Consider the following 144,179-nt stretch of genomic DNA (forward strand, 5'->3'; position numbering starts at 1 on the left):
GCAATCTCCTCGTCAAGTACAGCTCTATATGCCTCTGCTGCACGGCCAGAGAGCTTACCAGCGAGGATCCGTACCCAGTCTGCTGGGGGTACCTGGTGTAGCCTGCACTGCCGTTCAAAGTCTTGCAGTAAGCTGTTGATCTCATCCTCGGCTTCCACAAATTTTTTAAACGCATCATGCGGTACCTTGACTTTGGGTTCTGAAACCAGAGTACTAGTTAGCGGTCTTTCCAATGCCCGCTGCTCTGCTATCCGGAGTCGGTTCTCTCTCTCTTCCCTTGCAGTGATCAAGCTATCCACCTGGTTCATGGTTGCCTGTACCAGCTCTATGGAGGGATTCTCTCCATAAAATGCTAGCCTGCGTTGCACCTCTCTGTCGAACTCTGACTCTCTGGTTTCTGTAGCCATACTGCGTGCCCGGTCTCCCTCGATCAGTTCAGCAATTAGCATGGCCTTCATTTTATTGCTGGCTATCTGCCCTCTCGCTATCACGACCAGCGTGCCGATCACATACGTGACGCTGAGGGAGGGAAAAGGGAAGGCCCTGTCCAAGGGAGAGGGAAAGATGGTGACCCCAAACTCACCTTGAGGCTGGCACCTGACTGCCCTGATGTCCCTAGATGGGTTTTTCACCCGTACACCAATCACGTGCCTAAACCCTGGCTTTCCTTAAGATGAGCCCTAAGTAGCGAATAGGGCGGTGGGAACACTAGTCCGCACCACTAACACTAAAGGAAAACACCAGGGAGAGGACAGACATCATTGACGAAACATATAATCCCAGGTGGGCGACAACAGCGGACAACAAAAGACCAACAGGGATCCGGAGGGTAATGCTCTGGTACGACAACCAGGAATAACAGCTACACAGCTCCAGTGGGTCAGTATAGAAGTCCAGGCAGGAAGCTCTATATCTGGCAACCAGAGAAGTGGGAGAGGGGAATATAAGGAGGTTGGGAGTGCCAGACAAGAAACAGCTGAAGAGAAGAAGCTACGGGTCCCTGAGTGAGACAAAAAGGATTGCAAGGCAAACACAGAAAGCTACCATTAAGTAACAGCGTGATCTTTAGACATAGAGCGCGCAGCCACCCTCTGCGACTTCCTGACCCCGGGTATATCGGAGTCAGACGTGGCTCTTGACACCCTCGTGACACTCGCTTCCTGCAATTCTTTTAATGTTGTCCGTTTTAATCCAGCATAGTTCGTCTCCATTCACAGTTCCATTCGTATAACCAAACTGAAATGACCTGTTATCTGCACGAACCGCTGCTGCTTTCTTCTGCTGCAAGGCTTGTATCCTGCTGCTTGCCACCAATTGTTGCGGAGCTCCAAGACATACCATCAATATCTCCACTTAAATCCCCTTGTAGCCGAAGAAGCAGGTCAATGTCCAAGAGACAATTTCCCCAGTAACTGTTTAAATTCTTTCTTTATTCAGGTTTTTCAAGTTCAAAAAGCAACATTCTTTTTTACAATTAAATAATAATGCAGATCAACATCACATGCAAAAAATAAAATGTATATACATAGCATTAAATGTCATGTCATGTATTACAATAAGATTATACAATAATCAAGTGTTAATGTAGAAAAAAAAATCTAACTCTCAAAAGTTGTTGAACCTATAACAATTGTCACTGGGACGACAGGTAATCAAATTGCAAATTAGGACTGAAGTCTTAATTGATAACACAATAAAATGCTTGCTATTTGTTATGCACCTATTCCACTCAGTTTCCTAATATTTCGGAGTTTAGTCAACTTCAAAATTACTAAGTGTAACAATCTAGTCGGGTCATCCCAGCCGCACTTCAAAAAGAACAATAACTGGGGAGAGAACAAATTAACAGGGGATACATGAGGGGGGGAATCAGGCTTAATCTAACTGTACAGGGTCAGAAGTGTTGAAGCTGAATAGTTAAAGAAATTCAGTTATGGCATCGTTTTCTAAGAGTTTGGTCCAAGGATCCCATGTTTGATGGTATCTGGGTTTATTATCGTCTCTAATTAGCCTTAATCTCTCATAATTGTGTAAAATATGCATCTCTTTTAACCATTCTGAGATGGAAGGAGGTTCTTTTTCTTTCCATAGTTTAGGGATCAGTAACTTGGCTACGTTTAACATGTGTAAGGTTAAAGGATGACTGATAGTAGAAGTATGTATATCAAATATACTGAATAGAATCAGGTTTGGGGGAATTTTAGCTGTCGTTTTAAAAGTTTTACTGATTATCATGGTGATGGACTTCCAAAAGGTTTCTAGCTGTTTGCAATGAATCCAGATGTGGGATATAGTACCCCTTTCAGTTTCACATCTCCGACACAACGGGGATATGTCTGGGAACATGCGATTGAGTATAATAGGGGTTCTGTACCAACGCAAGACTATTTTGAAATGAGTTTCTTGTATTTTGGACTAATCGATCTAGATCTTGCATTTGAAATGATATCTTTTATCTCAGAGTTATTGAACTCCCTACCTAGTTCTGTTGTCCATTTTTCAAGGTACGAAGGGGGGGGGAGATGGGGTTATTGATTATATTATAAATAGAGGAGATAGCTTTTTTGACCGGGGTATTTGTTTTAATGCATTTTTGTATAGACGTTAACGGGTTGGCAGGAGTTTGGGAAATTTCTGACTTCATTATATGGTCTTTAAACTGCGTGTATTCCATGAAGGAAAGATCTAGTTCTGGAAAGTATCTGTTAAGATCTATATATGAGATAAAAACATTATCATGTATTAAATTCTTTATTGGTGCGAGAAATAATTCTTCCACCTTCATTATCTTATTTTTTAGATCTTTGAGATTGGGGGGGATCAATGCTCCCACAGGGGTCACTGCGATATTAGAAGTCAAAAATTGCATACTTTTATTAGTTTTATGCCAGATTTTTAAGGAGAAGCTAGTCAAAGGGTCTCCTGTTTTTTTAGTTTTAGGAGGGTAAGGGTTTTCTACTGTTTTCCACAGCAGCAAGCGGTGTTCAGGGGGCAGCGACTCTCCTTCTACATCTATCCATCTCTTCCTGGAAGGCTTAATAAACCACTCCATTAGTTTAGCGATATGTGTTGACTGGTGGTATTTTAGAAAATCAGGTACCCCCAGACCACCGCTCGCCTTAGGCATAGAGACGGTGCTATATTGTATCCTATTACTGTTTGATCTCCATATAAATTTTAAAATCATCTTCCTGAGAGTGTTGTGGAAATATTTAGGGATGTGAATAGGCAAAGCCTTTTAAAATATATAGAACTTTGGGAAGTATCATCATTTTAATGGCGTTTATGCGCCCGAACCAGGATATGTAAAGTGTCTCCCAATCCTTGAAAGATGATTCCACTTTAGTTAGAAGAGGAAGGAAGTTCAAGGTATAAAGTTCCCGGAAGTTTCTGCTTATATTGATGCCTAAATATTTGAAGGAAGTGTTGGATGGTTTTAAGGGGGTAGTAGAGATGATCTCCTGCCATACTGATTGGGGCGTGGTAACATTATATACCTCAGACTTATGTAAATTAATCTTGAAATAAGAGATAGAGCTAAAATCTTCTAATTCTTTCAAAAGCGTGGGAATCCCATGTAGGGGGTTAGTTATCATGAATAAGGTGTCGTCGGCGTATTCCGCTACTTTGTGTTGTTCCTTAGAAGTTGTGATACCTTGGATACGGGGATTGGATCTTATCTTGATGAGTAATGGTTCTAAAGAGAGGATAAAGAGAATAGGTGACAGAGGGCACCCCTGACGTGTACCATTTGAGATTTGGAAGGAAGTTGATAATGAGTCATTAACCCTAACAGCAGCTGATGGAAAGGTATACATAGCTAAAAATTTTGACACAAATGTTTTGGGAAATTCAAAAGCGTTTAAGATCTCTTCTAGATGAGACCAATTTAGTCTATCGAACGCTTTCTCGGCGTCTGTTGCTACAAGCGTGAGGGGTATGTTCTTCGTCTGAGCTAGTTGTATAGCATGAAGTATTCTGTATATTTCCCCAGTAACTGGACGACACACAGTTTTGGGAGTCAACTGACTTTACTAGGCATGGCACACATGGTTTGAAACCCCCAACAGCCTCATTTACATACAATAGAGTACATAGATTACTATAATACAAGGAAAGGTGGGGTCAGACAATAGCAAGGGATGATGGGAGGTTGAGGGGTAAACCGTTTTGGCAGTGTCCCTGGGACACCGCCCTGCTCTTGGGAAACAATGGGACAGGAAAATGGGGAAGGGGGGTATACGGACAGCCGAACATAAAATAATATAAAAGGGTCCATCTGTTACATGGAGAACATTCCGTTTTTTTTGCGGAACCATTGAAATGAAAGGAAAGCAAAAAAACGCCCGTAAACGAAAAAAAAAAAAAGTCATGTGAAAGAGGCCTAAGGGTCCATTTACACATCTGTAGTGAATTGCGGATCCGCAATACACCCGGCCGGCACCCCATTGAAATGCCTATTCTTGTCCGCAAATGCGGACATTGTGTGCTCTCCGCATCCATTCCATCCCCATAGAGAATGAATGGGTCCGCACCCGTTCCGCAATTTGCGGAACGGATGCAGACCCATAATTACGGACGTGTGAATGGAGCTTAAGCGCTTGTTTACACGACGTATGGTTTTGCGGTCCGTTTTTCATGGATCCGTTGTTCCGTTTTTTTTGGATCCGTTCTGTTTTTCCGCAAAAACAGGAACTTTGTAATCATTGCAAACACTAAACACATGTGCAAAATGGGCTGGGCATAGCATTTCTACAGCATGGATCAGCAAAAAATGGATGACATACGGACATGTGTTCCGTATGCATTCCGTTTTTTATACGGACCCATTGACTTGAATGGAGCCACTGAACGTGATTTGCGGACAATAATAGGACCTGACTCAAAATGTTGCGGAACAGAAAAACGGAAATACAGAAACGGAATGCATACGGAGTACATTCATTTTTTTTTGCGGACCTATTGAAATGAATGGTACCGTATACGGAAAGCAAAAAACGTTTGTGTGAACGAGCCCTAAATGTGGGAAATAAACCTGATGTGAACACATTTTAAGACCAGTGGACCAAAGTCATGTAGATTGTAAGCTCTCGCAGGCAGGGCCCTCTCCCCGCTGTAGCAGTCTGTTAATAGTTTCATCATGCCTCCCAACCATGCTTGATCCGTCAGAACAGTCCCAGATTTCAGTGGATGTCCCGCAGTCCCAGAATAGCTGTGGTATGTCCCACTCTCAGCTGATAGTAATGGTGAAGCAGGGAGCCGTCTGCTCCCTGCTTCATCATTCACCTCAGTTACCGGCACATATTTTGGCATAACTATTGTGAGGGGGCACATATCTGGGCATAACAATTGTGAGGGGGCACATATCTGGGCATAACTACTGTGAGGGGGCACATCCTAGCATAAATATTGTGAAGGGGAACATATCTGGGCATAACTACTGACAAGGGGCACATATATTGGCATAACTATTGTGAAGTGGCAAATATATGGGCATAACTATTGTGAGGGGGCACATATCTGGGCATAACTACTGGCAGGGGGCACATATCTGGGCATAACTACTGTGAAGGGGGCACATATCTGAGCATAACTATTGTGAGGGGGCAAAATAATAACAAGTTTGTGAGCAGCACAGCAAATACAGTAGGTTGGGTGCCAGCGGTTGTAGGAGCAATCCAATCTCTAAGTAACATAAAAAGGAATAGTCCACGGCCCTTCCACGAGTAAAATAAAGATGTGACTTTATTCACCAATGCAACGTTTAGTTCCGCACACTGCTTGAGAAAGGTTCTATTGTGAGGGGGCAGATATCTGGGCATAACTACTGTGAGGGGGCAGATATCTGGGCATAACTACTGTGATGGAGCACATGTAGGCATTGCTCTTGTGTGGTGGTACAAATTACTATGTGGGGGCATTAAGGGGACTGGGTGTGTATAGTTATGCTTTGGGTGGAGTTGGGGGAGTGGCCTAGTATAAAAAAAAATGCACATATTGTCCCTCTTTGTTGGGAGGTATGGTTTCATGTTTATGGTATTTTTCATGTTATGTATGTGTAACCCACTGCCCACTTTAATGCCAATTCCTGATTCCAGAATCTGTTGGGACCAGGCTCAGCTCAACTGAATATGATGTAGGGAGTCACCCTCTGTATGTTGGCAGTGTGAGATTGGATATTTAACCCTTTAAATCACACCCTTTTATGCCCACTTTGATGCCCATTTGTGTGCCAGTCGTTTCTGCTGTGAACTGATGTCACCACAGGACCGCTCACTGCAATTTATTTTATTTTTGGGAAAAGCCGTCCTCATGATTCAGAACCAAAATACAAAACATGCAAGTCACGTGAATTAGAAACTGAAGAATAAGAATCCAGCTCCAGCTTTGTACAAGTTCACGCTATGTATGTGTTGGTCACGTGACGTGTGTTTACCGTCCCGGCAGGGAGGCGGTGCGGGTCACGTGACCGCTGTTCCTATTATACTGACAGGACCTCTGTCCTTCCTCCTGTCATATGACGGGCGATACTGTTCCCACCATGATGTCCTTGCTGCTCCTTCACACATATCAATAAAGATGAGTGAAAAAAAAGAAAGAAAACAACCCCCCCCCCCAGGTGATGGGCGTGTCCTGAGTAGTGACGCGTCAGTCAGCTGACAGAAGCTCGGAGCAGAGGCTGGGAGGTTGTAGAGCTGCTGCCAGTCTGTACCCGGCAGCTGCAGCTAGAGACGGGCACGTCACACCTTGGCACCAGGTAGAAGAGGATGGCGGCGGAGATCCACCCCACACCCCTTACCCGAAAACCCATACTAATGAACAAGGTGGAAGGATCCCAGGACGTGGTGAATATGGCTGTGATTGTGCCCAAGGAGGACGGGATGATCAGTGTGTCGGAGGACAGGTACCTGCAGCGCGTGGCATGATGCCCCCGGAGCTCCGCTTCATTATTTACTGCCTGCAGCTTAGTTACTGAGCAGGGTGCTGGGTTACATGGGCTGCTTAATAATTCACTGCCAGCTGCAGAAGTGAGAGGCACAGGGGGTGTATTGGCATTTGTGGGCACAGGGGGTGTATTGGCATTTGTGGGCACAGGTGAGGTGTATTGGCATTTGTGGGCACAGGTGAGGTGTATTGGCATTTGTGGGCACAGGTGAGGTGTATTGGCATTTGTAGGCACAGGTGAGGTGTATTGTCATTTGTGGGCACAGGTGAGGTGTATTGGCATTTGTGGGCACAGGGGAGAATGTTGGCATTTGTGGGCACAGGGGGGTGTATTGGCACAGGGAGGTTGGGCAGCAGTGAAGTCAGTTACTCTTCTGCAGGTCATTCATAAGACTAATAATCTGCTCTTACAAGGGGGCTGTGTCCTTATCACTTGGGACTGGCACATATTTAGGGCATCTGGTAGTTATTGCCGCTTCTCAGTTGTGCCCGTCTGGCAGTAAACCTGATATTACTGCAGAGTTGTGCTGCCCGATGGATCAGGTTCCATTGTTTTCTTCTCGCTCCTTCGTGCTAATTATCCCTCATGTAGCCAAAACATAGGTGTGACATTTACCAGCGTACCTCTGAAAGACAGGGCACAGGGCACAGGTTACCATGCGGAAAAGCGCCATTGTAGTACAGAACCAATTAAATACAAAAATAGGTTACAAGGGAATTGCGTAAAGCAACAGTATAGCAGAAGAAACAACTAGAAAACCTATAAACGGACACTGAGAGCTATTAAGCTATAAAAATATTGTTTTATTAAATGCATGACTTAAAAGATATACAAAAGCGATGACAGAAAAATGCAACAAAGTGCGGTACAATCCTGGGAGAATTTATAAAGTACAAATCAGTATAATGAAGCAGGAGACGTAAACACAAGAGCCTATAAAAGAGAAAGCTGCCATATAAGATCTATGTTTAGAAAGACATCCACTATCCATGAGAGTGCAAACTGCAGTGTAAGCAGAAAAACGGAGCACCTCCCAGGTGTATATTAGACATATACCTATTCAATGAAATGCAGCACCATGGTGAAGGGCATGTGCAAAACCACATACAATTGACAAAACAATATATTAGACATTTGTTCAAGAGGCTCAAACCGCAGTAAAATACATCAAATAAGCGGACAGAATAAGGGTCACATACCGTATCTAGAAAGTAACAAATCCACAGGAAGACCGCATACCCCGACGCGCGTTTCGATTGAAACCTTCCTCTGGGGGTACAGAACCAGCAAAATGGATGGGATCAGACAGATCTGATCGACGCTTTGCTTTTTTCCTTCAGTGCGGAAATTCATCTGCTGTGTGGATTTTGAAATCTGCAACTTCTCAATTGTTTGTGCGGATTTCACCCTTTTAAATTTTAAGGGTGAGCTATACGGCAAATCCGCCTTAAATCGGCACCAGAAACCGCGAGTAACACGTGGTATTTAGTGCAGAAACGTACAGCAGCCAACATGGAAATTCTTGTAGTATTTTCTGCAAGACGGCCCGCTCCTATGTGCTGGTAGCTTCAAGGGTTAGGTTCATCTCATACATTTGGGGCGAGCGATGAGCGAAGCGAGCTTTGGATGCTACATCCTAGGTCGCTTTGTTCTTCGCTCATCACGATTTGGGGCATATTGCTAGGACCTATCTCTAGAATTGAGCCCTCAAAGTGAAGGAGAGCAGACCGCGCATGTGCGGACGCCCTACATTCATTCCTATAGGACTGCCGAAAATAGCCGAGCGGCATCCCATGGAAATAAATGGCAAGCGTGGCCACCGCGCCTTTCACTTCTATGGGGCTGACAGAGATCCTGCTCGGCTATTTTCAGCATTACGGTAGAAACAAATGGAGGACGGCCACGCGTGTATGATCCTTGCTCCTTAATAGAGAGAGGTGTGCGACCCGCACCTATCAGACGTTGGGGGCATATGCTACTGATATGAGAGGGGCCAACCACACGAGACTGAAATTACAGAGGAAAAAAACACACAAAAAAAGCTGTCTGTATCACATGTGCCAACTGCAGCCAATTACTGACCTTGGTGGTGACTCTGGCGGGTACAGCACAAGCACAGCACCTACACTCCAGCCCTCACGTGAACGCTGATGCGGCCATCAATGGCAAACAGTAGTGTTCTGTGATGAAAGCAGGTTCTGCCTTGGTACTAATGATGGCAGCATCGGAGTTCGGAGCAGGGCTGGAGAGCGCCTGCTGCCATCATGCATAGTGCGGACACACAGGACCAGCACTATTGACATTAGCTGCCATGACTGTAGTTGGGGCAGTGCTGCAGTGACGAGTGCTGTGCTGTGTGGCTCTGGCGCTGACTTCCCATTGATGGCGCTACATCGAACAGCTGATCAGTGGATATAGAGGGCGCTAGACTCTATAGGTGGGGTGCAGGGAAACATTGAAAAGGATGCAGCGCTGGCAGGAGCACCATAAGCCTGGTGCTGGGAGTCAGATCCCCACCAATCTTAGGCCTCTTTCACACGACCGTTTTTTTTTTTCCGTTTTGCGGGCCGTTTTTGGCGTTCCGTATACGGAACCATTCATTTCAATGGTTCCGTAAAAAAAACGGAATGTACTCCGTATGCATTCCGTTTCCGTATTTCCGTTTTTCCGTTCCGTTTAAAGATAGAACATGTCCTATATTTCGCCACAAATCACGTTCCGTGGCTCCATTAAAGTCTATGGGTCCGCAAAAAAACGGAATGCATACGGAAATGCATCCGTATGTCTTCCGTATCCGTTCCGTTTTTTGCGGAACCATCTATTGAAAATGTTATGCCCAGCCCAATTTTATCTATGTAATTACTGTATACTGTATATGTCATACGGAAAAACGGAACGGAAAAACGGAAACACAACAGAAACAAAAAACGGAACAACGAATCCGTGAAAAACGGACCGCAAAACACTGAAAAAGCCATACGGTCGTGTGCAATAGGCCTTATATTGATGACCTATCCTGAGGCATTTGGGCATAAAAATGGTTGCAAGAACCATTTTATAAGTTTTTTTTATTTTTTATGTCCATGCGACAATATTTTGTCGCACAGACGTTTCGACACTTCGGAGTGTCGAGGGTGTGCCGGGCCCGGAACATTGGCCCCTGCAAATTTACTAACAAGTGTAAATGTTCTCAAAAACCTACTCCAAGTAGGAAGTATCCTGTGTATAGGAGGATGACTAACTGACCGAAGGGGGGGGGGGGGGGGCATCTGCTTGGACCCCCACCGATCCCTAGATCGGAGGTCCTATTCATGCGGGAAGAGCATGTGCCATGCTTCTCCTTTCATCCTCTCTGGATGGAGCTGCCGGATATTGCAGAGCTTAGTACTCGACTACCTCCGGCAGTGCCCTAGAAAATGAATGGAGTTGTAGGGTGCATGCTCGACCTGCCGCTCCATCAGATCAGGAGAATGGGACCCCTGTTCTCGGGTCAGATCCCCAACAATCCCTTAATTATAAACTTGGCACAATGCCTTTAATGAAACCATATCACACAATGGAGAACGGTTAAAGGGAACCCCTTAGGCTTAGGGGATAGCGAAGAGCGGTCTGGATACTTTTTTGATGGTTGACTGACACATGATTGGATGGATATGTGCAGTTAGCATTTTTTGTTATTCCGCCAATGCTCCTGTGCAGACCTATGCGTCAGTGCTGTAAACCGTGTGCGGCCTGATCCTGCAGTCCTGTTACCGTCTTCCATCCAACCCCTTCTGATCCAACAAAATAGTTCATCTAAAAATACAAATTATTCATCTCTTTGCAAACAGGTCTTTTTTTCAGGTCATCATTACTTTGATGACATTTATTAGCTTTTTTTCATGTTGGGCATTCCTCTGTGTGCTGCACAGGATACGTCTGTGCTGACGCTGTCCGATGTGGAGGATGAGCAGAGTGAGGCTCCTACATGCTGAATGTGCAGCCCGAGTAACCTTTCTAGGGAAGGAAATGACTGGGGACATGTTCCTGTTAACGGGGTATTCAGACAACAGACTTTTTCAGCTTATTCATAGGCTAAGAACCTCTGGGAACCCAACCTTTTTGGAGAATGAGGAGGATCCTTCTAAACCTTATTGTAAGATAGAAGTGTCCGAAGTGCATTACAAGTTATGAAGACTGGATTCTGTCCTGTTGGTGTCGCCTCATCCCTTTTCTTCCCTCCATTGAGAGAAAGCGGGCGGCCGTAAGATGTCCTTTATTAGAATTGTATCAGTCTATAGCGAGCAGAATTAGTACCCCACGGTTCTCTGCTCTGGCTCGTAAATCGGGACCCCCCACTCTGATGTCCATATGCTCTAGCAGGGGTTTCTACATAGTGGCCGCGCCAAAACCCCAGGGTTTACCGGACTTTGTTTCTGTTTCTCGGCCAGTGCATGTGAAGCATATAATGTGCTTCAGGCCTTATTCACACATCTGTGTCCATGAAGACATGGCAAAATGGTCAGTGGTTCATCCATGAAGATGTCTGTGAAGGATCCGTGATTGGTCAGTGTTTTTTTGCCTTTCGTGTGGCATCGACATGCACTACTAGGCGGAAAAAACACTTTGTTTTGTCAGTGGTTTTTGCCGACCCATAGACTTCAGTGGCCATGTTTGATCCACATCACAGATCAAAGTAGAGAGTGTCTCCGTGATTTTCTTTTGCAACTTCATGGCGGATTTTTCTGCAGCAATTTACACCCCATAGGAATGTTCTCTAAGGCCTCTTTCACACCTCACTGAATCACGTACGCGTGCTTTCCATGGTCTCCACCGATCGTTCATGTAACCATTGACTTTAATGTGTGTATTCACACCAGGGCTATGGGTCTGTGGTGAGACCATGGAAGCATACCCTATTTTGTCCATGATTACGGATCCCTCACGCACCTTATAGTCTATGGGTCTAAAAACCACTCCATGTTTGGTCTGTGGTTTTCATGGACCATTGGTAGGAGATGGTCTAGCAGTGTCTGTGGAAAACAGATGACACAAGGAGGGGAAAAAAATGGACACACATACCAAACGCAGATTCTTCATGGACAGCTTTACGGAGGAACCACTGACCATCTTATCACAGGATGTCATCATGGACGTGGGAACGAGGCCTAAAGTGCTTGTTTATCCACAGAAAGCCCCTTTCATCTTGCAGCCACCCATCTCACCAAGGGTAGCTACAGCCAGCCAGAGAAATGTAGTACCTATAAGACGCACTGGTCCATAAGACGCAGGTTTTAGAGGAGAACAATAAGAAAAAAATATTTTTCATTAGACATCAGATCAGCAATCAGACCCCCAATATTGATCAGACCTCAGCTCACGGCCCCAATCAGACCCCCAATGTTAATAAGACCCTCAATCAGACTTCAGATCAGACTCCAATGTTAATAAGACCCCAATCAGACCTCAGATCACCGCCCAATATAAAGAAGACCCCCCCATTCAGACTTCAGATGAGACTCCATGCCTCATATCAGCCCCCTGCTATATCTCATAACCCCCAGCCATATTTATTTGCCCCTAGCCATGTTTGATCAGCCCCCAACTAGGGCTGCAACGAGTACTCGACTAAATCGAGTAATTCGACACAAAAAAATCCTCGATGCAAATTTTTTGCATCAAGGATTCGTTTGTGTCACGTGACCATGGAGCGGGAGTCTCCCGCCGCGCTCGGAATACTCTCCTTTCCAGCAGGGGGCCTCCGGACACTCCACAGCACATTCATGGTCCCCTGCTGACCTCCTGACGTACGCACGCCGTGACCTGACGCGCTGTGTGACGTCAGGCGCAGAGCAGCGTGGAACGATGGAGTGTCGGCGGCACCCCTGCTGGAAAGGTAAGGTGATGCGACTAAGGCCGGGTGCACGTAGTGCACAGCGTCATAGCAACCAATGACGCTGTGCACTCCGGGTGTCAGGAGGAGCAGGGGGGAGTGCTGCTGGCACAAGGGGGGTGGGAGCGCTGCTGGCACAAGGGGGGGAGAGCTGAAGGCACTGGGGGGGAGAGCACTGCTGGCACAAGGGGGGGAGAGCTGAAGGCACTGGGGTGGGGGAGAGCTGATGGTACTGGGGGAACGGAGCTGATGGCACGGGGGGGGAAGCTGATGGCACTGGGGGAACAGAGCTGATGGCACAGGGCGGGGGGCTGATGGCACTGGGGGATAGTGGAGCTGATGGCATCGGGGGGAACTGATGCACTTGGGCTGATCGCACAGAGGGGAATGAAGGGTGTTGGGGACTGATGGTAGGGGGTCTGATGAGTTTTTATAAAAGAAAATAGTCTATTAATTCATTTTTTCTTATTAGATTACTCGATTAATCGATAGAATACTCAATTTCTAAAATAATCGTTTACTGCAGCCCTACACCAGCCATGTTTGATCAGCCCCCAGTCTCAGATCACAAAATAAATAAACCACTTACCTCTCCTGTTCCTGGAGGCAGCCACTCCTCACTGCCTGCGCTCTGTCTTCCTCCTCCGTCGGCTGTGCTGTAAATCGGCGTGCACAGAGCGCCCCCACGCTGTGCGCAGCCACTGCACAGCCGACAGCCGAGGACCAGGAAGCGGTGAGTACAGAGCCTTCACTGCTTCCTGGTCCTCCAGTACTAATGAGCGCATTAGTATTCACCCCATTAGATGCAGGGGCATTTTTCACCAACTTTGGGGGGGGGGGAGTGCGTCTTATGGGGCGAAAAATAAGGTATATTCTGATGGTCATGACTGAGAGCATATTGTGAATAAATTGTAATAGTAGATTTCTTTTTCAGGATATTGTATTGATGGTTGTCTGCTAGAACTCTCTGCTGTTGTCCAACATGTACATGTGCATTTTTTTAATAGTATTTGTACGTTTTATTTACATCCTTTATTTTCCATTTATGAGACGGTTAACTGCACAAACCACTTTGAAATTGGGTCACACTTGCCTGCAAGACATAACCTGCTATAATGTGGGGGATCTCGTGTCTGCTCATCAGTGCTACAGGAAAAAGTAAAAAAATAATAAAATGAGGAGCATTGTCACTCTTTAATATTTAACCACTTCCAGACCGGGCCATTTACCTCCTTCCTGACCAGGCCTAATTTAGCAAATCTGACATGTGTCAATTTATGTGGTAATAACTTTGGAACGCTTTTACTTAGGCCTCATGCACACGACCATTGTTTTGGTCCGCATCCGAGCCGCAGTTTTTGCAGCTTGGATGCGGACCCATTCACTTCAATGGGGTAACAAAAGATGCGGACAGCACTCCGTGTGCTGTCCGCATCCGTTGCTCTGTTCCGTGGTCCGCAAAAAAAAAATAACCTGTCCTATTGTTGCCCGTTTTGCGGAGAAGAATAGGCAGTTATATCAATGGCTGTCCATGCCGTTCTCAAATTGCAGAACGGACGCCATCCATGTTTTGCGGACCGCAAAACGCACAACGGTCGTATGCATGAGGCCTTATCCAAGCTATTCAGAGATCGTTTTCCTGTGACACATTGTACTTCATGTTTATGGTAAATTTTAGTCAATATGTTTAACCTTTTATTTAAAAAAAAATCCAAGTTACTAAAAATTTTAAAAAATTAACGGTTTTCTAAATTTTAATCTCTGCTTTTAAGACAGATAGTGATGCCTCATTAAACATTTATTAATGAACATTCCCTATATGTCTACTTTATGTGGGCATCATTTTATTGGCACCATTTTGCAGTACATTTGGTTTTCTGGTTGCTTTTTATCTCATTTTTGGGAGGTGAAGTCACAAAAAAGCTGTTTAGTGTAATACTTCAAATTTTTTTTTTTTTTACATCGTTCACTTTATGGGGTAGATCATGTGATATTTTTATAGATCTAGTTATTACGGACGCAACAATACCATTTTTTTTTTTACGTTTTACACAATAAAAACATTTTTAGAAAAAAAATTTTTTGTGTTGCCATATTTTTTTCATTTTTCTGGCTATAGTCTTGTGTGAGGGCTTGTTTTTTGCGGGACGAGGTGACGTTTTTATTGCTATCATTTTGGGGTAGATACGACTTTTTGATTGATATTATGTTTTTTGTTATTTTTTTTTTCCATTTTTAACACCTTATTTCACCTTAAGGACCAGGCCATTTTTTGCAAATCTGACCAGTGTCACTTTAAGTGGTGATAACTTTGTTTCAATTTCTCTACTTCTATAATACATAGTAATACCTACAAAGATAGTTATTACTTAACATTCCCCATATGTCTACTTCATGTTTGGATTAATTTGGGAATGATATTTTATTTTTGGGGGACGTTACAAGGCTTAGAAGTTTAGAAGCAAATCTTGAAATTTTTCAGAAATTTTCAAAAACCACTTTTTAAGGACCAGTTCAGGTCTGAAGTCACTTTGTGAGGCTTACATAATAGAAACCACCCAAAACTACACCCCTCAAGGTATTCAAAACTGATTTTACAAACGTCGTTAACCCTTTAGGTGTTCCACAAGAGTTAATGGCAAATGGTGATAAAATTTCAGAATTAAAAATTTTTGGCAAATTTTCCATTTTTTCCAGTAACAAAGCAAGGGTTAACAGCCAAACAAAATGCTATATTTATTGCCCCGATTCTGTAGTTTGCAGAAACACCCCATATGTGGCCGTAAACTACTGTACGGGCACACAGTAGGGCGTAGAGGGAAAGGTGCGCCGTATGGTTTTTGGAAGGCAGATTTTGCTTGACTGGTTTATTTACACCATGTCCTATTTGAAGCCCCCCTGATGCACCCCAAGAGTAGAAACTCCATAAAAGTGACCCCATCTAAGAAACTACACCCCTCAAGGTATTCAAAACTGATTTTACAAACTTTGTTAACCCTTTGGCCCCTTTCACACGGGCGAGTATTCTGCGCAGATGCGATGCGCGAGTTGAACCCATTGCACCCGCACTGAATCCCGACCCATTCATTTCTATGGGGCTGTTCACATGAGCGGTGATTTTCACGCATCACTTGTGCGTTGCGTGGAAATCGCAGCATGCTCTATTTTGTGCGTTTTTCACGTAGCACAGGCCCCATAGAAATGAATGGGGTTGCGTGAAAATTGCAAGCATCCGCAAGCAAGTGCGGATGCGGTGCGATTTTCACGCACGGTTGCTAGGAGACTATCGGGATGGAGACCCAATCATTATTATTTTCCCTTATAACATGGTTATAAGGGAAAAAAAATAGCATTCTGAATACAGAATGCATAGTAAAATAGCGCTGGAGGGGTTAAAAAAATAATAATAATAATAATAATTTAACTCGCCTTAATCCACTTGATCGCGCAGCCGGCATTTCTTCTGTCTGCTTTCTTTGCTGTGTGCAGGAACAGGACCTGTGGTGACGTCACTCCGGTCATCACATGATCCATCACATGATCCATCACATGATCTTTTACCATGGTGATGGATCATGTGATGATCGGAGTGACGTCACCACAGGTCCTTTTCCTGCACACAGCAAAGAAAGAAGACAGAAGCGATGCCGGCTGCGCGATCAAGTGGATTAAGGCGAGTTTTATTATTATTATTTTTTTAACCCCTCCAGCGCTATTTTACTATACATTCTGTATTCAGAATGCTATTATTTTCCCTTTATAACCATGTTTATAAGGGAAAATAATACAATCTACAGAACACCGATCCCAAGCCCGAACTTCTGTGAAGAAGTTCAGGTTTGGGTACCAAACATGCGCGATTTTTCTCACGCGCGTGCAAAACGCATTACAATGTTTTGCACTCGCGCGGAAAAATCGCGCATGTTCCCGCCACGTACCCGCACCTTTTCCCGCAACGCCCGTCTGAAAGAGGCCTTTAGGTGTTCCACAAGAATTAATGGAAAATAGAGATACAATTTCAAAATTTCACTTTTTTGGCAGATTTTCCATAAAAAAAAAAATAATAATTCCAGTTACAAAGCAAGGGTTAACAGCCAAACAAAATGCTATATTTATGGCTCTGATTCTATAGTTTACAGAAACACCCCATATGTGGTCGTAAACCGCTGTACGGGCACACGGCAGGGCGCAGAAGGAAAGGAATGCCATACAGTTTTTGGAAGGCAGATTTTGCTGGACCGGTTTTTTGACACCATGTCATATTTGAAGCCCCCCTGATGCACCCCTAGAGTAGAAACTCCAAAAAAGTGACCCCATTTTAGAAACTACGGGATAGGGTGGCAGTATTGTTGGTACTAGTTTAGGGTACATATGATTTTTGGTTGCTCTATTTTACACTTTTTGTGAGGCAAGGTAACAAGAAATAGGTGTTTTGGCACCGTTTTATTTTTTGTTATTTACAACATTCATCTGATAGGTTAGATCATGTGGTATTTTTATAGATCAGGTTGTCACGGACGCGGCGATACCTAATATGTATACAATTTTTTTATTTATGTAAGTTTTACACAATGATTTCATTTTTGAAACAAAAAAATCATGTTTTAGTGTCTCCATATTCTGAGAGCCATAGTTTTTTCAGTTTTTGGGCGATTATCTTAGGTAGGGTCTAATTTTTTGCGGTATGAGGTGACTGTTTGATTGGTACTATTTTGGCGTACATACGACTTTTTTGATCACTTTTATTACCTTTTTTGGGAAGTAAGGTGAGCAAAATTTCAATTTCATCATAGTTTTGTTTTATTTTTTATGGCGTTCACCGTGCGGGTAAAGTAACATGACCGTTTTATAGATCAGGTCGTTACGGATGCGGTGATATCAAACATGTGTAGGGAATTTTAATTTTTTTCATTTTTAATCAGTGATAAATGTGTTTTTTGATTTTATCTTTTTTAAACTTTTTTTAAAACATTTTTTTGACCCAGACCCACTTGGTTCTTGAAGATCCAGTGGGTCTGATGTCTGTATAATACAGTACAGTACACTATATAGTGTACTGTACTGTATTTTCACTTTACAATGTCTGATTAGACTTCTGCCTTTAGCAGAAGTCTAATCAGCACCATGGACAGCCTCTGATCAGTACCATGGACAGCCGGACGCCTGTGAAGGCGTCCGGTTGCCATGGTAACCATCACTCGCTGCCACAGCAGAGCAGTGGGTGATGGGGAGCGAGGGGGGCCCCCTCCCTCTCCCATCGGGGGCTGCTTTTTTTTTAAAAAAATTTTATTTTACACTTTGTGTCCCCCATAAGGTCACACAAGACCTTTGAGGGACATTTAACTTCATTTTTTTTTAACTATTGATTTCTCCTGTAACTGGGCTGACATAGTAGCCCCAGTTACAGGGGAAATACACCCCCAGAGTAGCTGTACAGCAAAATACACCGCTGTACAGCCTCAGTGCAGGGCTGATCGAGGTCTCTGAAAGACCTCACACAGCTCCTATACTCTCCCAGACCCGGAGGTCACATGACGGCCGGGCCGGGACAGGAAGCTTTTAGCGCTTCCTGATCTGGATACACAGCGCTCCTTGGGCGCTGTGTATACAGCGCTCTAGAAGGCAGGGACACCGAGGAAGGGTCCCTGCCTTCTCTCTGGGGTGCTCTGCTGTCACTCACAGTGGGCCCTCCCGCTCGGCAGCTGCACGATTAGCGTGCAGCTGCCATCTCTGAATGGACATTCCAGAACGTCTATTCAGAGATAAACGACCAACCCAAGGACGTTTATAGTCAATGGGGGCGGTTGTGAAGTAGTTAAAGATGACCTTTCACAGCTCCTGACATGCCTATTTTATTAGCTTCATGCATTCCCCACGTAATATCAATTCTGGAGCATCTGGTTCTTATGGCTCTATGTTGTGCCATTCCTCTATTATTTCTGCTGGAAGTTATGAAAGAATTGCTAGCAGTCTGCAGTAAGGGTACAGAGGGGAGGTAACAATTTGGCGGGGGGTGTACCTGCACAGACTCACTCAATCCAATCAGTGCTGCCATTTTCAGACTGTGCAGGGACACACCCCAACTGGTTACCTCCCCTCTGTACCCTTACTGCAGACTGCTAGCAATTCATTCATAACTAACAGCAGAAATAATAGAGGAATGGCACAACATAGAGCAATAAGAAGAGATGCTCCAGAATTATTATTACATGGGGAATGCATGAAGCTATTAAAACAGGCATGTCAGGAGCGATGACAGGTCCTCTTTAAAGGGTCTGATAGAACAATAGCTGTTTAGTTGCATATGGACATCATAGATGGGGTTCTCCTATTTTGACCCCCCCCCCCCCTTCTATTAACCAGAACAGAGAGAATCTGCAAAGTGGATGGAAGATGTTTTATATGGACAGCTCTGTAATAAGAGTCTCAATGTTTTTGCTGCCAATTGTGATAAGTTCACGAAGCCGTTCCTAACACCTGATGAAAACATACGTCACAGGTGGTTGTCAGTTGCCATACCATGTAAAAAATAAAAATTGAGATTCCTCAGGGGTGGATACCTTTTTAATGGCTAACTGAAAGCATGATCACACAATTGTAAGCTTTCTAGGCTATTTGGGCCTTTTCATAAGGCATCTTTTACGACAGTATCTGAAGATTCACATATTTATACACCAAAGCACATAGGAAGTATGAGGTGGATGAGACACGTGATGTTAACTAGGTCAACATGAGTGGAAGAGGAAACCGTTGTAGCAGAAAATTGTTGGATCACTTATACATAAGTTTATAGAAAGTTGTATTGTTTTATTTATTTTATTGGGAAGAGGCCCAAGTAGCCTCCAAAACTTGCAAATATGTTATCATCTTTTCAGTTAGCCATTAGAAGGTATCAACCAATGAGAAATCTCAATCTTTTTTATCTGTTTGCTGGCTGACTTGGCACTAATATATATATTACTTTTAATATCAATTTTTTTCATGTCTATGATATTGTGGTCATGGCTGCACAAGTGTTTCGGTACAGGCAGATGATTCCTTTCTTCTTTTATTGTTTGGTGATGAGAGTTCATTCTTGTTCTGAGCTTTTGACCAGTTTTACCCACACAGAGACCCCCCAGTAGGACATTTGGTGCATACAATCAAATAGACCACATTTGGTGGGGCTCAGGTGAATGTACCTGGGATCCTGTAGTTCTGATGTGTATTGGGGATCTGTACCTGGTCAGTGGCCATTATGTATGGACAGGTCTTACATTTGGTCTGGTTGCACAGGAATGTTCTTGTTGTTGGTGAGGACCGTGAACTTCTAACAGTGATGTTTTTAAGATTAGGGGGCTGTCTGTAGTACAGGAGGTGGGGGTTCTGGAAATATGTATAATTGGTTATTGCCAGCAGAGCCATGAGCTTAGTGGTTAGAGCATGGCTGTAATACATAGTCCTGCTCTGGAGCAACTGCCGGAAGTATTTTGTATCAGTAGATGTAAGCCAAACGCAGGATTGTAACCTACGTCTTCAGAACCCGCTCCTGGCTCTGGCTTACAAATACTGACCAGAATACTTAGGCGAGAATGAGGCCTATTGCCAAGTCACTGCATAAAGACCTAACCTGTTGCTTCTCCCGATCTGTCTGCTTTAGTAAATGCATTCCCCATGAAATATCATTTCTGGAGCATGTTTTCATGTCCATGCACAATGCAGCAGCGCTCTACAAACATTGCATTGTGTTTTGATTTTGTATTTTCAGCCATGGTGACACGCACCTGCGCATTAGGATGTGCTGACTAACTAACTTTGGTTTTCATCTTTACATGTTGTGCCGTTCTTCTCTTACTCCTACTAGAAATTTCAGAATAAATTGAGAGCTATGTGCTACCAGTTGGAGGTATGTTCCTGGACACTCTTGCTTTGTCCAGTCAGTGCTGACATTGTCACACTGCATTGCCACTCATCCTTATGACAAAGGGAATGGGGATGTCAAAATATTGTAAAATTTCCAAGGGAGGAAACAGAGGTACGGCAAAACACAGGGTTATGAGAAAGGCTACTTCAGAATAATTTAATAGGGAATGCAAGTATTTATAAGGGTACGTTCACAGTTGCGTTTCTAAATCCAGCATGTTCTTCTGGTAGCCTGTTCCGGACAAAAACCGCTGCAAGCAACAGTACAGTCAGGTCCATGAATATTGGGACATCGACACAATTCTAACATTTTTGGCTCTATACACCACCACAATGGATTTGAAATGAAACAAACAAGATGTGCTTTAACTGCAGACTGTCAGCTTTAATTTGAGGGCATTTACATCCAAATCAGGTGACCGGTGTAGGAATTACAACAGTTTGCATATGTGCCTCCCACTTGTTAAGGAACCAAAAGAAATGGGACAATTGGCTTCTCGGCTGTTCCATGGCCGGGTGTGTGTTATTCCCTCATTATCCCAATTACAATAAGCAGATAAAAGGTCCACAGTTCATTTCCAGTGTGCTATTTGCATTTGGAATCTGTTGCTGTCAACTCTCAAGATGAGATCCAAAGAGCTGTCACTATCAGTGAAGCAAGCCATCATTAGGCTGAAAAAACACAACAAACCCATCAGAAAGATAGCAAAAACATTAGGCGTGGCCAAAACAACTGTTTGGAACATTCTTAAAAAGAAGGAACGCACCGGTGAGCTCAGCAACACCAAAAGACCCGGAAGACCACGGAAAACAACTGTGGTGGATGACCGAAGAATTGTGTATGTGTGTCAAAGTAAATAATCAAGAGAAGACTTCCCCAGAGTGAATACAGAGGGTTCACCACAAGATGTAAACCATTGGTGAGCCCCAAAAACAGGAAGGCCAGATTAGAGTTTGCCAAACGACATCTAAAAAAGCCTTCACAGTTCTGGAACAACATCCTATGGACAGATGAGACCACGATCAACTTGTACCAGAGTGATGGGAAGAGAAGAGTATGGAGAATGAAAGGAACTGCTCATGATCCTAAGCATACCACCTCATCAGTGAAGCATGGTGGTGGTAGTGTCATGGCGTGGGCACGTATGGCTGCCAATGGAACTGGTTCTCTTGTATTTATTGAGCGATGTGACTGCTGACAAAAGCAGCAGGATGAATTCTGAAGTGTTTCGGGCAATATTATCTGCTCATATTCAGCCAAATGCTTCAGAACTCATTGGATGGCGCTTCACAGTGCAGATGGACAATGACCCAAAGCATACTGCAAAAGCAACCAAAGAGTTTAAGGGAAAGAAGTGGAATGTTATGCAATGGCCAAGTCAATCACCTGACCTGAATCCGATTGAGCATGCATTTCACTTGCTGAAGACAAAACTGAAGGGAAAATGCCCCAAGAACAAGCAGGAACTGAAGACAGTTGCAGTAGAGGCCTGGCAGCGCATCACCAGGGATGAAACCCAGCGTCTGGTGATGTCTATGCGTTCCAGACTTCAGGCTGTAATTGACTGCAAAGGATTTGCAACCAAGTATTAAAAAGGGAAAGTTTGATTTATGATTATTATTATGTCCCACTGCTTTTGGTTCCTTAACAAGTGGGAGGCACATATACAAACTGTTGTAATTCCTGCACCGTTCACCTGATTTGGATGTAAATACCCTCAAATTAAAGCTGACAGTCTGCAGTTAAAGCACATCTTGTCCGTTTAATTTCAAATCCATTGTTGTTGTGTATAGAGCCAAAAATGTTAGAATTGTGTCGACGTTCCAATATTTATGGACCTGACTGTCCTAATCCTGGCATTTATGCCGGAAAGTGGCCATATAACCACCAGATCCCTTTGACTATAATGGGATCCAGTAGAATCCAGCAGTGCCGAATCCAGTAAACTCCTGCAGGTTGTTCCCTAACAGAACATCCTGCTGGATAAGGGGATGTAAACGAGCCCTTAAACTTTGATATGCTAGGAGACGTGACAGGCTCATGCACACAACCGTATGTATTTTGCACTCCGCAAAACACAGATCCTCAACAAATATGGATGACGTCCGTGTGCATTCCATATTTTGCGGAGTGGAACAGCCGGCCTCTAATAGAACAGTCCTCTCCTTATCCGTAATGTGGACAATAAAAGGACATGTTCTATTTTTTTGGGCGGAACAGACTGAAATGGAATGCACAGGGAGTCGTTTTTTGCGGCCCCACTAAATTGAATGGTTCCGCATATGGTCCACAAAATAACCCAAAAACTGAATGGACATGGAAAGAAAGTACGTTCGTGTGCATGAGCCCTTAAAGCAGTTATTCTGGAAATAATATTGATGCCCTATCCTCTGGATCGGTGGGGGTCCAGGAATCAGCTGTTAGAAAAGGTTGGGCACTCTGTGAGTGCTGCGGCCTCTTCCTAGGCCATGTGATCTCCTCGTACATTGGTCCCCTGGTCTAGTTGCTGCTCAGTCACATTCAAGTTAACGGAGCTTACCCGCGCCCAGGCCAGTTGATACTAGTCGTGACGTCACTGGGTCAGCAGTAAACTGTCAGAAGCCCGCGGTGCTGCTGGAGCGCCGCTGCCTTCTCAAACAGCTGATTGGTGGGGGTCCCGGGTGTCGGACACCCGCCGGTCGGATGCTGATGATCTACCCAGAGGATAGATCATCAGTTTAAACAAACTGCAGAACCCCTTTAAATAAAGATATAAAGTATATTTATATTTAGTTTCTGTTAGCAAACCAAAAAAATAAGCCTTCATTCAGCTGCTGCAATGAAAAAAATGTCAATGACCTGGAATCCGCTGGTGACTCTGAACCAAACAAAAGCTTCTCCAACAAGCATGCGGTCCCGCAGTGTATGTAGCTTTGCTCCTCAGCTCTCATCAGCGTTCCTGAAAGCAATCCTTATTCCTCTGGACAGGATCAGGGTCTTGGACAGGATCAGGTTTACTTAGCTGCCGCTCTGGTCATGTGGGATGCTCTCACACCTGGATGCTGTCGGATCCTCTGACACAGTTCCTCAGTCTCAGCTCCCTCTAAGATGTCTGCTCCCTTTCTCTTCCTCACCAGGCTCTGTGTAACCCCACCTCTCATGAATATGGAAATATATGCAGTTCGTAGCTGTGTTTAGGAAACAGCGACATCTTGTGGCCAAACAGCAGAATGTCAGTCCAGATCATTTAATTTAATCTACACAGTGTTCAGACAAGGAGAGCTGTTTCCCCATCTTACAAATGCACACGGAGTCATTTCCTTTTTTTTGTGGCCCCATTGATGTGAATGGTTTCTGCATGCGGGCCACAAAAAAGACTGGAACGGACACGGAAACAAAATATGTTAGGTGTGCATGAGCCCTTACACTGACAGCATTATATCAGTGTAAGGCCTCATGCACACGACCGTTGTGTGCATCCGTGGCCGTTGTGCCGTTTTCCGTTTTTTTTTTCGCGGACCCATTGACTTTCAATGGGTCCATGGAAAAATCGGAAAATGCACCGTTTTGCAGCCGAGACCGTGATCCGTGTATCCTGTCCGTCAAAAAAATATGACCTGTCCTATTTTTTTGACGGACAACGGTTCACGGACCCATTCAAGTCAATGGGTCCGTGAAAGAACACGGATGCACACAAGATTGGCATCCGTGTCCGTGATCCGTGGCCGTAGGTTAGTTTTTATACAGACGGATCCGAAGATCCGTCTGCATAAAAGCTTTTTCATAGCTGAGTTTTCACTTCGTGAAAACTCAGAACCGACAGTATATTCTAACACAGAGGCGTTCCCATGGTGATGGGGACGCTTCAGGTTAGAATATACTAAAAGAACTGTGTACATGACTGCCCCCTGCTGCCTGGCAGCACCCGATCTCTTACAGGGGGCTATGATCCGCACATCGCCTGGCAGCCCCCCTGTAGTTAACACATTGGTGGCCAGTGCGGCCGGCCCCCCCCTCCCTCCCCTGTAGTTAACTCATTGGTGGCCAGTGGGCCCCCCTCCCTCCCCTGTAGTTAACTCATTGGTGGCCAGTGGGCCCCCCTCCCTCCCCTGTAGTTAACTCATTGGTGGCCAGTGCGGCCGGCCCCCCCCATCTTTCCCCTGTAGTTAACTCATTGGTGGCCAGTGGGCCCCCCTCCCTCCCCTGTAGTTAACTCATTGGTGGCCAGTGGGCCCCCGTTGGTGGCCAGTGGGCCTTCTCCCCTCCCTCCCCCTCCTAATTTAAAATCTCCCTCCTATCATTGGTGGCAGCGGAGTGTACCAATCGGAGTCCCAGTTTAATCGCTGGGGTTCCGATCGGTAACCATGGCAACCAGGACGCTACTGCAGTCCCGGTTGCCATGGTTACTTAGCAATTTGTAGAACCATTATACTTACCTGCGAGCTGCGATGTCTGCATCCGGCCGGGAGCTCCTCCTACTGGTAAGTGACATGACCTGTCACTTACCAGTAGGAGGAGCTCCTGGCCGGACGCAGACATCGCAGCTCGCAGGTAAGTATAATGGTTCGTGTGCATGAGGCCTAAATCAGTAGATTTTCAGGACTGTAAGGCCCCTTTCACACGAGCGTGACGGATTAGGTCTGGATGCGTTAAGGGTGCGTTCAGTGAAACTCGCACCAAGCAAATTCAGTCAGTTTTGTCTGCGATTGCGTTCAGTTTTTTTTCCGTGCGAGTGCAATGCGTTTTGATGCATTTTTCACGCGCGTAATAAAAAAACTGAAGGTTCACAAACAACATCTCCTAGCAACCATCAGTGAAAAACGCATCGCACCCGCACTTGATTGCAGATGGAATGCGTTTTTCACGCAGTCCCATTCACTTCTATGGGGCCAGGACTGCGTGAAAAATGCAGAATATAGAACATGCTGCGATTTTCACGCAACGCAGAAGTGATACGTGAAAAACAACGCTCATGTACACAGACCCATTGAAGTGAATGGGTCCGGATTCAGTATGGGTGCTATGTGTTCGCGTCACGCATTGCACCCGTGCGGAAAACTCGCTCGTGTGAAAGAGGCCTAAGGGTCCTGCAGATGAAGCAGGCAATTGTCAGGAAGGAAGCGTTCCTTTGCTATTACATGCAGTGATCTTCTAATCGCTAATGCCATCGCTCGTCCCCATACTGAATCACTGTTTGCCTGTAGCAGATCATGATTATACGGTACGATCTGCCGCCGACAATAGAGGATTTTTAAAGCTGAGATTCCAATTACCCAATGAATGAGCATTTGCTCTTTCATCGGGTAATCGGTGGCAGTATTACACTGCCAGATCATCGCTAATGAGCCTTTATATGAATGCTTGTTAACGATGATCTTCACGATTATCTTCAGGTGTAATAGGGCCTTAAGGGTCACACAGCGTTATAAAGCATTATAATGCTGTGCGATCTAGTCAGAGGTCAGAAGGGGATCGCTGCAAGTTTCTCGCATTGAACTCGCTCCTGTGTGTCTAGCCTTAATGGCCAGCTAGGGATGAGTAAATCGAGCCTCGGATCCAAGATCAACTTCGTCTCTACAGCATTAAAATGTATGGGCTCTGGCGAGGGAAATTCGTTATCACCAAAGTCTCATGGGAATTTGGTGAATAACTTCGGGATTAGATTTTTCAACTTGAAAACCATTTTAAAACTTGTATCTGAACTCTGTTTCGGTACCGAGGTACCATCCGATACTGAAGCCAACTTCGGATTCCTGTTTTAAAATGGTTTTCAATTTTAAAAATCGAATGTCGAAGTTATTCGCAGGACTTCGGTGATAACTCATTTCATCTCGCCAGAGCCCATACATTTGTATACTGTTCGGAGACGAATCTCCATACAGTATTAAATTAAGCGTTGACCGAAGCGACTTTGAATCTAGCGTCCAAAGCTCACTTCTCTCATCACTATTGGCCACCATTCTTCATCACTGAAAATTAAAATTTATATATTTTTTTTTACATTGAGGGAGATTGCAACCAATCACATTTTTTCTTTCATTTTCATAATAGACTGCCATGGGCAACTACTTCCATTCTCCTTTGCAGTAGTCTTCTACATCTCCCCTACGGATTTCTATAATTCTTAGTATTTTATTTAATTTTCTGCCGCTCCTTCCATTAATGCAACTTGTTAATGTGACCCTCGCATCAAAAACTACAGTGCTAAATTAATTGTACATTATGTTGGCGTGGCATGATGGGACTTGTAGTGCCACAGCTGCTATAATGCCCTAGGCTTCCTTCCATGATCCAGTAAGGATAATGTTTAGCGCTGTGACTAGCGTGTTCCTCCCACACACATTTATTATTGCGGTTCTTCTGAGATGTTCTGGAAATGGTAATTGTTACATAGATGTGGGTGAATGCTGTAGGTGCTTCTTGCTGGAGAGCGTTTAGATGTCACCTGCAGCTTTCAGACTCCATGTTACAGCTGGAAGGGCACAACTTTCCTCGACCACCTCTGCTTCATAGACTGCAGGTACAGATGCCAGAACTAGATGGAGCAGGAATGTAAGGGTGCCTTCACGCTGTCTGTTATACCTTATCTCGGTGTAGCCTCCACTCCTGGTTTTGGCTCAAAATCCCTGATGAAAATCGCTGATCAAAACACTGATGAAAAAAACACTGTGAAAACGGCCGAACTTGGCCAAATGTGCAGGATTGGCCATGATCGCCTGAAGGGGTTGTGAAGATGTTCTGAGAAGCAGTGTCATCTTTTTGTCAGCCCTATTAAACTTTTTTTTGCATTTTTATTTTTTTTGCCATTCATTGTCAATTATGCTGTTTTTTATAATCTCCACCTCATTCAAGTGCGACATTACTCTGTATTTTTTTTTATAATTTATGATGACAGAGCTAAAGAAAGGAAGGCCTGTAGATTTATGACCTGATAAGCCAGTTAATGACCCTCTTCTGCACTTAAATGCTTTCAGGATTCTGGAGGGGCAAGCAACCACCAACAAAATAGGGAGATTTATCAATCTGGTGTAAAGTAGAACTGGCTTAGTTGCCCATAGCAACCAATTATATTCCACCTTTCATTTTCCAAAGGAGCTGTCCAAAATGAAAGGTAAAATCTATTTGGTTGCTATGGGCAACTAAGCCAGTTCTACTTTAGTTTGATAAATGACCCCCAATGTCTGTTGAAGAGTTTATCCCATCTCGCCGTTTCCGCGGTAAGGTGTCACTAAGCTCTTTCAACAGTGGTTTCCTCCTTGGTCATCTTCCATTAAGACTACTTTGGCTAAGACAGTGACGGATGGTGCGATCTGACACTGATGTACCTTCACCTTGGAGTTCATCTCCAATCTCTTTGAAAGTTGTTCTGGGCTCTTTGGTTACCGTTTCTATTATCCATCTATTTAATTTGTCCTCAATTTTCCTCTTGCGGCCACATCCAGGGAGGTTGTCTGCAGTCCCGTAGACATTAAACTTCTGAATAATATGTGCAACTGTAGTAGCAGGAACATCGAGCTGTTTGGAGATGGTCTTATAGCCTCTACCTTTAACATGTTTGTCTATAATTTTCTTTCTAATCTCGTGAGACAACTCTCTCCTTAGCTTTCTTTGGTCCATGTTCAGTGGGGTACCCACCATGACTTTTCACCCTCTAAATAGACCGACTGATGGTTTACAAGTTTGAAGACACCTGTGATCCTAGTTGCAGGAGACACCATAGTTTAACATGTCCCTATGGTCAAATTATTTTTTAGCTTTTCTAGGTTTACCATCATTTTTGTCCAGACCAGTTTCATTAGTTACTTTTATAAAATATTCTGTCGAACCACAATTCAAAAGCAATGTCTGATTTTCGTTAGTTGATTTTCAGTAATTCATTTCTTTATTACTTTTGTCACTTTCAAATTTGGTGCCCAGGATCTGTGTTTACATGTTATATTAGCACAAAAAATGTGTTGTCCAGACAACCCCCACCCGCCGGAATTTTCATAGAAGAAAAACCATTTCCCTGAAGAATAATTTTCCATTTTGCTTTCTTTTTTTATTTATTTTTTCTGATATGGAAGTGCATTGCTTTTTATCTGTGGCAGATTGTGCTGTTTCCTTGTGTGGTTATAGAGGATGCAGATGTCACACAGAAGGGCCTCCACCCGTCCTAATGGTTGCACCCATAATAAATTGAGTCTGCTTTTATGGATCTTGGTGCCTTGGATTCTTACGGGACATTACAGCACTTCATGTGTTATCTATTTATATATTGTGCGATGGTTGGTTTTGTTAATATATTATTTGCCTGTTTTTAGTCAAATTGCAATGTAATTGTTTAGTTCTTACTTCAAGGGGTGTCCAAGATTTTAATACGGATGACCTATTCTTAGGATAGGCCATGAACCTCAGATAGGTGTGGCGCCTGCCTCTCGACGCATGGTGGCCGTGGTGCGGTGAGCGCTGCGGCTTCATTGTTTGCCAGACACAGCACTCTCTATTTTATTGTGCGTGGCACTGCAGCTTCTTCCCATTTAGAGGGGTTATGCCAGATTTATTAAAATGATGTGAGGAGCAGTGTATAAAAAAATAACACTTTAATGTGCTGCCTCTCCGGTGCTCGATACTCTGATCTCTTAGACCTGCAGCAGTAAAATGTTTATCGCTCACGTTATGCTGCAGGCAATCGCCGCCACCAGCAGTGACATGCTGTTCATGCACACGTGATCGCTGAGAGTCCAGTGGATGTGTGTCAGAATACAGGACACCTCCATGGGATAACTGCATAGAAGTAATGGTGGAAACCATTGTGGCTATTACAACAACTACTTCACTGTATTTGTGTTTACATGGCTGCCTGTTTCCAGGTGATATGCAAAATGGCAGCCTGTCTCTAGGTGATGTCATGCTGTTAATAAATAAAAAAAATTACAAACACAACAGAGGGGAGAAAGGGAGAACAATGTCAGAAGTACTTTTACACAGACCAGATGAGGTGCTGCTGCAGGCAGTAATGCTGTATATACTGTATACATATGAATGCCAGAGATCACATGACAGGCTTGAGGGTCACATGACTGGCACTATCTTTAGTCCTAATTGGATCTCCTGCAGATGCATTTTACAGGACTCAAATGTGCTGTAACATTCTCTTTCCTTAGAGAGAGGCTATTGTGCGAATATAATAAGTAATACATTTTAAATAAACTTATATTAGAAAATGGTATGTTCTCTAAACTAATAGATGTAATAATTTAAAACCGGAAAACCTCTTTAAAAAATGTTTTCACTGTGCCTAAGTAACTAAAATATGTGTGAATCTTTTTGTTTGCCATTGTTTTAGGACTGTCCGTGTGTGGATGAAGAGGGACAGCGGTCAGTTCTGGCCCAGTATTTATCACGCTATGCCAGGTATGGCTGTTATTGATTTGTCATTGATCATATTCACAAATGTCACACAATTACAGTACAGAGTAAAATGGACCGTTTTAATGCTTTTTTTCCCCACTGTCAAGTGAATGTGCCCTAATCAATAACTGCTCAAATGTCTGCATTGAGGTTGCCCATACACAACTTGGTCCAGCAGCGGGATCTGCATGTGAATCACTACTAATCGTTGGGCCACAGCTGGACTCGGTGTTTGTTTCATATGGCATGTACCGCTGCGGCCCGGCAATTAGCTGCCAGACCACATAGTGTACCGGCAGCCTAACAGACCCGACTACGGGAAGAATGAGGTCATAGCTGATTTACTGGTGTCATGACTGTTTTCACATTCACTGCTGAACAATAGCTTTCCAATTTAACATGTTCTGAGAGGTCTACATCCATTGGGGGAGATTTATCAAACTGATGTAAAGTAGAACTGGCTTAGTTTCCCATAGCAACCAATCAGATTCCACCTTTCATTTTTCCCCATACACCATTCTTGATCCCCCTTTGCACCAGAGTGAGAGGTGTCTATTTTATGAAGAGACAGATGCCTCTTAATAAATTAGACACATCTCTGGCCCTCCCGTGCACCAGAGCCTCAAATCTTTGTAAGGTAGGGGCTGGCGTAGACTAGAGCTGTAACTGACGCCAGTTTTTGGCGTAAGCTTTAGTAAATTCGGGGGCAGTGGGAAGCCCTGCCCCTTCCTTTTAAGCCCTGCTCCTTTAACGCAAGTAACATGAAGCTCAGTAAGTCTCAAATCATGGCGCAAATATGCCGTACACCATAATTTTTGACTTTTTTTTTAACGCCAGTTTAGATAAATGTCCCCCACTATTCATAGCAAAGCACTTTTTTGGGGCAGTTTTTCTTTTTCATTTGGGCAGTACTATGCCATTAAACATTTTATACAAAATCTTGTCCTTCTGTAGCAGCCAGCACAGAGAGATAAAACTCCTATATAGATAGGCAATCCTCTGTCAGTTTACTGCTACTGTGAGAGAATTATGTTATCTTATGGGTAAACCTCATGATAATAGTAGGGGTAGACTTGGGATAACAGTATGACAGCTCTATTGTTTTCTTGATAGGCCTAGATAAAGATACCCACAGAAGTGATGGTCTGACTGAAAAAGTCAAGCAAGGCTGTTTACCGTGCTAAAAAAAAAGAAGTAGAATACATAGATTGACTTAAAAAATTTACATAGAAATCACATTTAGGAAATTGTTAGAAGTGTCCCTATAAACTCCTTCAGCCGTACATGTCTTTAACACAGCAGATATCTGCCAGCAGAGTCCGTGATCGGAGACAACTCAGATTACGGACTTTAACCCCTCAGATGCTGTGGGGATTTGCGACCACTGCATCTAAGCGGTCATTTGAAGGGGTTGTCCAGCCTTTTTACAGTGGCGGCCTATCGTCAGTATCTTATGCATCCGGATGATCAAATTTACTACCTGTTCCGCTGCTTGTTGTAGATTATCTACAACGTCCGTGGCACCACGCTGCTCAGCCATCGATGAGAACACATTGTGCATGCGCCAACCACGGCAGCGGATCAGCTAACATAAAGCTGTAAGTGCCGATTACTAACAGGGCAGGGGCACATCATGTCACTGCTAACTTATATCGGGGACCTGATTCACCTTCAGCATCACCTGCAATGTACGGACCAAAACAGGTGTTGAGTATAATCCGGTGATCCCGGCTGGGTAAGATACTTCATATACTTCACTGTTTGGATGCTTACATCTCCGCTGACTGTCAGCTGCGAATCAATATGTGCTTTCCATATAAAATTGGTAGCAATCCTATCAGTACATGAATATGATTGATCGCAGGCAGGGCCCAGCAGCATTTTTACATCCCTCATTTTGGACTGCACAGACATCTACAAATACGCGTAAGCCTGCTGTCTACTTGATTGAACCTCTTATTGTCCTGCAGCTGCCAGGTTTTTGCAGCTTGTGCACTTGCTGCTTCTAGTTTTGCAGTGTACAAAAAAAAAATAAAAAAAAAAAGTATTATTTTCAGGATGAGCTGCATTTATATACATTCTTTGGTCTTCATAAAAGTATTTATGCCATATGATGAAGAGCATAACGGGGAAACAACTTCAAAATGGCCAAATCGTTTTTTTTTTGTAACTCTGCCAACCCAAAAATATTTAATAAAAAGTGATCATAAAGTCATACAGATACGAAAATTGTATCAACAAAATCTACAGATTTCCCCACAAAAACAAGCCATTACAGAGCTCCGTAGACTGAAATACAACAAAGTTATAGGTGTCAGAATATGGCGATGCAAAGCTTCTTTTTTACAGTATTAAAACAAAAAAAGAAAAAGCTATATATGTAACGGATCTCCTAGCAGCCCGACTTGGTACCTCCGTTGATGGATGCTCCTAGTGCTTCCCGAGGGCTCCAAGCACTCCGCTCGACACCGTAAGCACTGCCGATCCCACAAACCACCGTAGCTTGGTTGGGATCTCGTCGTCTTCTACCCACCCTGGACCTACGACAAGGTTTCCAGGTTCCAGTGGGTGACCCTCTCTTCTTTCAGAGAGCGATGCAGGAACAAGCTCTTACAAGAGCTAGGGATTATACTCTGGAGTGTATAATGATTATAGCAATCCCCAGAGTGTAGTTCTCCAATCCCCCAAACATGAGCCCAGACTTCATGAAGGGTAGAACAGGACGCTTCAATGAGGCTACATGCCAGCCTTTTATGCAGGTCTTCCAGCAAGGGACACTCCCCATGGGGACCTTGTGGAAGACTGAGACAGTTTTTACCTAAACCAATCACATGCAATTACAGGCAGAATACACGCACATGTGATACAATTAACCAACACAATGGGATAACGTAATCACTCACCGGCAGAAACTACCCATTTTTCCCTTTGTAGAATAATGGGAGGGGGGGGCGGGTCTCCATAGTTTTGGGTCCATAGTCCATAGGAAGGAGGCTAGCCCTCAGGCCTCTCCAGCAGCCCCAGTGACAGTTCAGTCCGTCACATTATAAATTTGAGATCACTCTGAGGGTGCATTCACATGATTGTATGTACACTGCTCAAAAAAAATAAAGGGAACACTTAAACAACACAATGTAACTCCAGTCAATCACACTTCTGTGAAATCAAACTGTCCACTTAAGAAGCAACACTGAGTGACAATCAATTTCACATGCTGTTGTGCAAATGGAGTAGACAACAGGTGGAAATTATAGGCAATTAGCAAGACACCCCCAATAAAGGAGTGGTTCTGCAGGTGGTGACCACAGACCACTTCTAAGTCCTATGCTTCCTGGCTGATGTTTTGGTCACTTTTGAATGCTGGCGGTGCTTTCACTCTAGTGGTAGCATGAGACGGAGTCTACAACCCACACAAGTGGCTCAGGTAGTGCAGCTTATCCAGGATGGCACATCAATGCGAGCTGTGGCAAGAAGGTTTGCTGTGTCTGTCAGCGTAGTGTCCAGAGCATGGAGGCGCTACCAGGAGACAGGCCAGTACATCAGGAGACGTGGAGGAGGCCGTAGGAGGGCAACAACCCAGCAGCAGGACCGCTCGCTACCTCCGCCTTTGTGCAAGGAGGAACAGGAGGAGCACTGCCAGAGCCCTGCAAAATGACCTCCAGCAGGCCACAAATGTGCATGTGTCTGCTCAAACGGTCAGAAACAGACTCCATGAGGGTGATATGAGGGCCCGACGTCCACAGGTGGGGGTTGTGCTTACAGCCCAACACTGTGCAGGACGTTTGGCATTTGCCAGAGAACACCAAGATTGGCAAATTCGCCACTGGCGCCCTGGGCTCTTCACAGATGAAAGCAGGTTCACACTGAGCATATGTGACAGACGTGACAGAGTCTGGAGACGCCGTGGAGAACGTTCTGCTGCCTGCAACATCCTCCAGCATGACCGGTTTGGCATTGGGTCAGTAATAGTGTGGGGTGGCATTTCTTTGGAGGGACGCACAGCCCTCCATGTGCTCGCCAGAGGTAGCCTGACTGCCATTAGGTACCGAGATGAGATCCTCAGACCCCTTGTGAGACCATATGCTGGTGCGGTTGGCCCTGGGTTCCTCCTAATGCAAGACAATGCTAGACCTCATGTGGCTGGACTGTGTCAGCAGTTCCTGCAAGACGAAGGCATTGATGCTATGGACTGGCCCGCCCGTTCCCCAGACCTGAATTCAATTGAGCACATCTGGGACATCATGTCTCGCTCTATCCACCAATGTCACGTTGCACCACAGACTGTCCAGGAGTTGGCAGATGCTTTAGTTCAGGTCTGGGAGGAGATCCCTCAGGAGACCGTCCGCCACCTCATCAGGAGCATGCACAGGTGTTGTAGGGAGGTCATACAGACACGTGGAGGCCACACACACTACTGAGCCTCATTTTGACTTGTTTTAAGGACATTACATCAAAGTTGGATCAGCCTGTAGTGTGTTTTTCCACTTTAATTTTGAGTGTGACTCCAAATGGGTTAAAAAATTTGATTTCCATTTTTTTATTTTTGTGTGATTTTGTTGTCAGCACATTCAACTATGTAAAGAACAAAGTATTTCAGAAGAATATTTAATTCTATTTTTGTGTTCCCTTTATTTTTTTGAGCAGTGTATTTTGCAGTCTGCAAGACGCGGATCCTCAAATAATATGGATGACGTTCATGTGACTTCTGTGTTGCAGCATTTTTTTTTTTTTTTTTTTTTGTAGACCCATTGTAACCATGCCTATTCTTGTCTGCAAAACGGACAAGTATTGGACATGTTCTGTTTTTTTTGTGGGACTGCATAACGGACATATGGATGCGGACAGCACACTGTGTGCTATCAGCATTTTTTGCGGCACAATTGAAGTGAATCGAATGTGGAGCAAAAATACGGTCATTCAAATGGGGCCTTATGGTTCTGACCCATGGAATAAAGTTCTAATGTAATTGTTACCATACACTGAACGCCGTGAAAATATAAAACGCATAAAACAAAGACAGAATAATTTTTTTTCTCCAATTCCTTCTTTTTATGGTGAATTAACTGGTGCCATTAGAAGGTACAGCTTGCCCCACAAGTCCTCATACGACTATGTAAACAGAAAAATAAAAAGTTATGGCTCTTGAAAGGCAGAGAGTAAAAAATGAATAAAAAAAACACAGTAGATGGCTTCCCTTTTTCTCTCCCTGCCTGTTTGCATCTCTCTTTCTGCTTGCCTCTCTCTCTCTCTCTTTCTGCTTGCCTCTCTCTCTCTCTTTCTGCTTGCCTCTCTCTCTCTCTTTCTGCTTGCCTCTCTCTCTCTCTCTCTCTTTCTGCTTGCCTCTTTCTTTCTCTACCTGTCTGTCTCTCTGTCTCACTTTAATCATGTGAGTGGATGTTGCTGTGACTAATGGCTCATCAGTAGCTAAAAATGGCTTCTTAACAGTTCAACCAACATGAGTTAAGTCTCCGATTCCATTTTCATTATTCAGAGCTCCTTTTGAAAATGAAAGGTGAAATCTGATTGGTTGCTATGGGCAACTAAGCCAGTTTTCCGTTACACCAGTTTTGATAAACCTCCCCCATAGCGTTTTGTGGCAGTATTCAGTCACTGATCAACAGTCCCTGCCTTGTCTGTGGGGCTGCCCCATTTCTGGCTGCTTCCAATCCCCACAGGACAAGGATGTGGCTTGGTCCTGTGACTTCCATGGCTATTCGTATGCCTTAGTAGTCACATCTGCTTAAACAGAATGCCACATAGATCATAGTTTTAGGTGCTGTAAAACCAAAGATATGGCCTGGGAGTTGGGTTGGGAGTGAGAGCTGCAGGTTTATGCGTCTCTCACTGGGACCCAGAGGTGTAGCTATAGGGGGTGCAGAGGTAGCAGTTGCTACCGGGACCAGGAGCCTGAGGCGGCCCAATGAGCTTTTAGCTACGCCCCTGATGGGACCTGTTTCAAGTGGATAGGTCATCAATGTCAAAAATATGGACTACCCCTTTGCAGGTGTTGAATAGTTAATAATCTTACAGGCCATTCAGAACAGTGCACAACTTGAGTTCAGTCACAAAAGTTGCAGAAGCCTACTTGCCATTAGGCTTAAAGGGGTTGTCCAGAATTAGAAAAAAAAACATTTCTTCCGGAAACAGCACCGCCTGTGTGTGGTTATGTGTTATTGCAGCTTAGTCCCATTTAGTTCAATGGATCTTAGCTGTGAGTGTACAACCACACGGCGCGGTCTTGTGGCGCTTGTGACAGAGCCTTGCCGCGTTCTATTACCGTGTGGCTGAAAGGGCCACAGTGAGCTCTAATTAAACAAATGAGACCGCACTGTTGAGTGGGTCTGTATTGTAAATGGTTGTGCGGCACCTTCAATACCGCGTGGCCATTAACAAAGCAGACTCACTGAACAGTGTGGTCTCATTAGTTTCATTTGAGCCTGCTGCGGCCTTTTCGGCTGTGTGGTAATTGAACGCAGCTCGGACGTTTCGCAAACGCCACACGAGCACGCCGTATTATTGTGCCCTAATATCAGACATAACCCAAACGCAGGTGTGGTAATGTTTCTGGAAGAAAAGCGGTCATGTTCTTCTAATTCTGGATGATCGCTATAATAAAAAAAGGAAAAAAAACGAAACCAAGTACAGTGAATAGGTAATTTTATTAAATTTATTTTATGTTTTGGCTGTTTTTACTAGCTTATCAGTTATATTCCTAGAAAAACAGCTCTGGCTAAGGGGAATGGTAAATTTCACTAAATATTGGTGCACATAGATGGCAGGCATGAGAGTCTGGCCAGGGCAGGCTTAACCAGTTGCTCCACCTGGCCTTTCTCCAGCTTCTACATGCATGTATTTTACAGCATTATTATATTTCTACACAGTAATTTTCCCCCCCCCCCCCCCCACTGCTCCCACACAGTAATCCTCCCATAATAATTTGCCCCCACACAGCCCTCACATAGTAATCCTCCCGTAGTAATTTCCCCTCACACTGCCCTCACATAGTAATTTCTCCCCCACACAGCTGCCATATAGTAATTTGCCCCCAATGTATTTGCCCCTACTGCCCTTACTAATATGTCCTCCTGGGCCTCCTCCAGTAATGTCCACCAAAGTTGGCATATAAAATAAAAATTAAAAGCTAAATACCTATGTCTAGGCGCTCACCCGCTGCTGGTAGGGCCAGCAGGCGCACACACGTTACTGTGCTGCGTCCTTGCACAGGCAAGCGATGACGTCATCGTGCCCGCCTGAGCCGGGATTTTACTACTGCATAGGCCTCATGCCTACTAGGCTTGAATCCTATGGCGTGATCGTCAGCGGGGCAGGGAGCTATGCGCTTCCTTGCCCCTCCGCAGTATGTGGGCGTTTGGGTTGGCGTTGGGTCCCCCCCCAGCGATGCCGGGCCCGGGGCTGCCGACTAAAAAGCCCCTGTTATAATTCGCCATTGCATACACTACATGCACAAAAGTATTGGGACACCTACACATCACACCTACAGGAGCTTTTATGACATCCCATTGTAAATCCATAGGAATGAATATGGGTCTGACCCCGCCCCCCCCCTCCCCCCCCTTCCTCTTCCTTTGCAGTGAAAAAAGTTTCTACTCTTCTGGGAAGGCTTACTACAAAGTTTTGGAATATTATCTGTGGGTATTTTTGCCTTTCATCCAGAAGAGCATTTGTGAGGTCAGACACTGATGTTGGATGAGAGGACCTGGCTTGCAGTCTTGGTTCTAGTTCATCCCAAAGTTGTTGCAAAGAGTTGAGGTCAGGGCTCTGTTCGGGCAAGTCAAGTTCTTCTACACTAGACTCGCCCAACCATGCCTTCATGGAGCTTGCTTAATGCACTGGGTACAGTCATGCTGGAACAGAAAAGAGCTTTTACCAAACTGTTCCCACAAAGTTGGAAGCATACAATTGTCCAAAATGTCTTGGTATGCTGAAGCATTAAGATTTCCCTTCACTGGAACGAAGGGGCCGAGGCCGACTCCTGAAAAACAACCCCCTAGCATTATCCATCCTCTACCAAACTTTACAATTGGCACAATGCAGTCAGGCAGGTAACGTTCTCCTGGCATTTGCCCTACCCAGGCTTGTTCATCAGACTGCCAGATAGAGCAATGTGATGCTTGACTCCACAGAACACATTTCCACAGCTCCAGAGTCCAGTAGTGGAATGCTTTATACCACTTCATCCAACGCTTGGCATTGTGCTTGGCGATGTAAGGCTTCCATGCAGCTGCTCAGCCATAGAAACCCATGCCATGAAGCTTCCGGGAATGTTTATGCTGATGTTGCCAGAGGAGGTTTGGACTCTGCACTATACACTTGGCGACACTCTGGGACCCTGCTCTGTAACTTTACGTGGTCTCCATTCCGTGGTTGATTTGCTTTGGCTCCTATACGCTTCCACTTTGCAGTAATACCACTCACAGTTGATGATGGAATATCTAGGAGGGAAGAGATTTCTCCAACTGACTTGTTGCAGTAGAGGCCTCCTATTATAGGACCTCGATCAAATTCAGTAAGCGCTTTAAAACTACCAATTCTACGAATGATTATAAAGGCAGACTGCATGGCTTGGTGCTGGATTTTATACACCTGTGGCATTGGGACTCAATGAAACTTGACCTTTACCTGACTTTTAAAAAAATATTTCTTAGTGTATCTGATGACTGAATACATGACAGAATTGCTTGCATTCCACCATAACAAGTTCAGCATTGTGTTCTGCCAAGACATCTTTGGCCCCTCGCTTTTACAGCAATCCCAACCCTTTGTAGCAAGCACAACAATTTTAGACCCCAGACCAGACATCTAACTTACTGCAGACCCCAGACTAGAGCCTGGAATAAACACAGACCCCATACTAAACTCCCTAAATTAATACAGATTCCTGACCAGAATGCCTCCCCCATCCCCCAATACTCTAGACTCTTACACCGTGGCTCACTCTCTTCTCCTCTTGTGTATCCTTGCTGTTGTGTCCTCTGGCTGCAGGACCAGGTATGGTTATGTGACCATATATGTGCAGGTTCAAGGATCACTTCACCTTGCAGTTTTGCACCATTCTCGCAGACAATCTTTGGCTCCTGGTCGGCTGCCCAGGCCACCACTGATGGCAGAGGCTCAAGCTGTTGCCTCCTCTCTACTTCTGTTCAGATTGACCAACTATATATGCTGTTACAGTACTCAGCAGGACCCTAGCTGAAATTATAAAAACGTATGGCGTCTTGCAGAGGGCTAGCCACTCTCCTCTCCCTCTTGGCGGTTGCACACGGCTAGTTTACTGAAGGAAGAGTTTTTAGCTTTTTTTTATCACTGCAAGTATTAGTGTGCAATTTGGCCCATTCTTATTTTATTTTTTTTGCTTGAGTCCATGTTACCATAATTTGTGCCAAATTTATCAAACATAGCACGTTGTTTGATAAATTTAGCGCATCTTTAAAAGGCTTCTGTAAGCAGATTTCTATCTATGACACTGGCTGACCTGTTACATGTGCGCTTGGCAGCTGAAAGGAATGTTTCGACTTATTACTAACGTTTAAAATTCTCAGCCGTGTCTGTGAGTTTATTATTTCTAATCGTTGTCACTAGTATTTGCACTTTTTGTATCACCGTGCAGGCTAGCTAAGAGGCTCTCCTATGTTTCCTGCCTCGCAGGCTCCCCTACTCTATACGGTTACTACCGTTCTAACATGTGCTAGCACTGTTCTCTCACAGTGCACTAGGGCTAGGAGACTATGATGCCTTCCCTCTTAGCAGGCCTCCCTGTTCTATGCAATCTCCGTGGTAGTCACTTCTCACAGGCACACGCGGTCTAAAAAACACACACTATTCACACTCTGCCCCCCGACATGTTTCGCCAAACACTTGGCGTCCTCAGGGGTATCGGGCAGGTCCACGTGTTTCAGATCAATAAATTCAGATCCTTACTCATGACAACAAGATAGTGTGAGACACTCGCCTTAAGTAAGGGGCAGGTCAAACATATCAGGTGGACGCAATCAGCAACAGCTCCACCTCTGAGACGTAAAAGCATATACTAAAAAAGACTTGAAAGAAAACAGCAATGTACCAGGGTCAATAATGCAGTGTGAGGTCATGCCTGCGGTTAAGACCCATTGGTACACAGGTATCCATGGTGAAGATCCAATAAGATTCTCTGTTTAAAAGAACTCTCCTATGATCACCTCCACGTTTAGGGAATTTGACTTGTTCCACCCCTTGCACAACGAGGCCACTAGTATCACCTGCATGACAAGCCGCATAATGTTTCTGCGGTCAGTTCACATTCCTGGTCAGCGCATGAGGAATGTCAGAAATATCCCTGCGAATCCTGGTTTTAAGGCTGTTAGAAGTACAGCCTATATACTGTAGGCGGCATATCATGCAGGTGATACAATACACCACAAAATTAGTGTTACAGTTGATGTACTGTTTCAAAGTGAAGGTTTTCTGGTTGGACGCAGAGACAACAGTTTGGCCAATCAATAAATGATTGCAACAGGTGGAAATGCAGTGCCCGCATTTGTAATTTCCTTTGACACGTAACCAACTCTGCTGTATCTGGGAGTCATCCAAAAACAAACTAGGGCTGACACGTTGGCCCAAAGTGGGCGCTCGACGAGCAATACATTTGATATTAGAGCTGAGAACATCAGACCACTGTCCATCCATGCGCAACAAGGACAGATGTTTTCTGATTATGTGACAGATCTTGCTGTATTCGACACTGTAATTTGTGGAAAAGACTGGGGCCCTATTCTTAGAGACTTCACTATTAGAATTGAAGCGGCTGCTAAACTTATTTTTTGGAAAAACGAAGTCCAACCGTGATTTGAGCTTGACTTGTGCCCCGGCCTGTGACAGACTGCTATTGCTGTGTCCACGGGCAACAAGACGCTCAGCAACTGAATTGAGCTCTTCCTTGAAGCTCGCATCACTGGAGCAATTCCGTCTGAGGCGTATGAATTCGCCTCTAGGAATATTGCGGACACCATGAGCAGGATGACAGGAGGACGCAAAGAGAGTGCTGTTACCTGCAGTCTCCTTGCGGTAAGTACGGGTGACTATATTAGATTCAGTGACATTGCCCATCAAAGTCAAATCCAAAAATGCGATGGATGTACAATTGAAATTAATAGTGATATTATAATTAGTGAGTTATTATTTAGGAACTCCTCAAACAGTGGTATGACAGTGTGGTCACCTGACCAAATGAACAATAAGTCATCGATATAACGGCCATACCACTGTAATGAGGGGGCCCAAATATTGTGATCGGAAAAAAGATAACATTGTTCCCACCACACCATGTAGATGTTAGCCATGGAGGGCGAAAATGTTGCCCCCATGGAAACGCCAGTGCGTTGTAGGAAAAAGCGGTGGTTAAACATGAATACATTATGTTTAAGCAGAAAGTGGACAACATCACATATGTAGTCCTGAAATTCCACGCTGTAATCAGCATTAGTGTTCAAGAACCATCGTAAAGAGGCAATGGCTGAAGCGTGAGGAATGACAGTATATAAAGATGTTACATCCGCAGTTATCCAGACATACTCCGGTCTCCAAGGAAATTTGTAGAAGGACTGAAGTACAGTTCTGGTATCTAAAGGGAAACCCGGAATAGTCTGGACAAGCGGCTGCAACAAACTGTCAACCCACGCAGACAACCGCTCCGTAAACTATCCTTTACCGGCCACAATGGGCCGCATGGATGGAGGGAAACCCGGCTTGTGGATCTTGGGCAAAGAGTGGAATATGGGAATAATAGGATGTAAAACATGTATAAAATCAGCTTGTTTCTGATCCATAAAACCATTCTTAACTCCCAAAGACAACAAGGAAAGTAAACCACTTTGAAACTGGGGGTGGGGTCATGTGACCTCTCCAGATATGTGTCCGAATCTCCTAACATGAGAAGATTTTGGGACGCATATATGGAGTGGTCCATGACATCCTTCATACTCTCAAGCTCTTTTAGAGCCGCTTTTTCAGCAATAGCCAGATTACAATTAGTATTAAATTTGGCCACTGTCTGGCATGTATCCCTCAATGCAAACAGATCTCGCTCCACTGATTCCTGAAAATGATCAAGAGCCAGAGAGCGAGACTGTACAGGATAAAAGTCACGATTGTGAGTAACAAAATTATGAGAAAAATCATGGACAGACAGGGAATTAGAAACATCATGACATTGCTGAAGATGAGAGATGTGAACAAGTTCCTGAAAGGACAATGTTGTCTCACTGGAGGTAGTCATCGCAGGAGAAGTAAAAACAGAGCAGAACTAGCAGGAGAGGATTCTTCTGCGTCGATATGAGCAAAGTGTTTCTTCAAGGTGAGGTCCCGGGCTAATTATGTTACGTCCAGTATGGTCTTGTAGATGTCAAAATGGCACGTTGGTGAAAAGGATAGTCCTTTAGATAAAACTTCAATCTGTGGTTGGGAGAGTATCTTGGAAGAAATGTTGATCACTTGAGAATAAATTATGTTTTTCTCTGGCGCGAGGGATAGCGCTCGCCTTTTCTTATGTCTGCGCCCTGCTCTGCGTTTTTCGCTGGCTTCCCAGAGCAGGTGATTCCCTCTGCGGTAACGTGAGATGTGAACAGTGCACTAGGACGTGCGGTATCTGCCGCTGAATCAGAAGAGTCGATGTCTGTGGAGCTGAAGCTGACTTTAGCAGATCTTGGTTTTTTTCCTCGATATGTTTTTCTCATAATAGAGCAAGGAGTGCTAGTTCTAGCATCAGACCAGTTGTAAACATTATTAGTTTTATAATCTTGCATGTCTCTGCATTATTTGTCCTGCTTGATGGCAATTAGACTATCCTCCATTTTATTTAAATTCGACTGGAGTTTCTCATCTAAATCAAAGAACGTGGACGAATTTGCCAGGGGTGCAATGAGATTTTGAGTGACTCTTATTTCTTCCCGGAGATTAACCAGGGTCTCCTTCCTCATATGAAATGATCAGTCCCATTAATTTAATGGAGCAATCCGACAATATAGCTTGCCATTTGATGACAAAATCTTCTGAGTATATGGTGGTAGGTTTCTTTTGCAGCCTCAGGCCGCAAGGAAGGATTCCTCTATCCACATACTTTTGTAATAAGGTTAAGTCCCACCAGGTGTGCGTTTCACGTGTGAGCAACTTTTCAAGAGAAGATCCAAAACATTGCGTGAATCCTCATCCTCTATATTAAATATAGCATTAATCTTTTTGAGTCTTTCATCACAATTATCAATGACTCTAAGGGAGGTGTGAGACATGTTACTGGTATCCATAAAATATTCAGCACTGGATATAAGTTGCAGACACCGGGAGCACTCAAACAGTTCCTGAGTAAAGGTGAATCCAAGAAAAGCAGTTGTCGAGGCTCACCTGGTCCCAAGTTGCAATGGAAGCACGGATATTCGCCAGGAACTAAGCGATGGTAGAATGATGTAAATGAAGAAGGAGATTCGGACACATATCTGGAGATGTCACATGACCCTACCCCCCAGTTTCAAAGTGGTTTACTTTCCTTGTTGTCTTTGGGAGTTAAGAATGGTTTTATGGATCAGAAACAAGCTGATTTTATACATGTTTTACATCCTATTATTCCCATATTCCACTCTTTGCCCAAGATCCACAAGCCGGGTTTCCCTCCATCCATGCGGCCCATTGTGGCCGGTAAAGGATAGTTTACGGAGCGGTTGTCTGCGTGGGTTGACAGTTTGTTGCAGCCGCTTGTCCAGACTATTCCGGGTTTCCTTTTAGATACCAGAACTGTACTTCAGTCCTTCTACAAATTTCCTTGGAGACCGGAGTATGTCTGGATAACTGCGGATGTAACATCTTTATATACTGTCATTCCTCACGCTTCAGCCATTGCCTCTTTACGATGGTTCTTGAACACTAATGCTGATTACAGCGTGGATTTCAGGACTACATATGTGATGTTGTCCACTTTCTGCTTAAACATAATGTATTCATGTTTAACCACCGCTTTTTCCTACAACGCACTGGTGTTTCCATGGGGGCAACATTTTCGCCCTCCATGGCTAACATCTACATGGTGTGGTGGGAACAATGTTATCTTTTTTCCGATCACAATATTTGGGCCCCCTCATTACAGTGGTATGGCCGTTATATCGATGACTTATTGTTCATTTGGTCAGATGACCACACTGCCATACCACTGTTTGAGGAGTTCCTAAATAATAACTCACTAATAATAATATCACTATTAATTTCAATTGTACATCCATCGCATTTTTGGATTTGACTTTGATGGGCAATGTCACTGAATCTAATATAGTCACCCGTACTTACAGCAAGGAGGCTGCAGGCAACAGCACTCTCTTTGCGTCCTCCTGTCATCCTGCTCATGTTGTCCGCAATATTCCTAGAGGCAAATTCATACGCCTCAGACGGAATTGCTCCAGTGATGCGAGCTTTAAGGAAGAGCTCAGTTCAGTTGCTGAGCGTCTTGTTGCCCACTTTGGGCCAACGTGTCAGCCCTAGTTTTTTTTTGGATGACTCCCAGATACAGCAGAGTTGGTTACGTGTCAAAGGAAATTACAAATGCGGGCACTGCATTTCCACCTGTTGCAATCATTTATTATTTGGCCAAACTGTTGTCTCTGCGTCCAACCAAAAAACCTTCACTTTGAAACAGTACATCAACTGTAACACTAATTTTGTGGTGTATTGTATCACCTGCATGATATGCCGCCTACAGTATATAGGCTGTACTTCTAACAGCCTTAACCACCTCCGGACCGCCTAACGCAGGATCGCGTTCCGGAGGTGGCAGCCCTGCGCACAGTCACGCATATATGCGTCATCTCGCGAGACGCGAGATTTCCTGTGAACGCGCGCACACAGGCGCGCACGCTCACAGGAACGGAAGGTAAGAGAGTGGATCTCCAGCCTGCCAGCGGCGATCGTTCGCTGGCAGGCTGGAGATGTGATTTTTTTAACCCCTAACAGGTATATTAGACGCTGTTTTGATAACAGCGTCTAATATACCTGCTACCTGGTCCTCTGGTGGTCCCCTTTGTTTGGATCGACCACCAGAGGACACAGGTAGCTCAGTAATATGTTGCACTAAGCACCACTACACTACACCCCCCCCCCCTGTCACTTATTAACCCCTTATTCACCCTTGATCACCCTTGATCACCCCTGATCACCCCATATAGACTCCCTGATCACCCCCCTGTCATTGATTACCCCCCTGTCATTGATCACCCCCCTGTAAAGCTCCATTCAGATGTCCGCATGATTTTTACGGATCCACTGATAGATGGATCGGATCCGCAAAACGCATACGGACGTCTGAATGGAGCCTTACAGGGGCGTGATCAATGACTGTGGTGATCACCCCATATAGACTCCCTGATCACCCCCCTGTCATTGATTACCCCCCTGTCATTGATCACCCCCCTGTAAAGCTCCATTCAGATGTCCGCATGATTTTTACGGATCCACTGATAGATGGATCGGATCCGCAAAACGCATACGGACGTCTGAATGGAGCCTTACAGGGGCGTGATCAATGACTGTGGTGATCACCCCATATAGACTCCCTGATCACCCCCCTGTCATTGATTACCCCCTGTCATTGATCACCCCCCTGTAAAGCTCCATTCAGATGTCCGCATGATTTTTACGGATCCACTGATAGATGGATCGGATCCGCAAAACGCATACGGACGTCTGAATGGAGCCTTACAGGGGCGTGATCAATGACTGTGGTGATCACCCCATATAGACTCCCTGATCACCCCCCTGTCATTGATCACCCCCCTGTAAAGCTCCATTCAGATGTCCGCATGATTTTTACGGATCCACTGATAGATGGATCGGATCCGCAAAACACATACAGGCGTCTCCCTGGAGCCTTCCGGGGGGGTGATCACCCCATATAGACTCCCTGATCACCCCCCCTGTCATTGATCACCCCCCCTGTCATTGATCACCCCTCTGTAAGGCTCCATTCAGACATTTTTTTGGCCCAAGTTAGCGGAAATTATTATTTTTTCTTACAAAGTCTCATATTCCACTAACTTGTGTCAAAAAATAAAATCTCACATGAACTCACCATACCCCTCACGGAATCCAAATGCGTAAAAATTTTTAGACATTTATATTCCAGACTTCTTCTCACGCTTTAGGGCCCCTAGAATGCCAGGGCAGTATAAATACCCCACATGTGACCCCATTTCGGAAAGAAGACACCCCCCAGGTATTCCGTGAGGGGCATATTGAGTCCATGAAAGATTGAAATTTTTGTCCCAAGTTAGCGGAAAGGGAGACTTTGTGAGAAAAAAAATAAATAAAATCAATTTCCGCTAACTTGTGCCAAAAAAAATAAATTTCTATGAACTCGCCATGCCCCTCATTGAATACCTTGGGGTGTCTTCTTTCCAAAATGAGGTCACATGTGGGGTATTTATACTGCCCTGGCATTTTAGGGGCCCTAAAGCGTGAGAAGAAGTCTGGGATCCAAATGTCTAAAAATGCCCTCATAAAAGGAATGTCGGCCCCTTTGCGCATCTAGGCTGCAAAAAAGTGTCACACATCTGGTATCGCCGTACTCAGGAAAAGTTGGGCAATGTGTTTTGGGGTGTCATTTTACATATACCCATGCTGGTGAGATAAATATCTTGGTCAAATGCCAACTTTGTATAAAAAAATGGGAAAAGTTGTCTTTTGCCGAGATATTTCTCTCACCCAGCATGAGTATATGTAAAAAGACACCCCAAAACACATTGCCCAACTTCTCCTGAAATACGGCGATACCACATGTGTGACACTTTTTTGCAGCCTAGGTGGGCAAAGGGGCCCACATTCCAAAGAGCACCTTTCGGATTTCACAGGTCATTTACCTACTTACCACACATTAGGGCCCCTGGAAAATGCCAGGGCAGTATAACTACTCCACAAGTGACCCCATTTTGGAAAGAAGACACCCCAAGGTATTCCGTGAGGGGCATGGCGAGTTCCTAGAATTTTATATTTTTTGTCACAAGTTAGCGGAAAATGATGATTTTTTTTTTTTTTTTTTTTTTTTCCCCCCTTACAAAGTCTCATATTCCACTAACTTGTGACAAAAAATAAAAACTTCCATGAACTCACTATGCCCATCACGAAATACCTGGGGGTGTCTTCTTTCCAAAATGGGGTCACTTGTGGGGTAGTTATACTGCCCTGGCATTCTAGGGGCCCAAATGTGTGGTAAGAAGTTTGAAATCAAAATGTGTAAAAAATGACCGGTGAAATCCGAAAGGTGCTCTTTGGAATATGGGCCCCTTTGCCCACCTAGGCTGCAAAAAAGTGTCACACATGTGGTATCTCCGTACTCAGGAGAAGTTGGGGAATGTGTTTTGGGGTGTCATTTTACATATACCCATGCTGGGTGAGAGAAATATCTTGGCAAAAGACAACTTTTCCCATTTTTTTTATACAAAGTTGGCATTTGACCAAGATATTTATCTCACCCAGCATGGGTATATGTAAAATGACACCCCAAAACACATTCCCCAACTTCTCCTGAGTACGGCGATACCACATGTGTGGCACTTTTTTGCAGCCTAGGTGGGCAAAGGGGCCCACATTCCAAAGAGCACCTTTCGGATTTCACCGGTCAATTTTTACAGATTTTGATTTCAAACAACTTACCACACATTTGGGCCCCTAGAATGCCAGGGCAGTATAACTACCCCACAAGCGACCCCATTTTGGAAAGAAGACACCCCAAGGTATTCGCTGATGGGCATAGTGAGTTCATAAAAGTTTTTATGACCGAGCAATAAACGGTGAAAGTAGGGTAGGTCAGAAGTGTAAAAAGTGGCCTGGTCTTTCAGGGTGTTTAAGCCATAGGGGCTGAGGTGGTTAAAACCAGGATTCGCAGGGATATTTCTGACATTCCGCATGCGCTGACCAGGAATGTTTCTGCGGTCCGTTCACATTATGCGGCTTGTCATGCAGGTGATACTAGTGGCCTCGTTGTGCAAGGGGTGGAACGAGTCAAATTCCCTAAACGTGGAGGTGATCATAGGAGAGTTCTTTTAAACAGAGAATCTTATTGGATCTTCACCATGGATACCTGTGTACCAATGGGTCTTAACCGCAGGCATGACCTCATCCTGCATTATTGACCCTGGTACATTGCTGTTTTCTTTGAAGTCTTTTTTAGTATATGCTTTTACGTCTCAAAGGTGGAGCTGTTGCTGATTGCGTCCACCTGATATGTTTGACCTGCCCCTTACTTAAGGTGAGTGTCTCACACTATCTTGTTGTCATGAGTAAGGATCTGAATTTATTGATCTGAAACGCGTAGACCTGATGTACATGTCTGGATTTTAGCACCTTTTCTTTTAAAGCATTTATACATTTCTACCATCGCTTAGTTCCTGGCGAATATCCGCGCTTCCATTGCAACTTGGGAGCAGATGAGCCTCGACAACTGCTTTTCATTGAAATGAATTGTTCCACATAAAAAACGTTTGTGTGCATGAGCCCTTACTGTACTGGAACAGAGAGTGGAAAATGAGCCACGGATATGAACCTAGTCTACTAGTTAAAGTTTAGTCTGATTCCCAATTCCCTTAGGTGAATGTTAGGTGTGTAACTTATTTATATTTTAAAGGCTATGGACACCTTTGATTAATTGTATGTATGTATGTATTAAATGAAACCTAACTACAGTTGGTTTTGATTACAAATTTTGCACCATATCCTCCTGCAGCTTGTATATCTCAGAATACAGTACATGCTGCAGTAGGCCATACTGTGCTAATTTTGATTTAGGTAAGCTCTCATCCATTTTGATTCAAAAGGGTTTCCCTGGAGTAGACTATTGATGACCTATCCTTAGGTTATGTCCTCAATAGCTGATCTGTGGAGTCCAACTACCAGCACCCCCGACGATCAGCTGTTTGAAGAGGCTGCGCCCTTTTCCCAGACTACTGACATCACGTTCGTCGATCATATGGCCTATGTGCAACTCGGTCCCATTCATGTGAATAGGCCTGGGCTACAGTACTAAGCACAGCCACTATACACAGTACGCCGCTGTGCCAGACCCCCATCGATCAGAAATCGATTACCTATCATGAGAATAGATCATCATCATCAATTTTCTACTCCCAGAAACCCCTGTAAATTAATTTAATGAAATTGCAAAGATGTCACAATAATATTCACATGCAGGAAAGCATAGATGAGGGCTTCAAAGTGATCCATCAGAGAGCTTGTGACGAATTTGACACAGAAAGGCATTCTGCAGCATGTCTTGTATTTCTTGTATAAAGCTGCAGATGACAAATGGTGCAACATTTTATATTAAAGATAATTTTTAATATGTTTAATTATATAAAATACTTTTAATTAAAAGTGTAATAAAAAGTCTTCCTGTTTGTCCATAGTCTTTATGGTATAACTTGTAGAAGCTCGCAAGTTAACCAATTGGATATGCGCCAAACTAGAATATATTATTACAGATAATATCGGTACTGAAACTAAAAATAATAAATCTTTATTAATATATCGATCTAAAAATAATAATTGGCAGGGAAACCAATTCCAAAAAGATCCCAAAAGAGTGGTCTGAAATCTTGGTTCCACCAGCACAAGTTATGTGGATCATTTGTGCTGATGGAACAGAGATTTCAGACCACTCTTTTGAGATCTTTTTGGAATAGGTTTCCCTGCCAATTATTATTTTTAGATTGATATATTAATAAAGATTTATTATTTTCAGTTTTAGCACCGACATTATCTGTGATATTTTATGGTCTACCTTGACTCAAATTTTGCATTCATGAAGAAATCATAGCTAGTTAATAAAAAGAAAAAATTAAAGTAAATATTTGTTAGTTTGAAAAAAAGAAGAAGAGTAGTAATATAGTGACTGTCCTGGCCTTGTTCTGTGACCCTGACTCTGGAAGTCAGTGACCGTGATTTCAGCCGCCAGTTGTACAATTCTGTCACTTTGGCCAGGTTTCAATAATGCATTGATTTCTTTTGAGCTATTGGAGCTGCACTGCACCGTACCGCACCAGCTCTGTATGGAGACTTATTGGCCATGCTCCATGGGAAAGCAATAGGCAAAGCGATATCTCCCAAGAAGAGAGAACCATCTCGCTAGCGCCACCGTGTGGATATGACGAGGGAAAATAGCCGAGTCAAATATCCATCTGTAGGCAGCTGTTTCAGGGTGCGTTCACCTCATCAGTACAGAGTAGGATTTTGGCTGGCTGAGTGCGAAGGAGAACCAGTAGAGCCACTTCCACAAGGTGGCGCTAGCGAGATGGTTCTCTTTTCTCTTTACATAGTGCTATTAGTGCATAATTGCTGCCAGTAGCTGTGGAGTCGCACGTGGCTCCCGAGCCTTTGTCCGAGGAACCCTTTTATTAGAGTATATACAGTCGCAAGAAAAAGTTTGTGAACCCTTTGGAATGATATGGATTTCTGCACAAATTGGTCATAAAATGTGATCTGATCTTCATCTATGTCGCAACAATAGACAATCACAGTCTGCTTAAACTAATAAATGTTACCATAGAATTAAATGTTACCATGTTTTTATTGAACACACCATGTAAATGTAAACATTCACAGTGCAGGTGGAAAAAGTATGTGAACCCCTAGACTAATGACATCTCCAGGAGCTAATTGGAGTGAGGTGTCAGCCAACTGGAGTCCAATCAATGAGATGAGATTGGAAGTGTTGGTTACAGCTGCCCTGCCCTATAAAAAACACACACCAGTTCTGGGTTTGCTTTTCACAAGAAGTATTGCCTGATTTGAATGATGCCTCGCACAAAAGAGCTCTCAGAAGACCTACGATTAAGAATTGTTGACTTGCATAAAGCTGAAAAGGGTTAAAAAAGTATCTCCAAAAGCCTTGCTGTTCATCAGTCCATGGTAAGAGAAATTGTCTATAAATGGAGAAAGTTCAGCACTGCTGCTACTCTCCCTAGGAGTGGCCGTCCTGTAAAGATGACTGCAAGAGCACAGTGCAGGCTGCTCAATGAGGTGAAGAAGAATCCTAGAGTGTCAGCTAAAATCTTACAAAAGTCTCTGGCATATGCTTACATCCCTGTTAGCGAATCTACGATACGTAAAACACTAAACAAGAATGGATTTCATGGGAAGATACCACAGAGGATGCCACTGCTGTCCAAAAAAAACATTGCTGCACATTTGCAGTTTGCACAAGAGCACCTGGATGTTCCACAGCAGTACTGGCAAAATATTCTGTGGACAGATGAAACCAAAGTGGAGTTGTTTGGAAGAAGCACACAACACTATGTGTGGAGAAAAAGAGGCACAGCACACCAACATCAAAACCTCATGAAGTATGGTGGTGGGGGCATCACGGTTTGGGGCTGCTTTGCTGCGTCATGTCCTGGACGGATTGCTATCATCGAAGAAAAAATGAATTCCCAAGTTTATCAAGACATTTTGCAGGAGAACTTAAGGCCATCTGTCCACCAGCTGAAGCTCAACAGAAGATGGGTGTTGCAACAGGACAACGAACCAAAGCATAGAAGTAAATCAACAACAGAATGGCTTAAACAGAAGAGAATACGCCTTCTTTAGTGGCCCAGTCAGAGTCCTGACCTCAACCCGATTGAGATGCTGTGGCATGACCTCAAGAAAGCGATTCACACCAGACATCCCAAGAATATTGCTGAACTGAAACAGTTCTATAAAGAGGAATGGTCAAGAATTACCCCTGACCGTTGTGCACGTCTGATCTGCAACTACAGGAAACGTTTGGTTGAAGTTATTGCTGCCAAAGGAGGTTCAACCAGTTATTAAATCCAAGGGTTCACATACTTTTTCCACCTGCACTGTGAATGTTTACAGGGTGTGTTCAATAAAAACATGGTAACATTTAATTCTTTGTGTGCTATTAGTTTAAGCAGACTGTGATTGTCTATTGTTGTGACTTAGATGAAGATCAGATCACATTTTATGACCAATTTATGCAGAAATCCATATCATTCCAAAGGGTTCACATACTTTTTCTGCAACTGTATGTAAAGACTCAAGATTTGAGCATGCAGTTGTTATCATCCACACGGTCATATGTGCCAGCACTGTGTGTCTATGTGCTTCCAATATCGCATGTGGCGTGCTTCATCACATATAACGGAGGAATACGGTTCCTAAGGCAGACTTCATACACTGGCACATGGAGTGGCTGTGGCTCTATGACAGGAATCGGTAGTGTCTCTGTACACTATATGATTTCTGGGGGTGGGGTGTGGGGGGGACTGTATGTATCGTGATAGATGAGTTGAGTATAGGAACATTTCTAACACCATCACATCTTCATCTCTTTCAGCTCCATGTTCATGCATGTCTTTTAACCCGGAAACCCGAAGGCTGTCTGTGGGGCTAGACAATGGTACTATCTCAGTAAGTATATGGTAAATGATGTTTCTCCACATAAGATGGACAGTCTGCGGTTGAGGCCTCATGCACCAACAAGTCCGCAAAAATACCTTCTGTCTGCACTCTGTCTTTTTCTCATTCCCATCAATAGAAAGGGCTAGTCACGTCCACAAAACCGATCAGAACAGGACATGTTGTATAATTTGGGGAACAGATAAATGGGTCTGCAAAAAAAAAAAAAATATATTTATATATATATAAAAAATGTGTGCACTGCTTCATAGAAAGAAATGGGTCAATGTGCTGTCTGCAAATAGCACACGGTTGAAAAATACGGTCGTGTGCAGGAGGCCTAGAAGTGTTTTTTCCCCATTTTTATATAACTAAAGCGTCTTTCACAATTGCGGTAGGCTGTTTCAGCATAGAATACCAGGAATCGGCCTCACAAAAAACACTATGTGCAATGTTTTTTTCTGGCCAAATCCCACCATATTTGCCGGTTATCAACCGCATCCCATTATAGTTAATGAGGCCGGCAGGCGTGTCTGATCTCTTGCCACATATGCGAAACTAGCCTAAGAAGTTTTACAAATGTTATTGTGTAAGGTATATTAGACCACCAGGATGCAGAGGGTTAAATGCAGGGGCCCAATGTGACTTCTGCAGCAGGGCTCCTAACTATACGTCATTTATAGTACTGGTGCAGGAGGACCTTTGTGTCTTCTCAGTAGGGCTGCAGTTAAAGAATATTTTAGTAATCGAGTATTCTATCGATTTATTTTTTACGATTAATTGAGTAATCTAATAAGAAAAACCTTCTTAAAAAAACGTATTGCTTTATAAAAACAATATTTTTATTTATTACATCTAATTTTCATCAGAACACAGATCATCAGATCAAACTACACCCCCCCCCCCCCAAATCAGACTATCAGAGATCTCAGCCACAGATAAGCCCCCCAGTCAGCCTTGCCATCAAATCAGTCCCCCCATGCCGCAAGCCCACAATCAGAGCCCATGCCACCATGATCACACCCTCCCTTGCTGCAGTGCAATCAGAGCCAGACCCCCATGCCATCCATTGCCATGTCCGCCACTCCCCCAGTGCCATTAGATCAGCAGCCTCTCCATGCCATCCAGATTGCCATGATGTCCCCCTTCCCCTCTGCCTCCATGCCATCCACCATGTCCCCCACTCCCCCAGATCATCCCCTCCATGCCAAATCTCAGGTGCCCCCATTAACCCCTCTCCAAACCAATAGCTTTATACATGCCAAATCTCAGGTGCCCCCATTAACCCCTCCCCCTCGCCAATAACTTTATACATGCCAAATCACAGGTGCCCCCATTAACCCCTCTCCAAACCAATAGCTTTATACATGCCAAATCACAGGTGCCCCCAATTAACCTTTTGAGGACCACAAGATTACCGTCATGAATATAAAAATAATTCTATTTTTTTTCCCTTTAAGAATGTATTTGAACAATAAATAAAGCTAGATCCATTTGTTGATCAGAACTAATATTTTGACTCAAACCAAAAAAAAAAAAAAAAAAAGTATTTTAAATTCTTAATCAGATGATACAGGCAATTAAAAACATGGGAGAAATACGTCCCTTGGTCGGTCCTCAAAGGGTGAACCCCTCTCCATCCCCCCGCCTCCCGCTCATATCTCTTTATACAAGCCAAATCACAGTTGCCCGATTAACCTCTCCCCCCCTCCAATAACTTTATACATGCCCATGCCAAATCACAGGTGCCCCCATCAACCCCTCTCCTCTTACCCCGCCAATAACTTTGATACATGCCAAAATCACAGGTGCCCCCATTAACCCCTCTCCATCCCCCCACCTCCCTCTCATATCTCTTTATACATGCCAAATCGCAGCCTGGTGCCCCAATTAACCAGTCCCCCCCCCCCCCTCCTGGTCCCCGCCGATAATAACATGCCATTGCTAATTCACAGGTGCCCCCGTTTCCCCCCTGGCCCGCCGCTGTTGCTGCTAACTTTATACTTACCTTTAATGGAAGTGCGGCGTGCGCTGGCACACGGAGTCCGCAGGAGACGCGTCTTCATCCCAGCATGCACTGGGACCTGACGTCACACACATCGTCAGCCAGCGCGCTGAGGATGTGTGTACGCAAGGCCCTGCAGCGCGGTGCTGACTCAGGAGGCCATGAAGGCGGTGAGTGAGAAGCTACATTTTACTCCCGCTCCGAGGTCATGTGATTCAAACGATTCATCGATGCAGAGAAACTGCATCAAGGATTTTTTCGCCTCAATTTCATCGATTTAATCAATGAATCGTTTCAGCCCTACTTCTCAGGCTCCAAAGCTTAGATGAAAAAGTGCAGTAATAACCTCTGTCCCCCTAACTGTATTTCCCCTGTATATCTTCAAATATGTGAAATGATAAAGCCTTGCATCCAGTGCACCTGGCCTCGGCCATATTTGCTATCAGCGCCGGTTCACAGTTGCATAAAGATAAAGTCTCATCTATTACATTTCACTGCAATTTGTCATCTTCCACTTGACCTAGAAAGAACGATCTCATTAACCAGTGTAACTAGATGCCCTTGTACCACAGATTTCATCTCCACAATGCCGCATTTGTTCCCCACTTGGGTTTGTATTTTTGACATTAAGAACAGCATTTTGAACAGAGTAGTGTTCAGACTCAATAAAGGGACAGGCGCCCCTTTATTTCTGGATGAGCTCTCCTTCATACTTCTACTTCTGTGAATTCTCTGTATGATTTTCTGTATTATACGTACATACACTCACCTAAAGAATTATTAGGAACACCTGTTCTATTTCTCATTAAGGCAATTATCTAGTCAACCAATCACATGGCAGTTGCTTCAATGCATTTAGGGGGGTGGTCCTGGTCAAGACAATCTTCTGAACTCCAAACTGAATGTCAGAATGGGAAATAAAGGTGATTTAAGCAATTTTGAACGTGGCATGGTTGTTGGTGCCAGACGGGCCGGTCTGAGTATTTCACAATCTGCTCAGTTACTGGGATTTTCACGCACAACCATTTCTAGGGTTTACAAAGAATGGTGTGAAAAAGGAAAAACATCCAGTATGCGGCAGTCCTGTGGGCAAAAATGCCTTGTGGATGCTAGAGGTCAGAGGAGAACGGGCCGACTGATTCAAGCTGATAGAAGAGCAACGTTGACTGAAATAACCACTCGTTACAACCGAGGTATGCAGCAAAGCATTTGTGAAGCCACAACACACACAACCTTGAGGCGGATGGGCTCCAACAGCAGAAGACCCCACCGGGTACCACTCATCTCCACTACAAATAGGAAAAAGAGGCCACAATTTGCACGAGCTCACCAAAATTGGACTGTTGAAGACTGGAAAAATGTTGCCTGGTCTGATGAATCTCGATTTCTGTTGAGACATTCAAATGGTAGAGTCCGAATTTGGCGTAAACAGAATGAGAACATGTATCCATCCTCTGATGGCTACTTCCAGCAGGATAATGCACCATGTCACAAAGCTCGAATCATTTCAAATTGGTTTCTTGAACATGACAATGAGTTCACTGTACTAAAATGGCCCCCACAGTCACCAGATCTCAACCCAATAGAGCATCTTTGGGATGTGGTGGAACGGGAGCTTCGTGCCCTGGATGTGCATCCCTCAAGATGCTATCCTATCAATATGGGCCAACACTTCTAAAGAATGCTATCAGCACCTTGTTGAATCAATGCCACGTAGAATTAAGGCAGTTCTGAAGGCAAAAGGGGGTCCAACACCGTATTAGTATGGTGTTCCTAATAATTCTTTAGGTGAGTGTATGTTACTGTGAGCCAGCCATTTTTAATTTGTAACAATTTTATGTATTGTTCTTGGGTAGAAGGAAGGCAGTGCTCCAGAATTGTAATTGTTTCAGTACCTGGTGAACGCCCCTATTTAACTATTGTTGGAGTAACCAGAAAGTGGCCGACCCCTTTAAGTTCTTCAACTCTCGTCTCGGGCTACCCTTTTCACTAGCACCACAGCAGATTATACTACTGAAATCGGCCATGATAAGTCACGTTTTGGAGAAATACAGTACATCTATAGCCTATGTTGCCATTCTATAGAATTAAACCCATAGACACCCACCTGGTAATCAGTAGTTATTGGTGAGAAGCTGCAACTACCCATACATTCCCCTTTCAGTGGTAAATGAATGCCTAGTCTGGTGATGCCAGGGTGGGAACCGCTCTTACCGACTCTCAGCTCTAGTTCATAGAGGGGGGTTCTGAATGGGGACCCAATCTATGATGTCCATATGTCCTAATAGGGTGTATGGAAGGTGTCTGTGATACATCATACAACCCTCTTAATCTTCTAAAAAGGTAAAAGCAGATGGATGATAATAACTGAGCTCTTAGAAATGCAGTTGGCAAGCCATAGGAGACGGTTATAACCATGACATCAGAAGACCATTGATAAATGTTGGTTTCAGACTGTTGTCCGCCTAGTAACTAGTTGGCTGTTGGCTATTTACAACCTCACCCTGCTTAGCTCATTACGCAGGTTCTGCAGTCACAGTGTTGGCCTGCAGGTTACCTATGTTACTTATAACCCCCTTCACACTTTGTGTCTCGGTGCTATTCCCAACTGGCTCGGAATATCAGGTCTGTATCCTCAAAATACCTCACTCCTGCCCCAGTTTCATTTATTTAGCCATTTTAGGCAGTCTCCTGTGCTCTCTTGTCCTCATTAGTGTAAGACAATTATAGATGACTTGTACCGAAGGGAGAACTGATCTACATCCTGCCGTACCAGGCACTTCAGTTTAGCCTTGGTATAATAGGACAACATGAAATAGAATAACATAATTTCTGGCTAATATTACAGCTTGTAGCCATAAGCACAGTCCACCAGAGGATCCTCCAGTAGGCCCAGGGTGTAATATTATAATACAAAGGTCTAGAAGGAAAAAAAAAAATTTGACCTCAGGGGTGGATGCTACAGGGAAATCTCCCGGTGGGCGGATGCCTAGGAAGGCCACCCCAGCCCTCCTCACAGCTGCCAGCCAGGTTCATAATGATCTGATTCTCTCCTACCCATCTGGCCAGCAGCCGCCCTCCTGAATTCAACTGTATATATGTCCTCAGGACAGCGATACAGTTGAATACTATGGCGCAGGTGGCAGTATTGTGTGCTGCACTGTGGTATTTGGTTCAGATTGGGCAGTCTACTGCTCCGCACTATGGTATTGCTGGCCCTGCCTAATTATCTTGACCCGCCTTCTGTCAGTTTCAACCTACAACTTAGGGCCACTTTTATGTTTTTTACAGGGCCACTTTTAGTTCCCAATCTGCCCTTGTTTGTCCTGCTGGGGATCTCGTCATTTTCCACTGGGTTCTATTTCTTTGATTGAAAACCTATTAGACTTTATTGATGACTAGCAGAAGGACGAGGCTTTTCACTGGTCTATTTCATTTGTTGTTTTTGTGTGTGGTTAAGGCTTCTTGCACATGGCCATAGGCCGTCTGTGCCGTGCTGGGAACCGCAAATAGCAGTCCAAGGGCACCATCCGTGTGGTCACCATCTGCGGATGCGGAGCCATTCCCTTGAATGGGTTCGCGATCTGTTCGCACTATAAAAAAAAATAGGACATGCACTATTTCTTTGCAGTGCGAATGCACGGACAGAAAGTCCACAGAAGTGCTCTGTAGTCTTCCGTTCCATGCCTCCTCTCCGCATCGTATCTGGCGGATTGCTGACCTATTTAAGTGTACATGAGGCCTAAAAGACATCTACTGCGCCCCCATAACGTTGGCATCCACTGTACCCTTATAACAGTGAAGAAAAAGGACAGGGTTGTTTTGTGAACCTGATGTAAAACTATGTGTATGTCAGTGAGGGGAACAATGAAGGACTAATATGGGTCATTTAATGGTGGCATGTTCGCATGTTTGGGAATATCTCAAGAACGGTATGTCCTAGAGAGCTGAAACCTGATCTAAAATCTTATTAAGCACCTAATTTACGTATATGACAAATTTGGTGCAGATTGGGCCAGTTATTTGACCATGAATAAAGGACAGACCACAGAAATGTATTTTTATATATATGAACATATGGGGGTTGGACTTTCCTTAGGTGGGCCCAAAGAACCCCAGTCTGACACTGGCTAGAAGGCTGAATTCTCTGTGTCAGGAGTAAACATCTGAATCCAAAAACGTGATGGATGCATTGACTTTAATGGGTTAGACAGAGTTGGATTCATCTTTGATCTTCATTTTTGGACTCCATTTGACGTGTTTTCAGTTCCTTTCAAGCATTTTTGCCAGAGAGCATACCATGGCAGACTGTGCTGTTCTGTCTGGTGAAAAGGCTAGGAAAGACCTGGAAAACTGATCGTATGGCATCCATTGATGAATCCAACTCCATTTAACCCATCTCTGAGTCGTCTGGTTCCAAAACCAGAATGTCAGAAAACACCTTGTAGGACTAGCCCAGCTGAATGTAATGATACCATTCACTTAGTGATCCGTTGCCTCATTCTGGAGAAAAAATTATTTAAATCCATATGCAAATGAGCAGTTAAGTGCACTGAGGGCGGGCCCTGTACTCCTCCGCATTTCTCTGCCACCCATTTTTTCTCCTTCTTGATTGACAGGGTCAGGTTCCTGCATATACATCTTGCCTGGCCCTGTCAATCAAGGAGAGGGAGGGGCTAGCAGGGGAAGTAGGAGGAGCAAAGGTGAACACAGTGGCTTGCACCCGCCCTCAGTGCACTTATCTGCTAATTTGCATATGTATTAAATATACTTTTTTCTCGAGAATGAACCTATTGATCGCTAAAGTGACAGGTATCTTTGCATTCAGCCGAGCTATCCCTACCTGAATATCCTGGTGATAGATTGATTTTTAACTAAATTTAAGTCATTTTTTTTCTTTATCTAGGAATTTATTTTAGCTGAAGATTATAACAAAATGACCCCCACAAGAACGTATTCTGGTAAGGATGTCCTGTATTGGTATCTACTGTATATTGACTGTATGGGCTGCCCTGATGTCTGTGCCTGCAGCGGTTTCTGAAGCCTCATTTCCAGCTGTTACAGTATAGTTATAGAAATGTGCTTAATGCTGTCAATTTTAATTAAATGCTGCGATTTTATGTTGTGATTTTTGGCATTTTTTTCCCGTGTTTGCTTCAGTGTAGTATCCACAAAACTTTACTTACCGTATGTTTTCTATTCCGGTACCCAACACGGTTTTCATAGCCACTTTCCTAAAACTGTTCCTATTTAAAACCGCATTTGAATGGTATTTGTATTTATTTTTGTGGTGCTGTAAAGGCATACTTTGTGTGGAGAGGTTTTCCAGATACATGTATTAATCCTATTATTAATAACACAGGTGAAAGCAGGTGATAAAGCTATGGTGGATTGGACAGGGGCAGACAGGACACGCTCTACTGTATGATCGCTGTGTAATGCAGGAGCACAAAGGACATGCCCTCACTTCCTAAAACCCTTCTCACGTTTCTTCTGCTAGAGATGGACTTCACTTAAATGGGTTGTCCGCTTTGTTTATATTCATGACCTATTGGCTCTGTAGCATTCACTTGAATAGAAAGGAGCCATCCCATAGAAGTGAATGGGACGACTTGTAATTGTACCTGCTCACTGCTGCGGTGGTGATGGCGAGCAGGTAAACCATGAAGGGAAGGCAGCGCTTGCACAAAGCGCTGCTTTCTCTTCAAACAGCTGATCTGTGTGTGTGCAAGGAGTTGGACCCCCGCCAATCTGATATTGATGACCTATTCATCAGTATAAATAAAGCTGACAACCCATTTAACAACCAGCAGTGGACAGCAACCTAGCAGTAAGGGAGATCCTTAGTAGCCAGCAATTTAGGGCACTTTTAGAGGTGGAAGATAGTGTTTTTGTTAAATAAAGTGATTTACATTTTTGCAATTTTATTACATTGGCAGATAGACATAGGTTGTGTGACGATACAGTGACCATTTAAAGGGGTAGTCTCACTTCAGCAAGTTGCATTTATCATTTAGAGAAAGTTAATACAAGGCACTCACTAATGTATTGTTATTATCCATATTGCCTCCTCTGCTGGCTTGATTCATTTTTCCATCACATTATACACTGCTCGTATCCAGGGGTTATGACTACCCTGCAATCCAGCATCGGTAGTGGCCGTGCTTGTACACTATAGGAAAAGCGTATGATGCGATGAAAAATTGAATCCAGCCAGCAAAGGAAGCAATATGGACAATCACAATACATTCGTAAGTGCCTTGTTTTAACTTTTTCTAAACCCCTTTAGGTTAATTCACCCAGCAAACCTCTTTAACACCAGCAGCCTTCTAAATGGGGTGCCAAGCAACTCTGGGAACCAGTCTGTCGCCGATTTATTCAGGCCTCCAAGTCAAGAAGCAACGGGGCTGAGCTAAGGGAGGCCAAAGGGGCCTATGTTAAAGACACAGAAAATGTCTGCCTTCAGAGTTTTTCAGAAATAGTCAGTGATCATAATCGGGATTAGATTCTTCTACTAAAATACAGATTATAAAGATTCTCCCAAAGTTGAATTAGTTTCACATTGAGGTTTCCATAACCCACCTCTGCAGTGAAAACTTGAAATTGTCATCCTCAAAATCTGTGAAGGCCCCACTACCAAACTTCTACATATTGGATAGTTCTAATGTTTTTGTTTTACTGTTATAACAGGGTGACTAGAATACTGTAACCTACCTGAATCCACAGTAACGATTATAACTAGATGTGTTGTTACCATACAGCACACCAGAGCAGAGTAACCATGGTTCTCTTCATTCTGGAGATGGAGTGGATGCTGAGTACAGGTCAGGATAAGCTCTTTACCTGGCATTGCTCAGAGACTGGGGAACGTCTAGGAAACTACCGCACTACAGCCTGTGCTTCATGTCTGCAGTATCCTTTCACAGTCCTACTCCATAAAAGTGGACTCTTGTCGTGGAGTGTGCAAAACCTTTCATGGTACTTGAATATTAAAACTCCATCATGATGTAATCTTCTCTGGGACGGTAGATCAGGGTCATATTTCATTGATTTTATGAAAACTTTCATTCTATAGCAACAAGCCCAGTAGGCTGATCACACGTACAAAATAATGCAAAGACCTGGACCTCTCACCGCTCCTCCAAGCCCCTGTCTTAGATCTAGACAGAAATGTAGGTGGCATGGTCCATATGGCGAACCACCTTTGTCAGAATGGAGAATTAGGGCCGGAATAGAGCAACTCTCCCACACATTGGGAACCAATGGGGGTATTACTACATGGGCAGGAGGAGTGAACCATAGCGTAAGAAAGAAAAGGAGAAAAGATTGATTATAGTATGCCGATGGTGTAGTGTGAATCATGGGCTGTTGTCGAGCAATGATTCAGGAGAATCTTTTTTTTTTTGGGGGTGGGTGTGATACCAAAGGGGTTTTCCAGTCCCTATCATGGCACAATCTGCTTTCAAGGTGGCCAATAAAGCAAGTTCCAAATAAACTTGCCATTCCAAAATAGCATGGACTGGTGGTTCCCAGACCCGGTAACTTCCAGCAACACCAAGTCAATTGGGCTGCATAGGATGCTTCCCACTGACCAGTGGACGGGAACATCATCTCCAAATCCAAGGACAGTGGCAACATGTATTTTAGGGAACTTTTAGATTTAGGAACTTTTATGTGGTGTATATTGGGGTCAGAAAGACTCTTTAATATAGAGTGAAAGGTCAGATGGGGACAATTCACTACGTTCTTTCAGCAAATTGTGTGGTATGCTGAGAAGATCATGTCCCAGAAGGACTTTGATTTGGCACAACCTCAACATTGGTGAAGCATTGTACCTCATTCATTTTCACAGCACGAATGGTTCTCGGGAAGAAATGAGTACAGTAGGCAAAATAATCACATCCATTTTTTTTGCGTATTTTCTATAAATGGTGTTCCTAATCTTTTGGAGAGGATTTATGCAGAATTCATATGCTGAGACCTGCATTCTGAGCAGCAGCTGTGGTGGCACGTGTTACCTGAAAGCCTTGCCATGGGAACCACTTCACCTCTTCCTACTGCCTCCAGCTCCCAGTCTCCAATTACAGCGGCTATAATTGAGCAGAGCCTTATGTTCTGCCCAGATGATGTGCAGTGCTTTATTAACTATTCAGTACTCTGTAAATCTCACAGTCTGTAAATAAAAGACGGCTTTCATTTCATCTTTTTGTATACAACACGGTCTTGAAGATCTGGAGGTCTAGTAAGTGTATTACATAAAGGGAACCTGCCAGCAGCTAACACAGCCCCGTTTCCTGACCTATAATGACAAAATCATCTAGAAATTCTGCAACGTACGTGTGCAGTCTTTACTTAGAACCACAATGCAGTACGTCACCAGGACAGCTCACTTTTCTTTGTAATTCTGCTTGATAATTTTTTTCCAGCCTGACACCTGTGTAATCTTATCTCAAATCTGACATGTCTTTGCATCGAATGCCTTGTCTAGCTTAGGCACTGTATAATGCCTTGGACCCCCACGTAGACACACACTTCTCCCTAGCTGTTTGATTCCACTTACAGCGTTTCTAGGAGCTTTGAAAAGTGTTCGGTCAATGAATTGATCCTCCTTTCCACTTCGGCTGGAACATACCAGGGAAAGAATGAAGGCGACATCATAACCGCGTTACTCAAGCCCAGTGCATGCTCATATTAGCTCTTGGGCCAGATGGGAGTCCTGCACATATCGCACCTGCCCTAGATAAGGCATTCAATGCAAGATTTCATCTGTAGGTGTGAAATAGCGAAGACTGTCCATTAAGCCCAAGGAAGCCTGGTTACCAAGGAAGCTCACGAAGAAGATGGACTTTTCTCGAGTGAAGAACATTCACTGGACTCATCTCTCTTCATTAGCATACAGGAACATGTGTTGTGTTTGGGGTGGGTTGGTAAATTGTTGGTGACCAGTTCCCTTTAACAGGAATGTTTACCATTTTTTTTTTAAAGATACAAGTTTGTATATGTGGAGAAGTTCAGGTTTTACTGTGCTGTTGGTTAAGGGGTTCTCTGGGAACCTCTCCTAGAATGTGAGCAGGACTTATTGCCACCACTTGCAGAGCTGTCTAGGACGATGAGGGTGTCCTCACTACATAATAGGCTCTGGCACTTGCATATACTAAGCGGTGATGAGCGTTCCTGTAGGCTGCTCAGCCATGATGGCATATCATAGGCAGGATAGCATCATTACCATCTATTGTAGAGCACTGTAGTGCCTACCCTCTAGGATGCTCTGCATATAGTGGCAACCAGCCCTGTTCACGTTCTAGGACAGGTTGCTTGTGGCCATTTTAAATAATTCCTGGAGAACCCCTTTAATTTGTTTTGACTTTTATTTTCAAGAGCTGCTTGAAGGTGCAGGGGCACCTTGACACCAACCGTTCTCCTTTATAGAAAACTCTTGAAGAACTTTTCCATTTCGCGTATTTTTTCCTTGACTCTGATGCATCAGATTTGACGTGGAGACAAGACATGTGTTTGTTGGTGACCATTCTGGGCAGGTCACTATTCTAAAACTTGAACAAGACAACTGTAGCCTCATTACTACATTTAAAGGACATACAGGTGAGTGATTTATCTGTTTACTCGTATTGCTCACTTTAGGTGGCGGAGTCATTTGCTGACTTCAGAGAAGTTGCTAGAATAAAGAGTTGTTCTCATCTGATCAACTCAGGATATGCCATCACTTTATGATTGGCGGAGGTCCTGCTTCCAGGATTTTCACCGATCCTGAAAATGGTCTGGGGACCACTGTGCAAAGATGTCCACAAAAAATGTGAAGGGAATGTCCACAATGCGGACCCTTCATTTTCAGGATTGGTGGGGGGTCCAAACTCCTACAAATATCCCATCTCATATGAGATGCTCCTTTTGCTATTTGCAATGCTGGCTTCACCTTCACTGGACTTGTGTACATGTTTAATGGGGAGAGGAGAACAAGACCCTTCTGATGGTAGTGGCTAATCCCCCACAGGAATAATGCATATTAAAATGCCCAGTCCTTCTTGTCCCCAATATCTGTCAAAAACCGTGGGGACACCTCCATACACTTTATATCTTTGGTTGTTCCCAACAGCATCTTTGGGTTCAGCCGGTTTTGATCTAATATGTATTGTATGGACAACTTTACCCAAGTTCTACTGATCAACATCACGTCGGTTTACTATATGAGTTGGCCATTTATATATCCAGTTATCCAGAGGTCTCCTCGGTAAAATGGTGATTCATAGAAGCGTGTTTAGTCACCACAGGCTGATCCAGAAGCTGTTACTCATGGAGAACCTTATTTCATGCCAGCAGATACCGCCTGATGTTGTAGAAACCCGAACGAGAATGCACTCTGATATCCAGTGATTGATTATTGTGTATTAAATCTGCCTTTTTATCATGGCGTCCTAATGCGGACAGTATTACTATAGTACCTTTCCCATAGAGATAATAGTTTTATGATTATGTATTTTGTTATGTAGCTTTATGCTATTGTGTTGCTGTCGAATACAGTTGGCCCGTAGGGATGTGCTTAGATTTTCCATTTGGGCAGCATTAGCGCACTGTTTATACTGAGAATTCAAGGCGCGTTCACGTTGCTAGATTTCACAGTTATTCCCATACAGCAGTCATCAGTGGGTTTTAGACCGTGCAAATCATCTAGGAATTAACATCACCCTCTAATTACAGCAATTTACTAGTTCAGACTTTCTCTTAATCCCCAGGTCTTTTTAGCTGTCTGCTTTTTCCATGACTAGTGTGACAGAGCTGGCTTATCGCTGCCTTGTGCATCATGTTTTCTGGTATTTTTAGTGTGATCTGCTTTACGGTAAAATAAATTAGCCTGTGATTTTAAAGAGGTATTCCGATTTTAATGATTACATTTATCTGTTTAGAGAATAGGCAGTTATCCAATTTTCTAATTTACATGTATTTAACATTTTGCTCGCACACCTTATCTGCACATTAGCCGCTCTCTAAAAAGAAAAAAAAATGATACGGCCCATGCGAGTCCTGTAAAATACATCCATAGGACATCGGCACAAGACTTAATATGGTTTTAGTCATGTGAACTCAAGCTGGTCATGTGATCTCTGGCATTCAGTTAACTGTCCAGATATCTAACAGGTGAATGGCGGTTTATTGAGATGCAGCACATATGTATACAGTATGTACAGAATTAGTGCCTGCAGCTGTCTGTCAGTGTAGAAAAACATCTAACATTGTTCTCCCTGTCTCCCCTCTGTGTCCTGTTTTTTTTTTTTTTTACCGTTTATTGACAACATGACATCACCTAGAGACAAGTAGCCATTTTACAAATCACCTGGAAACAGGCAGCCATATAAACACACATACAGTGAAATAGCTGTTATAGCCACAATGGTTTCCACCATTAGTTCTTTGTAGTTATCCCACGGAAGTGTCCTGTGTGATGACCCATCACATACATGTCATGTCACACTGTTGCTTACTGAATGTCAGTGGGGTGTCTCACGTGACTGATGTATTACACAGAATTGAGCTCTACCATTCTGCTGTGCAGATAGGGGTCAACAGCCTAATATAAGCAGGTATGTAAGCAAAATTTTAAATAAATGTGTAGTTGAAAATTGTATAATTTTCTATTATATCAACAAATTAAAATACATAAATAAAAACCAGAAGATCCCTTTTAATTCTGTGTTGCCACTAAAGCTCCCTGTATGTAGAATACATGTCCAAAAGGTTCATACACTTGGGTGACCATATCGTAACCTTTCGGATATTGTACCACCCATGACAAAAAATATATTGTATGTAGACCTGGAAAGAAACCACCACACATGCACCCCACTGTTACCGCTGGATAGGTGAAAAGATGCTGATTCGGAGTACCTCCTTTTTGTCTGTACTCTCTGGTATTTTCCAGCAGTCAGCCCTCAAAGGGTCCATGTGCTGTATGCAAAAGTAATACCCTGGACTCCTAAGCTCCGTGTTATAATGGAGAGGGCACCTAAGTGCAGAATCCAGACTTGGGATCACCCAGGGGCAGACTGGGAACTTAAAGTGGCCCTGGAAAAAATACTAAAAGTGGCCCTGTTTTGTAGTCGGGTCCAAATTGATGTAAGGCGGGGCCAACACAAGTAGGCAGCGCCAGCAATGCCATATTGCGGCACATTATACCACCCTACCACCGAACCAAATACCTCAGTCCATCACAAAATACTGCCAGCAGAACAAAATATGTCCCCAAAAACTTCCACTTGCTACCCGTGAGGAGTGCTCAGGCGGCCCCCTGGGCATCAGCCCACCTAGAAATTTACCTGTAAAGTCTATGGCCAATCCACCCCTGGGATCACCTCTCCAGCCATTGCAATAGTTTGTGGGGGTAAAGCAGTGACAGATACCCTATACTGATCAAGACTGCCCTAAGTATTTATCTGGTAAGTGGCCATGCACTTATGATAGCTTACAGATGAAAGTCCCATTCAGCCTACAGCTTTCCACTCTTGACTTCTGTATGAATATGGACTCGTAGATCCGCCAAAGTAACATTCAGGCTTGTGGCCATAGGGTGGGGTGGGATAGCGGATGTCAGACAATTTCATAGACCGCCAGGCATGGTGGTGTCAGCATGGCCAATTTTTGTCCTTTTCAGGATAAATCCTCGTTCCCTGGGAAAAAAACCACAAATAAAACAGATGCGATCTGCGCCCTTGTTTCCCTGATGACAGATTTCAAGGGATAGTCAGTTTTCCAAGTAGCAATAGTTGTTTTTGACACAGTAAGGCCTCATGCACACGGCCGTTGTATTGGTCCGCATCCGTGCCGCAGTTTTGGCGGCTCGAATGCGGACCCATTCACTTCAATAGGGCCGCAAAAGATGCGGACAGTACTCCGTTTGCTGTCCGCATCCTTTTCTCAGTTTCGTGGCCCCGCAACATGTCCCCTTCTTGTCCGTGCTTTGCGGACAAGAATAGGCAGTTATATTAAAGGCTGTCCGTGTTTTGCGGATCCGCGATTTGCGGACCGCAAACACACAATGGTCGTGTGCATGTAACCTAAACAGTACAAAACAACTAAAACATATGAAAGCAGGAAAAGGATGAAGATAAATGAAAGCGTAACATTTGCTAATGATACAGCCCTTGTAGTCAAAGGCGGCCGAAGAAACTGTTGAATTGTTAATGACTTGTCAGAGGTGCTAGTGGACTAATGATTCCTGGCGTTTTCTGGCAAGTACCGCTCTTATATCCAGCCTTGACGTCACTAACAATCAATAGACCCTGTACTCCTCTGATGGATCTGCTCTGTGAAGTGTTGGTTATTAGCTGTAGATCAGAACTTGTAGACATAAGAACCGTCCAATGACTCAAGATACGCCCAAGTGTCCTGTAAATCCTGCGATGACCCTATTAATCTCTGCTTCATCCCCAGCTGGTGTGACGTCCTTGTGTTGGGACCCGGTACAGAGACTTTTATTTTCCGGCAGTTCTGACCACTCCATTATCATATGGGACATCGGGGGACGAAAAGGAATGGCTCTAGAACTGCAAGGACATCAGTAAGAAACTGTGGGATTCTTCTGGAGGGTTTCACTTCTATATTGGAGGCTCTGTTCACAGCCTCTGTCAGATTTGAAAGCAGGAATAAGTCGGCATTTCACGGTATTCTTGCTGTGGTGGAATCGTGGTGGACCCCGTAATAAGCTAAAGGGGTCCACCAGGCGTCTTTGGGATCTGCCGTACAGCAGAGCCAGCACAGACGCCATGACACAGAAGTGAACAGAGTCTACAATGTACCTGTCTTTATATAGCTGTTAGTATCAATCACTAGTACATGTCAATGTATAAAATAAGTCTTCCTCACCATCCAGCAGTCTGCAGTTTCCACGCTTTTGATTGTATTTTTGTGTCCATTCAGTAGCTCAAAAAATCTGTCTAGATTAATACAGTTAAAAAAAATGAGGGAAAAGAAGATGTCTGTGCGACTATGAAAGGCTGAGAAGGGGGTGCTTCTGAGCACCCTAATAGCCTCACACCAGGAGGAGTCGGCCCGCTCAGCAGGGACGGGTAGAGGAAAGGATTCAGAGGGATAGAAAAGACCACTAGAGCTGATTAGAGATGTATTCCCTGTGTGCCAGGAGATCCTCCATTTCCCCAATCCCTTCCACACTGTTTCTGGCTGTATGACAGCTGGATGCAGCAGGTGCCTCCACCTCTGCCCTGTCGACAGTAGGGCACACAAGACCCTGGGTTAACCTCTGACCCTGTACACTGGCAGATTATGGGTCCTATTATTGGGAACGAATGTTTGTACAAACGCTCGTTCCTGATAATTGGCGGGTGTAAATGTGCAACCGATCACCCACAATGACTCTGTGTAAGGACAAGCAGTCACTCGTCCCTGTACAGAGGAGAGGATTGCTGCATATACTGTAAATGCAGCTATAACCTCCGCTCACAATCAGACCATTATCAGGATCGTTTGGTTTGTTCATGAAAATTGCCTGGTTAGTTGGTTGTGCAATAATGATTTATATTTTTTTATTTTTTGGCAACCCTTTCCCCCAAAGACTCCGAGGTCCTTCTCCTCTAGACCTACGATGCTCCTCTGGGCTGCCTAGCTGTAAGGCCTAGGTCCGGTTTGACTGCGGCAGTGACGGACTTGCGTTATGACAAATGGTCACATGACGCAAGGGGATCCGGTCTCCACCGCGGCCAGTGATTGAATGTGGCAATGTCAAACCGGATGTTTACAGCGATGGGACCCAATGGAGCAGCCCAGGCCTGGAGGAAAAGGAGCAGGTAAGTAAGCTTCCCTTTACAGGTTCAGCCAAGTAGGGGGTTTGCCAAAAACAAAAAACAAAAAAAACATTCTTTCACAACCCTAAAGAAACTCTTAGCCTGCCTCTATAAATCTGCGCCTGTCCTGTATGTCTTTGTGTATATTAAATCAGATAATTTTTAGTTACATTTTTAAACATTTTACAGGAAAAGAAAAAACTTCCAATCCAGACACAGGATATATATATATGGGTACATTCATTCCATTGACCATGTGTAGTATGTTTGAGACTATGTCGCAGACCACATTCCGCATACGACAATAAAAGTACATGGTACCAAAGCGTACTCCAATATCAGTAATGTTTGTTATTGATTATAAACAGACCACCCAACAATCCACCCACTCCCCACCAGCGAAGAGACGGACACGCCACCACCGAGATGCTCAAGATGTACCTGAACAGCGAGACAGATGTCACCAGGGCCGTCTTTAATATTGATTGGACCCTGGGCAAGAATTTACTTGGGCCCCCTGGATCCCGCCTTCCCACACCCTAGCATGCAATCACACCCTCCACCACAACACACAAACAAAAAACAAAATCCACACACTTCGTAGAGTAGTAAACTTTAATGATGATGAGTGGCCACTAGAGGTGTTCCTTGGCAGTAGTGTAAATACTGCCTTTTTTTCTGAAAAGGCAGTGTTTACATTAAAAAGCTTGCAGAGACATGCTATAGACACCAGAACTACTACGTTTAGCTGTTGTGGTTCTGGTGACTATAGTGTCCCTTAAAGGGTTTGTCAGGGTTCAGAGCTGAACCCAGACATACCTACATTTTCACCCAGGCAGCCCCCCTGACTTGAGCATCGGAGCAGTTCAATCGCGCAGGGCAAAGGCCTTCTCAGGAGTTCCGGTGACGTACCGGGCTCTCCATGGGGCTGCCAGGAAGCCCGGTGACGTCACTGGCACTGATGGGCGGGCTTTAGCGCTGCCCTAGCCAGTAAAACTGCTAGGGCAGCACTAAAGCCCGCCCATCAGAGCCGGTGACGTCACCGAACACACTGCCGGACAGAAGCTTCCGCCCGGCAGTGTGTTATTGTAAACAAAAGAGCCCTTGCCCTGCGCAATCTAGCGCAGGGCAAGGGAGCGCATCGGAGTATGAGATACTCCGATGCTAACATCAGGGGGGCTGCCTGGATGAAAATATGGGTATGTCTGGGTTCACCTCTAAACCTGGACAACCCCTTTAATATAGAGAAAAATAAAGAATCAGCACAAAAGTATCAAATAAAATGGCGGTATCATTATTCCAAAAAATAAAAAAGCACAACTTCTGACACAAATATATAGTATTTTGCAGATTACTTTTTTTTTTCACAATGTGCAGATAGTACTGTACTACTAACCCCTCCACCCCCCTCCTACATACAGGGTAATACAGCGCCCCCTACCTCTTACATCCAGTGATGTCTCCTCTGATGTAGATGTTCCCTTTCCTCATCTTCTCCTTTCAGACCTTCAGACCAGACCACCATTTTTTAGCCATTTCTCGTCTTTGCAGTTTGACAAACAGAATCTTAGTTTACTACTTTTCCATCATCCTCCCATCTTCTGGACAAATCATCCTACCACCCCCAATACTATGCCGCTGTGCTTTCCAATACTATACTGCAGAAACAGATAGACCCCCTGATAATAGTAGTACCATGCAGATAGTGCCCTTCAACAATTATTGGCACATAGTGCCCTAAAATAACAGCGGCCAGCAAATAGTGCCCCTGACACTAATAGTGTAAACATAACGTCCCCCAAAAATAATTGTGGTAAGCTGATACTGTGCCAAGGTGCCCCCACAGTAATAGTGCTCCCAAAAGTCCCACCAATAGGAATAATTCTCTGCTAGAGCACACATGGTAGTAATAGTGCTCCTACAGTGCCCCCAACATGTACCCACTGTGACCCAGAAGTAATAATGCTCCCATAGTGCCCATACTAGTAATCATGTTCCCCATAGACCCCCAGTAGTAATAAAGCCCATCATAATGCTCCCAGTAGTAGTAATTCTCCTTAATGTGCCAGTGCAAAAAATACCCCCTTTTAATGCCCCCAGTTAAGCTAATGTCCCCATAGTGCCCCCATAATGTTCCAGTATAAAATACCACTATATAGTGCCCCCAGTAAATGCCCCCATAGTGCTCCTCTCCCCCCTTCTTCCTAGTGCACCCCATAATGTACCAGTATAAAATGCTACATATATAGTGCCCCAGTAGATGCCCTCAGTGTCCCCCATAATTTGCAAGTATAAAATACCCCTTCTTAGAGCCCCCCGTAGATGAGCCTATAGTACTCCTCTCCCCTTCCCCATAGTACCCACCATAATGTGCCCCAGTATAAAATGCCCTTATACAAAGCCCCCCATATAAAATACCCCTTCTTTGTGGCCTCAGTAGAAGCCCCATAGGGTTCCTCTCCCCCCCTTCCCCCATATAAAATACCTCTATTTTGTGGCCTCAGTAGATGCCCCCAATAATGTGCCAGTAAGAAGTGCCCTTATAGATGCCCCCATAGTGCCACTCAATAATGTGCCAGTAAGATGTGCCCCCATAGATGCCCCCATTCATGTGCCAGTAACAAGTACCCCCATAGATGCCCCCCAATCATGTGCCAGTAGTAGTACCATCTAAAAAAAATAAACACTTATACTTGCCTCCATCAGGCTGGCAGCGATACGATGCAGGCCTCTTCCGGCCTGTGTCCCGCGCTGTACGGCTCAGGTGGCACGATGACTTCATTTTGCCGCCTGCATCGGCCTCTGATAGGCTGCAGGTACTAGGCCTGCAGTCTATCAGAGGAACAGGGAAGGGAGACTCCTTTCCCTCCCCTGCCCCGCCGCAACACTTCCATCTGTATCGCTGTCCTGAGGACGGCGATACAGATGACTATTGAAGCGCTCATCTCCCTGTGCCCTGTCGCCGCCCCCAGGAGCAACTGGGTCCGGGGCAGCTGCCCCTTTTGCCCCGCGTTAAAGACTGCCCTAGATGTCACCCATACTCTAGAATATGTACACTGTCCTTTGCCTGATATCCATCCCGATTTCCCTTCCCATTTCGAATCTCACATGTGTACGATACTACATCACACTGACCTCTAAGACCATTTCTTTCACATCATTCCGGAGAACCACAGGCCCAACCTAAGTCGCCTTAGACCTATACTCAATCCATTTGTCCCAAATTCTGGAGAACTTGGCCAAGCAATTTCTTTTAATGTATACACCCTTTTTTCAGGCGTAGGATCTCTGCCATTCTACTCAAGAACTCCGCCCCAGATGGGGATTGGGGTCTAAGCCAATATATAACAATTAATTTTCTGGCTTGAAAAAGCAGACGCTGCACTCCCAGTCGAGTATTTCGATTTTTGATATTCAATATTCCAATTACACATGTCCTCGTGCCAAACGGGATCACAATTTGATATGCATCCTTAAGGGCTGTTTCACACGAGCGAGTCCATTGCGGGAATCACGCTCCGTGTGTCAGTGTGATCCTCCGCTCTGGACTTGCAGGAGCGCACGGCATTATCATGATTTATAATGCTATGTGTCTCTGCTTGACCTTATTTCTACAGAATCATCCTGACAGCTTAATGTCACTATGATTCTGTGGAAAAAAGGCCATGCAGAGACACATAGCATTATAAATCATGATAATGCCGTGCGCTCCTGCAAGTCCAGAGCGGAGGATCACACTCACACATGGAGCGTGATTCCTGCAATGGACTCGCTCGTGTGAAACAGCCCTAATAGAGGCAAGTAGTCTTTGTGTATATTACATTAGACATAGGCCGGGCTGTTACAGCTAGTAGTGTATAACTGATGAGTCCATGGCATCTGTTGCTGCTGTTTTTCTCCTTGTATTCAGCTATGAGATCTGGGTCCGATGGCTGTGACACCCGGGGACGCCAACCGATGGCTGTTGCCTAGAAACGGGTTGTGCCGAATTCCGACTGCTTGTGGGAATAAGTGTCTGCACAGGATTGATTTTCATATCTTTCTGTTTAGACATTTTGATGTGCCGGAACACTACTTAAAGGGGTTGTCTGCTTTTTACTATTAATGACCTATGCTCAATATAGATCATCAATATCAGATTAGCAGGTTCTGACACTCTGCACCCCCACCAATCAGCTGTTTGAAGAGAAGGCAGCACTGGTACAAGCGCTCTGTTTACCTGCTGGCTGCAGCAGTTGCAGAGGTGAGCTGTGTAATTACAAGTATGGCTTCCCCATTCACTTCTATGGGACTGTCTGTTCATGTGCATACTACAGAGCCGTTCCATAGCTGTGAATGGGGACGCCATACTTGTAATTACACTGCTCACCACTGCCATTGCTGCGGCGAGTAAGTAAACAGAGCAGAGAAGGCAGCGCTTGTTTGAGCACTGCCTTCTCTTCAAACAGCTGATTGGTGGGCATGCTGGGAGTCAGACCCCTGCCGATTTGATATTGATGACCTATTCTGGGGACATCAGTAGTAAAAATCGGACAAACCCTTTTTAATTTAGTTTGCACGACCATTCACTTTTCTGCTGGAGACCAACTTAGCTGGTTATGCACATTAGATAAAAGTCAGCCGAAACTACCGAATTGGGCAGGACCAGCTGAACATCCAGTGTGTATGGAGTCCTCCCGGCTCTTCCCCTGTCAGCAGATATCAGGGGAGATGAGGATCGGGCAGTTGGATTACTTTTATTCTCAGTTAAGAGTTGTCTGGCAGCAGCCTCCTTCTCCCACTTCAGGGTGCATGAACGCCCAGCCGAGCATGCATGTGTATGGAGCTGTCGTCTGAATGAACATTGGGCTGATGGCCATCTAGCGTGTATAGCCAGCCTTATAAGGCTCAAAGCCCTTACGCTGTCCGTGAGCGGGCTGAAAAGAAATCACATGATTACGAATCCGAGATTGTTCGGAGATTTATCTGATCTGACATTTTACACAAACTGCCACAGAAATCAACACCCGTTTGCAGAGTTGTCATGATCTGTGACAGATTAGGTCGATCAGATCCTACTGAATGTGAAAATCCAATGAAAAATACCAAATATTAGTATATGAAGTATTGGAATTAGTATAATAAATATAAGTATTGGAATTGATAACATTCTGTCTCGATCGTGTCTATGGCTGCAGCACATGTATTATCCAGCCTGAGCCCCTGTGATAAATCTGGTGCAGAGCTAGACAGCCGGTCTAAGCTTCAGACATCTGTAGGACTAGTAACTGCCCCAAAATGTGTTTGCACTCGGTCACTCTGCACAGTGGTGAGAGATTTATTTCTACACATGTAATAATGATCACTAGAAGTGATTTGAAACCTACAGGTGAAACTCAAAAAATGTGAATATTGTGCAAAGTTCATTTATTTCAGTAATCCAACTTAAAAGATCAGACTAATATATGAGACTCATTACATGCAAAGTGAGATATTTCAAGCCTTTATTGGTTATAATTTGGATGATTATGGCTTACAGTTTATTAAACCCCAAAGTCACTATCTCAGGTCCCCTTTGCTTGGGGTATGGATTGATTAGCGGACTAGAGTGTGACACTTTGAGCCTAGAATATTGAACCTTTTCACAAAATTAAAATTTTAAGCTGCAATAATGCAATTCCTTTTCATTTGCATTACTGAAATAAATGGACTTTTGCACGATATTCAAATTTTTCGAGTTTCACCTGTATATGTTTTTTTTTTCTTCATTTTATATATTTTTTTTAATTGCAAAATATAAAACTGGGAGAAAAATCGTCCTCGTTTTTACACACTTGAACCCTACCTGCACCCACAGAAACATGGAAGAAAGGGGGGAAAATACAAACCTCCCTGCACCCTCTCTTTTCCAAATCCAGGGACCTAATATCGGCTTGAAATTTTGTATACTATCGTTTCTGGCATAAATCTGGTACTCAAAATTGATTGACATCCAGTTTTTGGATTTTTATTTTTTTATAGCGACCCCCTAACGGAATCCAACACGTAATCCAATGCCGGCTTGCTGCACAATACAAGTGTATGGCCAGCTCCGAGGGTTCCGTTCTGCTGGCCATACACTTGTATTATGACGGCATGCAAAACCAAATGCCTCTAAATGCACTCTGTTTGGCATGGCGGCATTGAATTCCGTTATGGATTCCGTAAGAACGGAATCCATTACGTTGTTCACATAAAACCCAAACTTGAACCTGAACTCGAATCTGCCAAAAGGCAGGTCTGCTCAACTCTAAACCCTACCTAAGGTTCCCAGTCCTTAACGATAGGCCATGTGGCAGATTTATGTTAAGACGCCAGTCTTAGAACAAGTCCGTTGGAGTAAGAGGCGCTAAAGTTATTAAAGGGATTATCCCATGCGTAATGTAAAAAATGAAATTCCAATCTCATATAGGACACGACAAGCTCTAACGAACTTGGAACCAGCCCTGTACCTCACATGGATCCGGAGATCTGCCCATATATTGCTGCAATTGCTCTGCTAGATTTATTTCAAGCTGGCAGCTCAGGGGACATGTCCTTTCTCAGGGGTGCGTCCTTTCTGCTGCAGCTGGTGGCAGTTGAAGGATGGAACTGAGCATGTATGTCAACCTCAGTGAGCTGGACAGAGAAGTTAGAAAAAGGGCAAACAGCAGGTGGCGCTATACAGAATTCAGTGAATAACTGAAGTGAATAAAATTTTAATTACAAAAGTATTCAGATCCAGTTGCTGGTTTAAAAATTCTATACTATTTTTCGTGGGACAACCCCTTTAACAGGAGCAAACCTCCTAATACATTTGTCGTGTCTTGGATACTCTTGTATGTGCGCCATAAACGGAAATGGCTGGCGTAGTTTTCAGCTTTAATTTGCGCCAATATTGTGGAATAAGCACATCTATCATGTGACAAAATAACAAAATAGTAATTTATTATCGGGGTGTCAGGCCAGCTCCCCCTCTTTGTGACTCACTACCTATAATATACCGGTACTGGATGTGCCGTACTGTTTGGAGCACCCTTTTAATTTGTAACCTGAACCAGAATATTATGACATCATTTAAAAGATGGTTCCACCCTAAAAATTTCATTGATAGAAATATTGTTCCCAGTTCCTTATTTATTATCCACTACCTGCATGATTCTACATAGGCGTCTATTAGTAGGCAGGTCACAGGCTTAGCAAATGGTAAAGGATTCCGGCTATTAACACGTTCTGATCCAGGACAATCGCTCTTTTCAAATCGTTCATATGGTTGTTCTGTTACAGAGAGTCTGTCCCCTCTGGTTCTCGATGTTGGGCCATCGCTCTATTATTCCTACTACAAGTTTACAAATGAATTGCCAGCAGTCTGCAATAAAGGTCCAGCTGGGTGTTACAAGTTTTGGGTGTGTCCCTGCACAGTCTGACGCTGGCAGCACTGATTGGATAGTATCAGACTATGCGGTGACACCCAGCTGGACCTTTATTGCAAACTGCTGTCAATTCATTCATAACTTTTAGCAGAAATAATGGAGGAATGGCACATCATAGAGTCAGAAGAATAGATGCTCCAGAATTGTTATTACATGAGGAATAGAAGTAGTCATGGCAGGTCGTCCAGAGCAGCCATGTGTGTGGTGAGGATGTCGTTCATGCTCTGTACTGTAGATAAATGGTGGTCATTCTATGGCACCCTAAACGGAGTCCTATTCTGTAGTGATGTAGTAACTATTAGCGCCCTCTGTTTTGCAGTATGTGATATCATTTCACTGAATAGATTTTTGTCTTTGCCTCCAGCGACAAGATCCAGTCCATCGCCTACGCGCACCACTCCAGGCAGCTCATTTCCTGCAGTGCGGATGGTGGGATAGTAGTCTGGAACATGGATGTGGAGAGACAGGAGGTTAGTTTTATATATTTATATATATATATATATATATATATATATATATATATATATATTGAATTTGGTTTATTTTTTTTCTGATCCTCCCCCAGTAAACGTAATATAATCATTACCCTGTTATCCCTCCTCCAGCTCTGGGTGGTGGTAGCCATCTTGCTTCCTGCGTGGCTTTGGATAAGGCTACATTCACACGAACGTATTTTGTTTCCTTGTCCATTCCGTTCTTTTTTTTGCGGATAGGATGCAGACCCACTCATTTCAATGGGTCCGCAAAAAATGCGGACAGCACACACTGTGCTGTCCGCATCCGTATGTCCGTTCCGTAGCCCCGCCAAAAAAATAGAACATGTCCTATTCTTGTCCGTTTTGCGGACAAGGATAGGCATTGTTACGATGGATTTGCAAAAAAATTAATAAAAAACTGATGCCATTTTTTTGCGGACCACAAAACACATACGGTCGTGTGAATCTAGCCTAACACTTGATGGCGTGCTCGCACTAGGTTTGGGTGACACAGGCCATTCTCTCCTCCTATACAACGGTTGGAATATTTTTGGGCTGCTGCATAGCAAACAGTGGGGTGAAGTCATTACAGGATTCGTTGGAAACTGATAATTAAACTTCCAAATGAAAGCTTATCTTAGGAAACTCCGGCTTTCTCCGTTTTTGCTGCAGGAATCGCAGCAAGTCTTCTGTGGCTTTCAAGCTTAGCATTGGTTTTGGGGAAAACAGCATAAATTGGCATGCTGCGGAATCGAAACCCTCAGCGCACGTCAGTTTACGCTGCAGGTATTTTGAAGTCTCATCCACTTTGCTCTATTATTCAGTAAATACGGCAGATTTTCCGTATGCAGTTCAGCAGTGGGGAATTTGCAGCATTTACGCCACGTGTGGTCAGACCTTTTACCTAGCACCTGTTCCATAGAATGGGTGACACTGTATTATCGGTCAACCACTTTAACCACTTTCTGTCCATTTTTCCACCCTAAAGTGAACAGCCGTTAACATGTCACTTGTTCTTCAAGGACTCTGACTTATTCAGGGTTGGATGGAAAGAAGGTGCTGATATATTTGGTAATATCCGTTGTAAAGTCCTACAGTATGTTTGCCAGGTATCCATTGGGCTCCATTCACCCAGCGGGGGCCAAAAGTCTGTCCTACGTTGGCCTGAACTGGTGAGGTTCATATAGGAGACCATAGATTTCATTGGTGTCCAGGAAAGGGGTTCAAATCAATACATTTACTGTAGCAATCCTTGAAAGTCCAATTTAAAAGACAGTAAAATTTCAGTAGTCTGTTTTGTTAGCCTTAAAGAGACTGTCAGACATGATCGTCCCTGTTAAATGAAGCATATTGCCTGGTAGGGTTGATCATGCTGATTAAATTGATTTGTGTCTTATGGCCACACGATCAACTGCTGCTGCGATTTATATTAGTTTTTATGTTTATGAAGATAACCTAGCTCGGTGTCCTTATTTTGTAGATCTGTGGTTTGCAGTCCGCAAAACAGACAAGGTCTTCTGAATGGGGCCTTAACAAGAGGATCGGATGTGGAAATTCAAAGCATCGGTCCTTCTCTCACCTTCATTTCCTTTTCAAAATGTTCTCACATTTTTAAACTTAAAAGGGGTTATCCGAGACTATAAAAAGATCCCCCCTAATATGCCGGGCCCCTTACATTGAATATACTTACCCCACTCCCCACGCCACTTCTGGTCCCCACACCGCCCCATGCGTGGATAAAAACATCCAGTGTCGGGGGGTGGGAGCAGCCAATGGCAAGCGGGGACCAGGACGAGCCGCTCTAGCATTGCGGATGACGCTAGTGAGGCTCGTCCCTGTCCCGGTCTGCCATTGGCTGCTCCCACCCCCCGACACTGGATGTTTTTATCCGCCCACAGGGAGAAGCAGCTGCGGTGGTACGGGGAGCGGGGTAATTATATTCAATGTGAGGGTCCCAGCATATAGGGGGGCTTTTTATAGTCTCAGATAACCCCTTTAAGATCCCAGGAGGACCCATTCAGTAGCATCCCCCAAAATAATGCAGTAGACCCATATAATATTTTTAGCATAACCCGTGTGAGCCAACAGGGTGAAGTTTTCTAATTGGTGCATCCCATTTTCAACTGGATCAGTTCCATGTAAGTAAGGACTGATAATGGAAGATGGGTAAAATAGTAATGAACTCCGTCCTGATAGAGAAAAGTGTGTGCTATGAGCGGTCGTGTTTTCTCGATTGTCATCGTTACAGGTTACATTACCTTAAATTTATAGGTGCATTAATAATAATTAGACATGGTGGTTGTGATTGCTCTGCCCTTGCTTTGGATACTGAATGTATCCTGGTTGTGATGGTCAGTTCGCCAGAGAACACATGCGGGCTGCCATCTTTAAAGCATCCATTATTGTGTGGGTGACCATTTTTAACCTTTTGCATCTCCTGTTGTGATTTATCTGCTCCCTCTCCTTTTTGAATATGCTAATAAGGAATAAAAGAGCCCATGGAGCTGTACTTATCCCTAAATGAGCCCAGCCGCACCGTCAGAACGAAGGCCGGCTCCTTCCCTTCTCTTCTTCTCCCCCCCTTCCCCCCAGCCTAGCCTAACCTCCTCGACGTAATTATGATGCAGCTTCAAATCTCGCGCAGGTTTGTGAAATTCGGTGGGCATCGGCTTTTTCAACTGAACTGTACATACGTCAGTAGTAAGCGCAGTATTGTTTACCCGGAACTCGCCATCCTGGCATGCACAGTTCAGTTAAAGGAGCCGATGCCCACTGAAGTTCACGGATGGCGCAGACGCACATCTTATCAGATTTGAAGCAGCATCATGATGGACTATGGTGAAGCAGGGAGCTGTCCTAAAGACGCAGATAGAGTTGTAGTCGGGACATGCAGGGGTCTGGACAGCTGACAGCCTTGGCCCGCCAGTGGAGTGCCCCTGGCATACAGCAGTCATGGGCACTGTATGTGCCCGAACAATCCTTGTGTGATTTTTTTTTTTTATAATTTTTTTTCTGCACATACAGTTGTCGGCAGCACATCCCTGATTGACACGTCTTGGTCTGCAGTCCACGTGTATATCACGTGGAACAGAAAAGCACATCTATTTGAGACTTTTATTAATGAATGGATTTATGGAATAATAATTAGTTTTGTCCGTTCTACAGACTCCAGAATGGTTAGACAGTGACTCTTGTCAGAAATGTGACCAGCCCTTCTTCTGGAACTTCAAACAGATGTGGGACTGCAAAAAGATAGGCCTCCGACAGGTGTGTATGACTCCTTAGAGGGCGTGCGTCATCAGAAAATGACCTGTCATCTAAATCAAGGTTTTATGTTAAACATTTTTTACATTTTCATTGTCACTTTCTCCATTCAAAAAAATCCTAAAATCCTGCAGTATTCGCACCGACCTCTGAGCCTAACAGTAAATCGAGACTTCCTATTCTGTTCACTTCTCAGCAGTCATCTCTGGCAGGATTACTATAATGGATAACACCTTTGTATAGATAACACAGGATCCACCATTCACAATAGCAGATCATTGCAGCATATCTACTTCCTCCCTGCACAATGACCTCTGCACAGGTCACAGAGCCGGCCTAGAAAACTCTCCCATAGACATCACTGAACATCTCCAGTCTGCCATCGGTATAGTCAATGTGGCTGTTGTAAAGCATATGTCAAAATGCTGTTAACAGCTCAGGCAAGATGGTCACCCCCATCATCATGTTCAGGAAATAGAATAAAATCTGCAATCAGAAAATGACAGCAAAATCTGGTTTTAATTTCGGCACACAGATTATTTGGATGCAATTTCAGTATTTTATTGGTGCGATATCATGCAAAAAATTGTGATCCAGTTAGATTGTGGATTCATTTTGGTGACCACTCTTGATAATGATGGCGACCGAACATTTCAGCGGTCTTATTATCTATAATAATAACACAGGCCCCATTAGTAGTGTAACCAGATAAAAACAATAAATAAAGTGACAAAATAAGTACCGTATATTTCGCCCTATAAGACGCACTGGCCCATAAGACGCACCTAGGTTTTAGAGGAGGACAATAAGAAAAAAATATTTTTCATTAGACATCAGATCAGCAATCAGACCCCCAATGTTAATAAGACCTTAGATCAGAGCCCAATATAAAGAAGACCCCCAATCAGACCTCAGCTGAGACCCCTATGCCTCATCAGTCCTCCATGCCTCATATCAGCCCCCCAACCATATGTGATCAGCCCCCCAGCCATATGTGATCAGCCCTCCAGCCATATGTGATCAGCCCCCCAGTCATAATTCAGCAGCCCCCAGCCTCAGATCACAAAATAAATAAACCACTTACCTCTCCTGCTCCTGGACGCCACCACTCCTCACCGCCCGCACTCTTCTTCCTCCTGCTGTAGGCTGTACGGTGAACCGGCGTGCACAGTGTGGGGTCACAGAGCGCCCCCACGCTGTGCGCAGCCACTGCACACCCGAGGACCAGGAAGCGGTGAGTACAAAGCCTTCACTGCTTCCTGATCCTCCAGTACTAATGAGCGCTTCCATAATGGAAGCGCTCATTAGTATTCACCCCATAAGACGCAGGGACATTTCCCCCCCAGTTTGGGGGGGAAAAGTGCGTCTTATGGGGCGAAAAATACGGTATATACAGCATATTAAAAATAGCATATTGATAAAACAGTGGTCACCAAAATTAATCCACAATGTAACTGGATCACGATTTATTGCATGATATCACACCAATAAAATACTGAAATTGCATCCAAATAATCTGTGTGCCGCAATTTTCATATTACTGACTACGACTATACAGTCCTTGCTGGCACCAGTAAACATAGTGTGCGGTGCTCCAATTTCAATATTATCTGGTTTTAATTGGCAGAAAAAAATATACAGTAGATAACTCATTCTCTTTAGGTAATTTCCCAGTAAGCTTAAAGGGGTTGTCTCGCTTCAGCAAATGGCATTTTTCATGTAGAGAAAGTTAGTACAAGTCACTTACTAATGTATTGTGATTGTCCATATTACCAACTTTGCTGGCTGGATTCATTTTTCCATCACATTATACACTGCTCGTATCCAGGGGTTATGACCACCCTGCAATCCAGCAGAAGTGGACGTGCTTGTACACTATAGGAAAGTGATAAATGGCATGAATGAGACAGCGCCCTTAAAGATGGCCAGTAAGCATGAGCTCTGGAGGTGTCCTCTCCTGTCATGTCGGTACAAGTTTTCACACAAGGACTCAAGGACTGAAGAAAAGCTGCTCGGATCTAAAATGCCTCACTGAAACATTTAGCCAGAATTGGTTAGGCTGCGTTCAAATGTCTGACAGGTAAAACCAGTAGTCTGTTCAGCAGAGGAGCAGACTACTGGAGTTACCATATCCGGCATAGCCGTCCACCACCAGATCCTCATTGACTATAATGGGATTGGACAGGAATATCCTGTTGAAATAAACAGGCTGTGTCTAGGCAAATGTAACGTGTACCTTTTAGCCTCAACATATCTTTACAGTATTAGGCCTCATTCAGATGACCGTATAAATGAGTCCGCATCTGTTCTGCAATCTTGCGGAACAGGTGCCGACCCATTCCTTTCAATAGGGCCCCAAAAGATGCAGACGGCACACTGTCTGTATCCGTAGTTACGTTCTGCGGCCCCGCAAAAAAGAGAGAGCACGTTTTATTGTCCACAATAAGAATAGGCATTTCTATCATAGTGCTGGCCACGTGCAGTCCACAAAATGCAAAACGCACATGGCCGGTATCCATGATTTGCGGATCTGCAATTTGCGGGCCGCAAAACACTACGGCCGTCTGAATGAGCCCTTAATGATAGTGATGTAGTTCTGCCATACAGATATGTTGATCATAGTAATAATCATGTTTGACGGTTTCCTATGGTGATAGTATTTAGTAGCTCGTTATATATAATTTGTTTTACAGAGGTCCTTGCTTACCTGTCAGGCCTCATGCACACAAACGTATTTTGTTTCTGTGTCCCTTCAGTTTTTTTTTTTTGATGATTGGATGAGGACCCTTTAGTTTCAATGGGTCCGTAAAAAATGCGGACAGCACACCGTGTGCTATCCGTATGTCCGTTCCGTAGCCCCGCAAACATTATACATTATGTCCTATTCTTGTCCGTTTTGCGGACAAGGATAGGCTTTGTTACAATGTCATCAGGGCCGCAAAACACATACAGTGGTGTGAATGTAGCCTTATAACATGTTATTTCTCCACAGTTCTTGTATGATTGCAGTTGCTCTCGTGTTGTCGTAGCCCCAACTCTACGTATAGGGGTTGTTTAGGATTCTGAAATTGATGGTCTATCCTCAGGATACGCCATCCGTATCTGCTCGTCTAAGTCAGACTCCCGGCACCTGAAAAAAGGCCATCAATATCAAAATCCTAAGAAACCCCTTTAAGAGGGAGCCCAGAGTCCCTATGTGTATTGATGTATGCGCAGTTTTTCTGCCTAGTAGGTAAATAGATATTTTTTCCCCTCACCCACGACAGCACCACGAGAGAGCGGCTCTGCCCCCACAGACAGGAAACCTGAAGCATAAAAAGGCGGAGGCTCTCCTCCCACCTCAGTATGGTTTCCTGTCTCTGGAGGGAAGCCTTAAGTTCTATAGGTGGCTTCTTCCCCGGGTATCCCTGGTTTACCTGCGGTCTTCTATAATATATGGTGGCATATTCTTGCGCCGAGGGACCTGCAGAGGCGCGTTGGCTGTTACAGAGGGCTTTGAAGTGCTGTGGGATATGGCTGCTTGGTGGCGTAGTGGCGCAACTTAGGCAGCGAGGAGTAAGGCCCAGGGGAGGAGCGGACGCTTCTGGATGCCTGAGTGGCTTAACAGGAAGCGGAAGACGTCGGTGGAACACAAAGGCGGCAGAATTGTGGAGCGCGCGGGAATGACGTCATGGGAGGCGCTTAAAGAGCGCGTAACCCGAAGTGTAGTTGCCGGCGAGTTCATGTGAAAAGCATGTGTATAGTCTCCTGGCGGGTGTTCTCTTTATAACTCAGATTAGGAGTACTATATCCCGCGGCTAACTACCATGGAAGAAGACAAAAAGGATATTACGGAAAATCCTGCTTCCACACCAGCTCCGGTACCTGAAGGGTGGTGAGTGGCCTCTGGCCATTATTTTATATAATTCTTATGTTAATAGCACATACAGTACAGACCAAAAGTTTGGACACACCTTCTCATTCAAAGAGTTTTCTTTATTTTCCCTGACTATGAAAATTGTAGATTCACACTGAAGGCATCAAAACTATGAATTAACACATGTGGAATTATATACATAACAAACAAGTGTGAAACAACTGAAAATATGTCATATTCTAGGTTCTTCAAAGTAGCTACCTTTTGCTTTGATTACTGCTTTGCACACTCTTGGCATTCTCTTGATGAGCTTCAAGAGGTAGTCCCCTGAAATGGTTTACACTTCACAGGTGTGCCCTGTCAGGTTTAATAAGTGGGATTTCTTGCCTTATAAATGGGCTTGGGACCATCAGTGGCGTTGAGGAGAAGTCAGGTGGATACACAGCTGATAGTCCTACTGAATAGACTGTTAGAATTTGTATTATGGCAAGAAAAAAGCAGCTAAGTAAAGAAAAACGAGTAGCCATCATTGCTTTAAGAAATGAAGGTCAGTCAGTCAGCCGAAAAATTGGGAAAACTTTGAAAGTAAGGGCTATTTGACCATGAAGGAGAGTGATGGGGTGCTGCGCCAGATGACCTGGCCTCCACAATCACCGGACCTGAACCCAATCAAGATGGTTTGGGGTGAGCTGGACCGCAGAGTGAAGGCAAAAGGGCCAACAAGTGCTAAGCATCTCTGGGAACTCCTTCAAGACTGTTGGAAGACCATTTCAGGGGACTACCTCTTGAAGCTCATCAAGAGAATGCCAAGAGTGTGCAAAGCAGTAATCAAAGCAAAAGGTGGCTACTTTGAAGAACCTAGAATATGACATATTTTCAGTTGTTTCACACTTGTTTGTTATGTATATAATTCCACATGTGTTAATTCATAGTTTTGATGCCTTCATAGTCATGAAAATAAAGAAAACTCTTTGAATGAGAAGGTGTGTCCAAACTTTTGGTCTGTACTGTATGTATATTACAGGGAAAACCTAAGAAAGCTGTGTCTAAGAGAAAAAATAAGGAATGTGCCCTATGGCTATGCAGATGCCTTCTGAATACTTGAAAAAATTATGTCAGTTCTGCATTGACAAGACGGTAGCAGAGGAATCACCGTCTTTTTATAAAAACCTTCAGTAATTGGTCAGATTTGAGGTCAGCTCTGCTAGGTCCACTAGGAAATCGGGGAGCAAAAAGAGCAGAAATCTAGAAGAATTCAGCATCTTAATTTGGTGAGCTCCTCTGACTCGAGAACAGGATTTTCATTCTTTTGAGGATCCATGTTCTGATGTATCATCTGACTCATCTGGAGAAGAAGGGGAAGATATGGGAAGGCCCTTTTTTCCAGTGGAGGATATTAATCCTTTATTAAAAGCAGTAAGATCCACCATGGGCATTGAAAATTCTAAAGAACCAAAGTCCATGCAAGATTTGATGTTTGGGGGACTTGAAACTAGGCATCAAAAATTTTTCCCTATACATACAGTCATGTGAAAAAATTAGGACACCCTTTGAAAGCATGTGGTTTTTTGTAACATTTTTAATAAATGGTTATTTCATCTCCGTTTCAACAATACAGAGAGATTAAAGTAATCCAACTAAACAAAGAAAACTGAAGAAAAGTCTTTTCAAGATCTTCTGTAAATGTCATTCTACAAAAATGCCTATTCTAACTGAGGAAAAAGATAGGACACCCTCACATGTATTCCCTCTTAAATTGGCTCAGATCTCACACAGGTATATCACACCAGGTGCACATAATTAGTAGATCGTTACTCTGCATGTTGAATGAGGCTTGCCCTATTTAAACCTCAGACATTTAGTTTGGTGTGCTCCTGACTGTTGAAGTGAGAGTGAGCACCATGGTGAGAGCAAAAGAGCTGTCAGAGGACTTCAGAAAAAAGATTGTAGCAGCCTATGAGTCTGGGAAGGGATTTAAAAAGATCTCAAAAGATTTTGAAATCAGCCATTCCACTGTCCGGAAGATAGTCTACAAGTGGAGGGCTTTCAAAACAACTGCCAACATGCCCAGGACTGGTCGCCCCAGCAAGTTCACCCCAAGAGCAGACCGCAAGATGCTAAAAGAGGTATCCAAAAACCCTAAAGTGTCATCTCGAGAACTACAGCAGGCTCTGGCTACTGTTGATGTAGAAGTACATGCCTCTACAATCAGAAAGAGACTGTACAAGTTTAACTTGCATGGGAGGTGTGCAAGGAGGAAACCTTTGCTTTCCAAGAGAAACATCGAGGCCAGACTGACATTTGCCAGCGATAAAGTTGACAAAGACCAGGACTTCTGGAATAATGTTCTTTGGACAGATGAGTCCAAAATTGAATTATTTGGACACAACAGCAGAGGACATGTTTGGCCTAAACCAAACACAGCATTCCAAGAAAAGAACCTCATACCAACTGTGAAGCATGGAGGTGGAAGTGTCATGGTTTGGGGCTGCTTTGCTGCAGCAGGACCTGGTCAGCTCACCATCATAGAATCCACGATGAATTCTACTGTGTATCAGAAGGTGCTTGAAGAACATGTGAGACCATCAGTTAGAAAATTAAAGCTGAAGCGGAACTGGACCATGCAACATGACAATGACCCAAAACATACTAGTAAATCAACCAAAGATTGGCTGAAAAAGAAGAAATGGAGAGTCCTGGAATGGCCAAGTCAAAGTCCAGATTTGAATCCCATTGAGATGCTGTGGGGTGACTTGAAAAGGGCTGTACGTGCAAGAAACCCCTCAAACATCTCACAGCTGAAAAAGTTCTGCATTGAGGAGTGGGGTAAAATTTCCTCAGACCGATGTCGAAGACTGGTAGATGGCTACAAGAACCGTCTCACTGCAGTTATTTCAGCCAAAGGAGGTAACACTCGCTATTAGGGGCAAGGGTGTCCTATCTTTTTCCTCAGTTAGAATAGGCATTTTTGTAGAATGACATTTACAGAAGATCTTGAAAAGACTTTTCTTCAGTTTTCTTTGTTTAGTCGGATTACTTTAATCTCTCTGTATTGTTGAAACGGAGATGAAATAACCATTTATTAAAAATGTTACAAAAAACCACATGCTTTCAAAGGGTGTCCTAATTTTTTCACAAGACTGTAAAAATGTTTCGTCTTTAATTAAAGGAGAGTGGGATAAGCCTAGTAGAAGAGTTTATATTTCTAAGAATTTTAAGACAAAATATCTATTCTTAGAAGCAGATTGTGCTCCCTGGAACAAGGCACCTAAGATGGATGTCGCGATTTCTAAAGTTACCAAAAGATCTTGTCTCCCCTTTGAGGATGCGTGTTCCCTTAAAGATCCATTAGATAGGAAAGCAGATGGATTTCTAAAAGGTGCCTGGGAGGCGTCTACGTCCTCGTTTAGACCCCCTATTGCGTCCACTTGTCCTGCCCGTTCCTTAATTGTTTGGGTCTCTGAGTTAGAGGATCAGTTAAAGAACAAATGTCCTAGGGAGGAAATTTTGGCAGGTCTTCCCACCATTAAGAAAGCAGCTGATTTTTTAGCAGATTTTTCTGCAGATTCTATTAGGCTTGCGGCTAGATCTTCTGCCCTCGCTAACTCAGCCAAAAGGGCTTTGTGGCTAAAGGGTTGGAGCGGAGACTGGATTTCCAAGAAAAAATTGTGTGCAGTCCCTTGTGAGGGAGAGTATTTTTTTGGTGCTGCTTTAGACGAACTGTTAAATGAGGCAGCTGATAAGAAGAAGAAATTTCCTGTCCAGACCTTTTCTGGTAGGGGTTATAGCACTAGAGGTAGAATTGACCGTTCCTTTCAGGGTAACAGGGAAGGAGATAGAGGAGACAAGAAGTTTAGATACACATCACAAAGGAGAAGCGGAAGGTTTCTTTTCTTCGGCAGATCCTTCAGTGATAAGAAAAAAATCAGGTGATCAACAATGACGCCAGGTTGCCTGTGGGAGGAAGACTAGCAAAGTTTCTTCCTGCATGGCAGCAAATTTCCAACAGTTCCTGGATTTTAGAAACCATTGGTCTAGGTTTAAAGTTAGAGTTTTATTCTCCTCCTCCAAACAGGTTTGTAGTTGCAAAGACTACTGGGAAGACAAACGGTTCTATAGAGCTAGAGGTCTGTCCATGTCACCAAGAGTGTTCATGAAGATAATCTCAGAGATGGCAGCTAATATCAGGGAAAAGGACATTCTTTAAATCCCATATCTGGATGACTTTTTGATAGTCGGAGAATCGGGGGAGTCCTGCAAAAAGGCAGTACAGAATGTATCTCAGACTCTGGAAAAAATGGGATGGCTCCTGAACAAAGAGAAATCAAGACCGGAACCCTCTCAGCGCAAACTTTTTCTAGGATTGCTACTGGATTCAAGGGTATAGAGGTGTTTCTTAACGGAAGAAAAGATTGTGAAATTAAGAGAAAAAATACAAGATCTAGCCAGGAACCCAAGAACATCCCTGAGAAAAGTTATGTCTATTCTGGGAAGTTTGACATTATGTATTCTAGCTGTTCTATGGGCCCAGTTCCACTCAAGAGGCCTACAATGGGTTCTATTGTCAGCTTGGGAAGGGGGCAAGGAACCCTTAGAGTCTTGCCTAGTTATACCAAACCAAACCTTAGAGGAATTAAGGTGGTGGTTGCTAAGAGACAATCTAACCCAAGGGGCTCCCTGGGTAAGGAAGAATCTTTTATGCTTGACTACGGATGCAAGTCCTTGGGGTTGGGGAGCTCATATCCTAGGACACTCAATCCAAGGCTTATGGCCAGATGGGCAGAGGTCAGCCTCTTCAAATATGAAGGAACTTATGGCAATAAAATTTGCTATGATAGATGTTCTTCCATTCATTTCAAAGTTTACTATTTAAACAAACAAGGGGGTACAAGTGAGATTCTTCATTTGGCAGAAAGTAATTGTAGTTCACATCCGGGGCACAGAGAATATTCAGGCAGATTTTTTGAGTCGTCATGTTATTTCCCAAGGGGAGTGGAGTCTAAACCAATACATTTTTAATAAAATTTCTGACAATTGGGGGGTTCCTTCAGTAGATCTGTTTGCGACCAGTCAGCACAGGAAAGTTAAGGAATCTTTTCTTTATCTCCAGAGGGATCCCCCTGTGGTCTGGATGCCTTCCTTCAGTTAGAATTTCCCCCTGGGGTATGCCTTCCCTCCTTTTCCCTTGATTCCCAGGGTGTTACAGAAGATAAGTGAAGATCATGCTTGTGTTATTTTAATAGCTCCCTTCTGGCCCAGGAGAACGTGGTTTTCCTGCCTGAGAAAGATGTTGGTGTCAGACCAGTGGGTCCTTCCAGAAATCCACGACCTTCTGTCTCAGGGGCCAATTTTTAATCCGCAGATAAAAGGCCTTCATTTGATGGCATGGAATTTGAAAGGTTCCTGCTAGCCAAGAGGGGTTTTTCGTCCAACTTAGTAAATACTCTCTTGAAATGTAGAAAGAAAGTAACAATTTCCATTTATGCCAGACACTGGAAGAAATTTCTGACTTTTGCTGATATTGATTTTAGGGAAATCCCCTTCCAAAGTCCCGATTTTCCAAGTATTAGAATTCCTTCAGAAGGGGTTGCAGTTAGGGTTATCTCCTAGCACCTTAAAGGGATTCTGTCACCTCGTTTTTGGTTATAGAGCTGCGGACATGCACGGCTAGATCGCCGTTAGCATGTCCGCAATATACCTGTTCTATAGGGCTGTGTGCTTTTATTGTGCTTAAAAAAATTATTTTATATATATGTAAATGACCCTGGTAAGGTGCCCAAGGGGCTGTACTAACCTTCCTGGTATTGTGTTCCTTCCCTGTGCTGGCATCAGCCTCAGGGAAGGAACTGCGCATGCGCGAGCTCGCGGCGATCTAACTGTGAGCAAGGAGGAGATTCGGAGGACGCAGGCGGTGCTGGGCTCCTTCATAGGGGGGCGTGGCTGGGCACCAAGAAGGTTAGTACAGCCCCTTGGCCTCCTTACCAGGGTCATTTACATATATATATATATAAGCGATGAAAAAAGGGCAGCACTCCAATGTATAAAAATGAAAAAACTTTATTTACCCATAAGGCTGTGGCGACGTTTCGGCTCTTACACAGGAGCCTTCCTCAAGCTTGAGGAAGGCTCCTGTGTAAGAGCCGAAACGTCGCTACAGCCTTATGGGTAAATAAAGTTTTTTCATTTTTATACATTGGAGTGCTGCCCTTTTTTCATCGCTTGCATTTTACTGGATTGGCTTATATCCATACTGGGCTTTTTGCACCCTTCATCCATTTTTTATCTGTGACGGTGCTGCCATCTTTTTTCCTTTTTTATATATATATATATATATATATATATATATCTATATATATCTATATATATCTATATATATATATATCATTTTTTAAACACAATAAAAGCACACCGCTTTATATGGGACAGGTATATTGCGGACATGCTAGCGGCGATCTAGCCGTGCATGTCCACAGCTCTATAACCTAAAACCAGGTGACAGAATCCCTTTAAAGGGAACCTGTCAGTGGCAAAAACCACCCTAAACCGCCAGCAGTACCTTCAAGTAGCCGGCAGTGTGTTTCTAATGATGATTTTTTTCCTGCAGTCAGATGCGGTAAAAGCAGGAAAAAAAAATCTTTTATTCCCTGAGAGTCACTCTTGAAGTCAAGCGGGCAGCAGCCTCCTTGCTTCAAGTCACGGTAACCGTGCCCCCTTCCCTGTGACTGACAGCGCTTATGCCCGACAGCCGGCTGGCTTTGACGAACAGCCGGCTGTCAGTCACAGGAGAAGGGGCAGGGAAGGGGGCACGGTTACCTTGACTTGAAGCAAGGAGGCCGCTGCCCACTTGACTTCAAGAGTGTCTCTAAAAATAGCGTGCTATGGGGATAAAAGAACGTGGTTTTTTTTCCTGCTTTTACCGCATCTGACTGTAGGAAGAAAATCATCATTAGAAACATACTGCCGGCGTCAGATCCTTGGATAGTTAGGTTCTTTAGATCAGGCTCCCGTTATTCTCTTAAACTTTTGCCCAGGGCTGCGCCTTGGGATTTTAATTTGGTTCTAAACACCTTAATAAAGCATCCCTTTAAGCCTATGGAGGAGGTTTCCATAAAATATATATCATTCAAACTTGTCCTTTTAGTAGCTCTAACTTCGGCCCGCAGGATTAGTGAACTCCAGAGTATTTCCATCAATCCTCCCTATACTACTATACTGGAAGATAGGGTAGTCATTCAACCTGATCCAGCATTCCTTCCCAAGGTGGCCTCCACGTTTCACAGATCTCGGGTAATTGTGCTCCCAACCTTCTGTCAGTCACCATCTACAGAGGAGGAAAAGACTGATCATTCTCTTGATGTTAGAAGGTGTTTAATACATCATTTGTCCAAGACTAAAGACTGGAGGAGGTCGTCCTCGTTTGTTGTTTTTCAGGGGAAAAGAAAGGGACATACAGCATCTAAGAATACCTTGGCCAGATGGATTACTTCAGCAATATTATTGGCTTACTCTTCCTCAGGAAAGTCTCCTCCAGAGGGCCTTATGGCTCACTCTACTAGAGCTATCTCTACTTCTTGGGCTGAGATGGCTGCTGTACCTATAGAGGATATCTGTAAGGCGGCTGTTTGGTCTTCTCCAACTACCTTCTTCAGACACTACCGCTTACAGTTAGACTCTTCTTCGGATCTTTCCTTCGCTTCTAAGGTCCTTTCAGCTGTCAACTCGCCCCGATTGTCTCCTTGGTTCTCCCACTCGCGGTGCTGTCGTGGGTGAGGGGAAAAATTAAGATTACTCTTATCGGTAATTGGATTTTCCTTAACCCACGACAGCACCCTTATTTCCCTTCCCTACTAGATTGGTGGTTGGTGCACATATGTAGTGTTGCAAAAAAATAATAATTAAATGATAATAATTATGGGCGGAGTTTCCTCTCATCTTTGGAAAAACATACTGAGGTGGGAGGAGAGCCTCCGCTTTTTTATGCGTCAGGTTTCCTGTCTGTGGGGGGCGGAGCCTCTCTCTCGTGGTGCTGTCGTGGGTTCAGGAAAATCCAATTACCGGTAAGAGTAATCTTCATTATCCCCCATAACCATTTATTCTGATTTACTTCTATATCACAGAGTTCTCGAAACTGTCTCAGAGAAGAAAAAAGAAACTAATTGCTCATGGCATCCAGTCACTGTTAAAGGTGTATTCCAGCCGGAAACATGTATGATCTATCCAAAAGATTGATGATAAATGTTAGATTGTTGGGCTCTGACTGCTGGGACTCCCATGTGGGCTAGAATAGGGGACCGCAGTCCCTTGTCTCCCCAACAGCACTACCCTGGCAGCGGTCGCTCATGCATGCTACCACACCATTCACATACCTCAAGTCTAAATTTCATATTATGGTCCTAGTATAAGACAAATAATTTACCAAAAATATATACAGTATATATTTTTTAAAATTTTTCATGAACTAAGTGAATGGGAATGAGCTGCAATACCGGGCTCGGCCAATATACAAGTGTGGCGCTGTTTCCCATTTTATACAAGACCTTTAACCATACAGCAAACTGAATATACAATGAAATGATGTAATGTAACTGGTTGTGATAGCTAACAAGACCACTTCTTCTATGCAACTGTTTTGATCCCGGAGGCCCTTACAATTGCTGTTTTGTTATTTTAGCATCACTGCAGAAAGTGTGGAAAAGCAGTTTGTGGAAAGTGCAGCTCTAAGAGGTCCACGATTCCCCTCATGGGCTTTGAGTTTGAAGTACGTGTGTGTGATAGCTGTTACGAGTCCATCACAGATGAACAGTAAGTTAGGGAAAGCTGAATGCATGCAATATATTACTGAATATAGAGTGAAACATTACAGGGGTTGTACTGCCTTGAAATGTTTATTTAAAATTTATTATTTTTTATTTATTTAATTAGGTGTTTAATCTGTATAGTAATGTGCATGTCCGCCTACTGAGGTGGTCGCACATGCTCAGTTTCATCCTTCAACTGCCACCAGCCGTTACTACTGTTTGAAGCTGTGAAGCCTCATTCACACGTCCGTGTTTTGGTCAGTGATTGTGAGCCAAAACCAGGATTGCAGCCTCCACAGAGATAAGGTATAAAGATCTGCACCTGTTCTGTGTTTAGACCCGCACCTGGTTTTGGCTCAAAATCAGTGATGGAAATCACAGTGTGAATGAGGCATTACAGGGAGAGAGCTGGAGCAGAAAGAACCCACCCACCATGGTTTGCAAAAGGAAGGGCACACCCCCTGAGCTGTCATAGGGAGAGAGCTGCGGTAATAAAGACCCTTCCCCCGCGCTGCCAGCTTGATATAGATCTAGCAGAACAATGAATGGGGAGATCTCTGGATCCATGTGAAGTACAGGGCTGGTTCTGGCTTTGTTAGAAACAGATTGTCATGTACTATAGGATTTTCATTATTTAGATTTTATACATTTATTATGGCATAACCCTTTTAAAGAGGTTATTGTTTAGGAGTGTTTGCTTATAATGTATGGTCAAGGGAAAAAAAACAAGGAGGCTTAAAAAAAGAAAACAATGCCAACGGCCCGGGGATGGAACAAGTCTAAAATGTGTGGCCATATAAGAATAAGTCCGTGTAGTGGAGTTTGTAGACTTTTTACTAGACGTTTTACTATTGTTGGGGTCCAATTGGTAAGAAAAGATGGGACAGAAGCACTCAGAGGAGCGCCATACCCCTTCAGCCGTGATCTTGGAAAGCAGAGCATGCGGTGTGTAGACCCATATATTTTTGAACTCGGCACCTCGACCCCCCATCAATCAAAAGTTTGGACATGTCATATACCCAGTGACCTATAGAAGTCAGTGGTGCAATTCATACACTTGGTCAGTGCAGAGTATTGCGGGTTATACAGTACTTTGGTCTGTGTCCCACAGAACACTGACCCGGTGACGAGAACATACAGATCTCCCTAAATGCCGCCTAAAAAAAAAACATTAGTCGGAGTGTGTGTTTTTCTAAAATCTTGGGGCGGATTAATTGCATTCAACATCATTGCAGATTATAATGGTCTAAGAAAAAATGTGGGGGATTCAGTCAGCACAACCCTGTATGCAGGTGCACATCGCTATGCCGAAATACACAAACAAACGCAAAAACACGAATGCAATAGCACTCTGCAACCAGCACTCTGCCCTGCCTCCATGCTGGATGCTGGATGAGGCATTGGTGTACATTTTGGCCAAAGCGTAATAAGCCACTCACCACGTCAAGGTCGCCTCTATGGAGTGGTCCCTAACACTAGTTCCTACCTGTTTTATGGGCCATGACAGCCACACAAAGTCCAGGGAGCGCAGGTACAGCATGCATGCCAAGCACACTCTGCTTTTAACCCCGTCCGGTGCCATTACAGCTTTCATCGGATCAAGGGATGCAAGTACCAACATGCATGCTGAGCCCACTATATACTTCTCCTGGAGCCAAATGGCTACTGGTAGGTGCTGTAAAAGTAGACTCAGTTTTATACTGACTTCAAAACCAGCCTCCAGTGCTGGTTGCAGAGTGCTATTGCATTTGTGTTTTTGAGATTATAATTGTCGTCATACCTTCAGACTACTACCACTACCACATAGCACATAGGGGAAGTAGTAGTCCAGGCGACTGCTAATGCCAGTGTTAAATGTCCGCACAGCCTTCGCACTACAGCACGACAGAGGAGCGAGGGCTCATAGGATAGCGCCATGTTGCTGTTGGTGTGTTAGTGACGGATGCTCTACGGTCAAATTCACTCTGCGTTTTTAACCAGAGCCAGGAATGGACCCGAAAGAAGTACAAAGGGAAGTCGTCTCATTTTGAGGTCCAATCCTAGTTTAGGCCGAAGGGGGAAAAAAAAAGTAAAAAAAACTGTTCTGTGTGAACGAGGTCTGCAGGAAGACTCCCATGCACACAGTCTACTGTTTGTCAGCTGTGCTTTTATCTTTTCTTCCCCTTTTTTTTCTTTTCAGACGTGCGCCGACTGCGACATTCCACAATAGTAAGCACAATATAGTCCATGTAAACTTCGACCCCACAAGAGTCTGGTTATTGACGTCCGGAACAGACAAGGTCATTAAGGTTAGTAGTGGAGGCGAGTTCTGGCAAGTCCTCCCGCATAGCTGTAGCCACACACTCCTGCATGTTGTCACTTTGAAAGTTCATATTATGGGCCCAGTAGAAACAAAGGAATCAGCAAAATAAGTTTATGAAAAGTTTCATAGAGGTGAGCCGCAGTACCAGACACAGCCAGTGGACAAGAGTGGTGCTGTTCATGATTTTATACATTTTTTATACCACGCCGTTTGTTTTTTTTCTTTTTGCACATAAAAAGCAAAGTACAGCTTTGTTCACACTGGAGCCATGGCTACCATGCTGGATCCTGACAGATGCCAATGACTGATAATAGGGAACCTTGAGATTCTGGTGGAGAATAGCACTGCATGTTACACCAGAATCTTTGGAAACCTTTAAATGCTCATGTGAACAGAGCCCGATTGAAGTAGTAGTGAGTGTTAATTTGACGCTTGCCGTATCTGTACACAAGCTGATTTTAGGAAGCCCTGGCAGTAATTCCGATGCATTGGTAAGTGGCCATATTGGGAAAGTTCCAGCTGGATAAAGGGGTTCTCTGGGATTTTCATACTGATGGCCTATCCTCAGGATAGGTGGTCAATATCTTTTAAGTGGGGGTCCAACTCCCAGCACTCCCACCATACAGTTGTAAGAAGAGACTGCAGTGCTCTGTGAGAACCTAGGCCTCTTCCTAGGCCACGTGATGTCACATTTATCAGTCACATGGCCTATAATGCAGTTCGGTCCCATTCATGTGAATGGGCTGCAATACCAAGCACAGCCGCGATCACATGGACGACATTGTGCTTGGTGAGCTATGAGTAGGCCACAGCATTCACAGGAGCTCCGGAGAGGACCACGGCCTCCTCAAACAGCTGGTCGGTGGGGGTGCTGGGAATCGGAACCCTGACTATTTCATATTGGTGACCTATGGCTTGGCCATCAGTATGAAAATCCTAGAGAACCCCTTTAACTATGGCCACTGGATGCATTAGACCTGGCTTACATTGAACAGTTTCATGAAAAAAAAAAAAGGGTTTTCCCAATAAATCCTCCAGTTGCCGTCATTCTGCATCGTCTATGACCATCGTACCCAGTAATGATCATGCCCTATATCACCCAAGCTGTTCATAAACTACAACTCCCAGCATGCTTCATTCGCTTCTGTGGGAGATGAGAACAGCTGTGCGTTTGCATGCTGGGAGTTGTAGTTTCACAGCAGCTGGAGTGCAGAAGATTGCTGATCCCTGCCCGATATCATAGCTTTGTTATTGGGACCAGGACTAGCTATCAAATATTAAAACTTGATTGGCCTGCACTACTGATAAGACCGCAGCCATATGTATAAAATACAGCTCCTTCCATCATTGTGATCACATGACCATATCATCTCTAGGCTCTGATTAAGGGCTCATTCTGACGGCCGTATGCTGTCTGCAAAAATGCGGATCCGTTTTTTTGTGGACAGTTCAGGATGTCTGCAAAAAAACGGATTACACTCCTCATTTTTGCAGACCTATCGACTTCAATAGGGCCACATCCTGATTTTTACGGACAAGTATAGGACATGTTTTATCTGTTTTGCAGAGCCGTAGAACGGAAGTAAAGGGCCCCATAGAAGTGAATAGGTCTGCATTTAATCCGCAAAAAAATTGATCCACGTTTTTTTCGGACAGCATACAGCCGTCTGAATGAACCCTTATATGCATATACAAAAATCTCCTTGGCTGTTGTTGCAGCTGTATTTTTTACATATGGCTGCAGCCTTTCCACTGCAGATTTGCCACACACAGCATTTCTTGGCTTCTGATGACCGTCTTTGCTTCTTTTTATCGTGCAGCTTTGGGATATGACGCCGGTCGTCTCTTGATTTTATCGTATGGATCGACCTTGAGATCGGTAATGCAAGAAGTAGAAGATTCAGTACAGACTCTACGGGAGCGCAGTAGCGGAGTATCTAGACGTTAAGGTTTTATTGAATACGGTCTCTGGAGAGGATATTGCTCTCATTGTAATTGAATGATACAAGGTATTGACTAATCTGAGCCTATGGCAGCTCCACCTCTAGTTTGAACCAACTTTTTGGGTTTGTTTGGAGTTTACTATGCAGAGGCTTTCCGTGCTCTATGCTGGAGTTTGTATATATAGTCGGTGTCCACCATCGTTTATCTCGGGGACCCTTCTATTTTAAACCTATCATGCTTTCTTTAGATTATACATTTCTTCTGCAGTATTAATGTGACACTCTCTGAAAGAGATACCAAAAATGTTGCAGCAATCTAACGATTTAAATGCAGTTTGTTCTTTCCTCCTCCCTCCGATTGTCTCTATGGGTCCATACAAGAAGAATAACATTTCACACATTAATATATTGGTATTTGGTCTTAATTAAGCAACATTAGCTGCAAAATATTTTATTTTGATTTAAAATGCTAAACCACGTTTTGAATTTATGTAAAAAAAATAAATGTAAAAAATTATTATATTTTAATGTATTCATTAAAGGGGTTCTCCATGAATTAAGAAAATGAAAATACTTAAATATTACTTTATTATAAATATATTCCCAAATACATTTCATTAGTTATAATGGCTCTTTTTGTCTGAGGAGCAATCATTAGGGGAAATAAAATGGCCACTGTCCTATTAGTACACAAAACTTGTCCTAATCACACAGCAGGACAAGTAACTTCACAACACCGAGCTAAAGAGCTGCCTCATCCTCCTCTCTGCTTGTCAGGGATTATGATCCTGAATACAGATGATAAGGTCTCCAGCAGAATCTCTGTAGGAATGGAGTTCATGAGGAGACATGAAGTACAAGGAGAAGTTGGGGATGGCTGATGAGCAGCAGCTCTTGTATGCAGTCTCCATTACCGCAGTCTGTCGTGTCCGTCCTCTCTATACTTTGTCTCCTCATGGACTCCATTCCTACAGAGATTCAGCTGAAGATCTTTAGCTCAGTGTTGTGAAGTATTTCGTCCTGCTGTGTGATTAGGACAGGTTCTGTGTGTACCAATAGGACGGCGGCCATTTTATTTCCCCTGATTGCTCCCTGGACAAAACGAGCCATTATAACTAATGAAAGGTATTTGGGAATATAGTTATAGTAAAGTACGGTAATATTTTAAGTATTTTCATTTTCTTAATTCCCAGAGAACCCCTTTAAGCTGGGTGCTATATGGATATAAGGACTGCCAAGGCTTGGGATGGCACTTGCAAAGGAGATCTCTGGGAAGCCTCCATTCATTCATTCCTTGCTTTCTCAAGTTGCGGTACACACATCCTTCAAGGGGAATTTCAGTGTTAGAGTTCAGTGGGAGATACTGGCTCACTGTTTTAGTGAAGATCTTTTGGCACTTGCCCGTTTACAGCTGGTGGACCTCTTTTCTATTGTGGTAAACAGGGCAGAGTTCAGACAGGACTCTGTGGGGTGTTCTGTTGTCCTACATATAATACAGCAAACATGACCAATGTTCAGTTTTAGGCAATGGGGAATTACAAATTTCTCTTCATAATGACCTACAAAAAAGTAATGTACTCCTGCACCAAAAGCTTATTTTTGGCTGAATTCACGCACAGCATTCAGGTCAGGTTCTAGTGTTTTTTCCAGCCACTTTTTTTGTAAGTGAAGGTACAGCAGTCAGAATTTTGCCATTAGTCAGCATGAAAACCCTATTATCTTTTTGCATGTGCTGTTTTTTTTTGGGCATTTTCGCCCCTAGGTGACCCACACTGTTCGTGTGGACCGTTCTAGAAAGTGTTTAACCCATAGTCCTTAATTTTAACAAATAACAGCACTGCAAACTTTTTTGCCATTAATACATAATTTTGTGTAGTTTGAGCTGGGAAAGCTATAATAAATTTTTCCATTCATAGGATGTGCAGGCATAACACAGTTTTTTGGCATTTTCATCCCTTGGTGACCCAGACAGCACATGGTGTGGGTAGGATGTTTTTAACCCATAGACCTTAATGTTAACAAATAACAGCACCGAAAGCTGCAAGTAAATGCAAACTTTGTCTCCGTTTTTAATACATATTTTATGTAGTTTATGAGTAGTGAAAGCTATAATAGCTGCAGCCACTTCGCAGTTTCTCTACATGTCATTTCTCCCGTACACCTGCTTCTTCAGAGTGGACCTCCACCAGTCAGCTATGGATGATATAGAGCAGGCATCCTCAAACTGCGGCCCTCCAGCTGTTGTAAAACTACAACTCCCACAATGCCCTGCTGTAGGCTGTTCGGGCATGCTGGGAGTTGAAGTTTTGCAACAGCTGGAGGGCCGCAGTTTGAGGATGCCTGATATAGAGTATCAGCGTGCCACCACTTTCCAAGACTGGAATACCCCTTGGTCTTTGTATGGACCCGGCTATGCTGGTAGTCGTCCTGTCTTCATTTTACTGCATAACAGTATTTAATTATTGTATTAACAAAGACTGGAATTAAGGAGATGTATCTGTGATTGCACTAATAATTCATATTGTAAATTATGATCGAAATGAAAAATGAGCTGATCATTGCTGTGATACAAGAAGCCTGGAATAACACCCTTCAGTATTGAGGACTGATTTGGAGGACGACAGTTTACTGTAATAGTAGGGTAAAGTGGTCAGAAATTATTGGAAAATTATTGCAGAGCAAGGGGGGGGGGGAAACATAACTCCTAAGCCGAAGTGTAACTAGAAGTCTCAGCATTTCCTGGCAGAGTATCAACTAATATGCTGAGAACTGCCATTCACGCTATTAAAGGGGTTTTCTGGGAGTGAAATATTATGACCCCTAATATCTGATGGGGGTCCACCACCCGGCCAACAGCTGTCTGAAGAGGCTGTGGTGCTCCGGTGAGTGCTATGACTTACTCACAACACACCAAGCACAGCGCCGTACATTGTATAGTATGGTATTGAAGCCCAGGCACATTCGCTTGTTCATGACATCACTGGTGTAGGAAGAAGCCGCGGGCGCTCACTGGAGCGAAGCAGCCTCTTCACACTGCTGATCAGCGGGGGTGTCAGGAGTCAGACCCCCACAAATCAGATGATGACCTATCCTGAGCATAGGTCAACAATTTTCCACTGCAGAAAGACCCTATCCAGGGCCCCAAAATATTGAAATTAAGGTCATAATAATGGTTAATATTCTGATGGTCATATTGCTGCCATGCAGGGATGTAGCAACAGTAGAAGCGGCTGTTATGGAGGAATGAAAGATTTTATTATCAGGGTCCCCGCAACAGTTTTATAGAATGAAACTATACACAATGACGTGCAGAATATACAGTACATTTAGGCTGCTGGGCCTGGTCTGAAAGAGAAATCTTGACTAAATGCAGGAGTGGGGGTTGCGAAGAAGTTGCTAGGGGGAAGGGGGCCCCGTTCAAACATTTTGCTGTAGGACCCAGTCAGTTCTAGTTACTGCTATGGATTTGGAGTTTAAATGCTGAAGATTTGACCACAGATTCGCCCGATTCATGTTCCTTCTTAACACTGATTTCAAGTCCACACAGAAAAAAATCCGTAGCTATATGAACGGGAAAGAGTATGTGCTGACACTGAAATTTTGGCCTGAGCTAATAGTTGGTGTAAAGTTAGACAAAATTGTCTAACAATGCACCGAAGTTATCTTCCAACCTGAGCCCGTTTAATAAATTTGGCGTATATGTTGACTGCCCCACCACCTGAGTTATTCATACATAACTATTTGGCTTAATTATATTTTTTCACAGTAAATTGCCCCATGTTCCATCTTGGGTTCAAATGTTCTCCAGCCTCTGGGAAGTGTCCAAGTATACCACTTTTATATGTGATACACCAGTTTATCTACCCTGTTCCACCATGTGGGAATCATGTTATATTCTCAGTATCCAGAATCAAAAACGTGCTATCTACATATACAGTATGTCCTGATACATGGATCCGATTGAGAGTTTTTTTTCATGGGTCTTTATAACATAGACATAGGCCCTTCCAAGGTCTTATGCACACTAGCATCTTTTTTTTGTCCACATCCAATCCGCATTTTTTTGCGGACCCGTTCACTTGAGTGGGGCCACAAAAGATGTGGACACCATACCGTCGGCATCCGTATGTCCTTTTCGCAGCTCTGCAAAAAAAATTAAATGTCCTATTTTTGTACATTATACAGGCGAGGATAGTACAGTTCTATAGAGGGCAGGACATTCCGTAAAATGCAGAACACACACATCCGGTATCCGTGTTTTGCGGCTATATGCAATTTGCAGACTGCCAAAACGCCAATGGCCGTGTGCATGAGCCCTTAATCTAATGTTATGTCAGTGTTATAATGTTATCCCAATGACTGTGGCTACATGGTGATTCTCTATGTTTGGCATCCAAAAACTGTGTGAGATTTGTCTGTGACTTGCTGTTGCATTGTCGTCGTACATCTTCTTCAGGGGGAACTTGTCTGCAGTTTCTGTGCAATTTAGGATTGCAGCAACCATTAGAAAGAAAAAAAAAAAAAGCAGCATTCTTTTCCATGGCATGGTACTGAAACCACAATGAGGTAGCAGAAAATCATCTTAGGAGGAAAAAAAAATTCCTTCCCAATTATGGCCGTGAGAATAAATCCCTGGATTATATCTTTTTTTTTTTATTATTGCTTTCAGGAATGGAATCCAGGCCTTGTTAAAATCGTTCATAGTTTAACTGTTCTTACTGTAAGATTTGCAGAAAAAGAAGCAATATCCAGCATAATAACAAGCTGCAAATAAGCCATATTGACTGGGCTAGTACACAGTGTATTATGCTGAACGTTTACCTCCACTTTTCTTGGGCAGTTCCAGCTCCTTGGCAGACTACAAACTATGACATAGACCTCACGCACACGACTGTATGAATTTTGCAGTCTGCAAAAAATACGGATGACGTCCATGTGCATTCCATATTTTACGGAACAGCTGGCCCCTAAAAAAAACTACTATCCTTGTTTGTAATGTGGACAATAATAGGACATGTTCTATTTTTTTGCAGAATGGAAATACGGACATACAGAATGCACACGAAGTAACGTCCGTTTATTTATTTTTTTGATCCATTGAAATGAATGGTTCCGCAAAAAAAAAAAAGGAACGGACACGGCAAGAATATATGTTCGTGTGCATGAGGCCTTAGGCCTCAACTGCTGAGGCCAGTGATTGGCAGCAGTGGTCACGGGACCTCATCACTTTGTCTGGGGGGGGGGAGAAGAGAAACAGCCACTGCTATCCCTCTGCACATTGTGCATTTCTGTACTTAATAGTCTCCACTGAAGTGCATTGGGTCACCACAACTATAGCAGAGTAGATAATCAAGATTCACTAAGTTTCCAGAAAAGGTTAAGGGGATGTGGGAGACTGAGCTCCCTGAATTTTTCACCTTTGGCAGACTGACTTGCCCTTGGTCGTCTTCTTTTGTCCCCCAGGTGCCTCCTCTTGGCCCAGCTATTTTCCAAATGCAAACTTTTGGAGGCACAATGGAGACTCAAGCTGACATTTGGGCCCTGCTGAAATGCCTTCAGCTTTGCCTAGCTGCAGCTCGGAGGGTCCTCTGTATGGAGATAGGTGACACATGGATACAGTCTAAACACAGGAAGACTGTGAACTTAAAGGGGTATTCCGCTAAAGTAACTTGATTTTTAAACAAACTGCATTAGAGGGGTTATCCCATCTTAGACAATGGGAGTATATCGCTAGGATATGCCCCCATTGTCTGATAGCTGCGGGTCCCACACCTACAAGGAGAACAGAGCTGAAAATAGCAGTCAGCCCCATAGAAATGAATAGGAGCGGTGGCTGCGCATACTCGGTGCGCTCCCATTCACTTCAATGGGAGAGGCGGGGAGCTGCGCCTGGTGGCGGACGGACCCCGGGTCATCCAGAAACAACTCTCCCTGGCTCAGTTCTCCTTGTATTTGTGGGTCCCAGAGGTGGGACCCGCACCTATCAGAAAATGTGGGCATATCCTAGCGATATGCCCCCATTGTCTAAGATGGGATAACCCCCTTTGAGGCTGCAAGCTGTGACTCAACCAGAACCCATACCTGTACATATAACCAGAGTTTCAATTTACCTCGCAATTAATTTGTCTAGCTCTTGTGCGAGCCTGCAACACAGAGTATCATGGCACCTGATCTTCCCTCACATACCATATTTTTCGCCCTATAAGACGCACTCCTCCCCCCTCCAAAAGTGGGCGAAAAATAGCAGTGCTTTTTATGGGGCGAATGCTGCGGCCGTCCAGTGAATATGCTGAGAGGGAGGAGCGGCTGGGGGCCAGCATCTGTTTCTGTAATGGCAGCAGGGCCCGGTGCAGTCACTGTATTCTACTACACCGGGCCCCGCTCTCTGTAGTATACAGTAATCATATCTAACTTGTGGCTATTGTTTAAAGTATTCCAATCATCTTAAATCTAGCGCTGTACTACTTACAACTAACTTCTTGGTAGTCAGGAGGCCGGGCGGGCAGGCGCTCGTAGCGTAGCTCACTGCGCCTGCGCCGCCCACTTTATGAATGAAGCAGGCGCAGTGAGCTACGCTACAAGCGCCTGCCCAGCCTCCTGACTACCAAGAAGTTAGTTGTAAGTAATACAGCGCTAGGTTTAAGATGATTGGAATACTTTAAACAATAGCCACAAGTTAGATATGATTACTGTAAACTACAGAGAGCGGGGCCCGGTGTAGTAGAATACAGTGACTGCACCGGGCCCAGCTGCCATTACAGAAACAGACGCCGGCCCCCATTCACTACACAGGGACACTGTTATGGGGGCATCTGTGGATGGCACTGTCATCCACAGATCCCCCATACCAGTGCCATCCACAGACCACCATTACGGTAGTTCAAAACCCACTAAAAGCACACCTTTTGGTTCAAAATAATTTTTTTCCTCCTCAAAAAACCAGGTGCGTCTTATGGGCAGATGCGTCTTATAGGGCGAAAAATACGGTAACTACAATCCCTAGCTTTCCTGCTTTGAGTGTTGCTGTTTACTGATTGGCTGCCTGATATAACAGTTCGGTCACGCCCCCTTTACCCAGTAATCTCCAGCACACTGACACGCCCTTTGTTTCACAAGACATTTAGCAAGAGAATTGATAGCAACACACTGAGCATGCTCGACCTAACAAAGGCTCCGAACTACAGGTCGATGCCATGGTAATTTATGGGAAGCAGAGGAAGAAAACAACTTTTATAACTACTGAACAGTAAATGTGAAATTTATATTATATTAGGAAATTATTGATGATGAATTAGTCTAAAACATAAGTTATATTTATGAGAACTGGAATACCCCTTTAAAGTGGCCCTAGAAGAATACTGTAAGTGACCCCATTTTGTAGGTCCAAATTGATGGAAGGCGGGGCCAGCAATACCATATTTGAGCACATTATACCACCCTAACAGAGCCAAATACCACAGTCCCAGCAGCACAAAATACATCCACAAAAACTTCCACTGGCCGGCTGTGAGGAGGGCTCAGGCGGCCCCCTTGGGCATTGGACCACCAGGAAATTTCCCTGTAAGGTCTATGGCCAATCCGCCTGTCTAAATAATACCTTTATGACCATGGTAGATCTCACATGATTGATGGAGATTTGCTGTTGTCATCGACCTTCCTGTGGCGCAGGTGCCCACTTTTTAACAAATACAGCAGGTTATCAAAACAGATTGTTCCTATTTATTCAGTAAAGTTCACACAGAAACATAACCCAAGGAGATGTAAGAAAGTCTTTTGTAATATGATGTACTACATATGTTTGTTTTCCAGCTGTGCACTATGGAGATATATGCAGTATGTTAAGTGAATGTCCTTTTTGTGTTCTTTGTTGATTAAAGGTGTTCCCAAAAGAGAGAAACAAAAAATAAAAAAAACTGCCAGCTGAAAATGTAATAAAAAAAAGACAAACAAACAATGCTCACGTGTTAAAGAGGTTATCTGGTTCTAGGAGGACACAGGACAGCACATGTAATCCACCTGCAGTAAAGAATAGAGCATTACTTGTATGACATATCACACACCGCCACTCCAGTTCTCCCAGCCATGATGCAGACTGGTGATGTCAAATAATCCCTGGTCTCCTCGGTGCACTGCTGTGGTCAGTGATTGGCTGCAGCAGTCACATGTTGTCGACATGACAAACGGAATGCATACGGAGTACATTCCTTTTTTTTTTTGCGGAACCATTGAAATGAATGGTTCCATATTTGGAACGCAAAAAACGGCCCGTAAACGAAAAAAAAAAAAAAATGGTCGTGTGAAAGAGGCCTAAGTCAGAGCAACTTGTATTTTCTCCCTGAAGACATTTCGCTAGTCATTCGACTGCCTTTCTCAGTCAGAAATTCTAATTGGAGTGTCGGGGATATAAAGCAAATGCTTTATATAAAAGAAAGGATCAAAAATTTCTAGAGGTGGACATATAAAACACCTCAAAAAAAGATTGTCGTTAATTTAATTATATTGTGCAATCAATAAAACATGGTACAAGCGTCTATGCAAAAATATAAATGACTAATACGATAACTTAAAATACAATCAAAGCTTAATCAATAGAAAAAACTCAATGTGCAATAATACAGTTATATGCAGTGCCTATATTGGCCACTAGATGGCTCTAACACAAATACCAGCGTTTATTACTTCTCAAAGATAAAAATTTTATACAAGCGTCCCGACGACAATTATGAGATCTACACAATAAACTTAATATTGATTAAGGAAGATATGAACCCTTGCTCTGCTCCAACTATGACCAATATCAGATATCGGGTAGTATTGCAACACAACTTATAAATTATCAGGCCAGATATTGGCTATGGAATTGAATATGCCAATCAGATATTTTCTCAGATATCAATATTAGATCTTTTATTCAGTAATATGCATCTTTACTGAATAGTGATAAAATTGATGTAGCACTTTTAACATTATACATCCGCACTAAAGTGGGGAGTTACTAAATATCAGGCCAATTAATTCAATCAATACTACACATAATACGTTACCCAAGAATGCAAATTATATGCAGAGTCTATGGGAAGTCAGCTCTCAAGTCTGTTCTGATCAATAGGATTTTCCTCCTGGGGTCTCTTTCTTTGGCCTCATGCACACGACAGTATTTTTTCACGGTCCGCAAAACGGGGTTCCGTTGATCCGTGACAGTTTTTTCGTCCGTGGGTCTTCCTTGATTTTTGGAGGATCCACGCCTGGCCGTGCGGACCCAAACGGATCCGTCCTGACTTTCAATGTAAAGTCAGGAGTCCCTATTATACCATCGGATCTGAGTTTTCTCCAATCCGATGGTATATTTTAACTTGAAGCGTCCCCATCACCATGGGAACGCCTCTATGTTAGAATATACGGTCGGATATGAGTTAGATTGTGAAACTCAGATCAGACAGTATATTCTAACACAGAGGCGTTCCCATGGTGATGGGGACGCTTCAAGTTAGAATATACTAAGAACTGTGTACATGACTGCCCCCGATCTCTTACAGGGGGCTGTGATCCGCACAACTAACCCCTCAGGTGCCACACCTGAGGGGGGTTAATTGTGCGTATCATAGTCCCCTGTAAGAGATCAGGGGCTGCCAGGCAGCAGGGGGCAGACCCCCCTCGGCCCTCCCTCTATTGTATTATTTTCATTGGTGGCCAGTGTGCGGCCCCCCCCCCCCCCCCCCCCGATCATTGGTGGCAGCGGAGAGTTCCGATCGGAGTCCCAGTTTAATCGCTGGGGCTCCGATCGGTAACCATGGCAACCAGGACGCTACTGCAATATTAGAAGCATCATACTTACCTGCTGCGCTGTCTGTGACCGGCCGGGAGCTCCTCCTACTGGTAAGTGACAGGTCTGTGCGGTGCATTGCTTAATAATCTGTCACTTACCAGTAGAAAGAGCTCCCGGCCGGTCACAGACAGCACAGCAGGCAAGTATGATGCTTCTAATATTGCTAAGTAACCATGGCAACCAGGACTGCAGAAGAGAGGGGAGGCCGCACACTATGCCACCAATGAAAATAATACAATAGAGGGAGGGGCCGCACACTGCCACCAATGAAAATAATACAATAGAGGGAGGGAGGGGGGGACCGCACACTGTGCCACCAATTAAAATAATACAATAGAGGGAGGGGGGGCCGGACTGGCCACCAATGAAATTAAAACTGGGGAGGGAGGGGGGTCTGCCCCCTGCTGCCTGGCAGCCCCGGATCTCTTATAGGGGGATATGATATGAACAATTAACCCCTCAGGTGCAGCACCTGAGGGGTTAATTGTGCGGATCACAGCCCCCTGTAAGAGATCGAGTGCTGCCAGGCAGCAGGGGGCAGTCATGTACACAGTTCGTAGTATATTCTAACTAGAAGCGTCCCCATCACTATGGGAACGCCTCGGTGTTAGAATATACTGTCGGATATGAGTTTTCACAAAGTGAAAACTCTGCTCTGAAAAAGCTTTTATGCAGACGGATCTTCGGATCCGTCTGTATGAAAGTAACCTATGGACGCGGATGCCAATCTTGTGTGCATCCGTGTTTTTTCACGGACCCATTGACTTGAATGGGTCCGTGAACCGTTGTCCGTCAAAAAAATAGGACAGGTCTTATTTTTTTGACGGACAGGAAACACCTATCACTGATGCGGCTGCAAAACGGTGCATTTTCCGATTTTTCCACGGACTCATTGAAAGTCAATGGGTCTGAAAAAAAACGGGAAACAGCACAACGGCCACGGATGCACACAACGGTCGTGTGCATGAGGCTTTTCTGTGTGTGTGGTTTATGATCAAAAACTTGTCAGACACACCTTCCTAACTTGGAGTTTTCCAATCATTGTCAGTTAGGCGTGTACATATGATAATGACTGTGATGTCACTATATCACCCAGAATGCATTTCGGCTGTTGGTGCAATGTTACCTATTCATATTTAGGTGGTACTATTGCATAAGCTATTAGCATCATACTAGTAAGGGTTGAATGTCCAGGTCTGATTTAGTCTTACATTCCATACACATAACATAAGGAATCCTAAATCAGAGCTAAGGGATTATATTTGACACATATACCCATTAAAACACAGAAGTTTGGGTACCATTTGAGATGTTTTCCCAAGCTACCAAATTTATGGTACCGATAATACAATAGAGCTTGTTGTACTCTCACAGACGTGTCTCTCCTTGGTTACTCCAATGGTTGATTGATTGTTAGTTAAAATAACACTATCTTACTAACAAAGTTTACACTTGAAATTCTTCTCACCATGCTTTAGGAGTGTATGTGTTCCTAGTGAGAAATATCTAACATAATAGATGCATTGACGTCCTTGCTAATATTCAACATAGTACTATATATATATATGTCCTATTGATTAGCTTATACCAAAACCTAATGTTCATTATACATATACATCACAGATTTTCTGCTTCATCAATAGACATTAAACCATAGGGATAATTAGTACCCGATGCTTCTATAGAATATCCTTATCTCAGTCATATTTCTATAAGGAGACAAGAATGACTCTTCTCAGACTGGCACATCTAATAGAGAAGAAACCTTATGAATAGTGTCCTTTCCATGAACCTCTTTAGGCCTACTTTAAAAATACATACATAATGGTGAATATATCACAATATGGCGCTATTTATTTATATATATATATATATATATATATATATATATATATATATATATTTATATTATTATATCAAATCCACTTTAATTATGATATTTAGATGTAAATGTTATACACCTATGAAAAAGCACAACAGGAGAAGGCAATCTGATGATTAGCAAACTGTCTAAGAAAAAAAATAAAAATACAAGACCAGTGTGCTCTGACTTATTAATTCTGTTATGTAAATCTAGAATGGTGCGAAAGTTACATAGACGTGGAGCTGGATGTTTTCTCTGCCAAGTCAAAGCAGGAAACTTTATTGATGCGGTTAAAAATCTTCATATAGGATAGTTTCGTCAACACGTTTCAGACCATATGACAATTTTGGTCCTTCCTCATGACATTGACTTATCAGCGGACAGCTGCAACCAAATCATTACATTATTTGCATTTTCTGCACATTGTATGATAAGAAACCTCATCTGTCTGTATCTAAAGTGTAGCATGGATCTTAGAGCATAAAGAAAGTGTGAATTACAGTAATATGTCACTTGGCAGGTACTAAACTTTCTTGTATGTAGTGAAAACTGCCCTCAAAACTGCTCAGACTCTGGGCGAGAATCTCTCTATACAGAATGGTAAAAATAAAAAGAATTGTAATTCCAAAACTGATATTGTGCTGTGGGACGTCCAGAGTATATTGTATGCTTGAGTCTTGTGAGAGGTTTCATCACCTTTCTAATGTTATTATGAAACTGCTGCTGTTCTATTGTGTTTACAAGGTAATTTGCAACCTATAAAAAGGGACCATATTAAGTTGCCGACATGTCAAGGCTGTATTACATACAGTGATCATGCAGGCGATTGTCAGGAGAGAAGCGTTCCTTCCCAGCAATCGCCTGCTCGTTTGTGGAGGAGACCACAGCTACTACATGCAGCGATCTCCTCCACAGTATGGGGAGAATTGATCGCTAATGCCCTCGCTCTTCCCCATACTGACTAGTTGTTTTCCGGCAGCAGGCCATGATAAGACAGTACGATCTGCCGCCGGCAATAGTGTTTTTTAAACCTGTTGAAAGATACCAGCGTTCATCAGGTAATCGTCGGCAGTATCATACTGCCAGATCATCGCTAACGAGCGTTCATATGAACGCTTGTAATCAATGATCTAGCAGCCAATCTGGTAGTCTAATACACCCTTTACTCTCTGTAACTTAGAATTGTATCGCATCGTGCTCTTAACTACATACAATTAATTTGTATTTTCTGATCTCTGTACATGTTGATTTTAAGATATTTTGTTACTGAATACTTAGTGTAAATAAAAAGTATTTGCAAATGTTTTAGAGTGGAATTTCTTTTTACCTTTTTTCATTTATTTCTGGCCATGTATGAAGTACAAAAGGATAGGATCAGATCTTTAAGAGGCATTCTGTTTTGATCCATCACAATAGCGGATCCATTATGCTTGGCCATAGCCTCCTATTATGATGGATCAAAACGTAATGCCTCTTAAAGGCTTCCATTTTGCATTCAGTCATAGAGTTCCGTTATTACAGAATCCATAACGGAATTCCTCCACTGCCCGAACGTCGAACCTAAGGAGCCATTGTCTGGTAAAAATATTAAGTTGCAAATATTTTATTATTACAAATATGAACATCTCTGAAGGGGTTACAGGTCAGGTCAATTAGATAATTTCTTTGCAAAACATCCATACAACAAGGCGTAAAGCCATATTACATGTAGAGGGTAAAGATGATTGACAAGCAGCTTCTTTGTCCTGGCTGAAGCAGTTACCTGCTGTCTGTTATTGGAAGCACAGGTAATCGGAGGTAGTGATCTGTACTGTATGTAAACGGGAGTAAAATCAGTGCATGTTTCGAGAGGAGACTAGTATTACCGTAAACCTCTGTTGTTTATATTATATATAGTTTCTATTAGAGAACGTTCATCCGATTATAGTACATTACAAATTGTTACCAGCACATGAGCTATAATTTTCAGGAAGCGGTGGCAAACTTTTGAGACATTTCCTCCAAGACTTGGAGAAGCTTCTCTTCATCTCCAGTGGACGAGTGTGTACTTGCCAAGGGGAGATGCGTAGAAACAGGTTTCCGATCTAGAAGGAAAAGTAAAATTATATTAGCAACAATCGCTCAGACACGGGCTTGCTGGTTTGTGTAGTTGTGGCTGTCTATCATAGGTTTAGCAATAATGTCCTGTGACTGAAAACACGACAAATGCTGCAGATTTGCCATCATGTGGGAGACCCCAGAGTTAAAGGTGGATGGGATTTTAAGGAAAAAAAAAAAGTGTAAAAAAAAAAAAGTGTAGAAAAAAAAAAGATAAATAGTAGTTTGCTTTGAGCTGCTGTGCGGATTTAAAATCTGCAGCATGTCAGTGGCAGATCTCCCCCGCCTGCAGATTTCACTCTTTGCAATGTAGAGGGTGAAACCCACAGCCATTTTTATGGGGAAAAAAATAAATAAAATAAATTTAAAAAAAGTTATACATACTTTTTGCTGCATTTTGTATATTATTTTTTTCATGAAACGGCAAGAAATTTTCAGCTAACTTTTTCAGTCACATGTTGACATACCCTTGGGGACTTTTATACATTGCCCAGTTAAAGGTAAACTGTCCCCAAGAAAATGCTGTGTCATCTGCCATCCACATGTTATAAAACAGGAGGAGCTGAGCAGATTGATATATAGTTTTTTGAGAAAAGATCCAGGAAAACTGTATTTTATACATTTATATTCCTGCTCATTTTGGGCTGTGAAGTCCAGGAGGCTGTGCTATCACTGATGTCAAGGATGTGGTCCTATGAGTGATTGACAGCATTCCCTCCATGACTGTGTATACAGAAATAGCTGTCAATCACTGATAGGACCGCCTCCTTGACTTCAGAGATAGCTGTCAATTAGAGATTAGCGAATTTCACATTTTGAAATTCATTTGCGATTCGTTTACTGGTAAAAGCAGAATTAAGTTATGGATTTCGTTACCATGGATCATAACGCAATTCTATGAAAGAATGCATAACAGAATGTCTTTAGAGGCATTCCGTCAAAATAGAAGTCTATGGGCTGCATAACGGATCCGTCCTGTATCCGTTATGCAGGGGAGGACTCCAGCATAACGGAAACGGGCCGCATCAGTTATTCAGCCCATAGACTTCTATTATGACGGAATGAATAAAGGAACGCCTCTAAAGACATTCCGTTATGCATTCCATCATAGAATCCATAACGCAATTCTGCTTTTACCAGCAAACGAAGTTCCTAAGCGGAAATTCGCTCATCTCTACTGTCAATCACTGATAGATTAATTTCTACTCATTCTAGGCTGTGAAGTCAAGAAGACAATCCTATCTGCTCAGCTTCTCCTGCTCTGTAACATGCTGCCTGCAGGTTGCATTGCATGTTCAGGGTGACAGGTTCCTCTTTGTGCTGCACCACATTGTAAAGTGTAAGCCTAACACTAGGTTAGTGGATACATGTTTGCCCGGATAGAAACACAAAACATTATATTCAGCAGAAAACAGCTCTTTTCTGCTGAATATAAATATCTGAACATTTCCATTTGGTTCAGTGCCCACCATACAGCCATAATTGTCCATGCACCTTGGAAGAAGAGGCCACTTGCGTGCCTTGTTGCCGCAGGAGAGATGGCCAGCCACACCACGGTGTCTGCTCCTTGTTCTTCTGTGCGTAATCTGTTCTTCATTTTCTCATGAAAGTCTGGCATTGATGACCTCACAGCTAATGGAGAAAGATATGAAGAAACATTCTCGATTACACAGCATCGATACAAAGGATATATTTAGACACTACCGATTTTCTCCTTTTTTTGGGGGGGGGGGGGGGGGGGAGGGGGTAAAATATAAATTTTAGTAAGAATATTTAAAACAAAGAAACCGCCAATAACTGTTACACAGAGAGGCTCTGCTCTCTCTGCAATGGCCGTGCCCTCTGCACTTTGACAGGGCCAGGCTGTGATTACATTTATACTGCTTGACCCTGTCAATTAAAGTGCACATCCGCCCCCGTTGCTCCTAGAGGCTAATTCGCATAAATTAAAACATAATTTTTCTCAGCAATGCGGGCACATATGAAGATGGGACCAACACAGATGCCTTCAGCTGCCAAGCGCACATGTAACAGGTCAGCCAGTGTCATAGGTACAAATCTGATGATAGATGCCCCTGAAGAAATCTCATGCACATGTGGCATATACAAAAAGTATAAAACGGTGTAAAACTGACCTGTAGTGTTGATTGGAAAACTGCTGATATATAAATTTATGCTGCAGTTCTCCTCAGCACATTTTACCTCTTGCAATGGAGAGGGTGAAGTCTGCTGGCTTTTCCGCACCCAAAATAATACACACGAAGTACTGTACATGTGGTTTTTGTTGCACAATTTACACTGGACGTACCCTTAGTCTACAGGAAATTCTAGATACACAGGGGGGACATTTATTATAAGGCTGGTTTTAATCTATCCCCTGCTGGCAGAGATGTGCCACAATTATTATGAGGGGCATCTGTGAAGTTCAGTGCACCGAAACGAAAATCTACGCCAGTAAGGGAGCTGGTCAAGCATTCTAGTTCAACCGATGCCAATTTCCTGGCGTAGATTATAATAAACGTTCCGGGCCATCTATTGCTCTAAAACTCCACACAGTTACATTTTGTTTGAGGAATTTTGTTGGAGTTTCTCCATAAGGATTGAAACATACTATATGTTACAGATGTAACCAGATATAAACCAAAACTATAGAAATTCATTCATTAATACAAGCATAAAAAAAACCTTCGCCCTGCTCTATATAAATTAAACATAGGACACAGAACTTTATAACACACAAGATTCCTCTTTACAATAAATAATTCTGGGCATAAAGGATTTGCAAAATGTATACCTGGTGTGTCCGCCCAGCCTGGATGCATGACAGAAAAGTGGACCTTTGGGTGTTGTGTGGCCCACTGGTCGGTCAGGATGACTTGCTGTCTCTAAAGAAAAGTATAAATACGTCATATAAGATATGATTTTGCCATGTGCATTTCCTCATGGGTGAGAACGGATAGTTCCGAATCGATTAGAAATGCTGCAAGACGTCCTGAAATATCCACACATTTTTTTCCTAAAAATCCTGAACATTTTCAGTCTGGCCATACAATACGGAAATGCTGCCGATTCTTTGCAGCAAAATTGCGGGTGGGAAATCCACAGCATTTACAGTACCAGAAAATCGGTTGAGATTTCAGAAATGTTATCCACATGCTGAGGGAAGAAACCTGCAAAGTAAATCGATCTGCGTTGCAGGTTTCAGCATGCACCACGTCAATTTATTCTGCGGGTTTCACCCACCCACGCTTTTCATCTTTCAGACTTTTGTGGCTGCGTTTTTTTCTGCTGCAGAAATCCACATGTGGCCGCACTCTTATGAATCACATTGTTAAAGGGGATGTCCCATGCCTTCTGTTCACTTCAAGTGAATAGGACAGGGCCCCCCCCCCCCTTTTTCCCCTCTAAAACGGTCCAGTACTAGTGATACCTGCCTCTAAAACCGCCCAGAACAGCACTATACACCGCCCACTTGAGCTGGTGACGTCACCGGGCTCCCTGCTATGCAGAAGTCTCCGCCTAGGATATTGATGTGAAGCCTGGTACGTCACTGGCTCCAGTGGGCTGTGTATAGTGCTGTTCTGGGTGGTTTTAGAGCCAGGTATCGCTAGTACTGGGCCGTTTTAGAGGTGGGTATCACTAGTACAGACCTTGCCCTGTGCGATGCAGCGCAAGGGGAGCACCGGAGCAAGAAAATGCTCCGATGCTCCACTCTTACATTGTAAAGGAGTGAAGGGGGGCTTATATCTGGGTTCAGCCCTCAACCCGGACAACCTCTTTAAATAAAATGAGTGCAACTTAAAGTTGACGACTTAGAGCAAAACTGAAGCAAAATTATGGTGCAAAGTAAGACAACCAATAAGTGGTGTAAAGTTAGACAAAGGTGTCCGACTTCTAGAAAAATACACCATACTTAGAGTATGAACCACGGTGATAAATCTGGGGCATGTTTAGGCCTTATTCACAAATCAGTGTTTTGGTCAGTGATTTCCATCAGTGATTGTGAGCCCAAACCAGGGGTGAAGGCTACACAGAGATAAGGTATAAGGGAAAGATCTGCTCTTCTTCTGCGTTTAGGCTCTCAATTAGAGATGAGTGAATTTCCGCTTATGAAATTCGTTTCCGATTACCATGGACCATAACGCATTTCTATGACGGAATGCCTTTAGAGGCATTCAGTTATTTATTCCGTCATAATAGAAGTCTACGGGCTTCAAAACGGATCCGTCCCGTTTCCGTTATGCAGGGAAGTCCTCTCCTGCATAACGGAACCGGGACGGATCCGTTTTGCAGCCCATAGACTTCTATTATGACAGGGTGAATAACGGAATGCCTCTAAAGGCATTCCGTCATAGAAATGCGTTATGGATTCTGTTACGACGGACCATAACGCAATTCTGCTTCTACTAGTAAACAAATCGCAAACGAATTTCGAAATATGAAAATTTGCTCATCTCTACTCTTAATCACTGGTGGAAATCACTGACCGAACACTGGGTGAGATTTATCAAACTGGTGTAACATTGTAACCACACACTTTAGAGTCATCACTCCAGGTCATCCACAAAAAAAAAAAAAAAAAAAAAAATTATTCTTTAAAATCATAAAATATTAATACACATTTTCTGACCTTGTTTTGTGCATAGGCCATTGTTCCATCAAATGTGGCCTTCTCAAACTGCAGATCTGAGACGTCCAGCTTCTGAACCAGCATACCGCCTGATGAGACCGTTACCTGTAACAACGTAGTGACAATCATCGCTCACCAGGCTTCCATGCTCAGGGCCATAATCATGCAGCACTAGCATTCACTGCACACCGATTTACAATTAAGGTAGTACAGCTCAGTCATGACGTAGCCGAGTACTGAGTCATCGTGTGGGCCGCAGAAGACCACACGGTTTAGTCGGTCTGCAATGTTAATGGCCACGTGGTATTGAAGGTGCTGCATGGCCTTTAGAAACGCAGACCAACTAAACAGCGCAGTCTTCATTAGTCAACGAGCCAGCTGCAGTCCATATGTCTGTAGGATACTCAACCGCAGCGCGGCTGTTCCACAGCCACGACACGATTGTACGGGGTGGTCGTAGCCTAAAGGTATGTTTACACACAAGATTTTGTCCACGATAAATTCTGCCATGTGTTCCCCGGCAGAAACAGTTTTTGCTGTGGGGTTTCATTTTGTATGGTGCAGACCTGCTCTTGGTTTAGCTCCATCTGCAGCTTCGCGAGGGGGCTGCGCAGTAACCTCCCTAGGAATGGGCCTGTATACAGTCTGGAAGACCAACCAGCATGACCTGCAGCGAGGCCTCCCATTGAAAACAATGGGAGTCGGTCAGTTTCAGAGCAGATTCGGCCTGCTTTTCAGCACCAAACCTGCACCCAAAATACTCCTTCTGAACATACCCTAACTGTTCTGGGAGATTTTAGAAACAAGTATATTATTCAAGATCCACACAATCCCTCTGTAATAAAACACCACCATTTAACTGAATCAATAATAGTTTGATTACTGCTGCCAAATATGTGCAGTGAGAAAACTGAGAAACGGTAGAACAAATCATCTTATAATAGAAAAAAAGAATAACCAATGCAGTCAGTACTGTAGCTTCCTCTCCACCCCAATTACCCTCTTCCAAAGCATGGGATACAGGCACCTCGAAGCTTTAAGTAAGAGAAGATGTAATAAAACAGGGATGTCCAACCTGCTGCCCTCCAGCTGTTGCAAAACTACAACTCATTTTGCAACAGCTGGAGGGCTGCAGGTTGGACTTTCCTGTAATAAGAAGGTAATGGAAGGAACTCTCCAGAAAAAGAAGAGTAGGTGGAAGGGGCAGGACATTATTTAGGGTCAAAGAATATCAAAGAAGTCACTGCCCTTCAGGCCTTGCATAATAAATTGTTCAAGCATGCTCTGTCATCTGTCTCCATCAGTCCCACAAGCTTTGCACCCAGGACCCCTCATTCTAGTGATTCTTTAGTTATGTGAAATATTCTTACTGGGACATCCTCTTTATATACAAGCACAGGGACTTACTACTCTGGCATCATCTTCATTCTCCAGGACTGGAAGCAGAGCTTTTGTTAGAACATATGTACCTGTAGTGAATGAAGAAAGAAAAAAAAAAAAAAAAACTGTATAAAAGTCACATAGAGGTTAACAGCCCTAAAGAGCACCCGTCAGCAGGATCACCCCTATTAAACCAGGTATACTGACCGAGTTGATCCTGTAAAGTGTGAAGATGTAGTTTCGGATCATTTGAGCTCCATTTTGTTGTCTGTTCATTTAAGGCCTCAAGCACACGACCGTTGTTTGGGTCCGCATTCGAGCCGCCGTTTTGGCGGCTTGGATGCGGACCCATTCACTTCAATGGGGCCGTAAAAGATGCGGACAGCACTCCGTGTGCTGTCCGCATCCGTTGCTCCGTTCCGCGGCCCCTGCTAAAAAAAATATAACATGTCCTATTTGCGGACAGGAATAGGCATTATATTGAAAGCCGCCCGTTCTGCAAATTGCGCAAGGCACACGGGCGGCTTCCGTTTTTTGCGGATCCGCGATTTGCGGACTGCAAAAAACGGCACGGACATGTGCATAAGGCCTACATTTTATGACCTGTGAATGCATGTGCAAGGGAAGTAGGGCTGAAACAATTACTCGATGGAATCGAGTAACTACACACAAAAATTAGTTTGTCATGTGACCACGGAACATGAGTGAAGCGCTTGCCATTACTCACGGTCTGTGGTCACCTGCCGGCCCACACCGCGCTGCACTGTCCTCCTGACACATCATCAGGACATAGTGCACGCTTACGTGCACTATGTGTGACAGCGCCTCTACAGGAGAGGTAAGTATTTTATTTCACTGGCGCTGGGGACATGGCTAGAAGGAGGAGATGGTGGCACTGAGGGGGCAGCTGATGGCACTGGGGGCGGAGCCTGATGGCACTGGAGGGCTGATGAGTTTTTATAAAGAAAAACGCTCTTTTAATTAGTTTTTTGTTATTAGGGTCTCAATTAATCCTTGGATTAAATCGATAGAATACTCGATTACAAAAATAGTCAATAGCTGCAGCCCTACAAGGATGTAAAGGCAGGTTACGCCGCACAATGTTACAGTTGATTGTCAGGAAGGAAGCGTTCCTCCCCGAAAGTCAGCGGCTCGTTCACTGAAGGAGACTGTTGCATTTAAATGCAGTTGCTCGTCCTCATACAGCTGCATTGTTTCTGGGCAGCAGACCACTGTTTAGACACCACGATCTGCTGCCCAGAAACAATGATCCAAGGTCTGGGGTGATAGCAGATGAACAACACGTACACAGTGACAATTATGGAGCGCATGCGCTGGATATGTTCCCCTAAGGAATGGAGCTTTTTGTTTAATCTGTATAGAACTGTAACCCTTCAGGAAAGAAGTCAGAAGCTCATCCACGACTGGACTGACTGCTTTCATTGAAAGGGCTTCCCAGCCACGTTAACTCAATCGGTGATGTATGTACCTTCATTCTGCATGTAGTGAGGACTCCATGTGAAGTGCTGATATAATTATGTGCTTTATCCTTTGTACATAAATATGTGCAATAGAAGGACATTATATCGCTATATGTATACACCACTTATCATATTTAATGAACCCATTGTAGACCTTCCTTTGAAGTGTAGCTGTAGTTCAGTTAAGTTAAGAGTCTTTTTCTAAAGGGTAACTGTCATATTATTTTTTTATGTAATTGGATTGGTCTAAGTTTACCTTAGTTCCCTAGTTATTACTTTAGTATAGGTATTGGATTGCCTAATAATTGCAGCATGTTCTTTCCTCCCCCAGGCATTTCAGTGGTGCAGCTAAAACAGCGTTGCTAGGTGTCCTCCGTCTCCTATATACAGAAGATGGAGGACGTAGTAGTGGGCAGTCCCGAATGCTGCATGCGCGCTCCCGTTGGGCCAGGATAGTGCCGATATTCGCAATAAAAATTTGCGATCAACTACTCAGGAGGAAGAGGGCGTGTTTAAGTCTGGAGAAAGCCGATTGGTTGGGGTGAGGCTGCGTGTTCCCGAGATGAGCCGAATGAATTCTGGGTAGTTTGGGAGGGAGGTCTTAGCCTCAGGGTAAGGGCATCGGCGGCCATCTTGAGAAGATAGTCTTGTGAAGAGCGGCTGCTATGTACGGAAACTTATTAAACAAGTGGTATGTGAACACAATAATTAGTGATTATGGATTATCACCAAAGCAGCAACAACATATATGAAAATTTAATTTTGAGTGAAAATATGACAGTTATCCTTTAAAGAGTATCTGAGCCTGAAGTCTCTCTATATATCAGCAAAACATCTGGCTGCTTATAATACCTGTCTTGTGAAAATCACTTAGTTTTCCTCAGGAACGTGCAGTTATGCTTTACACAAATGAGGACTTCAGTGTAAGGCCTCGTGCACACGACCGTTGTGTGCATCCCTGTCCGTTGTTCCGTTTTCCGTGATTTTCTGCGGACCCATTGACTTTCAATGGGTCCGTTGAAAACTCGGAAAATGCACCGTTGTTCATCCGCGTCCGTGATCCATGTTTCCTGTCAGTCAAAAAAATATGACCTGTCCTATTTTTTTGACGGACAACGGTTCACGAACCATTCAAGTCAATGGGTTCGCAGAAAGATCACGAAAAACGGAACAACGGACACGGATGCACACAACGGTCGTGTGCATGAGGCCTTACACTGAAGCCCTCATTTGTGTGGTCAATGGGGGACTGTATTTACATTTAGTCTGAGACTACTTATTGCCTGCTCTTGACATGTGCATATTTTGTTTTTTGTATTTTTAAAATTTAACTTTTATTATTTGCTTATTTAATAAATTGTGAACATTTTTGTCTAATCTACTATATTAAAACTATCTACAGTGGACCCTTTGTGTGCTAGTACATGCAAAATTTGGCTCCCAAATTTTTCAGTTCAGGAGCCAATGGCTACTAGGTATTTTTTTTTAGTCTGGAGCACGGAGTACACCCTGAAATTTGTGATGTAGGTTTACTTTGCCTTTTTAACCCACAAATGTATTCTTTAGAGAAAAAAAGAATTCTATAATTAAATATGTAACAAGTAGAACTAACTGGATTTTAAGATAACCACCAAATGAATAGACTCCGCAGACGAGAAGCCCCAAGAGAGCGGCCGGGTGCATTATTCAATTAACACTCTTTGCCTTCCTGTTCACTAGATTGCTCAAAATGTCGCTGTGTGGCACGAAGCCAGTAATGGACTAAACCACAGCATTCTATTACTCATCTTGTGACTGAGTAACCCCTCACAGAGCGATATTACTTCTTGTGGTCAAAGTGCATGTGTATAATGGAGCCCTGGTCATGGTGGAGCCAGGACGAATCCTGCACAGATTTCCTTTCAGCTACCGTACATTATTATTATTTATTATTAAAGCGCCATTCATTCCATAGCGCTGTACATACATAATACAGACAATTGCACTAATCATAAACAAGACTAGTTACAGACTGGTACAGAAGGAGAGAGGGCCCTGCCCGTGAGGGCTTACAATCTACATGACAAAAGGCAGCGTATAATTGGAGGGAAAGAGAGATGTACAATACTGTACTGTAGACGATAAATATATAAATCGCTGGGGTCCCTGACTTTTGGGACAACCATGAAAATGGAGGGTGTCCAAGACACCCCTGTGAATGGATCGGTGGTGCGCATACATGACCACTGCTCCATTCACTTCTGAGGGACCCCCAGAGATGGCGAAGCCCTCTACTCTGCAGTCTCATTGATTCACACAAATTGGGGACCCGGACTCCTAATGGGGAAGCAGTTTTACGGTGTACCCCTTCTTTAAAGCAGGACTGAGTGAAATAAAGCCTCGGCCACAACTTTGGGAATTAGGCAGCAGTGTGTACAGGAGTATACTAGCCGTTTAGAACAGTGGTGGGCAAATGGCGGCCCACTGGTGCTCACCGTTCACCCCCATGGCTCATCCATTTCTGCAAGGCATACAGGCACTGCTCTATGCAAGTCGTACACTACTCTGTATGACAGCCAGCAGTACTCACGTAGGGAGGTGGAGCGTGTATACAGATGTGTAACATTGGAGATTTCTTCCCTCTGTGGTAGAATGGATGTTATATCTCCTGCCTTCACATCGATGACCAGGTTACTAGTAAGATGCCTTCTGCACGGACAGTCTCTATATAAGGCCTCATGCACACAACTGTTTTTTTTTTTTGTTTTTTTTGCAGATCGGATGTGGACCCACTAATTTTAAATCGGGCTGCAAAAAAGGCAGACAGCACAAAAAAGATAAAACATGTCCTATTCTTGTGGACAAGGATAGGCAATATGACAATGGGGCCCACTAAAAAAAATTGCAGGATGCACGCAGTCAGCATGAGCATTTTGCAAACCACAAAACACATAGTTGTGTGCAGGAGGCCTAAGGCCGCTTTCACACAAGAGAGTTCAACACATTGAGCTTGCAGCGTATGTCTGCGGCAGCTCCTGTCCTGACCTCCCAGCACTGCCAGGGTCGCATACCATTATATTGATTTATGATGTATGTAACCGTTAGAGGTCTGGAATGTATTGGATAACACTGACAAAATGCTGTCAGTGTTATACAATATGTTCTAGAACGTTAAGGCTTACATAGCATCATAACTCAATATAATGCTATGCGACCCCCCGCCAGCGCTGGGAGGTCAGGACAGGAGCTGCCGCAGACACACGCTGCGAGTTCAATGCATTGAAATCGCTCTTGTGAAAGCGACCTAAGGGTCAGAAAGAGAAAATGTACTGTATACAAGGAGCCAGCAGCTGCTTTCTTTACACATCTGCTCTGAAACCAGTTTCTCCCGATGCCAGGCTACAATTTATCTGTAGTACTGTAGGGGATACAAATATAAAAAGGATCTTAAACTATGAAAAAAATAATATATATTTTATTTTACCCAAGACATTAGTGGCAAAGTTCTTCTCTATTCCATCTCCTGTTAGTTCCCGACTGTTCACCATGCAGCCAGCATTATTAACCTAGAAATACAGGACAATATAACATTTGGGCCCCACTTACAACCCCATATGTAGGAGTCATGTTCTAGTTGTAGGAAGAATGAGAAAAAAAAATAAGGAAATAAAAGTCTAGACTATGGAGTAATTACCAATACGTGCAGTCGGTTTTCGGTCTTAAACTTCTCAGCAAACTCCCAGATTTCCTTCGGGTTAGACATGTCCAGCAGGTGCACCGATATGTTCTGTAAAAATGGGGGGGGAAAAGAAGCAGAAAGCGTACAGCTGTGATTTACATGAGACCTAAATGCACCAAATATAAGAGAGCAAAGCAAAATCCGAGGCTCCAGCTCTGCTGACGGCTGTGCGTGTGGACCCCTCTCCCTGCAAAGGGATTTCCACCATGGAAAGACTGTATGAAATGTTTGCAAAGAGTTGTGCTGTGCCGCCACTGATCTGATACTGATGAACTATCTTGAGCATAGACTATCAATATCTAAGTCATGGAAAACCCCTTTAAAGAGGACTTGTGCCTTCCCCATGTAATGACAATTCTGGATCATCTTCCCTTATATTTGTACGGTGTCCCATTCCTCTATTATTCATGCTAAAAGTTTATGAATACAGATCAGGTGGAGGGGAGTCCAATCAGTACAGACAGTGGCAGATTGTGCAGTGACACCCCCCCCCCCCCCCCCCCCCCCAACTGGCAGCGTCTAGCAGGAATAATAGAGGAATGGCAGAGCTTCCAGATATAAGAATATATCATCCACAGTTACTACTTTGGGAATGTATGCATTTAATAAAGCAGACCTGTCAGGAGAGGGGACAGGCTCTCTTTAAAAGAACGGTCACTAAAATTTTCATCCAAACACAGCAGTGTTGTAAATACCCTTTGTACTACATCTGTGACACGGTACAGTGCATATTATGTATACAGTACTTACCTGATTCCCACTACTTGCAATAATCTCTTTTTGTGCTTCTTCTGCTCGCTCTTTATTTCTGCATATCAGATGAATAGTGCCGCCTACAAAAATGCAGACATAAGAACGTATGGTGTTATATGAAAAAGCAGCATAGCGCCGCATCCGCTAAAGAGGCACAAGATGACATGTTCAGGGTTCCAGTAGTCTGCCAGACACTGTCCCCGCTAAGACTGTGTTCACACCAGCTCTTATTTCCACTGCGCTGCTCCAATAAAATGGTTTTCTGGGATTTTGAGACGGATGACCTATCCTGTAGATACCAAGCACAGCGCCAGAGGTCGCACTACATTTTTTCCCAGAAGAGTAAAAATACTCCTCTTACCATTTTTGAGGAGTATTTTTACTCGAGGAGGAGTACGAAATTTGCAGTAATTCAGATACATGATACGTAGGCCTACACTTGCTCACATGTGCGTTGGAGGCTGCGTTTGGAGCCCCTGTTGCAGATTCTGTCAAAAAGGCCAAAAAAAAAAAAAAAAAAAGTCTTATATGCAGGACTTTATCTGGTAAAAAGACCCATGAATGGAAACTGAATAGACTCCATCATGGTTAGCGGAGGCTGTTCAGCTTCTTCCCTGTCAGCTAGGCTGGGTTCACATCACGTTTTCTTCATACATTTAATGTACACACACAAAAAAAAAAAAAATTTATTATATATATATATATATATATATATATATATATATATATATATATATATATATATAAGTATTACACTCACCGGTAATCCGGTTTCCTGGAAGTCTCCATGACAGCACAAACTGAGATTGCCTTCCTCTGATAGGACAGGAAAAAGCACACAGAGAGGTTAAAACCCCACCCCCACCCCTCATCGCCAGTGTATTATAACAGGACTAGGACAAGGGGTAGAACATAAAGCTAGCCAAATAGTCTATTGACAGAGAAAAAAACAAGGGCGGGACAAAGTTGTGCTGTCATGGAGACTTCCAGGAAACCGGATTACCGGTGAGTGTAATACTCATTTCCCCAGTCGTCTCCATGACAGCACAAACTGAGAACTAACAAAGTAACTTAGGGGGGGGACTACAGCACCTAGGACTTTACGTCCAAAGGCTAAGTCCTCGTCAGCAAACACATCCACCCTATAATGCTTGGTGAAGGTGTTGGCCCTCTTCCAGGTAGCTGCCCTGCAGATCTGTTCTAACGAAGCAGAGGCTCTCTCAGCCCAAGAAGTGGAGACCGATCTAACCGAGTGGGCTCTAAGGGATGTAGGAGCCTCCTTGCCAGAAGCTCTATAGGCCTCAGAAATGGTGCATCTAATCCAGCGGGATATAGAGCTCTTAGCTGCCTTCTTACCCTTATTTGGAGCTGCAAATTGGATAAATAAATTTTTATCGATACGCCATTCCTCCGTGGCGTGCAAATAATGAAGAACTGAACGCCTAACGTCTAAATTGTGGAATCTAGATTCCTGCTCGTCTTTAGGGTTAGGAAAAAAAGACGGGATAACTATATCTTGCGACCTATGAAAGGAGGAGACCACCTTAGGGAGAAAACAGGGGTCTAATTTGAAAATGAGCTTGTCGTCTAGCACCTTGAGGAAGGGTTCCTGTATGGACAGGGCCTGGAGCTCGCAAACCCTCCTTGCGGAGGATATGGCCACTAGGAAGATGGTTTTCAGAGTGAGCCACTTAATAGATAGGGAGAGCAGAGGCTCAAACGGAACATCTGACAGCCCTAAAAGGACAGTGTTGAGGTTCCATGGTGCGACCATATTCCTGACTCTGGGTTTTAGTCGATCTGCCGCTTTCAGGAATCTTGCTACCCAGGGGACCTCATAGAGGCTGGTATTATAGAGGGCCCCCAAGGCAGACACCTGAACTCGCAATGTGTTAGGAGCAAGACCCAAATCCAGCCCATCCTGGAGGAATTCCAGGATAAGCGGGATATTAGGGGTGGACTGGTTGAACCTGACTCCTCCCCAGGAGGCGAACTTCCTCCAAACCTTGAGGTACGCTTTGGAGGTGTTAGACTTCCTACTGAGTAAGAGGGTCTTAACTACTCTCTCAGAGAGCCCTAGCCCTAGCAAGAGGGATTGCTCAGAATCCAAGCGGACAGCTTGAGGAGGTTGGTATTGGGGTGCGGTATGGGACCCTGGGTTAGAAGACCCTCCTCCGGCCGGAAACGAATGGGATCTTCCGGGCTGAGGGACCTGAGGAGCCCGAACCAGCTTCTCCTGGGCCAGAATGGGACCACCAGAATCAGTCTGCACCTTTCGGACTGAAACTTTTGGAGCACTCTTGGGATTACTGGTATCGGGGGAAAAGCGTAGACAAGGCCAGTCGTCCAGCTCTGGGTAAAAGCGTCTATTGCCACATGGGTCTCTCCGATTGAGGGAGAAGAAATTCTGAACCTTGCGATTCTTTGCTGATGCGAACAGGTCTAGGATGGGATTCCCCCAACGGTCCCGAATTTGTTGGAAAGCGATCTGGGACAAAGACCACTCGCCTGGATCCAGACTTTGCCGACTGAGGTAATCCGCCTGGAGATTCAGGGATCCCTTTAGATGTACTGCCGCAAGGGATTGTAGATTCTTTTCTGCCCAAAGGAAGATTCGGTCTGAGAGCCTCTGGAGATGACCGTGTCTTGTTCCTCCTTGGTGCTGGATAAAAGCCACCGCTGTAGAATTGTCCGAATGGACCAGAACGTGGCGATTTTTGGCCTGTATTTGGATGGACCTGAGGCCTTCCCACACCGCACGGAGCTCTCTGTAGTTGGAGGACATCTCTCTCTGGTCCTCGGACCAAATCCCCTGGAAAGTCTCCGAAGCCGTGAGGGCCCCCCAGCCCCAAGAGCTGGCGTCCGTCGTGAGGGAAAACACACTTTCCTGCCTCCATGGAACTCCCGATTCCAGGTTCTTTGCCTTGAGCCACCAGCCCAGTGAAGCCTTTACCTCCCGGGACACTGACAGCCCCTGGTCCAGGGATGATCGATACCCGTTCCATTGCTTTAGAACCAGCTTCTGTAAAGGCCTCGTATGGAATTGGGCCCAGGCTACCGCGGGGATGCAGGAGGTGAGATGGCCCAGCATTTCCATGCCCTGCCTTATTGAGCAACGGGACTGTTTGGTGAAGTGGAGGACCCTTGACCTCAGCTTCTGTACCTTTAGCGGAGGGAGAAAAGATTTTTGAAGAACTGAATCCAAGAGAATACCCAGGAATACCTTCCGATGGTCTGGGAACATGTCGGACTTCTCCCGGTTGATCAACCAGCCCAAGTTCTGGAGGCGCGAGAGAACCACCTGGATGTGTCTGTGAAGGAGATCTGAGGATTCTACTACTATTAGCAGGTCATCTAGGTAAGGGACGATTATTATCCCCTCCTTGCTTAGGGAGGCTACGACCTCCGCCATCACTTTGGTGAATATGCGGGGTGCCGATGATATGCCGAACGGGAGGCACTTGAACTGAAAGTGGCAAAGTGTCCCGCCTTGCTCCACCGCGAACCTCAGATATCTTCTGGAACGGACCTGTATTGGGATGTGGAAGTATGCGTCGGAGAGGTCTATTGTAGCCATCATAGACCCTCTCTTGATGAGCTTCACCGCTGACTTGACTGTCTCCATCCTGAACTTGTGGTAGGTGATGTGTTTGTTCAGGGGTTTTAAATTTATGATGGTCCGAAAATTGCCATTCGATTTCCGGACCAGGAATAAGGGGGGAATAGTGACCCTTCCCCAAATCTCTGGCGGGTACCTTTTCTACTGCCCCCAGGCGTAATAAGTTTCTTACGCCCTCGGATAAGGGAGACTCGAGGCCCCTGGTGAGCTTGGTCAGGACGAACCTCTGCGGAGGAAGGGAATCCAGTTCTATAGTGTAGCCATGTTCTACGATGCCTAATATATATGGATCTGTGATGGTTTGCTCCCAAACCCCTAGAAAGGAGCTGAGCCTTCCTCCGACCGGGATGATGTCATTGTTTTGATGAAGAGGGAGAGGGATCTCCCCTGTTGGGATTAAGGAAAAAACCTTTTCCTCTCCCGCCTCTCGTAAATCCGCGACCCTCGCGGCTCCTCCTATCGGCCCTGGGATCCTGCTGGGGCCTCCGAAAAAACTGTCTCCTGGACTTGGATTTGTCCTCTGGAAAGCCCTTCTTACGGTCCGTGGCATTCTCAAGGATTTTGTCCAGGTCGGACCCGAACACGTACTGACCGTGAAAGGGTAGGGATATCAGCCTGTTTTTCGATACGGAGTCGCCCGACCAGGCTTTAAGCCATAGTACCCGTCTGGTGGTATTGGACAGAACCGCCGTGCGGGCAGAAAGCCTAACCGATTCTGCAGCGGCATCGGCAAGGAAAAAAGTAGCCTTCTTCAGAAGAGGAATACTATCCAGGATCTCCTCCCGAGGGGCCTTATTCGCTAAATGGTGCTCTAGTTGTTCAAGCCACACCGCGAGTGTACGAGCCACACATGTCGCTGCTACCCCCGGTTTTAGGAGAGCTGCTGTAGCTTCCCAGGTTCTCTTGAGCAGACTCTCGGCTTTCCTATCTAGGGGGTCCTTGAGCTGCGCTGCGTCCTCAAACGGAAGGACCGTTCGTTTCGCTACCTTAGCGACGGGAGCATCCACCCTGGGAATGGTCTCCCAGTCGGCACAGTCCGCTTCGTCGAAGGGGTATCGCCTTTTGAGGCCCCGTGGGATAAAGGAACCCTTCTCTGGCTTCTCCCATTCTGCCCGTATCATCTTCTGGATATTGTCCGGGACCGGGAACACTGATTTGTGCCTCTCCCCTAAACCCCCGAAAATCTCCTCCTGGACTGACTTGGACCTCTTAGGGACCTCCATCTTAATAGTAGCCCTGATGGTTCGGATCAATTCTTCTATATCCTCTGGGTTAAAGAGGAATCTCCTGTACTCACTACTTTCCTCCAATTCCTGAGATCTAGCCGAAGTCCCCGCATCTGACAAAACAGAGTCGGCCGAGTCCAGATCACTCCCGGAGTAGTCCAGGCCTCTGGAGGAGGGTGGTCTGTGGCCCTGACAGGGCTGGGGTATAGGGGAGGCAGGGGGGTCCCTAGCGGCCAACGCTGATTGGACCTCCGTTCTGACCAGAGTCTTGATCTCCTCCATAAAACTAGAGGACTCTGCCTTCACCACGGTAGAGGTGCAGTCCTTACACAGTAACTTGGACCCTGAGGAAGGAAGGCGCTTAGAACAGACGCCGCACTTCCTGGGTTTGGATTTAACAGAGGAGGTAGACTCCTTTTCTCCACCGCCCAGAGTGGTAGGGGGCTCAGGACCCGAGCCAGTGGTGGTAGGGGCGCTCATCGTCTCAGCTCCCGTCCACTTACGATGCTGTCAGCAGGTAGGGTGAATCGTAGAGGCCTCAGAGCGGTCCGAATCGGTGTCCCTTTTTGAATTTGGCGCCGGCCGCGGCCTCCGTGACGTCACGACGCTGGCCACGCCTCCCGGCGTCCGACGTCATCACCTGGCGACTGGAGGGAAGCGCGTCATAGCGTCGCTCCAGCCGCCCTACCGCACTGCTTCAAGCCCGCCTGGGCCGCCGCAGAGGGAATTTCGCCGGGGTCACCATGAATGAGGGTGACCCGGGCATAGACCGCACCTGGAGGAGGGAAGAGCCGGACCCCGGAACCGACCTCCGGTCTAACGGATGACCCCCTGCCGTAGCAGGGCGAGAAGAAAAAAGGTAAAAACCGAAGAAAAAAAGGACTAGGGAACCCAGAAGAGCTCCCAGCACCTCTCTGGCATTCCTTCCTTGTCAGGACAGGAAAAAACACTGGCGATGAGGGGTGGGGGTGGGGTTTTAACCTCTCTGTGTGCTTTTTCCTGTCCTATCAGAGGAAGGCAATCTCAGTTTGTGCTGTCATGGAGACGACTGGTATTACAAGATGCCATAATGTGGCATCCATCACCATAATACTATTGTGTAAAAAAAAAAAATTTTTTTATATATTAGCCTATATGTTGTTGTTTTTTTGCCATCCTGCAGAGTTCTGCAAAGAAAGTATACTTTTTTTTTTGTGTGTGTTTTTACAATGGATCTTCATGGTGCTGGATGCCACAGTATGGCGTCTGTTGTGTGTTGAACGCATGACAAAAACCCACTTCCCCTATTTTCATTGTTCTGCTCAATTAGATGAGCAGAACAACAGAAATAAATAGTGCTGGTGTGAACGGGGCCTAAGAGGTGGGTATGCAGGGGAACCATTACTGGTCTAACAGGTGGGTATCAGGCAATTATAGCGTGATAAAGTCCTGTCCAATATAGTGGATTTTCCCTGTACTTTATCATTTGGCTATAATATGCTGCTGTGCATTCACTGCGCCACATACATGCGTGTGATGTATGTATGTGTGTGACGTATGTGGCGCAGCGTGTGACGTATGTGGCGCAGCGTGTGACGTATGTATGCGTGTGACGTATGTGGCGCAGCGTGTGACGTATGTATGCGTGTGACGTATGTGGCGCAGCGTGTGACGTATGTATGCGTGTGACGTATGTGGCGCAGCGTGTGACGTATGTATGCGTGTGACGTATGTGGCGCAGCGTGTGACGTATTTGGCGCAGCGTGTGACGTATTTGGCGCAGCGTGTGACGTATTTGGCGCAGCGTGTGACGTATTTGGCGCAGCGTGTGACGTATTTGGCGCAGCGTGTGACGTATTTGGCGCAGCGTGTGACGTATGTGGCGCAGCGTGTGACGTATGTGGCGCAGCGTGTGACGTATGTGGCGCAGCGTGTGACGTATGTGGCGCAGCGTGTGACGTATGTATGTGTGTGACGTATGTATGTGTGTGACGTATGTGGCGCAGCGTGTGACGTATGTATGTGTGTGACGTATGTGGCGCAGCGTGTGATGTATGTATGTGTGTGACGTATGTGGCGCAGCGTGTGATGTATGTATGTGTGTGACGTATGTGGCGCAGCGTGTGATGTATGTATGTGTGTGACGTATGTGGCGCTGTGCTCGGTAAGCACAGAGAAGGCCGCGGTGCTCACAGGAACACTGTGCCTTCTCACACAGCTGATCGGCGGGGGTCCTGGGTGTCGGGCCCCCACCAATCAGATACTGATGACTTATCCAGAGGATAGGTCATCAGTAATAAAATCCTGGAAAGCCCCTTTAAAGCTGCAGAACAATGAAAATGACGGAAATGTATGGCAGCTGACAGACCCCCTCATTGACTATAATGGGATCCGCCAAGTTTCCGTTAGAAAACAGGGCATTTTAGCAGCCAATATAGCACAGCGTGCTTTGCTGTATCATCCTGTAATTTTTACGTAATCTGCAGCGGAGGCTTTGTTAGGTGAATGAAGCCTAACTTCCTTCATTACCATTTGGCGGATTTTTTAAATATGAAGCACCGGTTAGCAGTAGGTACACCTTTGCTGCCATTTCTTTTCTTCAAATGTATCTAAAATAAAAAAAGAAGCAACTGCAAAAATACTTCCTTCTCGTTCACATTTCCGTTTTTCACGGACAGCACATGTACCCACTGATTTTAATGTGTCAGTGAAAAATAAATCATGCACTACTTTGGCCCATTATCCGTGTTTGGGCCATTTTTCACTGATCCCTAATGGAATATTCTCTGGAAATTAAAGTGTTCATGGAGTACGGATGACACACAGAGGGTAAACAAAAAAAAAAAAAAACACAGCCGCTTCACACACATCTTCATGGATGAAACACGGACTGATTTTTTTCACGTACTTGAACCAGACACAGAAATGTAAAGAAGGCCCCAATGCATCTCCACGGCCACGGACTATGAACAACCCATGTCTGGTCTGCATCCGTCCCCTGCTTCTTCCTTACATGCAGATGGTGGGTTACGTAACACATATCTTAGGCTACTTTCACACTAGCGTTCAGAGCGGGTCCGTCTGATGTCTGCTCAGACGGATCCGCTCCTATAATGCATACGTTTGTATCCGTTCAGAACGGATCCGTCTGCATTATAACTTAGAAAAATTTCTAAGTGTGAAAGTAGCCTGAACGGATCCGTCCAGACTTTACATTGAAAGTCAATGGGGGACGAATCCGTTTGAAGATTGAGCCATATGGTGTCATCTTCAAGCGGATCCGTCCCCATTGACTTACATTGTAAGTCTGGACGAATCCGCTTACCTCCGCACGGCCAGGCGGACACCCGAACGCTGCAAGCAGCGTTCAGGTGTCCGCTCACTGAGCGGAGCGGAGGCTGAACGCTGGCAGGCGGATGCATTCTCAGCGGATCCGCGTCCACTGAGAATGCATTAGGGCTGGACGGATGTGTTCGGGGCCGCTTGTGAGACCCTTCAAACGGAACTCACGAGCGGACACCCGAACGCAGGTGTGAAAGTAGCCGCGACTGTATTCTTACCCTTTTTCGCAATTGCCAGAGCAGCGGCTTTGCCGATCCCACTATTGGCTCCTGTGATCATGTAAGACCTTCCAGTAACATCAACTTGCAAATCTTCTGCAGCAAAGTGCTTGGCGGCCGCTTCATATCCACCTCTACAAGACACGAGATAACCCCCATCATTGTCACCTGCTCAGTTACATCCTTATCATCTTACGGGTTCATGAACACAAATGTATTTTTTTTCTGCATCCGTTCTGGGTTTTTTGTGGCCCGTATGCGGAAGCATTCACTTCAATGGGGTTGCAAAAAAATAAAAAATAAAAAATTACTATTCAGCACAAAAAAACAGAACAGGTCCTAGACTGTTCTATTAGGGGCCAGACAGTCCATTCCGCAAAATACAGAATTCACACGGCCGGTGTCCGTGTTTTGCATGTGCATGAGCACTACTTATGTGATTTTTTTTTTTTTTTACACAAATCATGTTTTTTTTTTATGTGTGAAAAGTAGTAAAATACATAAATTTCCTTAACGTGGCTCATGCACACGAACATGTGCGGCCCGAGCCTATATTGCGGCCCGCAAACAGCGGGTCCACAATAAACGGGCACCGGCTGTGTGCACTCCGTACCACAGATGCGGACCCATTCACTTGAATGGGTCCTCAATCCGTAAGATGTGGAGTGGAGGCACAGATCGGGAGCACTACAGAGTGCTACCATGGGATTTTGGTCCACATCCGCAAACAGCGGGCACACGGCCGGTGCCCGTGCCACACATGTTCTTGTACATGAGCCCTTTGTTAGAGGTTTTCCGGATCTTTAAAATTAAAGGGGTTGTGCCAAGTTATAGCTGAAGTGTCAGCCAGCCCCTACCTGACACAGACATGGCACGGAAGAGATGCACCGAATTTATTAAGGGGCATCTGCTGTTATTAGGGGCACTGCAGCGCTCAGGAGATCAAGACTGGCATATGGCAGCAGCAGTCTCGATAAATGCCCCTCACTGTATATTATGTATGTAGGGATGTGCCACCAAGATGTCCCGGAGAAGGAAGGGTCGGCCACGCTGGAGTTCAACATGCCCAATCCTTTGTTCCAGTAGAAGACGCTGACAGTGGCTTATTCTCCTCGCTCCATTAAGGACACATGCGTGCACCTTACGAATAGGCCAGTCCTGAAGAACCTCTTTAAAGGGGGAATTACTATACTTCCTGCCACCTTTTTGGGCTCAGTCTACACTTGGATTCTTTCATCAATATATCTGGACAGATCTGGAAGTAGATTACATGGCTGATGAGTGCACGCCTGGCTGAGGGTCTGTCCTACCAGCTGGCAGCGGTGCCCAGTCTTTCTAGTAACGTTTCCTGGCTAGCGCCCACCGCCTGACGGCATTACACTGCAGTACACCGTGCCGGTAATAGTCCTAGCGGTTACACAAACCTGTCCTGAGGAATGTGCAGTCCCTCCACCACAGCAAGGGACGACTTTCCAGGGTTTCCATCATAATCGCAGCAAGAATTACAGGAACTATGACAGAGTTTGTAATGGAGCCGCCAGCGCAGCACATACACTATAGCGGGGTATGCACGTTGAAACCATGATGCTGTTTTTTTGCCACCGTTTTCGCAAATCGCACCAAAAATTTGGCTGTTTTGCGGAAAACCACAGCAGCAACTTGTGTTGTGTAGAGTACAGAGCAGACATGTATCACCCATGTAATATACAGCTGCAGAGTACGGAGCAGACAGCAGCCATGATATCACCCATGTAATATACAGCTGCAGAGTACGGAGCAGACAGCAGCCATGATATCACCCATGTAATATACAGCTGCAGAGTGTGAAGCAGACAGCAGCCATGATATCACCCATGTAATATACAGCTGCAGAGTACGGAGCAGACAGCAGCCATGTATCACCCATGTAATATACAGCTGCAGAGTACGGAGCAGACAGCAGCCATGTATCACCCATGTAATATACAGCTGCAGAGTACGGAGCAGACAGCAGCCATGTATCACCCATGTAATATACAGCTGCAGAGTACGGAGCAGACAGCAGCCATGTATCACCCATGTAATATACAGCTGCAGAGTACGAAGCAGACAGCAGCCATGGTATCACCCATGTAATATACAGCTGCAGAGTACGAAGCAGACAGCAGCCATGGTATCACCCATGTAATATACAGCTGCAGAGTGTGGAGCAGACAGCAGCCATGGTATCACCCATGTAATATACAGCTGCAGAGTACGGAGCAGACAGCAGCCATGATATCACCCATGTAATATACAGCTGCAGAGTACGGAGCAGACAGCAGCCATGTACCAACTATGTAATATACAGCTGCAGAGTGTGGAGCAGACAGCAGCCATGGTATCACCCATGTAATATACAGCTGCAGAGTGTGGAGCAGACAGCAGCCATGGTATCACCCATGTAATATACAGCTGCAGAGTGTGGAGCAGACAGCAGCCATTATCACCCATGTAATATACAGCTGCAGAGTGTGGAGCAGACAGCAGCCATGGTATCACCCATGTAATATACAGCTGCAGAGTGTGGAGCAGACAGCAGACATGTATCACCCATGTAATATACAGCTGCAGAGTGTGGAGCAGACAGCAGCCATTATCACCCATGTAATATACAGCTGCAGAGTGTGGAGCAGACAGCAGCCATGGTATCACCCATGTAATATACAGCTGCAGAGTGTGGAGCAGACAGCAGCCATGGTATCACCCATGTAATATACAGCTGCAGAGTGTGGAGCAGACAGCAGCCATGGTATCACCCATGTAATATACAGCTGCAGAGTGTGGAGCAGACAGCAGCCATTATCACCCATGTAATATACAGCTGCAGAGTGTGGAGCAGACAGCAGCCATGGTATCACCCATGTAATATACAGCTGCAGAGTGTGGAGCAGACAGCAGCCATTATCACCCATGTAATATACAGCTGCAGAGTGTGGAGCAGACAGCAGCCATTATCACCCATGTAATATACAGCTGCAGAGTGTGGAGCAGACAGCAGCCATGGTATCACCCATGTAATATACAGCTGCAGAGTGTGGAGCAGACAGCAGACATGTATCACCCATGTAATATACAGCTGCAGAGTGTGGAGCAGACAGCAGCCATTATCACCCATGTAATATACAGCTGCAGAGTACGGAGCAGACAGCAGCCATGTATCACCCATGTAATATACAGCTGCAGAGTAGATAAGTCATATAGAATCCACACTTACTTGGTGTATTCCCGCAGCCCCTTCAGGAACCACACGGTGTTTCTGTAGAGAGACATGTTGTCTGCGGCTCCGCCCTCTCCTCACACACTTCTCTATTACGGCGGCCACGCCTCCAGTCAGGGCGTCACCGGCGTGTGTAACCAGAGGCCGCCCATGTTGTCTTGTGTAACGGGCTGACATTACGTATCTGCTCGGCTCCGCCACCTTCCTGTTGTATAAGTTACTCAGGCAGCGTTATGTAAAGCACACAGAAAGATGCTGGGGGTTGTAGTTCAGCAGCTCTATGGGTATAAACTAGCAGATTGTTAGTGTCAGGTTCAGGTGAATTTGAGACGCAGAAAGCAGTTTCTTGGAGGTTACAGGGACAGAGGCCATGATGGTGGTGTCACTAGCCATGGGAGGCTGTGGCCGCATGGTGACATTTCATATCATGTGCTTCAGTCTGACAGTCGCAACAAAAATCTGATAATTGTCACAGTGCATCTTTGAAATCCATGATATGAAATGTTGCACATCACACGTCTCCGTGTAGCCGTGGCCTAATCTGATGGTGTGGCTGGAGCCACACGGCTATCTTGGCTGTGACACGTGTGACCACAGATGGCCGTGTAGCATTGCAGCCATAGAAAGGGGTCGCAGCAGGACTTGCAAGTTGCTCTGACCCCTAAATCGTATAATAGCCTGCCTGAGTAATTGTAGTCTCAGAGATGATGGTTCTCTGAGACTTGGGCCTAGCAATGAGGAGCTCACACCACATAGGTCCTCTCTGTAACACAGCTAGACTGGAACTCCCTCTAACCAGGGGTGGACCCAGATCCATCTCCCGGCAACCAAAAAGGGCCTCAGTCAAGATGTTTAAGCCTGATCTGTCCATACAGTGCTACTAGGTACACACACAGTGCCTTGCAAAAGTATTCACCCCCTTGACTTTTTTCTTGTTTTGTTAGGGTACTTTCACACTTGCGTTGCTTGATTCCAGCAGGTAGTTCAGTTGCCTGATCAGGAAAACTGTACGCAAACGCATGTCATTTGCAGACTGATCATGATCCTGATCAATCGGACAAATGCATTGCAATACCGGATCAGTGTCATCCGGAAAAAACAGATCCGGTATTTATTATTTTTTAAAGCCATATTTCACCTTCAGGACCAGACCATTTTTTTCAAATCTGACCAGTGTCACTTTATGTGGTGATAACTTTAAAACACTTTGACTTATCCAGGCCATTCTGAGATTGTTTTTTCGTCACATATTGTACTTCATGACACTGGTAAAATGGAGTAAAAAAAAATCATTTTTATTTATAAATTTGCCAAAAATTTGGAAAAATTTGCAAATTTCCAAGTTTCAATTTCTCTACTTCTATAATACATAGTAATACCTACAAAAATAGTTATTACTTTACATTCCCCACATGTCTACTTCATGTTTGGATCATTTTGGGAATGATATTTTATTTTTTGGGGATGTTACAAGGCTTAGAAGTTTCGAAGCAAATCTTAAAATTTTTCAGAAATTTTCAAAAACCCAATTTTTAGGGACCAGTTCAGGTCTGAAGTCACTTTGCGAGGCTTACATAATAGAAACCACCCAAAAATGACCCCATTTTACAAACTACACCCCTCAAGGTATTCAAAACTGATTTTACAAACTTTGTTAACCCTTTAGGTGTTCCACAAGAATTAATGGAAAATAGAGATACAATTTCAAAATTTCACTTTTTTGGCAGATTTTCTATTTTAATAATTTTTTTACAGTTACAAAGCAAGAGTTAACAGCCAAACCAAACTCAATATTTATGGCTCTGAATCTGTAGTTTACAGAAACACCCCATATGTGGTCGTAAACCGCTGTACGGGCACACGGCAGGGCGCAGAAGGAAAGGAATGCCATACGGTTTTTGGAAGGCAGATTTTGCTGGACTGGTTTTTTGACACCATGTCCCATTTGAAGCCCCCCTGATGCACCCCTAGAGTAGAAACTCCAAAAAAGTGACCCCATTTTAGAAACTACGGGATAGGGTGGCAGTTTTGTTGGTACTATTTTAGGCCACATTTAGGTGCACCTGTGAGGCCTGGGCCATACCAGCCAGTCTTGAGTGGGACTCGCAGACTCCTCCCTCCTCCCATTGCTAGCATGGTTACATGCTGGAGGTAACTGGTGAGTTTGTGGGTCGGCCTCATGCTCCTGGTATTGCCCACATGGCACAGGTAGGTGAGTGTTAGGAGCCTAGCTACTTGAGAAACCTTGGCGCGGTGCTCGGGCTCAGACATGTCCTACACCGTAGGACATGTTGGCTAATCTCAAAATTTTAAAATCAGTTTGATGGTTTAGTAAGACCGCAGAGTGCACCTGTCTTAGCTATTATATTGTTATATTGATTATCACATCCACATAATTGCTATCTTGTGTAGGATGTCTATTGTGGTACTTGTGGTTCGCTGCAGGCATCCTCCACTGTATGCATTTTTGCTGGGGATCGTCATTAGCAACGGGCCACAAGTGCAGGATTTGCTCCCCTGTATATATATGCACAACTGCATGTGGGTTTGAGCACTTCCTGCTTGTTTAATACCACGCCATTCTTTTCAGTTTGTACTATTTTATAGGGTACATATGATTTTTGGTTGCTCTATATTACACTTTTTGTGAGGCAAGATAACAAGAAATAGCTGTTTTGGCACAGTTTTTATTTTTTGTTATTTACAACATTCATCTGACAGGTTAGATCATGTGATATTTATATAGACCAGGTTGTCACGGACGCGGCGATACCTAATATGTATACTTTTTTTTTATTTATGTAAGTTTTACACAATGATTTCATTTTTGAAACAAAAAATATCATGTTTTAGTGTTTCCATAGTCTGAGAGCCATCGATTTTTCAGTTTTTCGGCGATTATCTTGGGTAGGGTATGATTTTTGCGGGATGAGATGATGGTTTTATTGGCACTATTTTGGGGTGCGTATGACTTTTTGATGGCTTGCTATTACAGTTTTTGTGATGTAAGGTGACAAAAAATGGTTTATTTAGCACAGTTTTTATTTTTTATGGTGTTCATCTGAGCGGTTAGGTCATAGGATATTTTTATAGAGCCGGTCGATACGGATGCCGCGATACCTAATATGTATACTTTTTATTTTATTTATGTAAGTTTTACACAATAACAGCTTTTTTAAAACAAAAAAAATGATGTTTTAGTGTCTCCATATTCTGAGCCATAGTTTTTTTATTTTTTGGGCGATTGTCTCAGGTAGGGGCTCATTTTTTGCGGGATGAGGTGACAGTTAGATTTTTACTATTTTGGTGGGCAAACGCCTTTTTTATTTCTTGCTGTTGTACTTTTTGTGATGTAAGGTGACAAAAAAATTGCTTATTTAGCACAGTTTTTATTTTTTATTTTTTACGGTGTTCATCTGAGGGGTTAGGTCATGTGATATGTTTATAGAGCCGGTAGATACGGACGCGGCGATACCTAATATGTATACTTTTTTTTCCCCCCTATTTCTTCCCAATTTTTTTTTACTTTATTTGAGGAAAATTACGTTTTTGTTTATTTTTACTTGAAACTTTTAATTTTTGGGGGGGAACTTTATTTTTGAAACTTTTTTTTTCACTTTATTTTTTGTCCCACTTTGGGACTTGAACTTTTGGGGGTCTAATCCTTTACAATGCATTCCAATACTTCTGTATTGGAATGCATTTGCTGTATGAGTAATACAGTGAGTATTCCTCATACAGCTTCCGGCCTGTGAGATCCAGGGGGCTGGATCTCACAGGCACGTCACAGGAAGGCAGCGCCGATGCCTCAGGAAGGCAACACACTGCCTTCCATGCCATCGGGTCCCCCCTACAGCCCCATGGGGACCCGATGGCATCACCGCCCGCCGCACCGGTACGTCCTGTGTCCTTAAGTCCCCTCTTACCTGATTGTTGTCTTTCGTCTCCCTGGTTACGGCCACCTCTCGCCTGTCGAATCCTGTGGCCGCGCTTGCGCAGAAGACTGAAGATTTTCTCCCGGCCGCGCACTGTCCTGAATGCGCACGCCGCCGCGCATGCGCCATGATGACTTCTTCATGGCCAGTATAGTACAGAGCCGCGAACGCGCACGCTGGCTCTGTACTATACAGGCCAGGAATAAGTCACCAAGGCGCATGCGCGGTGGCGTGCGCGTTCAGGACATTGAGCGGCGTGGCCGGGAGAAGACATCAATTAAGCCCAGCCGAATCCAGGAAGTGAACGTTGCGCTCGCCGCAGGTAAGTATGAAAACTGCTGATGGGAATACCCCTTTAAAGGGAACCTGTCACCTGGATTTTGGGTATAGAGCTGAAAACATGGGTTGCTAGATGGCCGCTAGCACATCCGCAATACCCAGTCCCCATAGCTCTGTGTGCTTTTATTGTGAAAAAAAACCCGATTTGATACATATGCAAATTATCCTGAGAGGAGTCAGAGCTTGAAAATATGACTCTTCTCTGGTCACACAAGTAAGATACAGTGGGATGCGAAAGTTTGGGCAACCTTGTTAATCGTCATGATTTTCCTGTATAAATCGTTGGTTGTTACGATAAAAAATGTCAGTTAAATATATCATATAGGAGACACACACAGTGATATTTGAGAAGTGAAATGAAGTTTATTGGATTTAAAGAAAGTGTGCTATAATTGTTTAAACAAAATTAGGAAGGTGCATAAATTTGGGCACCACAAAAAAGAAATGAAATCAATATTTAGTAGATCCTCCTTTTGCAGAAATTACAGCCTCTAAACGCTTCCTGTAGGTTCCAATGAGAGTCTGGATTCTGGTTGAAGGTATTTTGGACCATTCCTCTTTACAAAACATCTTTAGTTCATTCAGGTTTGATGGCTTCCGAGCATGGACAGCTCTCTTTAAATCACACCACAGATTTTCAATGATATTCAGGTCTGGGGACTGAGATGGCCATTCCAGAACGTTGTACTTGTTCCTCTGCATAAATGCCTTAGTGGATTTTGAGCAGTGTTTAGGGTCGTTGTCTTGTTGAAAGATCCAGCCCCGGCGCAGCTTCAGCTTTGTCACTGATTCCTGGACATTGGTCTCCAGAATCTGCTGATACTGAGTGGAATCCATGCGTCCCTCAACTTTGACAAGATTCCCAGTCCCTGCACTGGCCACACAGCCCCACAGCATGATGGAACCACCACCATATTTTACTGTAGGTAGCAGGTGTTTTTCTTTGAATCCTGTGTTCTTTTTCCTCCATGCATAACGCCCCTTGTTATGGCCAAATAACTCAATTTGTTTCATCAGTCCACAGCACCTTATTCCAAAATGAAGCTGGCTTGTCCAAATGTGCTTTAGCCCACCTCAAGCGGCACATTTTGTGCTGTGGGCGGAGAAAAGGCTTCCTCTGCATCACTCTCGCATACAGCATCTCCTTGTGTAAAGTGCGCCGAATGGTTGAACGATGCACAGTGACTCCATCTGCAGCAAGATGATGTTGTAGGTCTTTGGTGCTGGTCTGTGGGTTGACTCTGACTGTTCTCACCATTCGTCGCTTCTGTCTATCCGAGATTTTTCTTGGTCTGCCCCTTCGAGCCTTAACTTGAACTGAGCCTGTGGTCTTCCATTTCCTCAATATGTTGCTAACTGTGGAAATCTCTGAGACAGCTTTCTGTATCCTTCCCCTAAACCATGATGGTGAACAATCTTTGTCTTCAGGTCATTTGAGAGTTGTTTTAAGACCCCCATGTTGCTACTCTTCAGAGGAGGGAAACTTCCAATTGACCCCCTTAACCCCTTAAGGACATAGGACGTACCGGTACGCCCTATTTCCCGAGTCCTTAAGGACCAAGGACGTACCGGTACGTCCTAACTTTTAAATCGGGATTCCGGCGCCCGAGGGGTTAAACGGAACGGGATTTCGGCTGAAATCCTTCAGCCGGCATCCTGTGACAACGCCAGGGGGGGTGATGTGACCCCCCCGTGTCGGCGATCGCAGCAAACCGCAGGTCAATTCAGACCTGCGGTTTGCTGCGCTTTTTGCAGTTTCTGATGCCCGCGGTCCCTGACCGCGGGGATCAGAAACTTTTGAGTGCCTATAATCTATATTTTTCACCCCCCCTGCACCCCTGCATGATTTGATGCCGGCGGGTGGTGCGGGGGGGTGTCGCATGCGGTGGGGGCGTTGCGGGAGGCGGGCGGTGCGGCAGGCGGGATCGCGATCCCCCGCCCGCCTCCCCATGAATGATCGTTGGCTTCTAGTGGTTATACCAGGGTGCCAGCACATTGCTGGCACCCTGGTATAAACGGCTGACATCTGTGCAGATGTCAGCCGTTTAACCCTTTCCATACCGCGGTCCGTACGGACCGCTGTATGGAAAAAGTTATCTGTCATCGGTCAGGGAGCTCCCTCCCTCTCCATCGGGGGGCTGCTGTGCCTTTGCAGCCCCCCGATGGAGAGGGAGAGAGCCCCCAGAGAGCCCCCCTTAGCCCCGTGCTTACCCTTCCCCGTCTGCGAAGTTCTGAGCAGACGGGGAGGGTTCCCATGGCAACAGGACGCCTGCTCAGGCGTCCTGCTGTCCATGGTGCTGAACAGATCTATGCTGAAAGCATAGATCTGTTCAGTGTAAGTAAAATACAGTACAGAACAATATATATTGTACTGTACTGTATTATACAGACATCAGACCCACTGGATCTTCAAGAACCAAGCGGGTCTGGGTCAAATTTTTTTTTAAAAAAAGTGAAAAAAGTTAAGATAAAAAAAAAACATTCATCACTGAATAAAAATTAAAAAAATAAAATAAACTACACATATTAGGTATCGCCGCGTCCGTAACGACCTGATCTATAAAATGGTCATGTTACTTTCCCCGCACGGTGAACGCCATAAAAATAAAAAAATAAAAACTATGAGAAAATTGAAATTTTGCCCACCTTACTTCCCAAAAAAGGTAATAAAAGTGATCAAAAAAGTCGCATGTACGCCAAAATAGTACCAATCAAACCGTCATCTCATCCCGCAAAAAATGAGACCCTACTCAAGATAATCGCCCAAAAGCTGAAAAAACTATGGCTCTTAGACTATGGAAACACTAAAACATGATTTTTTTTTGTTTCAAAAATGAAATCATTGTGTAAAACTTACATAAATAAAAAAAAAGTATACATATTAGGTATCGCCGCGTCCGTATCGACCGGCTCTATAAAAATATCACATGACCTAACCCCTCAGATGACCACCGTAAAAAAATAAAAAAAAAAACAGTGTAAAAAAAGCCATTTTTTGCCATCTTACGTCACAAAAAGTGTAATAGCAAGCGATCAAAAAATCATATGCACCCCAAAATAGTGCCAATCAAACCGTCATCTCATCCCGCAAAAAATGAGACCCTACTCAAGATAATCGCCCAAAAACTGAAAAAACTATGGCTCTTAGACTATGGAGACACTAAAACATTTTTTTGGTTTTAAAAATGAAGTTATTGTATAAAACTTACATAAATAAAAAAAAATGTATACATATTAGGTATCGCCGCGTCCGTGACAACCTGCTCTATAAAATTACCCCATGATCTAACCTGTCAGATGAATGTTGTAAATAACAAAAAAAAAAAACGTGCCAAAAAAGCTATTTCTTGTTACCTTGCTGCACAAAAAGTGTAATATAGAGCAACCAAAAATCATATGTACCCTAAACTAGTACCAACAAAACTGCCACCCTATCCCGTAGTTTCTAAAATGGAGTCACTTTTTTGGAGTTTCCACTCTAGGGGTGCATCAGGGGGGCTTCAAATGGGACATGGTGTCAAAAAAACCAGTCCAGCAAAATCTGCCTTCCAAAAACCTTATGGCATTCCTTTCCTTCTGCGCCCTGCCGTTTGCCTGTACAGCTGTTTACGACCACATATGGGGTGTTTCTGTAAACTACAGAATCAGGGCCATAAATAATGAGTTTTGTTTGGCTGTTAACCCTTGCTTTGTAACTGGAAAAAAAATATTAAAATGGAAAATCTGCCAAAAATTTGAAATTTTGAAATTGTGTCTCTATTTTCCATTAAATCTTGTGCAACACCTAAAGGGTTAACAACGTTTGTAAAATCAGTTTTGAATACCTTGAGGGGTGTAGTTTCTTAGATGGGGTCACTTTTATGGAGTTTCTACTCTAGGGGTGCATCAGGGGGGCTTCAAATGGGACATGGTGTCAAAAAAACAGTCCAGCAAAATCAGCCTTCCAAAAACCAAACGGCGCACCTTTCACTCTAAGCCCTACTGTGTGCCCGTACAGTCGTTTACGGCCACATATGGGGTGTTTCTGTAAACAGCAGAGTCAGGGCAATAAAGATACAGTCTTGTTTGGCTGTTAACCCTTGCTTTGTTAGTGGAAAAAATGGGTTAAAATTGAAAATTAGGCAAAAAAATGAAATTCTCAAATTTCATCCCCATTTGCCAATAACTCTTGTGCAACACCTAAAGGGTTAACGACGTATGTAAAATCAGTTTTGAATACCTTGAGGGGTGTAGTTTCTTAGATGGGGTCACTTTTAGGGAGTTTCTCCTCTAGGGGTGCATCAGGGGGCTTCAAATGGGACATGGTGTCAAAAAACCAGTCCATAAAAATCAGCCTTCCAAAAACCATACGGCGCACCTTTCCCTCTACGCCCCGCTGTGTGGCCGTACAGTAGTTTACGGCCACATATTGGGTGTTTCTGTAAACGGCAGAGTCAGGGCAATAAAGATACAATCTTGTTTGGCTGTTAACCCTTGCTTTGTTAGTGGAAAAAATGGGTTCAAATGAAAAATTAGACAAAAAAATTAAATTCTCAAATTTCCTCCCCATTTGCCAATAACTCTTGTGCAACACCTAAAGGGTTAATAATGTATGCAAAATCAGTTTTGAATACCTTGAGGGGTGTAGTTTCTTAGATGGGGTCATTTTTGGGTGGTTTCTATTATGTAAGCCTCGCAAATCGACTTCAGACCTGAACTGGTCCCTAAAAATTTAGTTTTTGTAAATTTCTGAAAAATTTCAAGATTTGCTTCTAAACTTCTAAGCCTTATAACATCCCCAAAAAATAAAATATCATTCCCAAAACAATTCACACATGAAGTAGACATATGGGGAATGTAAAGTCATCACAATTTTTTGGGGTATTACTATGTATTACAGAAGTAGAGAAACTGAAACTTTGAAATTTGCTAATTTTTCCAAATTTTTGGTAAATTAGGTATTTTTTTGTGCAAAAAAAATAATTTTTTTGACTTCATTTTACCAGTGTCATGAAGTAGAATATGTGACGAAAAAACAATCTCAGAATGGCCTGGATAAGTCAAAGCGTTTTAAAGTTATTAGCACTTAAAGTGACACTGGTCAGATTTCCAAAAAATGGCCTGGTCCTTAAGGTGAAAATGAGCCCGGTCCTTAAGGGGTT

General features: G+C 44.1%; 2 protein-coding genes across 3 annotated transcripts; one reads left to right on the forward strand and one right to left on the reverse strand.

The window, feature by feature from the left end:
- Positions 1-6,642: 6,642 nt before the first annotated feature.
- Positions 6,643-97,984, forward strand: WDFY2 (WD repeat and FYVE domain containing 2). Its single transcript, XM_040426047.1, has 12 exons — positions 6,643-6,904; positions 30,029-30,096; positions 52,451-52,524; positions 59,424-59,478; positions 61,279-61,429; positions 64,005-64,117; positions 67,958-68,084; positions 77,119-77,224; positions 80,396-80,497; positions 93,022-93,152; positions 95,328-95,436; positions 97,271-97,984. The coding sequence occupies exons 1-12, from the start codon at positions 6,768-6,770 to the stop codon at positions 97,298-97,300; spliced, it is 1,203 nt and encodes a 400-aa protein (XP_040281981.1). The 5' UTR covers positions 6,643-6,767; the 3' UTR covers positions 97,301-97,984.
- Positions 97,985-110,697: 12,713 nt separating this feature from the next.
- Positions 110,698-134,861, reverse strand: DHRS12 (dehydrogenase/reductase 12). Of its 2 annotated transcripts, XM_040426049.1 has the most exons (10): positions 134,762-134,861; positions 131,527-131,660; positions 123,140-123,222; positions 122,345-122,437; positions 122,135-122,216; positions 117,218-117,279; positions 115,811-115,915; positions 113,975-114,065; positions 112,675-112,812; positions 110,698-111,167 (listed from the first exon to the last, which is right to left on the reverse strand). In XM_040426049.1, exons 1-10 carry the CDS (start codon positions 134,815-134,817, stop codon positions 111,049-111,051), a joined length of 963 nt encoding a protein of 320 aa, XP_040281983.1. In that variant the 5' UTR covers positions 134,818-134,861; the 3' UTR covers positions 110,698-111,048. The 2 variants fall into 2 exon arrangements, with proteins under 2 accessions (XP_040281983.1, XP_040281984.1); XM_040426050.1 differs by lacking the exons at positions 110,698-111,167; positions 112,675-112,812; positions 113,975-114,065 and adding an exon at positions 115,630-115,741.
- Positions 134,862-144,179: the final 9,318 nt, after the last annotated feature.

Source organism: Bufo bufo, chromosome 3 (genome assembly GCF_905171765.1).
Source record: "Bufo bufo chromosome 3, aBufBuf1.1, whole genome shotgun sequence".
Lineage (NCBI taxonomy): Eukaryota > Metazoa > Chordata > Amphibia > Anura > Bufonidae > Bufo > Bufo bufo.

Coding starts and splice junctions, on each gene's coding strand:
- WDFY2 (XM_040426047.1), top strand. CDS start 6,768: ATGGCGGCGGAGATCCACCCCACACCCCTTACCCGAAAACCCATACTA. Junction 77,225..80,395: donor TGGATGTGGAGAGACAGGAG/GTTAGTTTTATA, acceptor TCCGTTCTACAG/ACTCCAGAATGGTTAGACAG. Junction 93,153..95,327: donor GAGTCCATCACAGATGAACA/GTAAGTTAGGGA, acceptor TTTTCTTTTCAG/ACGTGCGCCGACTGCGACAT.
- DHRS12 (XM_040426049.1), bottom strand. CDS start 134,817: ATGTCTCTCTACAGAAACACCGTGTGGTTCCTGAAGGGGCTGCGGGAA. Junction 131,661..134,761: donor GGGCTGCGGGAATACACCAA/GTAAGTGTGGAT, acceptor CGTGTCTTGTAG/AGGTGGATATGAAGCGGCCG. Junction 112,813..113,974: donor AGGCTGGGCGGACACACCAG/GTATACATTTTG, acceptor TTTCTCCATTAG/CTGTGAGGTCATCAATGCCA.